At 38.4% G+C, this 144,179-nt stretch overlaps 1 protein-coding gene across 2 annotated transcripts; it reads left to right on the plus strand.

Annotated features, from left to right (window-relative positions):
- Window positions 1-21,426: 21,426 nt before the first annotated feature.
- KITLG (KIT ligand) lies at window positions 21,427-106,419 on the plus strand. Of its 2 annotated transcripts, XM_045779429.2 has the most exons (10): window positions 21,432-21,688; window positions 54,540-54,653; window positions 66,134-66,196; window positions 79,873-80,043; window positions 82,385-82,544; window positions 83,262-83,345; window positions 92,488-92,597; window positions 93,281-93,348; window positions 94,359-94,435; window positions 101,183-106,419. In XM_045779429.2, the coding sequence occupies exons 1-9, from the start codon at window positions 21,674-21,676 to the stop codon at window positions 94,396-94,398; spliced, it is 825 nt and encodes a 274-aa protein (XP_045635385.1). In that variant the 5' UTR covers window positions 21,432-21,673; the 3' UTR covers window positions 94,399-94,435; window positions 101,183-106,419. The 2 variants fall into 2 exon arrangements, with proteins under 2 accessions (XP_045635386.1, XP_045635385.1); XM_045779430.2 differs by lacking the exon at window positions 83,262-83,345 and having other exon boundaries at window positions 21,427-21,688.
- Window positions 106,420-144,179: the final 37,760 nt, after the last annotated feature.

Raw genomic sequence — 144,179 nt, forward strand, 5'->3', positions numbered from 1 at the left:
GGGACGGCTTCTTACAAAATTCAAGGGAAATGGGATACCAAACCTACCTCCCTAGCTCTTCTCTAGAAAAAGAAGAGGGGCAGGGGAATAAACAGTATATAATGCTGTGGTAAACAAAGAAGCTTACAACTCACAAAGAGGCCTATAGCATGCGACCACAGTCTGTGGATTCATAAGGAGCAGGACAGAAATGTTGTTGAGCTGGGCTTACAGCTGTAAGTTCATACTTCTCTTGGGAGAGCCTCTTGGGACTTTACAAGAAAGAGAAAGCTTGAAGCCCTAGTGCCTTGGGAAGGACTTTGGAGAGAGGCTCAGGGACATTATCAGAGACAGGCGTGGACTTGAACTCTTCAGCCAGGTGGAGACAGGCTTGGTAGCATGGAAAAGCAGTAGTGCAGTTAGGATATGAGCTATGGAATGAAAAATGAAATGGGCAGTAGGCTTGTGCAGGATGCCTTTTAAATTAATATTTTAAATTTTTGTTTATTTATCTCTTTTTTTCCTTCACAGAAGATGGAGAACCCAACCACAAACTATTTCTAATTCCACAACTTCTAATGATTTTACATAATTAATTGTATATATACCATTTTTTAATTTTGTCAACAATTTTTATGATATAAGGCGGATGTGTATCTTTAGAAAACACTACTTCCACAACTATTTGCATAATAATATTTAGTTCCACTAACAAAAAACATTTGAAAGGAAAGGGAGCACTCTAATGAAGAAATTTTTAGTTTCAATCTTTTTTTTTTTTTGATGTAAAGTTCGAGGATTCGTTAGTTGCGTATAACACCCAGTGCACCATGAAATACGTGCCCTCCTTACTACCCATCACTAGCCTATCCCATTCCCCCAACCCCTCCCCTCTGAAGCCCTCAGTTTGTTTCTCAGAGTCCATAGAGTTTCAATCTTTAACAAAATTTGGATCCTTTAAATACCCTATTTAATTGTTTTATTGACATTTTGGAAGGCTTCTCTGGGCTTCCCTAAACTTCTAACTAATTGGCAGAAATTATCAATGGGAATAATATTACTAAAACTCTACCCAAAGGCCAAACTCATAAAAAATATTGGTATGTTAAGGACAGTTATTTTTTTTTAAATTTACTAATTGATGAAAACTATAGACATCAGGTCATTTTAGAATTCTTTTCATTATTATTTAGGTCATAAATTTCTTCTGGAAATTAAATAATTTCACAGATTTAAACACTGAAACCTCCCATCGTAGAATGTGAGCTAGAGACTATTTTTATAATACCATGTTTGTGAATGGTGTCACTTGGAATGATAGCTTGCTTTAAACAAGGCAGAACATTTAGAGAGAAAGAGGCAGGCTGAAAGACTTCTGTACAAATTATGTGATTTATCTCATTTTAAAAAACTGGCTAGAAGCAGGCAACTCACTACCAGATGGAGAAATGCTTTCCTTCAGTGACTACTTTTCCTTATTCCATACTTATCAAGATGTAGGTTTGAGAATGAAGCCTCTAATCAAAAGGAGGAGCCAAAGCCCTACTAATGACCAAGAAACCCATTATGACTAAAAAAAAAAAAGAGAAGAAGAAGACCATGACTGCCATATGATGCTTCTTAGGCCCCTGCTCACAACTCAGGCAGATACTCCAATTTGCCTCTACCTACCTCTGACCTACCCCCATAGAGATCAAACAAAAGACCACAGGGAGGCCACGGCTCATATAATTTTCAGTAATATAACCAGCTTTTTCTTGCTGATGATATTAGTATATATCACCCAGATCCCTTGCCCAGATTCACACAACTTCTTGCCTAGTCTCTTTGCCTAATTCCCCGATCTCTGGTCCCTTATCCCTGCCTGGGTTATAAATCTCTGTGGCAGTACTGGTAGTGGGCTGGTGCTGGCCCGTGATGGGCCACAAGAATGGACTGTTTCAATTTCCAAAATTTTGTGAGCCTGTTGATCCTACTTCGGTAGTTTAAAATTGATTGGGGTAGGAATATTTACGCCAGGGAAATTTTGCACATGCTACAAATTCTCCTCTTTTCTCCCAACCCCACACGCCCCTCACCACCACTCATGACTGCTTTTAATCCACTGCCTAGTTTAAATTTGCGCGTTGATCCCTATTTTACCTAATTTCCACAGATGTATCATCATGCCTACCTGATCCTTTCTCTCTGCCAGGTTCATAGTCCTGTCTCTTTTAACTTACCCTGTCTTAGCATGGGAGTTATAATTAGCCAAAAGCTGCCCCAGTAGGGGAGATAAATATCCCTCTCATCCAGAGTATGACCTGGTATGACAGTATGATCAGAGTATAAGTAAGCCAGAGTCTACAGGCGGACTATATAGTCACTAGCTAGTCAGCCTATCCTATTTCTAATAACTAACTCCTCCTTCTTGGCATCCCTAATAAAGCCAATATGTTATCTGCTTAAGAAAGTATCTTTTGGCAACATAGGTGACCATTTCAAAAATGAAAAACTACTTAAAGCAGAAAACATTTTTTTCTTTCCTACAACTTCTCCTATACTCTGTTGCCATATTATTTGCCTAAAATATAGATCTTATCATAAATGAAAATGCCCAACAACTTTGATGGTTCCCTGTAGCTTACCAACTCAAGTCTAACCAAATAAACAGTGTTTTAGATATGACCTAATCTCAATTTACCTCCCCAACTATACTCCAAGTACTGGCTCTCACACAGAAATATTCAAGCCATGGTACTGGCACAAAAACAGACACATAGACCAATGGAACAGAATAGAGAACCCAGAAACGGACCCTCGGCTCTTTGGGCAACTAGTCTTTGAAAAAGCAGAAAAAAACATCCAGTGGAAAAAAGACAGTCTCTTCAATAAATGGCGCTGGGAAAATTGGACAGCTACATGGCAAAGAATGAAACCTGACCACTCTCTCACACCATACACAAAGATAAACTCTAAACGGATGAAAGACCTCGTGAGAAAGGAATCCATCAAAATCCTAGAGGAGAACATAGGCAGCAACCTCTATGACATCGGCCACAGAGACCTTTTTCATGACACATCTCCAAAGGCAAGAGAAACAAAAGATAAAATGAACTTGTGGGATTTCATCAAGATAAAAAGCTTCTGTACAGCCAAGGAAACAGTCAAAAAAACTAAGAGGCAGCCCACGGAATGGGAGAATATATTTGCAAATGACACTACAGATAAAAGACTGGTATCCAAGATCTACAAAGAACTTCTCAAACTCAATACACGAGAAACAAATAAACAAATCAAAAAATGGGCAGAAGATATGAACAGACACTTTTCCAATGAAGACATACAAATGGCTAACAGACACATGAAAAAATGTTCAAAATCATTAACCATCAGGGAAATTCAAATCAAAACCACCTTGAGATACCACCTTACACCAGTTAGAATGGCAAAACTTGACAAGGCAAGAAACAACAATTGTTGGAGAGGATGTGGAGAAAGGGGATCCCTCCTACATTGTTGGTGGGAATGCAAGTTGGTACAGCCACTCTGGAAAACAGTGTGGAGGTCCCTTAAAAAGTTAAAAATTGAGCTACCCTATGATCCAGCCATTGCACTACTGGGTATTTACCCCAAAGATACAGACATAGTGAAGGAAGGGTCATATGCACCCCAATGTTCATAGCAGCATTGTCCACAATAGCTAAATCATGGAAGGAGCCAAGATGCCCTTCAACAGATGACTGGATTAAGAAGATGTGGTCCATATCTACAATGGAATATTACTCAGCTATCAAAAAGAACGATTTCTCAACATTTGCTGCAACATGGACGACATTGGAGGAGATAATGCTAAGTGAAATAAGTCAAGCAGAGAAAGACAATTATCATATGGTTTCTCTCATCTATGGAACATAAGAACTAGGAAGATCAGTAGGAGAAAAAAGGGATAAAGAAAGGGGGGTAATCAGAAGGGGGAATGAAGCATGAGAGACTATGGACTCTGAGAAACAAACTGAGGGCTTCAGAGGGGAGGTGGGTGGGGGAATGGGATAGGCTGGTGATGAGTAGTAAGGAGGGCACATATTGCATGGTGCACTGGGTGTTATATGCAACTAATGAATCATCGAACTTTATATCAAAAAAAATTAAAATTAAAAATAAAAATAAAGGAAATATTCAAGCCAACCTGAACCGGTCAAAATTTTTTACAGGCATCCGGCATTTTTAGCCATCTGTGTTTGCACACATAGTTCCCTTCATTTGAAATATTCTTTCTCCAAACCAAATCCTCATGTTCAGATTCTATCCTGCCTTCAAATGCCTTCTCAAACAACCTTTCTTCCATTGGACATCCCTGGTCTTTTCAGACACAAGTGATCTACAGGAATGCAAAACCTACTCATTGAAAGTGATGAGTTGCCCCAGGAATTCACCTGGGGTGGGTTTTTTGTTTTTGTTTTTGTTTTTGTTTTGGTAATTCTTCCTTTTTAAAAATAATTATTTTTGTAATTATTTTTCTGTAATTCTTGAAAAGTATTTAGCACTTTCTGTTATAGTTTCATGAGTCTTCGGCCCTTTATCTGATTTCAAACTTTCTGATTCTTTACCTTATCTCACTACCCACAACCTGTATCACAATGTGGTTCAAACATTTATGCTGAGTAACTGACTGGCATTAAATCAGGTTAGAAGACCACAATTTTCAGCAAGACAGGAAACTGAGTATTTCTATAGCAATAAATTAACAATGGCTACACTTGAGTTTTTAAATTATGTATTATTACTCATTATAAGCATAGATGTATATTAATTGCTCAAATATCTAGTTTCAAATTAACATAAAGTCACTATTTAAAATACTCAAAAACTACATAATTATTAAAACTAGCAACTGAAATATTCATCATGCCATTCAGTAGAGGCGTAAAAATTCTGCCAAGAATTTAATAAAATGTCCTACAGATACTATACATAAATTTTAAGTCTTAAAATTTTCTTTACATAGATAGCTCTCACACACCTTTTGTTTATTTTAAAGATTTTTAATATTATTTTTAAAGTTAATTTGAGGTATATTTAGCACACAAAAAAGGACACATTTAATGTATACAATTTGATAGGTATTAATATATGTGTATACTCATGGATCCATCAGACTAGTCAAGATAATGAACATACTCATCACATCAAAAGTTTCCCATATACTTTTGTATCCCTCTCACCCACTCTCCTCGTGTCCCCAGGCAAAATCTGATCTGGTTTTTGTCATGATAGATTATTTTGCACTTGCTAGAATTTTGATTAATGGAATCATATAGTGGGTACTCTTATTTTTTTTTTTTTTGTCTGACTTCTTTCACTCCGTATACTTATTTTAATAATAGAGATCCACCCATGTCTTTGTGTGTATCACCAGTTGGTTTTTATTGATTATTGAGTAGTAGTTCATTGTATGTATATAAAATGGTTTATCCATTTACTTATTGGAAATTTGGGTTGTTTCATTATTTGGCTACTACAAATAAAGAAGGTGTGAACATCTATATCTAAGCCATTGTATGGACATATGCCTCATATCTCTGAGGAGTGGAATGACTAAATCATATGAGAAGTGTATCCTTTTAAAAAAATTTTTGATGGAACTGCAAATGCCTGATAAGGATCTTTTAATTAATACTACATTTTATATCTCAATGAGAAAGAATAATTAGGACTATATAGCAATAGACAAAATAATGCAAAACTCATTTGAAATCCAAAAGTACAAAATCTGGAGATTATTCATCCCTTTGAATTATTATTATTTTGCTCCCATTATTGATGATGATTGAGAATTAAATGTAATTCTACTGAGTTTGAAATCTTCCTACATTAAGGAATTGAACAACTAGAAATTACTCCAAAAACTTTCTTAATCATAGAGTCATTTCAGGATCTTGCTAAAAAAAATTTTTAACAAGGTAATTTCATGGTCATATATTGACTTGGTATGACCTCCCATTTTTTAATAAATGAAGAAACTGATGTAGAAAAGTATAATTATATAAGAGCCAACATATTAATGAACTTTTCAGTATGCTAGGCTGGCTTATGTCATACTTTATAACAGTAAACAGAATGATTCAAGATTCATAAAATATTACCTCCCCAATAAAAACAGATGGCTATTCTCTAGAGAATAGCAAACAAATGTATTACATGAGAACATCAATATTTATTATATAGATCATTAAAAAGAAATTAAGTAAAATTCTGAACTACAGACAGCATTAAAAATTCAAACATATTTAAAGAACTTACCTAAAAATAGTCAAATAAGCAAATAAAAATAACTGTTATATTGCCTTTTAGGGTCTGTTCTCAAAAGTCCCATAGTATCCCTTCTGCTGCTTCTATTTATTGAGGCAGTCATAAAGGCCCACCAAGCTTTAAAGACACAGGTGGGGGACAGGCAGAGACACACACGTCACGTCTTGACTGGGAACTTTCAAGAGCCTGTGGAATTGGAAACGTTGTTGCAGCCACTTTTGGAAAATTCAATCCACAATAGCAAGGCTCTTGCTGAATGTACTTGAGATAATTTTTAACTCAGTACAACTGTAGATAATTTATTTTAGTCTATATAAATACATTAAAAAACCAAGCTTAATGTAACATGAAATTGTAAATTAATCTAAAAGAGAAGCTTAGTCAAATGCATTTTTAAAAAAAGTGCTTCTAGCATGGTGAAAATGTGTGATCTTGGTTATTCATTTGGTTACATCTAATTGATTAATAAATGGATGTGTACTTTTGGTTGTAAATGTGTAAGCGAAAAAAGGTAGCAGCTATAACCACGGCTGTCTCTCTGCCTGCCTGTGTGTGTGTATTTATATATAAACGCACAGATATAACATATATTATTAAAGCTAATTCAGGAATATCTTTTTTTTTTAAATAAACTGTTTCTTTTTCATCAACCTCATTTCCATTTTCTGTTGAAGAGTGTGTGGAAGAGGGGCGCCTGGATGGTGCAGTCTGTTAAGGGACCGACTCTGTTTCAGCTTAGGTCATGATCTCAGGGTGGTGATATTAAGCCTCACGACCAGTTTCCACGCTCAGCAAGGAGCCTGCTTGAGATTCCTCCTCTCCCTCTGCCCCTCCCCCCTCCAATAAATAAATATGTCTTTAAAAATAAAAACAATTTTAAATTAGCATTAGAAAATAAAGAGTGTGGGGAAGAATAGCTTAAGACCACTCAGTGGTTGTTCCTACCCGTTCAGCAGCTGGAGCAGTGGTGCTGCCGTCCAGTGTTCGGGGGCAGGCGGGCCACTCCACTCCAGCAGACACAGAGGACCCCCGCATGCCTTCACACCCGTCTGGGCCCTCAGGTTGAGCAGGAGTAAATTCGGAGCCCGAGCAGTCCATTCACCCTGAAATTCTTCCTTAGTCACAGGCATTTCAGCAGCGGCCTGCTCCTCCTTTCTGATCCCTTCAGGATCTTTGTAGAAGCAGAGACCGAGCGGGACCTCCCACGGGGGTTCACGGACACGGCGCCGCGCATGCGCAGAACTTCCGGGCCAGCATCCACCCCAACAGCCCCTCTGAGGGAGATGACAATGTCCATATCGCGCGCAGGACAGTCTGTGTTCCCCAGCGCCAGGGCGGGCGGGTTAACCTAGGAGGCCTCCCTGAGCAGCCAGCGCTCAGCCCTGGGATCAGGAACCACCGGAAGTCCCGGCTTAGGGAAGGTTCCAGGAGCTAAGACGCATGTGGCAGGAGTGGCCTCAGTGGCAGCAGCAAACTTCAGCTCGCGGGTCAGTATTCACGGGGGATACAGCACTGATATCAGCTGGGTTTTCAATGGCAAGAAGGGCATGAGCTGCCAGCAGAAGCTTCTCCCAGGTTCTCCTCAGATTTATGAGGTAATGCCATCCTTTTTTTTTTTTTCTCTTTCATATTGTACTATGCTGTTTAGAAGTCAAGGCTGGTGCTGCCTCAGTGGGTTCCTGCGGCCAGGAAATTGAGCACATCCTCCTCCTTCATTTGCAGGACATCTAGGGCTCCAGACATTGTGGAAATTTCCCTTTAATTTATAAGGGAAATCCAGACAACATAATAGGGACCCCACTCTGCATAGCACAGAAAAGAAGGAATATCATTTTTGATAAATGATAAAGGTAATGATAAACAAAAATATGTAAAACATTATATTAGTAAATTAGATTGTACTCAGTGTATCTACAGTGAACGCTTTGTAGAGGAGACATGAATTTCTAGATCTGTAAGAACTCAGCTCTTTGAAGCTAAAGGTCACTGTTACGGGGTGAATTGTGTCTCCCCTCAAAATTCATATGTGAAGCCCTGATCCCCAGTAGCTTGAATGTGATTTTATTTGAAGAGAGAACTTTAAAGAGATAATTAAGCCAAAATGAGGCCAATAGAATGGACCTTAACCCAATATGAGTTCTGTCTTTATAATAAGAGATTTGGACATGCAAAGAGATACCGGGGCATGTATGCGCAGAGGGACGACCATGGGAAGACACAGCAAGAGGGCAGCCATCTGCAGGCCAAGGGGAGGCCCCAGAAGAAGCCAACTCTTCCAGCCTCCAGAACTGTGAGCAAATAAATTTCTGTTGTTTAAGCCACCTAATCAGTGGTAGTTCGTTACAGCAGCCTAATAAATGAATATAGTCACTCAATCCACTATTTGGAATTAGATATCTCTATTTTTCTAAATATACTATCAAGAGTTTTCTACCTGAAAACCAAATAAATGGGGGCAGGGGGTGGGGAGAGTCTATTCTTTTTAAAACTTCATGTTTCTCTGAGTTTCCCTCCTACTCTTTTGCCCCTCACGCACTCATGTCTGAAGCTTTCTAGCCTTGTGTGTTTGGGATTCTTTTATAAAAGACAGTTCTGAGTATATTCAAAGCATGCTATTACCACAATTCCCTAGGAAAACTACAACTATGGTTTAAGAGAAGTTTTATTATGAAGTTAACCTAAAATTTAAATATCATTTTGGTTATAATTTATCATAAAAAGTGAACAATGCGCAGTGGTAGGACCAGAGCATTTAAGACTCTAGTTAATAGCCATGAAAGGCATTTGCACTCCTCTGTGATCACAAATGCATTGCCCTTTCTGTACAACGATGATGCTACTATCACACAGTCATTATTTAAGCATAAGCTGGCAGGAGAAACAATAGTAACTAACAGCAAGCACCTTTGCTTCAATTAAAGAAGGAAAAATATATTCATAGTTTTTTTTATAAAAAGTTGCAAATGTTTGTGTCCACTTGCATAAGTAAATTGATTTGTGTCTACATATTTGTGTTAATATATGAATTAGGTGAATAAATTAAGCCATTTATGAGCTGTGTATCCCTGGATATATTCCTTAATCTAAGCCACAGTTCCCTTACCTATAAAATGGGGTTAATATATCTCCAAACGATGTTGTGGGGGGTATTAAATAAGAAAACATATGCAAAACTCTTGGTGGAGTGGCTGATTCATGCAAGAGATCAATAAAAGTTACTAACTATATGCTTTTATTATCATAAAGCTCAGACATTGAATTCCTCAAAGACCTTAGTTATCTTAGGGCCAGCATTATGCGCTAGAGAGAAGACTCTTAATGAGTATTATAGGTTGAATTAAATTACTGTAGTTTGGACTGAGCTAAAATACTTGGTATATTACATTTACTATTGCTTTTTATTTCTAATACTTTCTAGAAGTATTCTAGTAATGCAAAGAAAAAAATTATCAAGTAGTAAAGTATATAGCTGGGCAAAATAAACTACATTAAGGAATCTAATTCAGTTTAGGTTTGATTCTTATAAACCCAGTGCTTTTAAACAATATGTACTCAGTAACCACGTACTATAAGCAGACATGTTTCAAAGAAAATTAAATAACTTTGTTGATATTCCAATTTTCTTTGTTGATCAAAATATTTTTCCTTAGCTATCTAAAGTTGATGAATTTGATTTGTGAACTCAAAAGATTCAATCTTTGTTTCTGAAAAATGGCAAAACATTTTGCTAATTTTCAACTTTCAAGGGTCTGAAATCAGGTCAAGGCTCAAAATTGATAGTGGCACGAGTCCACTCAATTTAGCAAAAGTGTGTTCTCTCTGTTCCTCTCTAAATGTTACAGAGAATTCATTATCTCTTTTTTTACATTTAAAAAACTGAAACAATAAGCCAAGGATATCAACACATCATGAATTCATAATAGGAAAGCCTATTTTAATTATTTTTTTCTTGCTCTTACAGTTTACCGTAACAGAGGATTTCTAGAAAGGTGTATCAGACCCACAGAACAGAAAGGATGCAGTGTAGTGAGCAGATCACTAGGATGGAATTTAGGAATCCAGAATCCAAGCCTGACTCCCTACTTAAAGTCATATCATCTCTGGTAAAGATCACTAAATTTGTCCAGATCTCAGCCTTCTTTTCTGGAAAATAGAGAGTATGATTTATGTGTGCCCTTCTCTATGAGGATAAGATTATGCTTTGGAAAAAATGGAGAACACAATTTAAATATGAGAAATTTTTGTCTCATAAGTTGTCTACTATGGCATATATTTTTTTCTATGAAAGGAAGTATTGAGTAAGCCAGTGCACCTATAGATCTTGTGTGAATTTAATAATGTAGTTCTAATATTTACTGCATGCATATTTTGTACCATCTATCACCTGGCTATCATCAACTAGGGATCTGAAATACATTACAGTCTAATTTAAAGTGCCACTACTAGGTAGTCATTATTATTCTGGTTTGATGGAACAAAAGCTACCAAGAGCATCATTCCTATATGTTTGGTCCACATGTGCAGGGGAAAAGTTCTCAACTGGAGCCAGAAAGCATTATTATTCCCATTTTAAAGATGGAGCATCTGACGCTCAGGAGGGTGAGTTGACCAAAGTCAAAAACAGAAGATCAAGTGACAGATATATAGACTCCAACATTGCTGGGAGGCAGAAACTGGAAGCTCCATTTAACCTCTGGGGAAACTGAGGCTCAGAGGGATTAAGGAATCTGCTGTAAATTTCCCAGGTGGAAAATGGTGAAGTCAGGCTTTAAACCCAGGTCTGTTTACTGGAAAGTTAATGTTCTTTCCACTAAAAAAATGAAACACATTAGATAAGTAAAATGTGCCTCCTCCTTTCATCTAATAAACAACTGTAAGTAAATCATTTTGTGTTTTACAGCTCCCTTGTTCACTTCCTCCTCCTTCCTTGGCTACAAAGCCTCTCCCTGCTCTTCCACCTGATTTAGCTGGTCTCCAAAAGTGAAACCTGTTCTATTTTCTTCCCAGAGAGGAAAGCTTATATAGCATTACACTTTCTGGGTTTTGGTTTTTTTTTTTTGTTTTTTGTTTTTTTTGTTGTTGTTGTTGTTTTGCTAGCCTTGCTTATATTGCTAAGAGTTCTTAGGATTATCTTCCTTAATGATGCCAGATCTTTGATATATTAGATTTAGGAGAACAGCTTCAGCATAAGGATGAATTGACAAAAACTCTTTATTGAACGTCAGATAGGAAAACTTTGTACCACTGCAAACCAAGATTTTAGTCAACCCTCTTTGTTTGCAATGTCCTACAGTGTCAATATTCTTTAGTGAACCTTCTCCCTAGGAAGCCTTCCTTCTTCAAATACCTTCTTTAGATTTACTGTCAGGTGCTTTATTGAGTACTTTATTTCTGCTCAATGCAAACTTTTTAGTTTCTCCTTTTCTACTTAGCACCATTGGAAACCAGATGAAAGGCAGCCTCTCACTTTGCACTGATAGTTGATCAAGATAAACTGAGAAACACAAAGGTTACAGAGATGATATTGTACAAGCTATACTAAGGTCAGGTAACCAGAAACCCAGTAACAGGGATTAGGGTAAAAATCAGCACGGATAATCTTCAGCTTCCAGTGTTTGCCCTGAAAAGACTCAATGCTAGCCTGTTTCCTTTGCTCTACATAAAAGAACCTTGTTCCGCTTTCAGAGTCCTTCATTGTCACGAAGTCAGTCATTTAAATCTGAGTCCTTAAGGACATTTTCCACGCTGAGAGTACCCCTTTGAAAGGTGTCTAATTATCCTATAGTCCTGACAGCTACCCAGCATGCCCTAGGACTTGACAAGTTATTTTCTACCTTTTGACCACACATGAAAACTCTACAATGTAAATACTATATGATCAGGAATATTTAACTCACATCTTAGCCCATAAATTCTTCTATTTAACAAGAAAGAGTCATTAATGGATGCAATAAAACATCATGATTAGAAGGATAGGTTTTTAGAGTCACTCAGGCACAAATTAAATCCAAGATTGGTCACTTTCTAGCTTTGTGACCTTCAGTGATCACTTAACTCCCTGTGGCTCAATTTCCTAATCTGTAAAACAGGGTAATTGTACCCACCTTATAGGTGGATTTGATCATCTTGCTTCTCTTTTTCCAAATAATGGCAATGATTAACAGCACCCTATACATAGTTTACTAAAACCAAAAAGTAACAGTTGTGTTAGGATTATTGCAAGGATTATTGTGTAGATCACTATAAAGATTAAATAATATATGCAAAGTACTCAGCATTTGGTGTGTGTTCCATAAACAATTATGAACTGGCCTCAAGCCAATTTAATAAACACAACTTTTAGGTTATTTGTGGTATGTTACGTGGCCACCAGACCATACTGAAAGCAAATCACAGACCAAATTCTGTATCACATATAGACTAGTATATTGACAAATAGACACAACTTAGGTCACACAACATATTCTTTAAAGCTTGATGAAGTCCCAGCTTTTTGTACAGCTAAGTGCTCTCATTAACAGCTTGCATGAAATATTTACTCAAGACAGACACATCATTAGAAATCCTCCCACACCAGTGACTGGAATCAGTCTCATTATGGCTGAAGTTGTGAGTATCATTTCTACCGCCAAAGGCAGACTTCCTTGAAATCTTATACCCTATTCCTGTCTATGCCTCTGAAACAATTTTATCCAATCCATATATCCTGAAGAGCTTTAATATTACCAATGAGCCTTTCTTACATGAATGGTGTTAGTCAATAAGCAACAATTGTCCTGCCTAAAAAAAATTATTTTGCCACATAGTGTGCTATTTATGAACAATATCTAACATTCTTATTTCTAACATATTTCCAAAATCTATAAATAAGGTAGATTTGTATGGTATAGATACAGATAACAGAAGTAGTAGCATCAGTATTCTCTAGAGCATGGAACTTCTAGTTAGAAAGCTAGCTGGCTAGCCCTGGGCCAAAATTCTTCAATAGAATGCGTACAGCCCCTGGGGGATGTACCTTCAATTAAATCACACATACACACACACACAAAACCATCCTACATATTTTAAGGTAAATGAAAGGTATCACAGCAATGATCAGTCCAATTTAAGCATGCATTCTTTATAAGTGAAAAAGAAAGTACATATTTAAAAATTAATTGTTATGACAACTATAACCTTACTTTTATTCACTGTCTCACACTGTCTCACCTGGAGTGTGATCTTCAGAATCAGAAGGGTGGTATCTCGGATTCACCATAGGAGCCTTCCTAGCATGGAATGGCAGTTTTGAATGGAAACAGAATAAAGAAGAGGAAGGTAGGTGAGGGTGGCTGGTGTACGTGGCTAGTGATGACAATGTCTAGGGCTTCGTAGCCATTTTAAAGTTGGATCTCTAGATTCTGAAAGCCCTCTCTTTCCTCAAGGTCTCTGGAAAACAGGTTGAAAACTGGTCAAGATCCCCATAACCTCTAAAGATGGGGTCATTACAAACAGTTTCTAGCTGAGGGAAAACACGGACAGTGAGGTACATTGTGAACAAATGTCTTTTATCCAAACTTGATAAGTGGTCTGATGACGCTGAGAGAGACATGAAAAATATGCTACTTGTCTAATTAAATTGCACATCCACTAAAAAAAAAAAAAGAAAGTATCTACACTGCTTATTTCAGATTTCGGAACCCACAAGAGTAAAGTTGTCTACTACCTAGCCACCTTAATGTCAAACCCATTCTTTATCACCTAAAGACACTCCCCCAAAAAAGAAAGAAGGAAAGAAAAATTCCAAATATGTGACAGCTTTTCTGACATTCCCTGTTTATAGTTTTTATAGAAAGAGATAACTGGGGGAGTTGCATTATATCTTGTCCTAGAGCTTTACAAAGTAGTATATTTACCTGTGTCTCCACACTCTTTATTAACAGTGCCATTCAAAAGTTGTACAGAACAAAGTTGTCAATTAGGAAATAAGCCATGCTCTAGAAACTTCTCATATAAATGATTCATTAGAAAACACATTTCAAAAGAGGAATATAGAAAAGAACATTGCCACAGCTGGAGCCACAAGTCTCTTTTAAAATCAGATAACTGAAATGGGTAACATCACTGCCAAAAACACCAACGTAAATTAATGAATTTATCTAATCCACATAAAAGTTATGAGACATATATGAAAGTCATAACCAGGAAAATTATGCAAAAATGTACAATTAGACAATATATTTTTTAAATGTCATGGAGCAGAGGGACCTCTGGTAAAATATATAAAACTTGTAACATTTCATGGTATTCGAGCATCTAAAATATATATATGCTCAACATTGTCCTATATTCTGGGAATACAGACTATAGAGAAGCATATTCCCAGAATATACATAACATTTAGAAAATCAATTTCAACTTTTCTTCTTCTTTAGAAATCCTTCTCTGAATAATCTTTAAATCATTTTCTTATTAATAATAAATCACTCTTCACTATAAACAAGGGTGGAATATTTACTCTTTGACCTTGATTCCTTAGAGGTAGTGCTTCTGGACTAGTGTTTCATAAGTTAGTTCTGGAGATGTGGATTCTGCCTCTCATTCAAATTAGCTCTTTGTGGCCTCAGTTTCTTGATCTGTGGATTAACTATGTAAACTACATTTATCAAAATTGACTTCTAGTTCTAAAAACTCTGTATTGGGACGCCTGGGTGGCTCAGTCAGTTAAGTGTCTGCTTTCAGCTCAGGTCATGATCCCAGAGTCCTGGGTTTGAGCCCTACATCGGGCTCCTTGCTCAGCAGGGAGCCTGCTTCTGCCCTGTCTGCTGCTTGCCCTGCTTGTGCTTGCTCTCTCTCTCTCTCTCTCTCTTTCCCTCTGTGTCAAATACATAAATAAAATCTTTTAAAAAAGTAATAAATAAAAACTACGTATTCATGAAATAAGTTTCTGAAATCTCTAAGGAATAGAAAAAGACAAGCAAACTTTATATAAGTTAATTGAAATAATTATACCTCTTTTATTAGAAAATAAATTTTGAGTCAAAAAATGTTAAACGTTTAGTAGCAAACATAATGACATGAAAACATAGCTGTTTTATGAAACCCTATTTCATATTCTCTCTCTAGAATGTTCCCATCAAATTCCCACAGCTCACTTTACTCTTTTACTCATCACATTTTGAATAATATCTTTTTCTCCTTCACTGAGTGAAGATTCGTGTATTACAAATTAATTTTCCATTAATTATAAACCTAATTAAGGCTATAAAGAATGAACAGACACTCTGCTTCAAAGAGGAAGTATTATTTGAACCAGGATTTGAATGATGAAAAGGAGATTTCAGACAGAAAATATAAAAAAGCTACTGCAGGAACAATGTGAACACAGAAACAAAGGTGTCAAAGAGAAAATGTTAAGAAGTCCAATATGGCTAGTTAGATGGAAGTGCTGATATAGCAGACCCACCTGGGGAGCTATAAATATTGTGGCCAAATTGTGAGGAACTTTGGATTTCATTCTCTAGGTACTGAGAATCAAAATACATTTATAGACAGTGAGGTGGTATGATTAGATTTTTACAGATGCTACTGAAATGTTGCCTGTGAAGTTGAAATGAACTGAAATAAAAAAAGACCATGGACAGGAGGACCATTGGTGGATCTGTTGAAATAATTTAAGTGAGATTCATGAGACTCTGAAGTAGGGCAGTGGATAATGGAAATGGATATTATGTTTTAAAGGAAATTATTAGTCATCTGGAGATATTAAAAAATACTTGTCAAATTGATTAATGAATAAATGATATGAATTATTTCTATAAAATTAAACTAATAATTTAAAATATGCCAGGAAATTCCTTCTTGAAGATCCATTGGATTTCTTTTCTCTCATATTCCTACTAGAATGTTTAAATTTTAGAATTTCTTGATATCATTTTTTTTTTGGGCCATAATGGCTAATATCTTCTTGATTATTTGATAGATGTAGAGGATAATGATCTATCTATATTATAATTATCTCCATGGAACACTATTTTATTTTGTCAATCAAACTCCATTTGCTAGATAATCAATATTTATTGATAATTCTAAATAGAACATTCTGAATTAATATTATGGACATGTCTAGAATTTCACAAAAGAGTGTAAACAATGTTTTTTTTAAATCCCTCTGATTTGATATTATCCAGGTTCAACTTTTTTCAGAAATGTAACTATTTACTGTTGATTTTTAAATTGGGCCTAAGGTTAATTTTTAGCCACAATATAAAGGAAAAAGAAGGCCAACTACCAGTAATTGAAGTGTTTAGTATCCTTGGCAATATTTGCTAATCTTTTTTCCACAACCAAGAAAAAAATGAACAAATGGGTTTGATGATATTCCCTGAATACTAGAAAATATGGGTTTTTCAAAGAATACTCCATAAACTGATGTTTTTTTCATCATTTTTAAGGCTGGTAAAATCACACACCTATAAGGATAAAGGAAGATTCACATGTTTGTAGTTTGGCAACTCTACAGGAAAGAGATAATCTTTCCAATTAACTTTAACAGATAAGTCCCACAGTGGATTCTGATTGGTCCATCTTAGGTGACATAGTCCTACCTTACCAATCCCCACGTGGGGCTGTAGGGTGGGGGAAGGGGGGAGAACAGAGCCTTGCCAATTCCAATCCCTCATGAAAGACATGGAATCCACTGTGAATTCTACTGGAAAGAAGTGGGGGTGCTGATAACAGAGAAGAAGAATAGGAAAGTGTGCTGGGCCGATAATAAATGCTCACCATAGTCCATATGCTTGGATTAGAGCAATGTTTTTTCTACTTACTGTATGAAGGACCTTTAAGAAACTACTTTATCTTGTTGGTTCTCAGTATCCTTATATATCAAATAGAAAAATTATCTCCCTTACATGATTGTTGTGAGAAGTTAGTGATATAGTATAAACTAAGGGCCTAGCATAATCCCTGCCTCATGTCTGGCATCAGTAACTTAATTAGAACAGTATTAAGAGATTCACTATGTTCTGCTCACTGGACTTGACACTGAAGATAAAATAATGAGTGAGGACAGTCATAGTCAGTGACTTTAATCAAATAATCACCCAGACAAATGTTAAACTGCAGCTGCTTTATAAGTGCTACACAAGAGAAGGAATTCATACTTGAGTTTATATTAAGAAGGGAGTTCACTGAATCAGAGCTAAAGAAAGCCTGCCTAAGGAAGAGAATATAGAGAATATTGAATTGAGATCTAATGAGGATGAGAAGATATTTACTAGGCAAAGAGAAAAGTGTTAAGCAAAGTGGTGTAAGGAAAGGAAGGAGATATGCAGAGGCTCTGAAAAGGGAAGGAATTATGAGGAACAGAAAGAAGGCCCTTGTCTGAGCAGGAGAGCACAAAAGTAATTGACTTTGGAGAGGCAGCAAAGGCCAGACCCTGGAATCTGTGAAGCCTTTGCTAAGGTATTTATTTCTTTATCTCAAGAGCAAATGACAAGCCACCAGAGAGTTTTCAGTAGAGGAAGTTACATAATCAAAACGTGATTCTTATCCTCCATTTTCATCTCCCCAAGAGATGGGAATGGATAGCAACCCTCTAGTCTGGCCTGGTGAGACAATAACAGTTTCAGTTTGGGATGCCTGTTTTTTTAAAGAAAGGTATTGAAAACAACACGTGTGTCTAACACAGGGCAGTCACAAAATGGTGCATGAACAAAGCTGTTTCACATGCATGAGACAAGACTTACAAGACTTATTTACTAAATTAGACCTGTCTCTTAACAACAACAAATATTACACTGAAAAACATAAACTGTTTCCAACAATTAATCAAAAACAGCATGATGGACAAAGTAGCATTGAAAGAATGCAAGTAAAGACGAGATTATCATGGAGAGACTTTCTTCCAAATGTACCAAATGTTGAACTCCCTGAACCCTATATTTCTGGAAGAAAACATTCCCCATGTCTCCTATCCACTTGGGGCATAGCCGTGACACTTGTTCACTTTTAAGTAGCTCCTGGTTTCCTTCTGCTAAGGGACTGGATACTGGCCTGTGTCTCCTCCAAAGGCCTGCCTTAAAGGGAGATCTCAGTCTTTCTGACCCACTTTTGACCTCCCCATAAGCTTGCTGGAGAACCTCTGAATTGCATACTAGCTCTTTCTAATCTCTTTGATATCTGCTTTTTATTCTCTTGATTTCAAATAACATGATTATACAGCAAAACTGCGCTGCAGAATATGAAGGAAACAAAAGAGATAGTTATAGATAAGAAAGTCAGTGATGATTTAAATGTAGCTAGAGCCATGGAGCTGTGCAGGTGGGAGGAGGAGACAGAACTGACAAGGGAAACGAAGGGAAGGAGGGAGATAGGGAGTGACAGAGTGAGAGTACACTATAGAAGATGAATATATTGAGTACTGAGATGAATGACTTAGTTGAATAAAAAGAAATTCACCTGAATTTCTGAGAGGTTCACCTCCTGGTTTCTTTAAACCTGGCCTGATTTATTAGCCCCTCCTTCCTATTAGTTTCATAAAATTAGTATGGTTAGATTGATGTTTGCCAATTTTTGTAATTTTACCAACTTCATGATTTTTGTCATATACATCTTCCCTTAGTACTAGTTTTTACTTCTTCAGTATTATACATTAAACTGTCTTTAAATTGACCGTTTACATTTTTTTTCCAAGAAACAACTTGGAATCATCTGTTTGATGTGATATATATGCATATTATAGATGTATACATTTAAATATATATACATTTTAATTCATACTCATTTGATAAAATAAACAAAAATATTAATCTGTACACCACCTAAAATCATCCTGGGAACCTTTGCAGCTATGCATGTCACACTGCTATACCCATGTTTTGAGGCAAGGTCATAGAGCCTGCAGCAGAATCTGAAAGGATTTGAGGCAAGGTCATAGAGCCAGCAGCAGAATCTGAAAAAAACATTTCTCATACCCATTTCCTTTTCTATTAGAGTATAGTAATACATTTCAGGAGTGTAGATCCTTTATGCATTATATACATTATATATATGTATATGTGTGTGTGTATGTGTGTGTGTATATATATATATATACACATGTATGTGTATATATATGCATGCAAGTGTTTGGGAGATTTTGGCATAGCAAAATTACCCCTAAGGGATGGTGAAAATTGGGATTACCCGGGAGGAGTCATTAATTAAATGATTTTCTAATACCGTCATACTTGCTTCTGTTTTCAGGCTTCTTTCCACTTCTGCTAAACGTGGTTTTGCAGCACCATTCTAATTGAAAGTAAAAACGATTGTTTAATACTGTGAACTTTCTTGTGGTCCTTTTTTTCAAACATCTATTTTCATAACTATGGATCGGGAAGTAGTCTTCTAGTTGGGAGCTCCAGCCACATAGACCAAAGCACTGTGGAAGGAGGCACAGTGACATACCAAATCCCCAAGTTTGTTTGCTATTAAGTGATGTGGTACACAGGATAATGACCCCCCCCCCCCCAAAGATGTCAACATCCTAATCCCTAGAACCTGTGAATATGCTCTTACCTGGCAGAGGGGAATTAAGATTGCAGATAGTGTTAATATTGTTAATCAGCTAACTAAAATAGGCGGATTTTCCTGGGTTATCCACAAGGCCCTTAGAAGCAGAAGAGGGAGACAGAAGGGAATGTCAGAGTGGTTTGATGCTAGAAGAATTCAACTCACCTTTACCGACTTTGAAGATGAAGGAGGCCACGAGCCAAAGAACGTGGACAGCTTCTAGAAGCTGAAAAAGGCAAGACAAGGAATTCTCCCCTAGAGCTTCTATGAGGAATGCAGCACTGCCAACACTTAGCCCGGTGAAATCCATCTTGGACCTCTGATCTCCAAATTGTAAGATAATACACTTGCGTTGTTTTAAGCCATTAAATATCTGGTTATTTGTTACAGCAGCCACAGAAAACCCAGGGAGCTTCAAATTTTACCTAGTTTCTTGTGCTCTCATGGTTGTAAGTTTGGCATATTTATTTCTTAACAAAAGCACGCTGAACTAATTAATGCAAATTTGGAATCCTACTTTCATTAATACACCTAATTCCTAAATTTATACATTATTCTTGTTCCAAAAAATTATTGATGTTATGTCTGGTTAACATTTTCTTTTAAAAAGTTAACACAATTCTTTTTAATGGTCTCCAGGTATAAGAACAAAAATAGAAGCGTTTTGGAGAGGTAATAAAATACTTGTTCTAAGCATTTTTTTAAGGTTATACAGCCAGAGGGCTCTGGATTCAAATTAAGCTGTACCATTTACTAGCTGTGGTTTGGGAAAATTGACCTAAGCCTCTGTTTCATCATCCATAAAATGGGAATAAAAATGGTAGGACCTTTACAACACGTTTGAGGAAAAGATTTAACAAAATAATCTACCAAAAGTCCTTTGCATGACACCTGGTATGTAATTAAGTGCATCACATGCTGGTGTTAGCTATTATCACTGTTTTTAGGGCATTATCTTTCTGATTTCGAAAATCTCTCTAACAAAAAAGTACGACTTTCATACACTTGCTGTTATTGACTTGCACATTTAATAATCTATGGCTTCTCTTTTAATGTTAATTTCTAAAGAAGCAGCAGCAAACCATTCTGAAAATAGCATCTCCCTTAGCAATACTTAACCCTGAGTCAAGTTTTTTAAAATTATAAATATTCATTCACTAAAGTAATTCTTAAAAATAAAATAGAGGGAATAAGACAATGGGCGAACAACAGATCCCAATTAAGCTCCCCCCGCCCCCAAGGCGGGGTGGGGTGAATTCTTTGCTAAGCACCCAGTGTACTCTAGCGAACCGCCTCAGTGTAAAAAGGGGGAGCTCCCAGCTCTCCTTAGCTCGCGTCTGTCCCCGGGCGGTGCCAGGTAAACCCTGGCGGAGCTGAGAGGCCGGGCTGGGACTCGCTGCGCCCTGCACGCGGCGCGAGCTGCCGCTGCAGGTTAAGCTTCACCCTCGGCGCCCTCGTGGCTTCCCTCTGGTGTGCGTTCGCGGCGGCCAGGCAAGGGTAAGCGCTTGGCCTGATTTGTTCAACTTCGGGGGCATTGGCCGCGCTCTGGCCGGCCTCCCGGGTCTCCCCCCGTGCCCCTGCCCCGTCTTGCTTCCCCGGGGCTCCGGAAGGGAAGGAGGCGTGTCCGGAGCAGGCGGGAGGGACCGGTATAAAAGTGCTGGCTGCGCGCCGGCCCAGGCTTCACTTGCCGCCTTGCGCCGGGACGAGGAGCGCTGCGGGAAGCACGGGCGGTGGAGAGGGCGCTGCGCTCGGGCTACCCAATGCGTGGACTACCTGCAGCCGCTGCTCGTGCAATATGCTGGAGCTCCAGAACATCTAAACGGAGTCGCCACACCGCTGCCTGGGCTGGATCACAGCGCTGCCTTTCCTTATGAAGAAGACACAAGTGAGTAGGGCGCGCCGGGAGCTTGCCGGCTGTCCTAGAAAATCGCGCCCGGAGCCTGGGGGAGGCCGGCTTGTCTCGGCACCCGCTGCCGGGGCTTGTGGGGCTGTGCCCGCCGGACGAGCCAAGAGGGTGCGAGGGAGGCGGGCGTGGCGTGCGAGTCGGAGCCGCCCTGGCCGGGTGAGCCAGACAGAAGGAGTGGGAGCGATGAGAGGGAGCTGGTGTCAAGTTTGGAGCCGCAGCCGTTAAGTTTGGAGCTGTCAGTCGGAACCGCAGTTCCTGTAAAATGGAAGGATCTGCTCTTTGGCCGGAGAGTTAAGTTATCAGGAGAAGGCATTTCTCTGCACGGGAGATATTTTCCCGTGGATTCCGGGAGCTTACAAAACCGCTCCCAGCGCACTACGCTCGCTCACTGTCGAACGCAGGTTTTTGTGCAGCCCCTAGGTGGGCGCGGGGCTCGTGCGGACTCGGGTGCAGCCGCGGGAGTGAAGCCAACAGGAGAGAACCTGCCCGGCCAGCCCGGAAAACTTGGCTCTGCGCGGTCTTTGCCAGGTTTGCGGCTCTGGGTGAGTTTCCAGAGAGCCATAGATGGGGTAATACGACCACATTGCATCCACCTTCTTCCATTACAGAAGAGGAAAAAAAGTTTGTTGTTGTTTTGTTTTGCTTTTTAAATAGGCACCTCTAATGATACTTATTGAGGTAATTCCCAGTGTAGCTGAATTGTGCATTATACATAAACACTGTGAGTAAAGCACCGCCCAGGGGTACAATTAGACGTTCTTTTTCCCCTTGAAGCAAATATCTGGCTTATAGTTTGGAAGGGGCTGCCACGGTACTCCCACCCACAGTTCCTTTCTCCATTGGAGTTCTTACCTCTCCCTACTTCTCCCCTTAGGAATTTATCTGTGTATCTGCTGCGAGTTGGGTAAAGCTGCCCTTTCACCCCCCAAGAGGATCTATCAGAGACTGCAGTTCCGAGGGGTGGCAGTGGTGGGGATAAAAGGAAATTGAGCATTTGTCCAAATCGTCTGTTTAGAATGAAGGTATCCATGTGTTGAAAATGCTTTACTGAATGAACTGCTTTGTATCCTATTTTAAATTGACGTGTGGGCCTGGGAAATGTACACATTCAGGAGGAAGTAGGAAGAAGGGAGCGCAGCGCACAGGTGTGGAAAGGGCAGGGGGAAGGGACGTCGCCTGGCAGAAAGGAGGTTTGTGCAGTCTGGAGGGCAGCTGCCCAAGACTGAGGAGCGGAGCACAGGTTCCTCTGGCAAGCAGGTTCGTTTGTAGGCAAAGCATTGAACACCACACCCAGGATCACCCCACTGTGCTGTTGAAATGCAAATGTGAATGACTGGCACCGAAAGAAAAGTTTTAATGTAATTATTTGACTTGTACAAGCTTTCTGCTTTGTGGAATAGTAAGGGCGGGGGACCAATTCCTTGCTATAGTAGCATCTCCTCACATGAATGATAGTGCTGAGAGCCCGTGGAGAAACCGCTACCTTCTAGCTGGGCGGGCGGGGTGGGGTGGGGGAGCCTAAACCTTCTTATTTAAACAAGAACACAGGAGACAGATCAGGTTAATGTCCAACACTCCAAAGGGAGACGATGTACTATCATGTCACTTTGAGAGTCAGTAGGATTGATGATCCTTGCACCCTTGCTTTGCAAAACAAATGTGAGCTCTGTAATCTCCTTTCTCACTTTGATTAAATGGCTGTGTAAATCGGATTACATGGAATAATTGAAAACTAGAAAGAGGTTGATCTAGCCTGAAACGCTGTGGCGTTAGTGACTCAGTGCTGCCGACCAGGGACATTTGAGACCGCTAAGTATTTTAGAAATGTGACCTGCTCCAACCAAGTTAAAGTGCAAGCCCTTGGGGGATCTTGCTGATGTTAAAGGGTTTGCAGGCAAAGGAGGGTAGTGCCCTTGTTGAATGAAGGCATTCATTGCTTGGGATCTAATGACCTTCAAGGTTTCCTTTAAGGATACTTCTAGCAATTCCACATTCTTGCCACTGCAAAGGAAGACGCTTGGAAATAGTAGGAAATCAATAAAATCATGGAAATAGGGGAGGGGGGTAAGATCCTCCTTCATATTGTTAAATTTCCTAATCCAAAAGTTAGGATGAAATTTTCCATGCAATTTCTATGTGGATGGAGAATAGCACAAGGAAATTAGACATTAATAAGTAAGGTCATTTGTTCTACTACATCAAATGTTATCCTTGCCAGGGCGGAATGTCTATTAATGTTCAACAGTTTAAGTAATCGTTTATAAATATGGCATCAATACCAAAGTTCTATCATAAGGCAAATGGTTCAGTATGTTTCCAGTACCCAAGATACAAAATAAGAATTTAATAACTAATAATAATAATAAACCTGAACTTGAATTATAAGCTCTCCAAGAATCCCAGGGACACCAGGCATTCTGGCTTTTTACTCAAGCCAAGTAAGTGTGGAAATTCCATCAACAACCACTTGGGGTTTGATAAATGATTCTGTCATTTATTTAGCTTCAGTATTTGGAAAATAATTACATGGGCAATAGTCCTCAGGAGCAATTGTAACAATAAATTGAATCAGAAGCCTACAGAAATGAATGTGCTTTGTATTTTTCAGATTTTATATGTTTCTGATTGTGTTTTATTCATATTGTGTGATTTTTACAGTTTCACAAGAGAATTGTGGCTCTGGCTTAAAAAGAACATCTATTTCAATGTGTAATCATTTTTTTTAATGTAATGCTCTGATATACTGGTATATTAAATAACAATTGTGCAGCATATTTGGCAAGACCAATTAGAAAAGAGCTGTCAGTTTAATGGGCCTGGCGCCATGTTTATCGATGTTGTACTTATATTTTAGTTTTGAGATGGTTTGTGAGCGTTTTCATGACTGCTGTCAGTTTGAAAAATACTAAGACAGGAAAAATTCATCTTGCAAACAGTGTAGTAAGGCCATTTTAGGCACACATTAGTTCTCAAAAAGAAACAAATAGAATGCTTGTTAGTTATTCCAAAGAAAATATCCTCTTTTCTCTTTATGAAATTTGTCATCTGTGTGATGATGCACATTTATAGAAAAAATTAACATTTATGAAAAGAATATTTTAAAATTTTGTCCTTAAAGTCACTCAGTTTGGAATGTGTGCTTTGAATAATTCTAATTTATATACTTTTAATTGATACATTCTGCCAAGACTTTAAAAGTCAAATGCTAAGTCAATTACACTTAATAGAAAACAAGGAAAGTAACCATATGGAAATCTGAGGGCCTGAGCCAAACCAATTAAAATTGCTAAATTTTATTTATGTCTAACTACCGATTTGAAGATAGCAATTGTGAGTCACATTTTTTCCTCTAATGATAAGTGACTGAAATTCTTCCATCACCAGAAATAACGTTAAAAAAAAAAAAAAAAATCCCTACCCAAATAGCTAGTCAGAATATTGGAGGAAAGTTTCTTGCATGGTCCATTGAACCCCACTGCATGTGCCTTCCCCATCCCTGTCTAGGGAGTACCCAAGCTATAATGGAAAGATCCTAGGCTCTTGCTTTTGAAGACTTAAATTCTGATTTCTGTTTTACCACTGGTAAGACAAATGACCCTCAGACAAATGGTTAGACTTCTTAGGATTTCCAGTTTATATTCTGTATGATGATTATCAACTAGTTATAAAGATTCTTCTCATATGATTATAAAGGATTAAACAAAATTTTATATAGGTCTTTATTCCAGCACAGTGGCTTACTGTAGTTACAATCAGAATTTATTGTCCCTGAGAAGAGAATTGCCTTGCCGGCAACTTATAAGCCAGAGAAAAACTGGCTATTGGGTCTGAATGATGCTTACCAGCAAAGCAGAGAGACCAGGTTTTTATAAATCTGATCTGTGGATTCAGTGCCTCCCATTATAGGTTGTCATCTGTTTACAGACTGTAATTAACACGTAGCAAACTAGGATTATCTGAAAACAAAGGCACTATGTGGCATGAGAGATGTTAAACCCTTTTTGTGGTATGAGAGATGTTAAATCCTTTAAAGTTTTTCTTTAAAGGTAAAACCGAATAAGAGCATTAGAATTGAAAATAAAAATAGAAACTGGAAATATTACTGTATCTGATTCACTTCCATATTTCCACACTCTTGCTTTCTAAGTTGCCCTGGTATGATTTTGAGGGTTTATTATAGACTAAAGATACTTGCTCTTCTGGGGGAGGACACGCATTCATTTCTGCAGGGTGTCTTTACCAGGCAACATGCAGTAACTTTTTTTTTTTTTTCATTATGCAAGTTTGTGAGATTTTTTTTTTTCTTTTCTCGATTACCTTAATGTTCCCTTTTGTAAATGAGGGTGTAAAGCATTTGGATATAAATCTGAGGAATGATCTTTTATCTTTGTTTTCCAGTACATGAATCATGAGCAGCTGCAAGAGACTCTTTTTTTGCTGTTAGTCACCTGTGTAGTCAGAACAGTTTATAAAACAAATTGAGGGAATGCCAGGATGCTTTTATAATCTGTGCTGTTTTCAGAGTTATTTTGTATTGACTTCGTCTCATAGAAACCATTGACTGTAGTCTTACTAATCTATAGATGCAGCAAGATGTTTTTGCTTTTTCACTTAAGTATGTGTATACTAAAAACTGTTTACAAGGGTTAGAAGTTTGAGAAAATTGTCATTATGTTATCTCTACCTATTTCCTTCTGTCAGAAAAGAGGAGATGGGTGGGGGTGGGTGATTTTCTTATAATTAGGCCTCATGGGTCTTTTTTTAAAATCACAATGTATGTCATCTAAAGAAAGACTGTTCTTTATGTAGCTCTCTTTCTCTTTTGGCTACATTTTACTATTTTTCTAGGTTGCCACATTGACTTGGATATTAGGGGATGGAGTTCTTTTAGTAGCCCAGATACTATGTTGTATGACGTTGGGAGGTCATTTTAATCTCTTCCAACCTTGGTTTCCTCAACTGTAAAGTGAGAAGGTAGGAGTAGGTGATTTCTAAGTTCCTTCCAGTTCTAAATTTTTTTATTTCTAAGATACTAGTAAAATAAAGGTTTGAACCACATGGCATTTAAGCTTCCTTTGATTTGGAGACTTATGTAGCCATTGCTTTGGTTTGGTGTGAATACAAATTATAACCATTTTTTATGATTGTGAACCAGCCAATGGGGAGAAATGAAAGAGATTTAAGTATAGGATGTGTACTTTTAGCCATTTGACCTACTACCTGATAATTCTCTATAATAAGAATGGTATTTATACTTCCTATTTTAGCAATATCCGTAGTTGAAGAGGATCTTTTTCTCTTCTAATCTTTAAATTCTTTAGGGGAGGAAGAATCCTAAGGCAAGGTCAGCCAGAGTAGGTAAGCTTACAAAAGGTAACGAATGCCTCCCAGTATTTGCTTCTCTTTGCTGCCCCTGCAGTCTTCAGCATCTGTGTGCCGGGAGTGGAAAATGGAGAGAATTTGGTCATGCACTAGAAATATTAGTAGGCAGAATCAGAAGAATGGGTCCTATGTGCAGCTCTGGCTCCAGTGCCCATCACTAAGTCTTAGTAGTCTTGGGCAAGTCTTAGGCAAGTCATGGGCAAGTCACAGGCAAGTCTCTGAGTGGTAGTAGTATCTGTGAATTGCGCCCTCGAGTTAATCCTGAAAAGATAGTGAAGAGGAGGGGTCTGTAGCTGGATGCACAGAAGCTGAAAAAAGAAGGAGCAGCCCTTTTGCTTCAGGGGAAAGACAGTTCCCATGGATGATACTTGGCTGAGTCTTTCCGTGCCCTGGCTTTCTGCAGATCTAATACAGTCTCTGGAACACCTCTCTCCTGCCTTCTTTCCTTAGCTTTTCTCTGAAACTGACATTAGCTGAGGGTTGGGGCAGACCTAGTAGCCAGCAATAGGTTTTCCTTAGCAGTCTGGAGCCATGACAGCCCTTTTCTTGTTGACTTGAGAATATTTGAAGATCAGTTGGACCTCTCCACCAGACAAGTGACCATGGAATCCTCAGAAAATAGAGTCATGACAATGACAGTAACGCTCTTCTCTAAATGCCCGCAGAGTCAAGTCAGCTACGTACTAAGACAAACAAAACAAAAGGCACTGATCCAGACAGTTAAACAAGTAGCAGTAGCTATATACCAGCCACCTGGATGCAGGAATTCAGCACTTGACTTTGCAGGTGTAACTGTTGCCCTGGGGCTTTCATTGCTGCGGGTTAGAATGCTGTCTTAATGGGAGCAGTTCGGGTTCCTTTTCTTTGTTCCTGGTGCACAGACAACAGCTCAAACATCCAGCAGTCCCCTTGCAAAGAATGCCTTGCTCCCATGGAAAAGGGAGTAAAAGGAAAGAGCTAGAACAAACCCACCGCCCCTGCTCACTTGAAAAAGCAAGCCTCAGTCTGTTTCACCTTTGCAAAAAGGGCATACCCTCTGCATAATGTGCCTCCCCCTGCAGACCTGGGAGGAAAGAGCACAGCCCAGAGGGGGCCGTTGTATTTGTCTTGTATACACACACTCTGTCGACGCTTCCAAGAGCAAAAGTTCATCTTCTGAACAAAAGCCCTGTGGGTGCTGAGAACTTTTGGCTCTTTTTTACCTTGACGTAAAATCTCTGAAGCCAATGATGACCTTTCCATTTAAGTGCCTTGACTAAACTCCAGGAAGGAAACTCCTCATAATTGCCTTGTTTCTCCTAATGCAAACGTTTGGATGGTATAGTGACCAGCTCACCTATAGCAATGACAATTTAATAGTGGCTCTCTATTGTGAGGGTCCCCCTTGTGCTGAGTTTTCCACTGCTTCCTTGGGGTCCCTTTCTCAATGCCCTCCTAAGCAACTGCCTTGTGAAAACACAGATTCCTTGCTTTCCAAGAAGAGTGTTGCAGAGAAAGTGGGTTTTGTTATGAAGGCCTTGCCCCCCCCCCCCCCCGGGATGTGTTGTCCATATGGATGGCTATCAAAATTTATATTTACTGCAGACCTTCAGATGAGGGCAGAGGGAGGAAGGATGGCAAGGTTTCATATGAAATGGTTTCTAATGTGATCTCGAATACCCAAGGATTGCAAAACAAGCCTTGGCAGTCACACATCATTATTTAGGGTTCTGTGTCAACCTACAATTTAATGCTTCTGAAATAGTCAACACATGAGGGATTTACATTTTTGATGATCAACTAAAACTTCCTGTGATTGTTGAGTTTGGATCTTCTGGTGATTTGAGAAAATGGCTCTATTTGGCCCTGTCCAGACATCTCTGATGTGTTCCGTTAAGTAGTGAACGGACGAACACCTGTTATTTGACTGCTTGTTAGATAAATTATCACAGTAGAGGGGAGTGGCTGGTGCTTTCTGCCTCCAGGTGGTCCAAAGTGGGCACTGAAATGCAGGAATAAAAAGGGAGCTTTTCATGAAAAATGAAAAGTAGGTTATTAGCATGTTTTTAATATTAGATGAAATAAATTCTATGTAGAAAAGCACAGGGCTACAAAATAGGGTTTCTGTAATTCTTGTTTTTGCAATAATTTAACAGGTTTGTTGTGTTGTATTTTTTTTAATTTTTAAAATTTTTCATTTTTTAACCTCTGCCCAGGAAAATCTTTTTAAGATTTTAGTGCATATTTGTTTATAATGTTCCATGACTATAGTACTATGTCTTCACAATATTCAGAAAATAGTAGACTTCCGGGGCGCCTGGGTGGCACAGCGGTTAAGCGTCTGCCTTCGGCTCAGGGCGTGATCCCAGCGTGATGGGATCGAGCCCCACATCAGGCTCTTCTGCTGTGAGCCTGCTTTTTCCTCTCCCACTCCCCCTGCTTGTGTTCCCTCTCTCGCTGGCTGTCTCTATCTCTGTCGAATAAATAAATAAAATCTTTAAAAAAAAAAAAAAAAAGAAAATAGTAGACTTCCCCCCACTATTTGAAACTTGGATCTTTTTTACTCCTAAACAATTCAATACACTTTTAAATCCCAAACTGATTTGACCATTATTTGTACTTCTGTACAAATGTCACACACAAAGGATTCAGCTTGAAGAAGGGAAATTTACTGTGGTTCTGTGTCAAGTGTTTGGCATTTAAATGTGTGGCTGTTTTAAATAGCTTCCATCACTGTTTTATAAAATCAAATCACCCTGATACTACGATCATGCCAGAATGGCACTTAGTAGAAAACTCTTCCAAGATTAATTAATTCGTAGAACTTTTCGTCTGGGAGGTAGGTACTATTTTTTCAAATCCCATTTCACAGATGAGGAAACTAAGATAAGTTCTTTCCTCTGCCAACTCCAAGTGGTTATTGCCAAGACTAACACCCAAAGAAGTTTAGCTGCTGCAACCACCGTGTATCTATGAGGCTTACTCTGTACCTCAAAGATACATTCTATTTATAGGAACATTGAATCAAAAAAGAAAAGCAATTCAGATATTAAAACAGCTGCTAGTGATATTAATTTGGACAACAAAAATTTCATGATTCTAGCTGCCTTGCAGAGTGGCTTATACTAGATGCTTAGTAAATACATATCAACTGTTGTGGAATGAATCGATACCTGATTAAGGTTGTTAGGTGCTGATATATTTTTAAGAAGCTCCCCCCCCCCCAACAGAAGGCAAATTTTAACTACCGTAATGTGTCTCTTATACAAACATGTTTGGTTGATTAGAAGGGCTAAGTGGGGGGCGCCTGGGTGGCACAGCAGTTAAGCGTCTGCCTTCGGCTCGGGGCATGATCCCGGCGTTGTGGGATCGAGCTCCACATCAGGCTCCTCCTCTATGAGCCTGCTTCTTCCTCTCCCACTCCCCCTGCTTGTGTTCCCTCTCTCGCTGGCTGTCTCTATCTCTGTCAAATAAATAAATAAAATCTTTAAAAAAAAAAAAAAGGGCTAATTGGTTCACCACTTACAGCATTAAATTTCAGTGAATATGCAATATCATTTACTAACCCCCCAAATGGGAGACCATGCAAGAAAATAGAAAACATTGCATTGAGTTCTAGATCACATACATTATTTGTTCTGCCACTTACTATCTGTATGACTTGTAGTGTTTCTCTCTGAACTTTACTTTCCTGATCTTTAAAATGTGTACAGAAATAACTACCTATTATAGTATTGATGTGATGATTAAGTAGGATAGTGTCTAACGGCACAGTGACTTGCACTTAGTAAACAATCATTCCATTCTCTGCTAGAATAGTAAATCATGGAGCATTATAGCAAATCCACATGCTGTAAGAAATAAATTCATTATTAGCAATACCTGCCTTTGGCTCTAAGACTTGCATGCTGAATAAGTGAATTAAAATAATCCTTAGAGATTAATGCCTTAACTGCCTTATTTATATATTATCTACTTTTTTAAAACACTCATAAGCACTCTTAGTAAATTAAACAAAATTTTCACCCAATTTGATCTCCTTTACCTTTCTTCCCTTTCTGAGAAAGGAAACAGTTACACAAAATAGGCCAAAAGACAAGCTGTTTAACAAGAAAAAAAACAGCTTATTGAATAAAGAAATGATATGACTAGTTAATAAGTTAATATTTGGCTTCTCACCATGGATGAGGCACCGTGCCACAAACTGTACAGGTATATCTCCTTTGATTCTAGGGAAAAGAAAAGAAAGAAAGAAAATGTTAAGAAGGAGATATTGATTTTTTTTAAAACAAATAAGGAAACTGAAGTTCAAAGAGATTAAGAAAATTTGCCCAAGATTAAAAGAAAAAAAAAAATGCAAGTAAGTGGAAGAGCTTGGTTTTCAAACCAAGCCTGTCTAATTCTAAAGACTAGATTCCTCCTAACACTATAATAGAATGCACCCATATTTAAGTATAAATGTACATATCTATGTGATCTGAAAGGCTTGAGCTTGTGAGTGTGTGTAGATGATGTCTTTATACGGGCAAGACTGAGAGCAGGCAAAGCTGAGTCTCTGCCGGAGGGACTGGTGATTCTGACCACCACCACCTCCTCCGCACCACCCAGGAGTGTAAATGGTTGTGATGGGCAACCAGACTCCCACAAGTCAGGGAGCCTGGGCTTGGTCACCAGCCTCTTCCACCCCTGTCTCCTTAGCCATCAAATGCATGCCTCATCTGTTGTGAGGGAGGCCCCTTAGAGACTCCAAAAGTGCCTTTTACTTTATGGAATGAAGAATTACTGCCAAATCCTTGGTGTCTTTCAAAGAAAATGATACTGTTTTTGGCAGAGGGCAGATTTTAAAATATTTCTAAATTGTGTTTCAAAAAAACTTCTTGGGGAAAAAAATGATGCATCAGGGATTACTTTAATCAATTTGCTCTGACTCCCTTTCATGCTATTTTTGAAGACAATTTTAAGTGGCTGTGATCATATTAGAAAACTATTTAATAATAATGTCCTGATGCTTATGTCTGGCTTTTAAAACTACCAGCCATTTAAGTTGTGACCTTTGCTTTGTAATTCCTTGTCAGCTCAGTCCAAGTGCATGAGCAGTAAAAATCATTTTCTACGTTGATGTATTGATTGTATAAACAAATGACTGTCAGAGTACCCTTATGAGCAGTATCACTATGTAACTTATAGCTAGAAGGAATCATTTGAGAGTAGGTGAAGGAGACAACAGAACAGAGGTGTGATGAACCAAACGGACACAAGTTAGATGGCCTGCTTTGGTTGACTAAGCATGTAATCCCAAGCCTCAGTTTCCCCCATCTGCTGAACAGGGAGACCAATAGTGCCTTTCTCAAAGGCGGTTATGAAGATTAAGTGAAATAATCCACAAAAAGCCCTTAGTCCAGTGGCTGGCACATTGGAAATACTAAATAAAACGTTTGCTATTATCACGAGCATTAAACAAATGGTAAGTTTATCAATATCAGTGACTTCTCTTAATTGCAAAGTCTCCACCCTCGGCATGAGAGGGAAAGTTGAAGCCATTCATCCGGATAAGTCAGGCTTCAGATTCACTTTAGTCCTGAATAATTTGATTGTTTCCATTCCCTACTTTAACAAAAGTGGAAAAAGAGCTAAATGTGCATAATTATAATCGCAAGATAGTTTACCTAGGAGCAAAGTTACTACTTTCTATCCTGTGCCCAAGGTCACAGAGTTAATACGAGGTAGAGCTGCTTTATGAATCAGGTGGTCTGGAACCAGATCTGCATTCCTAATCTCTGTGCTACACCTGGAACTGGAGGGACAGAACATAAGTCCTCTCCATGAATTGGTGAGTGATCTCCTACTTTTCCCTATCTGGAAGGAGAAGTCCTGTCTAGCATCAGCAGAAATATAGCCACTTGTCAAGGGAAAATAGAAAGGGCTTTTGTGTCAGGACTCTTAGGCTTTCCCTCTGGCTTTTGATTCTAGCTTGCTGAGGAATCTGCGGCAAATTATTTAACTTTGCTTCACCTTTTCTTACCTGGAATTTCCTCTTCCGTAAAATAATAATTCTTAGCAGATTTCCTTCCTTCCTGCCTCTCGCCACCCTTTTCCTCCCTCCAATCCCCATCCTTTCCTTGTTTATCCCGTTCCTTTTTTAACTTAGAAATAGTATGTTGTGTACCTGCTTTGTGATTGTCACTCGCAGAATTATACTATTATAAATAATTTTCAGGCTTAACACATTTTCCTACTATACTCTTAAGCAGAAAATTATATGTTTGTGCAAAAGTGCTTGACTCGTCGGCCTCAAAGACACTTGAAGGAATACAGACTTTGGGGTTAGAAGGAGGCCCAAGTCCTAGCTCTGTTATTCACCAAGACTGTGTGCATGTTATTAACATTCTTTCTCTAGGCCTTGGTGTTCTCATATGTATAATGGGGTAATAAGGGTAATAGTATGCAGTTGGAAGAATACAAAGATTAAATGGGATAATACATGAAGTTGGTTGACCTAGAACTGATGTTTGATAGGTGGTATTCGTAATCTCTTGGGCTGTATTTTAACAGCAAAAGACCAGTATACATCAGACTATGTACTGTTTTGGTTTGTTCCATTTGTGTGGTGGCTGTAATCATTTAAAAACCTGTTGTCATTGAAAAGCAGAGAGTATGGGTGATTATAGGAAATAGGATTGTGTAATGGTAAACTGAGATTAGTAAGGGGTCTGGGTCAGGGTCAGCATCCTCCTTCGTAACTAAGGATGCTGACATAGGTCTTGACTACCTCGCAAGCTCATGTGTATGAGAGAGAGGTAATCATTAGAACAACGCTCTGTAGACTGTGCTGTTCTGCTCAGGGGCCTAGGGTCATATTATTATTCTAAGCCTTGAGTGATTAAAAATTCAAGCTTTCCAAATCCTTAAAAGCTTTGTGTTTATTAATGTCTTCCAGAATAAGCCAGAAACAACTTTATGGATAGTGTGTATTGATAGCTTTGGAGACTCCTGGATCTAGAGTCCCTTTTTCAGACTGGATGACTTTGAGTCACTTAATTCTTGTAACATTCTGATTTTCTCATGTGTAAAATGAAGTTTATAATAGTGTCTAATTCCTTAGGTGGTTGTGAGGATTAAATGAGCCAGTACATGCAAAGGGCCAGTACCATGCCAAATACCCAGGTAAATGCTAGTTGCTTTCAAGCAAAATGCATTTTTACATTCAAAACCTTTTTTTTTTTTTTTTTTTGTGGCGTGTGTTCAATTTAGTAAGTGTGTCACAATCAACAGTTTGGGAGTGTTTTTAGTATGAATTCAGGTTTTATTTCATTATAGGTAATTGTGTTTCAAGAATAAGGGCTTGATTGTCCAGGTTAATCTTCCAGTAAGTTTTGTGTCACTCAAGACAGATGCAAGTTACTTTTATCAGTCCATTACTTCAGGTAAACAAGCCTTACATTCTTTGACAGAACATGAAACTGTTATGTTCCTTTTGATGGAATGCTGACTTGTTCAAAGCACTTGCGAAAGACTGAAAACAGCTCCTGCTTTCTGATATTGTATAATCTTAAGGCCGTTTCTAGAGGTTTCTTGACTGAATCTTACATCATCGCTACCTCTGTGATTAAATTACCAATCGAGAAATGTGTGAAGTAATTTTAGGTTCAGTTCAGAGTAGATCTAACATGAAAACTTGAACCAAGACTGTGAAACCAAGGAGCAAAATTTATTTTCAATGCTGATATATATAAAGTCCATTATTTTCAAACTCAAAGGAGAATGGGATGGAACCACTGACCTATATTATTTTTGTAAGTGATTTAGAAGGAGAGCTGGAGTCCAAGGGAGCTTAGTTTTGCATCTTTCCCTGAAAATGTGTGTCCTGGCATTTGAGGGATTCTGCAGGAACATCAGAATAAGAATGTTCTAACACTGAAGATCGTGGCCTGAACTCAACTATGTGGCACTGGCATTTTAGTCCCTCCAAGGGTGTCCATTTCATTATCCAACCAAACGGTGATTTTTGTCATTTCAAAGGTTCTAATGCACACAATCTAGAGTGATTAGAGGAAGTCTCACTATGTACCTTGATTAAAATCCTCCCCTGACTTTTCATTATAAACCCTCAACACACTCTACAGGGTTCTCTGATTTGGTTGTTGCTTGTTTCCACTGCTCTGAGTGGTACATTTTATTGCAGTGTCATCTAATAACGTACAGTGGTACAGTGATGTACCCACCACACTGCACTTGGTCTTGAAGGCCCTGTGGCCCCTTTTTCCTCCATCTTCCGGTTGTCTAGCTGAGATGTTCTCTCTTCTCAGAAGCCCTCTGTGATGTTTGTGTGCCCTTATTCTTCACTCCCACTTCCCCTGTGTTTAGTGATCTTACCCTGTACTTCCATAGCATTAAAAAAAAAAAATTTCAGGGCGCCTGTGTGGCTCAGTTGGTTGAGTGTCCAACTCTTGTTTTTGGCTCAGGTCATGATCTCAGAGTCATGAGATTGAACCCCACGTCCTGCTCTATGCATAGCAGGGAGTCTGCTTAAAATTTTCTCTCTCTCTCTCCCTTTGCCCATCCCCCCAACTCACATGCTTGCTCTTCTCTCTCTAAAATAAATAAATCTTTAAAAAAAATCAAACTGGGCATCTGGGTGGCTCTGTTGGTTAAGCATCTGCCTTTGGCTCAGATCATGATCTCAGGGTCCTGCATTGAGCCCCACATCAGGCTCCCTGCTTGGCGGGGTGTCCATTTGTCCCTCTGCCCACACCCCAACTCGTACTCTCCTTCTCTCTGTCTCAAATAAATAATCTTTAAAAAAAAGTAAATAAAATCATATAGTATGAAAACACTGACTGAAATTATCTTCTTACCTGTCTACCTGGCTGAATTGCCTCATATTGGTATCTCCAGGTAGTGGCTCAGCACCAAAATCTTGGTAAGATTTTCTGAACCAAAGTGTGATCAGATGTAGCATTCTGAACACCTCTCAATATTCTAAGAGTGAATCTGGGTATTTATCAACTTTATGCCTGCTGACCTGCATTGATGTGTGACTTTGGTTGATATAAGGAGAGTGATTCAGAAGGTAGGAAGAACTTTAGAACATTACTGTTATGCATTGATGTCCATAAGAAATACACAAAATGTACTTGCAGCGCTGGCCTGTTCAAACATACATTGTTCAAACATAATTCTGTTTGGAGAGAGAAATGGGCCACTTAGGTTTGTTAGAAGAGCATGGAGACCATGGATTAAAAAAAAAACCAACAACACAAACACAAAAAACAAAAAACAGAGGGTGGGCAAGTTGCTGGCCATCTTTAAGAAAATAATACCGTAGGTTGAATGCCAGGTGCCAGTGAGTGTCTGCTAATTCAAGATGTATAGAAGGTTTAAGAGCCAGAAAAGATGTTAGACCTAATACTGTTGCTGATGAAGAAAATACACACTTTATCTCCCCCAAGTTTCTCCATCTATGAGAGTGGTAGTGTGGCTATTCCTCTTTGCAGAAGAAGAATTTGAGCTTGGGGAGGTTGAAGAAGTTACTCCACATCGTAATATCTAGTCAGTCTTCAGACCTGGTCTGTTTGCTCCTAAGCCCTTGCTTCGTACCAGTGTTTGTCATCTTCTTATATTGCCTAGATAGGGCGTTTTTCTTGTTATATAATAATAATGAATAAGACTGTTGTAAATGGAGTAAACTGATTCTTCTTCCTCCACAACTTACCCGCATTCAAGATGCTTCCTTTTAGATCTTCTTTTCATGGTCTGTGCTAGTGAACAGCCAGTGCAGTAGACAAGGGCGGGGTGTCCTATAGATTCAGACACTGATGTGTATAATCTTTATCTAAGAAAGTGAGCAAAGATAAATATGACAATAGAAGTTTTAGATGGTTCAGTTTGAGTATTTAAGAATTTAAGACAGGTGTGGTTAAGGGATTTAGCAAAAAATGATGTTTCAGTACTTCAGATCAAAGATCTATTTACATGTGGAGGAAGGTTGGAGAAGGATTAGTAAGAAGTGATGTCTTCACATTTCTTCTGTGATGAGAATCCACCATGTTCATGACCCAGAGCAGTAATACAGCTTTTGAGCAGTGCTGGGGTAGCAATATTTAGTGTACTTTAAAAGCTTCCTAAAACTCTTTTGATGCCACATTTTCCAAGTTCTGAAGTTTTTAAAGTTAGGCAACCTTGTAGCACGGTCTGTTTTCTTTCCTTTTTCTTTCTCTTTCTTTTTAATCAGGTAAGCTCAGTTTGGGGTATAGAACAAAGAAGTTTACGTTTCTGGAACATATAAAAACTTCTCAGATTTTAAGTAATTACTGTATCACAAAGAGCAAAGTCCACCTCCTGCCCTAATTTGCAAAGCAAAGCTCCCAAAAGTACACTAAATGAGAGATAACATACAAAAAATTAAACAGTGAAGTAGATGTGCAAAATTATCTCTGCGGATTTGGCACTTAAATCGCACAGCAGCTGAAGCATATCTTTTAAATTTCACTTAGCCGGATGCACTGCTCACACAGGCCTCTCTTCACTTTCTGAGGATGTACATCCCCATTTCCCCACTACGGTGAGAGAGGCTCTGTGCTGCCCAAGCAGTCCCCCTGTTTACATTTATTCCCCCATCCTCTTTTGATTCCCCAGGAAAGCAGCTGCTTTGAAAAGAACCCCAAGAGATTATCTTGTAATGGCTACCCACTCACCCTCTTTCCTGACCCAAGAAGAAAGTTCCTTTTTTTTCCTCCCAGCATTATTTAGAGTAAGAACTTGAGGGTTTAAAGTACATTTTTCATATTCTTTTTTTTTTTTTTTTAAACCAGGGAATATTACCAAGTAAGCTTCCAAGTCCAACCTGAGGGAGAATTTTAGAACACAAAATAGTTTACACTTACTTTGAAGATTAACTCAGAACCCTTTTAAATTTTTAAAAATCTGTGATGCTAATACTTACATCTCGATACATTGGAAAAGGTCTTCTTTTTAATTTCTTTTGAACATCTTTCTGTACTGAATTTGGAGTCTCCTACATAGTGGTTATTATGGAAAATACTAAGTATAATTTCATGAACATCATGGTAAAAAACTGGAATAAAAGAGCTTACCACTTATTCCATTTTCACACTAATAGGCATAACTAAAGCCTATTTTGGGGGGCAGAGAGTATCATTTTGAGTCAGCTGTTGAGTAGTCTGGCATGCAACTTCCTGTTTCTTGCATCCAAGTCATGTGAGAGGGGAGCAGTAACAGTATGCCTCAGTTACTCTGAAGAAAGGTAACATTTTTATTCTTTAGTCAAACTAGGAATGGATCTGGATGACAAAAAAAAAAAAAAAAAATCAGTTCTATGAACTTCTTTTGCCTGCTCTAGTAGGGATGACAGCTAGATAAGTCAACCAATGCTTTGGGAAGAGATAAGATTAGCATTTAAAAGCTTAACCTAATGTCATCACTTCTGAACATGTCTTCTCCCAAGTGAAATCCTATTCTCTGCCTGTGTTCCCAGCACAGAATCCCCATGAATAATTTTTTTTTTAATTGGCTGCTTTAGAAATTTTGATGGATTGCAACTCATTGGGGAGACAGGAAGAAATTTATAGTTGCTGTATTCTGAATTCTAAATTAAGTGCAGAGTTGTAGAATTCTCAGAGATTTCCATTGAACTTGATATGGGAAAATGCCTACATTCCAGATCTGTGGGGTTTTTTTTGTTGTGGTGGTGGTTTTTGTTTTAATACCTGTTGGGTCAATAAGGGAAAGTAATTCCAAAATTGAGTTTATCTAGTTCCTTTAGAGGGGGGATTCTGGGGATTTTACAGGCAGGTCAGCACTTTGGCTTATTATCATACATTGGCCACATCTGCTGGGAAAGGCATTTTTTCTACTAGTTGTTCATTAAAAATTGTTTATTTAGCCTGCATCATTGGGCTTTGCACTCAGCAAGGAGTCTGCTGGTGATTCTCTCCCTCTCCCCTCCCCCGCTTCGCGTGGGCGCTCTCCCTCTCTCTCAAATTTTTTTAAAAGATTTATTTAGTATTTACTACAAGGCACTGTGCTAGAGGCTAGAAATATAATAGCAAAAATTACCTTGTTTCTGTGCTTCATAGAGCTTACAGTCTACCCTTGGTTTTATGTCCTAAGTTACCGTTTTCACGGAGCTAGAGAAGTCAAGGCATAGAGAAAATGGCTCAAAGTTCAAACCAAAAAGCCTTTAGCTAATGTCCCATTTTGAATAATCAAGAAAAAGTTGCAACATTACTCACACTTGTCATTAGGATTTAGCAGTTATTGGACCCTAGAGGGAGAAGTGCGACGGTGTTTATGGCCAACTGATGAGTAAAACTCTGCTGTTTATCCTGTATTCGTTCATTTAAAAAATATTTATGAGAGGCTTCTCTGTACTCAGCACCGTTTTACCCACTCTGAACAAAACAACAAGGCACTGAGAAGTACCGGCCTATGGTGCTCCAAATCAAGTGTGGGAGACGAATTATAAGCAAAACTGGTGGGTGACGTTGTGATTCTGTTGTGTGAATGTGGACACCATCTGCTGAGAATTGAAGCCTACATTATCCAGACCTCATCTGTGCCCCAGTTCCTAAGCCCGAGTTTGGCCTGTAACCATCATGGTCTGTCCCAGAGAGGATTCGAACGTCGTGGGTACTTCAGTGGCAATTTGCACCGCATGCAATGCACAGATGTGAAGGAGCGTACCCTGTGAGTGAGGTGCGGCTCAAGGTACTGGAACAAACGTGAAGAACAAGAATAATACAATTCTCATCCTCACACCATTGACATTCTTGTCAGTAGGGACAGATGATCAAAGAGTCCACTAACTGGGTGATGAAGATAATTTCTGATGAAAAGTGCTTCAGTGGAAACAAAACTGTGATATGAGAATGTTTGGGGCTACTTAAGACAGGTCACCTGGGAAGGTTTCTCTGAGCAGGTGGTGTTCACAGTGAATCCTAAATGATGAGAAGGGCTTGCGTTTGCAGAGCCCAAGAGGAGAAAGCTCACAGCAGCGAGTGCAAAGGGCTTATGGCAGGAATACATTTCAGGTGTCTCAGGGACAAAAAAGGAGGCTGGTGTGGCTGTTGTGAGTCTGGTGGGGAGAGAGGGCCGCGTGCTCAGATATGAGCACGGAGGTAGGCAAGTTTACGTTAAATAGGGCCTGGTAGGCCTTGTTCAGCAGCTTGCGTGTTGTTGTAAATGGAATAGAAAGGTATCCGGAGATTTTAAGTGGGCAGCGAGAGCTGTTCTTTATTCCCAGAGGACCACACTATTGTTGAGTAGCAAGCGTGAAAGCAAAGGAGGCTATTTAGGGGCCCTTGAAAGCCTTCTGGGCAGGAGTGGAACTTGTACTGTAGCAGTACAGGAGGACATGGGAGAAAGGTGAAAGTGGCAAGATTTATTTTGCTGGTGGGGGCGCCTGGGTGGCACAGCAGTTAAGCGTCTGCCTTCGGCTCAGGGCGTGATCCCAGCGTTATGGGATCGAGCCCCACATCAGGCTCCTCCCCTATGAGGCTGCTTCTTCCTCTCCCACTCCCCCTGCTTGTGTTCCCTCTCTCGCTGGCTGTCTCTATCTCTGTCGAATGAATAAATAAGATCTATAAAAAAAAAAAAAAAGAATTAAAAAAAAAAGATTTATTTTGCTGGTGGAACTAACAGGACGTAACAGCCTGGATGTGGAAATAGGGGAACAGGAAGAATCAAGGATGGGGCCCTGGGTTTTGGCTTGAACCACCCTGCTTCGAGTTTGGGGATGCTTGTGCTAAGTGTGGTTGGAATGACAGCAATGATAATAACCATGGAAGCATTGATGGGGTGTGCTGTTTGTCCCATACTACGCCAAGTGCTTTCCATCTAGAAGTCCTTTTGGTCGTCAACAAGCCTGGGAAGTAGGTTCTGTGATTAGGCCCATCTTGGAGGTGAGGAAGGTAAAGCAGAGAAAGATGAAGTGACTTTTCAGAGACCGCAGGGCTGGTCAGTGGCAGAGTAGAGATTCAGAGTTGGGCTTCTCTGTGCATGAGTAAACGTGGATGTTTTCTAAAACTGTCTCGAATTTATTACTGAAGCTCTAGTTGACTTTTGAAACTCTGCTGTTTAGGTTAACATTCACCCATTACCCAAACAATTCAGCCTTACTTTTACACTAGGTCAAGATGGGCCTGCGTGCTTTGGGAGAGCTGCTCCAACTCCAAGCCCAGGGGCAATTTCACAACCTCTTTATCCTCTTCCTGTGCTGATCTTTAATCCACTGGGAAGCAGAACATACATGGAATGTGAACCTCACTATTAGTACAACTTTTAGTTTTGACTCCAACATCTAAAGGATTAGTAATAATGATTAAATAACTGTGGTAGTCATGTCATGATCTGTCATGTACCAGGCATCTTGTGGGTGCTTTACATAACACTGTCTTATTTAATCGTTTCAAAAACCCAAAGAAATGCTATCCACAAGAGAAGACTGAGGCTCACAGAGGTTACATAATTGGTTCAAGGTTATATCATGTCAGTGATGGAATTAGGATTTGAATCCATGTCTTTGCTGATGTTCTTCTGCTCTAAACATCATCTCCATCAACAATGAACTTGCAGGTGGAAGTGTCTTGTTACCAAAGGAACATGTCCTAGACATGTCAAAGATAAATGTTTTGCTGGCTTTAGGTAGTAGAATTACATTAACATTCTAAGGATTGCCAATCAAAAAATTGCTTTTTTATAATTTTAAAATGATGCTTATCTTACAATATTTTGAATTTTGAAACACTAATGGAAAATTCCTAAGGAAAGTTTAGACTAACCTTTATGAGAAACAAATGCTTAATAACTTGGGTTCTTTTCTCCTAGTATTGCTTAGGGTTTAGGTGCATATGGTCTAAACCATTCTGGCTAAACAGAAGGGGGGATATAATGAAATGTATTTTATGGCTTATAAAACCACTGGAGGGGCCAGAAGAGGCCGAGCTTCCAGAATACTCTGGTCACCTAGAACCCACTTAAGCCCACTACTGTCTTTAAAACTGTTATAGCTAGTGCAGGAAGCTGTTACTACTCTTGACTGAAGGGACTTTTTGCTCTCACTACCATCCAGGTGAGCAAAAATGCATGCCCAGCATCCAGCTCTTTTCTCAAGAATATCCTTCCCATATAAGTCTTGCAGGGTCGTACCTGATTGGCAGAGTCCCTTCTGCAACTGTAGCTAATTGCAAAGGAGCAGAAGTTTTGCAGCCACCACAGTGCAGGAGAATATGCTAGGACAGGGCTGGAGTGGGAACTAAAAGAGCCAATCTACAGTATCCTCTACACTCACTACTCCTACACTGTTCATTACATTTCACTTTTCTTTTTTCAAGTTGCTCTAAATCAGGAGGATCTAATATGTAGCCCTGGAACCAAATGTAACTTTGTATACCTTTTTAGACCTTTCCGTTTTTCCTAATGATATAGTACCCCTGAGCTAGTACGGCCTAAAATAGCATGTCTCAGACTTTAGAGAATACCTAAAAATCACATGGAGGGCTTGGTAGAAGTGTACATTTCTGAGATGCACCCTCAGAAATTGAGATTCTGTGTAATGCTCAGGAATCTGCAGTCTTAGTAAACAGCCGCAGATGATTACACACTTTCATCTAAAGGTAAGACGGCTGCCTCCCTGTTTAAGTTAGAGCACTTTCAGTGAAAGGGGGGGAGCATTTCAGCAGTTTATTCAACTTAACCAAAGGCAGTTGGTGTGTCCAGCACACATTGAGTAATCAGGAATGCTTAGGCCGTGACCTTTGCAGACCGGCTTGCTATCTGATGTGATGGAGAAAATGATCAAGATTGTGAGCGTGCTTTAGCTCACACCTCTAACCCCCACTGGTTCTGATGCTGTTTGGAAGCAGTTAAAGCAGAGTACGAAGATTTTGTTTATTTTAATGTAGTAAAAAAAAGCCTAGGTGGGGCAAAAAAGGGAGATTTCCTGAGCTTGCTTCCTCAGATTAAGTTTTCTTAAAACTTAAAAAGTCCCTGAGAGACCAAGCTTGTCAGACTCCTGGTAGCTGATCTGACGAGACATCTGAGCACATTTAATTGCAACCATAGGAGAACAAAAAACACAAGAAATTCTAGGAAGTTCAGTCCTTCAGTCCAGATTCAGCACATGGGATCAGAGAGCAACTGGAACCAACATTCATTTTTCCATCTCTCCATTGTTCAGAGTGGGCAAGATTTTATGGATTTTGAAAAATTGCAGAGCTTTTTGATTGACATGAGCTCACACTTTCAGAAGTGAGTCACATAGCTGAAAAAGTATTAAGGAGAATTTGTTTTTATACCTCTTTTTTTTTGGAAAGCTACAACGCTCAGAGTACATATTGTGGTTTAATTTAAAGAGCCACTAATTGACATAATAGTGAACAACGCCATGCAAAAAGAACCAGGCCCATGGAGTACTGAAGGTGGAGATGTGCATTTCAGAACTGTCATGATTTTTTTTTTTTTTTTTTTTTGCTATGTTCCTATACTTTGGCCAATTTGGGGGGCCTCTTTCCTATTTCTTTGAAAATATATGTACCCACAAAAAGAATTGGCAACAAATATGTAAATCTAGGCTCAACATTAAACTAGCACCCACCAATTTTCTAGAGTAGTTTGGTTTGTTACATATCCTCCCTCTAAAAGTGATTAGAATTAGTCATCAGTATCTCTGTAAAATACAGTGGATTATATTGTTAGGGAAGTCTCCCCCTGTGTTTTTATAGAACTGCTGTATTTATGAATAGCTAATGACCTATATTACCTGTATTACCCTTGGTTCTAATGAAATAATGTCTACTGCTGGCATAAATGCTTCTACTGCCGTCTTACAAAAGAGTAATAGCAAAACTTGAACACCTAGGCCCTGGATTCTATCCTGAGGTAGTTCGTTGCATAGATTTTCACACAGTGGCAAAGCCTCTGAGCTTACCTGGCTTGCATTAGCCACTGGTGAGTTGTTCCCAGGCACAGACCCTTTAAGAAAGAGGAAGGCTGAGTTTGTCGTGATAGCTCCACTGCTTTTGAGTTGCCTTCTTTTCTACCAAGACCAAAGTTAACACTCTAGCCTTTCTGAATTACCTGCTCTCCTTCCTTTTCAAGTGGTTCAGTATACCCTTGAGATTCCCCACACTCATTTATCCCTGTGAACCCTCCTGGATGGATTCCTAGTTCGATCAGTCCCACAGAAACTCTCCTTGTCAGTGTCAACTCCGTGAGGTGTTTTTCGGCATCTGTCAGGTTGACATCTTTATTTCTTTAAAGATTTTATTTATTTGTCAGAGAACACAAGCAGGGGGAGTGGCAAGCAGAGGGAGAAGCAGGCTCCCCACGGAGCAAGGACTCAAGCCCAGGACCCTGGGATCATGACCTGAGCTAAAGGCAGGCGTTTAACTGACTGAGCCACCCAGACATCCCAAGGTTGACATCTTTTAGTGCCTGTTTTGTTGCTCACACTTGCCCTTTTGTGCTTTCTTTTTGCAGTGGCTGCAGATCCCACAGTAAACTGATCGGCCTCTCCTGTGCTTGGCTTCTCACTGTCTCATCTATGCAGATGGTTCTTTCTCCTCCTTAGATGTGGTATCTATCCTGCAGGGTTTTTGGTGATAACTTCCAATCTCTAGCTGCCACTTCTCTTACCTATCCTGGCTCCTTGAAAAGCACTGCTTTTTACCCAGTCTCCTAACCTGGAACCTGAGGTCATTTGTGACTCCTCCCCTTTTTACCCCATACACTTTGTCAGTCACCCAAGTCTCAGTCTACTTCCATATCCTCTTGAACTTATCCATTTCCCTCCACTCCCTCTGCCTCTGCCCCAGTTGATGACTTCAGTGACCTCCATGCCCCCCAATCTATCCTTCATGCTGATGTCTGATAAGCCTTTCAAAAATAAATCTGATCTTGATACTCCTCTGCTTAAAGTCCTTCGAAAGCTCCCTATATCTCTAAGATAAAATCAAATCAATTGGCAAAATTGGGAGGACCTCTGCCTATCTCTCTAGCTTTGTCTATTTTGTTTATTCCTTGAAACTCATTTTCCAGTCATATCATCAATGTGAAGTCCTATGAAAATGCCTTGTTTTCTCACTTTTGTGGGCACCTGCTATTTTCTCTGTCAGGGGTCTTCACCCCTGCTCTCTTTGATCTGGCTAACTGCTATTCACCTTTTAAAGAACAGGTCCTCTCCCAGGAGCTCTCTCCAAGCCCCTCCTTCAGTTGCCTCTCACCAAAGTCCAGTGTAAGTGTCCCTCCTGGGCCCCTCCCCTCTCTACCTGTCTCCCTGCTGTGTTCCCTTGTAGTTTGAGCTTCCGGAGGCCAAAATCAGTATCTTCTGTCCTTATCTTATATACTTATCAGGTGTTCCATGAATGTTTTTTAAATGACTAGGTAACTCTTAGAAGTCTGAAAGCACTCATTTTTTTTTTATCAGAAGGAACAACTTACACTTTGTTTATTTTTCCCCCCTCCCTCTAGCTATGAAAATTTTTAAAAAGCTGTGGTGAGGTGTAGCTCATTTACCCGTACCACTTATTTACCCAGCCTAGTAATAATTTGACACTGTGACTTCAATTAAAAACTGATTCGGCTAAATGGACCTATATGCCATCCACTGCATAGGTATTTTAAGTAAAATTGAATAGTTCATTAAATATAAATGAAATCAGTTTTATTATCTGACTGGCCCAGTATTTTTCTTTCTAATATATGGTATAGGTCGTGGTTTAAACCCAGCCCGGGGACTGACTAGCAGAGCTGCCATAACCAAGTTACTTTATCTCACTGAAGCCTGTCTTACCTGCCCAATCAGGTTGGTGGGAAGGTTACATGTAATTATATATGCAAACTGCTCCTCCTATGTGTGGCCCTTAGTTAGAAGTCAATATATGTGAATCATTTCCCGTTAAATAGCGTTTACATTTGGAGTAAGGACTGACCATCAAGGGTGGTTTTTCTCATTTTTTCCCCATTGAAATCCTTAAATTTACTGTTTACATTAAAGCCATTGCCTGTCTTTTTTATATTAAACAATTCGTCTCTAGGTTGTTCAGTTTTTGTTAGTAGAGTGTATTCACCGCATATTTTAGTGATCATCCATATTTTGGGATATTTTCATTTCACTTCTTCACAAAAGGATCTTCATGGGGAGATGTGGACTTGAATCTTCACCAGATTTTAGTGCACCAATCTGGACTTGAAGAAGCTGGTTTGCACTTCACTAAGCTATCCTGTTAACATCCGCTTTCCTGGTAGCAGATTTATTTTTTCTAAACTTTAGTGCTACGTGTTTCCTTTGCCCCTTCGAGCTTATCGGACAATCACTAGAGAAGAATTTGAGTCTGTGTAGGGATGATTAGGTATTTTCTCTATAATGTGTAATGACATATTTTTAAAAAATTAAAAATCCGAAGGAAGAAGTCACATAGAATTAAATCGTTCTTCACTGAACCAGAATCTGTTGTTGGTTTACATTAAGATGATTTTTGAAGGATATTGTTCATATGACCTCAAAAGACCTGAACTCAGGACTAATTACTATACCTGTGTCTTGGTAACTTGCTTTCCTGGTTCTGGATAGCCAAGCCTGTTGGCCTGCTTCCAAAGCACATTTGGGCTACAAGGGAACTAACTGCCTGCTTCGCTAGCTGGCATTCAAGATTAAAGAGAAGATGAATGTTGTTTTTGGCAGCAGCTGCTGTTTTGTTCAGGGCAGACCTAATACCACTCTGTAGGTCTGCGCATAACGAAAACAAGCTACACAGACACTCCACTACCTTTCCAACTTTGGCAAGTGTGTGATGTGGGCCCTGGCAATGCATATTTTAAAATCTCTTCTCAAGTTCAGAGAGAAAAGTTTGGTTTTTGTTATTGTTATTGTTTAGAAGCTTGGAATTTTCTGATTTCTCAAACGGCGTCTGTTCCTCTGATGTATGTGGGCTACCTGCATGTCCATTTAAGAAGTCTGCAAAGCAACTTCTGTGTTATAACACACACATGTTCAGATCAAGTAAATAGTTGCTTTAGGGGGACGTTCCAGCTCCTTTTCCTGGCATGTGGCTTTTTACTATAAGGAAGGTTCTTATGTTCAGAAAGAATTGTTGATGGGTGACTATCCCACCGGGGTCTGCTGAGGCTGGTTCTCAACAAACATGAGACATCGGTAAGACCTTTGTCTTTCAGGGTCTCCAGCCTCATGTTCCTGTAACTTTCCGCCTCTTCTTCAAAGCATCTTTTCAGTACTATCTGCCACTGTTAAAACCTCCCAGAAGAAGATCTGCTGTATCTGTCATTCACAATGGAGTATGAATGTTCGTCACTTTTCTTCTCTTTACCAAAACTGTTTCTGTCATATGGCTTAGTTCTAACAGCACAACCAGATTTCTTATTCTTTTTTTTTTTTTTCATCATGTAAATAATGTAAAGACAATTTTTAGCAATGAAAGGGTTATTGGAATTGTGTGTGATGTGGGGAGTATGTGGGGGACACTTTTGACGCATGCCTCTCAATAAAAAAATCTAGAACTGCCGACAATAAGATTAGTTCAGTGTGTCTGTGCAATGAAAGGTTATCATGAAATGTGAGGTTATCACACAATGAGCGTGACCTAGAGAGAAAAGTTGTACGATGCTAAAACAAAGTAGCCAAAGAAAAATGTCATAGGCAGAAGCAGAGAATGTTAGAGGAGGAAAAAAAAAAAAAACACAGTGAGATGATTGCCCAAACTGAAAAGATACATTTTAGAGCAGAAGTCACAAACACAGGGACATTTTGCTTCAGCATTCTATCTCTGATACGGTGTGTGCGCACCCCCCCCCCCCCACATTTAGGCACCCGTATACACTTGTTGGAGTTTCCAGAAATTAGAGAAAGAGGAAGAGAGAAAACAAAGATAAATATTTTGGCGATATATGGAAATACCTCACTTAATTGGAAGTCATTTGTTAACTGAAGCTACTCTAAACACAGTTGAGAGCTAAGAAAGAAATTGAAAAAGGCCTCTGAATCCAAAATCAGTGTCAAAATAGCCATGTACTAAAGGTCATACTCTTTGTTTATGGAAGATTGACTCTGTAAAGTCCTTTTCCCTGACTATTTTATTCAGTTTGAAAAGTCCTTGTTTCCCTGGTTTCCTAGACGATCCAAAACCCATAAACCACACAACAAATATCAAACCTGTAGTTTGAAAAGTTTCCATTTGATCCTCACCATTGCTCCATGAAGTGGGTAAGGCAAAATCTGTTCTTATTCTCATAGACTGATAAACAGATGCTTTGAAGGATTAATTGGCTTCTTTGAGGTCACACGGTAAGGGGCTCAGAGGTTTTCTGGATCCACGTTCTGCTCTCTGCCATCACACCACCAGTTTTCAAAAGCATGTTTTTTTTTTTTTTTTTCCTTTCTTGCCCTTGGAAACCTTTGTTCAAATAAAATCTTACCCAGAAGCATGAACAAATAAAACAGAAAAAAACCAAGCTGCTTTGCATAAAGCAGGGGTTGGGGGCCCAGAATACTTATGGGGCAGTTTATTTTCCTTACCAGGAAAGCTTGGACATTGCAATACTATGCCATTCATCCATTAATTCATTCAAAAGTTTCTTGAGCTCTGATTTTTCTACGGCTGCTGTAACAAATTACCACAAACTTAGTGACTTATAAAACAATACAAACTTATTACGTTACGCTTTTGGGGATTCAGAAATCCGAAGTTGGCGGATTACTGAGCTAAAATCAAGGTGTCCATGGGACTATGTTCCTTCCTGAAGGCTCTAAGGTAGACTTTGGTCCTTGCCTTTTTCAGCTTCTAGAAGCCACTGGCATTCCTGGACTCCTGGCTCCTTCCCAGGAATAGCAAGTAAGGTCCTTATCATGTCATATCTTACACTTCTTCCCTTATTGCATTTCTGTAGCCAGATCTGGACAAGGTTCTATTTGTAAGGAGCCATAGGACTCTTTCGAACCCAGGGAATCCAGGATAGTCTGTCCACCTCAAGGTCCTTAGCTAAATCACATCTGTAAAGTCCATTCTGCTATACAAGGAAGAAATTCATAAGTTCAAAGAATTAAGGCGTGGCCATCTTTTTGCCATTACTCTGCCTAGCATATGCACCCCCCATGGGCCATGTGTTGTGTGTTGCCATTGAGACTACAGGAGACTAGAAATAGGCATACTACAACAAAACATGTTGCAGGTAATGACTTGACAGCCTGGGAGAAACAGGTAAAGTGAGAAACCAACAAAACAATAAAATTTTAAAAACAGTCTTTCAAACAAATACAGTACTTTGGAGCTACTTAGAGGAAGGCGGTCACAACTGCATACCTGAAATGCTTTCTCCCCCTACCCACCTTTATTGAGGTATGACTGACAAAAATCATACATATTTAAGGTATACAGTGTGATGTTTGATATAAATATACATCACGAACTGACTGCAATCAAACTATCACCTCACAGTTACTGTTTTTTTTCTGAGTGTGGTGAGAACACTTAAGAGATCTACTCTCAGTAAATTCCAAGTATATAATCCAGTCTTATTAACTGTAGTCCCTGTGTTGTACACTAAGTCTGCAGAACTTAATTCATCTTCTAACTGAGAGTTTGTACCCTTTGATCTAGATTTTGCCTAGCTTCTGGTAACCACCACTCTATTCTGTTATCATGAGTGTGACTTTTTCTTTTCTTTTCCTTTTTTTTCTTTTTTCTTTTTTTAGATTCCACATATAAGTGAGATCACACAATATTTGTCTATGTCTGGCTTATTTCACACAGTCTTTTATTTCATGAACCTGAATCATCAAAAGAAGTAAGGTTTAATACTTCCACCCACTGTTTAAGAAATAAAGGAAATGTGTGTACTATATATTAGAAAAATGTCTATAATTTATCTAGAGTAATACTGAAAGATTACTCTTCCATATAAATAAGTAAGCTCTGCATTTCAGCCCTCTCCTCTCATGAGAATACTGATGAGTGACATTACTCCCATGACTGCTCCTCTATTCTAATGTTTAGTTATGCCAGAGTGAATTGTTGAATTTTACGAAAGGCGAATATCCCATACTACTAGCTAAGTGTATACAAAAATACAAGTTTATTTAACAGCTTTAAAATAAAGTGCTTCAAGAAATATAAGTTTGTCAGAGATGTGTGAATGTATTAACAGATTTAACTTTAGCCCTGGCCAAATAGATTCCTATATAATGAGCAAAATCCTATCTTTACAGGTATTTGTATATAACTGATGCAAAAAAAAAAAATATATATATATATATATATATATATATGGAGGCTACCCTGGTGAGATTCTTTTGCAATTGTTATAAAAGTCTGTATTAGAATATTTTTTAAAACTGTGATAGAACATGTATTAAAAATTATGGTAACCTGAAAAATGTGGAGTATTCTGCTGTGGCATGGATTTTAGAACACACTTGTCTCCATATGCTTGATATCTGAAAAATTATTGAAGTTTTAGAGCTATGCTATTTGGAGCCCTGACCAATGATCTGACAGTTTTGCGGGAATGCTGTGACAGTATGGGGTGGTAAAGAGGACAGGATTTAGAATTGGGCAGACCTGTTTTTTGCCACTTAGAAGTCCCCAAATCTCTCTGGGTTCAATTTCTTCATCTTTAAAATTAGGATATATGAATAAAATCTTTAAAAAAAAATTTAAAAAGGGCACCTGGATGGCTTAGTCGGTTAAGCATCTGCCTTCAGCTCAGGTTATGATCCTGGGGTCCTGGGATCGAGTCCTGCATTGGGTTCCCAGCTCAGTGGGGAGTCTGTTTCTCCCTCTACCTTTTCCCCTGCTCATGATCTCTCTCTCTCTCTCTCTCTCTCAAATAAATCTTTTTAAAAAGTTTTTTTTAATAAAATAAAAAAATTAGGATATATGAAACTTAAAGTTTAAGATATGCAAAATGTTTGATATGTAATAAATGTTCAGTAAATCGTAGCTGTTAATTTACTGTATTGTTGAAACAACACCAGCAACTGCATTCACATTTTGACAGCTAGATCTCACCCCTTCTTGCCTTTTCAAGAACTTTACTCAAGCAGTTGCCTCTTTTCTGACCCACATCGCCAGTTGCACCCCCCCTGCTGTGTCATCCACACAGGCATATAGACAGCCTGGTGTTTCTACCAGCTTACAGAGAAAACTCTCCCCTCCCCCAAGTCCTTGCCAATTGCTACCCCACTTTGTTTTTATTTATTTATTCATTTGTTTATTTGCTCTCCTTTGAAGGACTCTTTAAAAGAGCTGTCTACATTCACTGTTGCTAATTACTCTCTTTCGTTCTCTTCAACCCACTCCAGACTGGCTTTTTCCCATAACTCTTTCAGTAAAAAAGTTCTTGTTAATGTCACCAGTGAGCTGTATGCTGCCAAATCCAGGCGTCAGTTCTCTGTTCTCCTCTTACTTGACCTATTATGAGTATTTGACATAGTTTGACCTCCTCCTCCAGGTAATTTTCCTTTTTTAAAACTTGGCTTCCTCCTATTCCTTTGGCTTCTCTCTCAAGCTCTTCTGTGAGTTCTAAATCTGCCAGACCTCTTCCAGTTAGAGCACCATAGGACTCAATTCTTTGTTCTTTTTTCTGTCTGTCCTCACTCCCTGGATGGGCTCATCCACTCTTTCGAATGATGAATAAATTCCATTTATACATCAAAGACTATCATTTATATATCTAGCCCAAACTTCCCTTCTAAATCCAGATTCAAATATCATGACCTAGTATCCTCCCTAAGGTATCTCGAAGACATTTCAAATTTAGCACACTCAAAATTTAGCTCTGATCTCCCCTGCAGCCTTCTTTACCCTCAGCCATCCCCATATCAGTTGATGGCAACACCATCCTTCCATTTGCTCAAGCCAGAATCCTTGGAGTCATCTTGGACTCTTTCAAGCCACACTCCAACTATCAGGAAATCTTACTGGTTGAGCTTCAGGAGATTCCCAGAATCTAACCACTTCTGGTCAGTGCATTGCTACAACTCTTTTTTGCTTGGATTATCACAAGAGCCCCTAACTGTTCTGTTTCTACCTATTGCTACCCTAAAGTTCTCACCACAGCGATCAAAGTGATTTTTTAAAAAAATATTTATTTATTTGAAAGAAAAAGAGAGATAGCAACAGCACAAGTGGGAGGAGAGGGAAAAGCAGGCACCCACTAATCAAGGATCCCCATGTGGGGCTCGATCCCAGGACCCTGGGATCATGACATTAGCCAAAGGCAGACGTTTAACGAACTGAGCCACTCAGGAGCCCTTGAAGTGATGTGGGTTTTTTTTAAAAACTTTTTTTTTTTTTTTTTAAATAACAGTTTTAGGTTCACAGCAAAACTGAAAGTACAGAGATTTCCCCCATGCTCCCTGCCCCTCCACATGTACAGAGTGGTATATTTGTCCAACTGATAAATCTACACGGATACACATCTTAATCATCCAAAGTCCGTAGCTTACGCTAGGGTTTATTCTCGGTGTTGTACATTCTGTGAGTTTGGATGAATGTATAATGACATTTCTACCATTATACGGAGTATTTTCACTGCCCTAAAAATCCTGTACTCCACCTAGTCATCCCTCCACCTACAACCTCTGGCAACCACTGATCTTCTTGCTGTTTCCAGGGTTGTGCCTTTTCCAGTGTGTCATAATAGTTGGAACCATTGAGTATGTAGCCTTTTTGAATTGGCTTCTTTTGTTTAATAGTATGCACTGAAGTTTCCTCCATGTCTTCATGGCTTGATAGCTCGTTTCTTTTTAGTGCTGAATAACAGTCCATTGTCTAGTATACTACAGTCTATTTATCCACCTACTGAAGAATATCCTGGTTGCTTCCAAGAAATCATTTGCACAATTTAGTCTTCATTTCAGTCCAAGGGAGACAGTGCTATGAAGAGTATGATCCCACAGTGCTGAAAGGAGCTTTAACCAAACTTAAACGGGGGGATTACTGCTAAAATAGAAGATCACATTGGTAACACAATAAAAATGTTTGAATTTTGTTTACAAGCCACTGTTATCTGTGTAGGTAGCATTGATTGTAGTCTCAGAAATTTCAGTAAATGATAATCATCATTTGGTCTGGTGTAATGTCTAGTTAGCATGCAGGTATTAGGGGAAAATAATCCAGTTTTGTTTTGTTTTTTAAACATGGCAGCTTCATTAATAGGAAAGATTTCTAGCCATGCGCAGATGGACTGTGTAATTTTAAGATGCTGTGGATGAATGTGAGCTCATAAAGGAACTTGAACATTTTAAAGTGTCTTCACATCTCCATGCCTCTGCTCATGCTGTTTATCTTTCTTGGAATGCTTATCCCTTCCTGGTCAACTCTTGCAAACTCCTCCTTGTCCTCCAGAAGCCAACCACAGTCACATTTTCTCTCTGGCTTCTATTGGCACAGTCTTTCTGCCAAGGGATCTCCTCCTGGAGGTTAATTGATCAATTGCTTCCTCCTTTGTGTTCCCAAAGCACTTGTCACAGATGTGCATGTTATTTCTGTACCTGCCTCTGAGTTGAAAGGGCACCTTCATCACCTTTGTTTCTCTAGGGACTGTCACAGTCCCTATCTTATAATATCTGCTCAATAAAATGGTTTTAAATTTGAAGCATTAGACCATTTTTACCTTTGTCACTGATTCATCCAGCAAATATTTATTAAGAACTTTTAATATGCAAGGTGCTGCGTTATGGGCTATCAAGATACTAAAAAAAGAGAACTGGATGCCCAATTTCTTAAAAACCTCAAATATAGTATTATAAGAAAAAACAAGTCCTGCATAAAAGTAATTATTTTCAAGCAGAGGTGTGTGTAAGCACACGTGTGTGTGTGTGATTACCTCACACTGGGGTTCAAGAATTTCTTCCTATTCGCTAAGAAAATGTTTTTCCATAGTTAATGGTTAAAAAGCTATGATTAAAAATAATGATTCGTTTGATGTCTCATAAATGAGGTTAAGTTCTGTCCTCAATCTAAAAATACATCTCTCTCCCTCATGTGGTGTACTGTCCTACACTATTGGATTTAAAGACTGCTCAGGTTTGCAGCTACTTGCCAAACAGTCTACGCTTAAAGTATAGAAAGTTTCTTTTGGTGCCTTAAGGTATGAATTTTATACATTCCTAGTTTTTAGAAAACACCTCAAGTGGCAGATCCTTTACTGTTGCCGCACGTTCATTCCTAATTGCCATTAGGAAATTGGCTCTAGAAAGCTTTTGACTAAAGTTAACACTAATATTGTAGAAACGAAAAATCCAAACCACATTTAATTTTTTTTTTAAATGTGGTAAGCATACTTCAGTTACTCAACATTGAATTGTATTTAAGCCAGTAGCAGTTTTTTTTTTAAAGGTAGATTGTCTTTTCCACATTAAGATATAAGATGTAATAGCTTGAGTGATTACAGATGTTAACTGGTCATCACCAGCAATTTTTCTGTTTTCATTTAGACTTGGATTATCACTTGCATTTATCTTCAACTACTCCTATTTAATCCTCTGGTCAAAACTAAAGGGATCTGCAGGAACCGTGTGACTGATGATGTGAAAGACGTTACAAAATTGGTAAGTAAGGAATGCTTTCAATAGTTTTGGGGGTTTTTTTTGTGTGTTTTTTGAAAAAAGATTTCATTTTTTTCTTGTCCCAAGTTAGTATTTTTCCAAGACAAAGAAAGAAATCAATAAGTTATTCCAAAGGGTATAGAGAGAGCAGGTAGGGAGATATTTAAGATCGAGGAGATTCTGTTGGTAAAATTGGTACATCACTGCAGTGACTTTGTTTCTTTGCTCATTTTTTTCAGCTCAGTCACAGGCAGTGAAGGACACTGGAGAGTTCTCTGTGTGCTGCTGTGGCAGCGTTGGCTTGTTCCCCATTATCTCTTTAGTGGGTTTCTCAGTGTGTCTTATTTCCCCTCCTTACGCCTTCTTACTCTTCTCTAACAAGCCTAACAAAAAAGATCTGAACTGACCATTCTCCCCTTTCCAACAGCGTGGAGACCCTATCACATGTGGGTGGGTATGTGCTCCCTCTGGGAACGTAGCTGGAGGAGTGATTTGTACCCAAATGTTGAGCAGACTCGTCTCCCACATTTGTCACATTGGAACTCATCCCAAGCAAAAGCCATTTTACACCAGTGCCCCTCGGTCATGGCTAGCTTCATGCCGTGATTCTCTTAAAACGCATACCACAGACAGAGAGATAATACAGCATCAGGAATGCACTCTTCCCAGCTCTCCATCGAGGGGAGATTTTACATGCCCATTTGAGCTACAATGTGTGATTTCAGGATGAGCAAACTTTGAGAAACATTTTTGTAAGTGCCTGGTTCAAAATACCCAAGTGGCCTTCTGTTATTGGAAAATTGTCTAGAGAACAGAGTTGATACGAGCATAGGGAAGAAATAAGGGTCGTGACATGGAGAAAAGAAAGAAAATTATATTTGTTGAGATACTTGTCTTCCTACTCTTGATATATATTTCCTGGTTCATGTTTTATTTGGAGTTTATAGCCAAACTTTGAAAGAGATTTAATTCTATGGTCAGAGTCTTTCTGACTTAGTCTCAATGCAGTTAGTAACACACACACACACACACACACACACACACACAGAATTTATGTGGATTCCTTAGAAGGATGCCCAGAGGGCCCAGGTTTAAAAAGAGTTCTCTGAAGCAGTGCCTGAAGATACACCAGCACGTCCTGTTTGAGGGGCTGGTAATCAAAGCAATGCAGCATTTGCCTGCTATGGGCTCAGCTAGGTATTCGGGATTAGGTGAGGAAAGTTTTTGTTTGGTGTTTTAAAGATTTTATTTATTTAAGAGAGAAGCAAGCACAAGCATGGGGAGGGACAGAGGGAGAGGCAGAGAATCTCAAGCAGACTCCGCACTAAGCATGGAGCCCAATGAGGAGCTCGATCTCAAAACCCTGGGATCATGACCTGAGCTGAAACCAAGAATTCGAGACTCAGTCAGCTGAGCTACCCAGTCAGCCCTGTTTTGTTTTTTGTTTTGTTTTGTTTTCAAAGACCGTAAAACATGGACCTCTTCCTCAAGTTCCTTATTAATCTGTGACCCAAGAAACTATACTAAAAGAAAATATATGCTTATATTATAAATTTTGTATCCATAAAAGACACTCATTAAATGTTTGTTCAGTGAATGAAGACCTGATGTGCTTCACTGTGGTAACCACCATGATCACCTGTGGTGCTTATTAAAATTACAGGTGTCTGGACTGCACTCCAAGAAACTGATACAATGATAGGTCTGAGGAAGGGCTCCAGGCATCTACATGTTAAAGAGATTTCTGAAAGGAGATTTAAGAACTGCTCTAGATGGTCTGTTCAGTCAAAATTTGGAGACCAGACTGTGTTGATCCTAATTTAGTCCCAATTCTTATTATGACTCACTTTATCTATGTTACATAAATCTATATGGATGTCAGATTAACATGAGTCTCAAAAATATGCTTAAAGTAGTTCACAACTGGGAAATTAAAGCTCTCATGGGGCTGCTGGTATAACTGTGGAGCTGACGATGATCAGTGGAGATCTGCAGTGGTCCTAAGGAGCAAACGTCAAGTATATGGACAATGAATTATAGTTGGAAGGTGATGGTATATTTGACCACAGGCCAAGTATATCCAAAATTAACATGGTATTAAAGAGAAATTACTTATACGCATTATGACTTGCTAAGTGTTTAAGGAAAACTACTTAATGATCATTACTTCCTGTGAAACGTCGAACCCGTATTTTCAAGTGGCATAAGTAGGGATTGCAAGCACCTTCCAAGATCTTCCATCCTTGTCTTTGACCAGCTGTTTATGTTCAGTCTGTTACCTATCTGCTTATAAAATGAAAAATGGCAAGAAGCATCACTGAGAAAGAAGAGCCTGGAAAAGAGACACTTACTAATATTGACACTAAAAGATAAATCCTCACCTCAAGGGCAAATGTGAAATCATTAGACTGAAAAAAGAGGGTTTTTTCCTCCCGGCAACTGACTCGAGGAAATTTTTTAATTTCAACAGTTGATCTAGTGAAATTAGTGTGTTTACTTTGGATTATTGAAATAAAATCAGATTAATAAAAAATAGGACTCAGGGGTGCCTGGGTGGCTCAGCTGGTTAGGCATCTGACTCTTGGTTTTGGCTCAGGTCTTGATCTCAGAGTTGTGAGATCGAGTCCTGTGTTGGGCTCTGGAACCTGCTTAAGAGTCTCTCTCTCCCTCTCTCTCTCTGCTCCCCCCCACCTCCTCTTTCCCCCTCCCCCAAAAAATAAGACTCAGATTACTTCTAATTGAATAAAGACCTACATAATTCACAACCCGTATTTCATAGAGTAGATAACAGAAAAATAATCCCTGACCTCAAAAATTTCATAATCTAGTTTGGGAGATAAATCATCTCCATAAAAATATGAATATCATTAATACCACAATAACAACACATATGTGGATGCCATTTAAAAGATTTCATGTAGGACCAACCTGTGCTGATATATTGGTTAAGGAATGGATTTTGGAATTTGATAGACCTGAATTTAAAGCCCAGGTTTTTGACCTTAAATAACTACCTTTCTAAATCACAGTTTCTATATCCCAATTTTGTCTTATAGATTAAATAAGAGAGTTTATTTATAAATTTTTTTATCACAGTTTTTGTCCTATAACTTCTTTGGGCCTTAGTTTGCTTATCGGTGTTAAGATTAATAGTACGTCGTAGAGTGATTATAAGGATTGAATCAGTAGAACAGTGTTAGGAACAGAGCAAGTGCCTACTAAATATTAGCTGTTAGTATGGTAGTAGTGGTGTTGGGGGATCAGAGGATACTGGAGCTGAAAGGGAATTTAGAGACAACCTGGACAAACTATTTTATAAATAAGGAAACTGAGGGATGGATGCCTGGGTGGCTCAGTGGGTTAAGCCTCTGCCTTCGGCTCGGGTCATGATCACGGGGTCCTGGGATCAAGTCCCACATTGGGCTCCTTGCTCAGCCGGGGAGCCTGCTGCTCCCCCTGCTTCTACTCACTCGTGCGCGCGCTCTCTCTCTCTCTGACAAATAAATAAATAAAATCTTTAAAAAGTAAATAAATAAGGAAACAGACCCAGGAATGGTGACGCCCAGCTCCGGGTCCCGTTACCAGTAGTTTTCACACTGGCTCCTAGAGCCCACACGGCCACTCTGCCTTCATTTGTGTATCTGGATTTCCAAATAAGACTTGATGTGGAAGAAAGAATCGAGCTGAAAAAATGTTGGGAGTCCCTGCTGTAAACCAGCACCTGTAGGATATCATTTGAGAATCATTGTATTACAGGGTTTTAAGAATCTTATTAAAAGCACAGCTGTCAGGGCTCCCACTGCAGAAATACTGAGTCTCAGCTTGTGAAATGGCGTGTAGGAACCTACATGTGTCCAGCGAGCATCCTAGCTGTGAGGGTTTGCATGGACGTGCCAGAACTACATAGACAATCATACTTCTAACATTGGGGTTTTTTCCTTTTGGGGAGGGGAACCAGAACAAAAACAAAACTGTGTTCTCATCCTTAGCCTAAAACTCATTAATTTGACTAATTCAGACAGTAACGTGAGTGACTTGAGAGTTACACAGATCCAGATAATTACCGCCTCTCTCTATAAAGTACAGTGGGGCAATTCCATAATGATACATCGTCAGGTTGCGCCTTTTAGAATAATTCCGTAATGCCCTGACTCAAGGAGGTTACATAGAACAGGAGAGATTTGCTTTACAGGCATAACCTTGGTACATTCTGAGAGAAACAAAGTAGCTTGACAGTACCTTTTTTTACCTTGTGCTCCCAGTAACCTCTTTGACTGAAATCATTTCTCTGCAGTCCCTACCAGTTCCTCCTCTGCATTAGGCGGCACCTGGTACTGTGCCCACAGACCTGAAGTCTATTTGCTTGGGGTGATTCTCATGTCACAGAAGCACATGATTTATGACCTTACTGTCATTTTTTTTTTTTTTTTTAATTTCTTCTTGGACACTTTGTGCTGCCCCTACAGTCTCCATGGTTTTCATTTGAAATCCTTCTGGCATGTTTGCTCAGCATAATAGTTCATCTATTTACAGAACGTTTTGCTTTGTTTCTAAAAAATGTTGCAAGACTTGTTTTAAATGGCAAAGTCAGACCTACCTAAGGAAAGGGTCAAGTATCTGGGAAGAGGATGAAACAAACTTTAAAAATTTGTATCTGTGGGGCAATTAGGCTGCAGCTTTTCACGGCTGTGTTACAGAAGACGGCACCCGAATACTGAGATAGTTCAAACTGCTTTCCCCTTTTGTTCTTCGTACCGTTCCCTTCATTTGTGGTCATAGCTTTCTTTCATTTGGGGGAATTTAATTAAATGTGACTATGTTGCTTTTTAAAACCTTTTTTGTTTTAAAATATATATTAATTATTCGTCTTCCTCAAAATGTTTAAGGCAGGTTGCTGTCCCAGCCCCATCTTAAAAGGTGAAATTACTCTGTCTTTTCCAGGTCAGTCTACAAATCAGAATAGAATAAAAACTCAGGAATTCATGGTTTTCCTGGTCTTATGATATGTACTTATTTTAACACATGGTTCTTAGAGTTTACCATAATAGGATATTATAAAAATATCTCAGATAAATTTCACTTTGAACAGTTCTGAATAATTCTGATTTTTCTTCTTCAAGTACAATGTTTTTCAAATAGAATTACCACTGCATTAAAATAAAGTTTTGGAGTCTCGGAGTCTTTCCATTTCTAGGTGAATTCTGAGCTTTTCTAAGCATATCTTCTCTTTAAAAGCAGAGATCTCAGGGGTGCCTGGGTGGCTCAGTTGGTTAAGTGGCTGCCTTGGGTTCAGGTCCTGATCCCAGGTTCCTGGGATCGAGCCCCGTGCCAGCTCCCTGCTCAGTGGGTAGTCTGCTTCTCCCTCTGCCTCTCCTCCTTGCTCATGCTCTCTCTCTCTCTCAAATAAATAAAATTTTTGAAAAATCTTTTAATAAAAAAATGTAATAAAAAAATAAAAGCAGAGATCTCAGAGGCACCTGGGTGACTCAGTCGGTTAAACCTCCGACTCTTGATTTCATCTCAGGTCATGATCTCAGGGTCCTGAGATCCAATCCCTTGTGTCTGGCTCTGCCCTCCACAGATCCTTTCTCTCCCCCTCTCCCCCTGACCCCACCTGTGTTCTCTCTCTCTCTCAATAAATCTTTAAAAGTAAAAAAGAAAATAAAAGCAGAGATCTCATGGGGTGCCTGGATGGCTCAGTTGGTTAAGCATCCAACTCAATTTCGGCTCAGGTCATGTTCTCAGGGTCTTGATATTGAGCCCCAAGTCAGGCTCCAGGCCGAGCATAAAGCCTGCTTAAGATTCTCTTCCTCTGTCCCTCCCCCCACTTGTGCCTGCATGCTTTTTCTCTCTTTCTGAAAAAAAATAAAAATAAAAGCAGAGATCTCCCACAGTTTTTTGGGGTGGGATTTTCCTTTTTCTATTTTGGACCTTTGAAGAACAATGGTTTGACATCTGGATAGTTTTTAAAGTTTATTAGTTTGCTATACTTAGCATTTTAATTTCTTCTCCTGTAGTCCATAGAAATTTCTTTTCCTATTTAAAACTAAATTTTGGACTTGTAGTATTCAAAGAAAGGACTGAAGTGTATTGGAAATAATTTTTGCAAAAACTGACAACAAAATGTCCTGCTATATCACTAAGCATGGCAGTCTTATTGTGAAGAAAAAAATCATTCTTCCTTTACAGGACAGATAACCACTTAGGTAGTATGTCTCCTGCTCCTTGACTTTTTAAAGCAGTAGTTACTGTGTGAGTATCCAGGTACCATGGAGAGCATTTTATATGGATTCTGTCCTTTAATCAGTACAAACCTAGGAGGTAATTATTTTTAAACCCCAGTTCATTGATAAGGAAGCTGAGACCTAGTGATAAGTAACCTGACCATCCTTATCTGGAAATAGGAAGCCGAGTGGAGAAGTTCAAACCTATAACTACCTGTCTTTGGAATTCAAGAACCTAGTTCATAATTTACAATGCTTTAATCTAAGATTTAAATGTCAACTGCCGTTTAAGATTTATCATTGTAACCTCCTGACTTTTATTTCCTAGGTAGTAGTTCACCTTATAATTAGGAAGTGATATTATAGATGTTCTTTAATCTTTTTTTAATTTTTTAAAATTTTTTATTTTTTTGGAGGGAGAGGAGTCCTCTATTTAGGTATCTTTCACTGAGAAAAGAGGTCTCAGAAAAGTCTTGTAAAGTTGTCTTAATTTTTTTTTAATCGCTGAGTTCTTATCAAAAAGCAAATACCTTTGAAAACTAGACAATTGTCCTGGTGAGTTAGAGTGTTACTGTTAACAGGGGATGACTTATAAGGAAAAATAAAAAAGCAAAAAGCTTTCCCCTGTGTTATTTCTGAAAACCAGCATTACACTAAGCTGCTACACATGAGTGAGTTGGGATATTTACATACAAACAAGTCCCCCACCCTGCCCCCCAAAGCAGTGATTCTTAAACTTCTCTGGGTCTGATGAGGCTCTGGAAGCTGTGGACTCTCCCCCAGAGATGTTCACTTATGCACAACGTTTTATGGATGGTATCAAGGGAATCAGGAGTTACTACCACTGCGTTTTGATTCTTACCTTGCACCGGGGAGAAACAACTGAGACAAGTTAAGTGTTTCAGCAGAGATGTCCAAGAAGCCACTGATTTCATGAGATTTGGAGACCTCAGTGATATATGAATCATGAGATCCAAAGATTTTAGATTAGTGATCTGGAGAGGGCATTAAGTGTTCTAACTTAGAGTTCTTTTTTCTTCTGAGTCCAAATACCTTTAGGACATGGTATGCAGCCAGTGCCTGTTGGCGTAAAAAGACTTTTTCTTGGCCAAGTTTTCAGCATTTCCGTGTGCTGTTCCCTTACACATTTTGTTTTATTTTTGTGTTTCCCAGTGTCACCGAGTATTGTCAATCCTAAAGACACCCAATGGGGCCTATCTAGTAGAGTGAGCCCTCGTGAAGTGTCTTGTTTTTGCAGTTTTATGCATTTTACAGTCTGGCGTAGCATTGACCTCTTCATACGCCAAACCACAAAAGCTCATTGGAATAATTTGGCTTTTGGCAAAATTTCCCATCAATTAAGTTCCATTTTTTTTTTTTTGTTTTTTTTGCCCTGAACTTATTTTACTAGAATTAGTTTTTTTCAAAATCTATAGTTTTGATTACTTATCCATTTAACCCTATCAACGGGCTACTTCCCTGGAATCTAAACCTCATTTCTGTTTTTTTCAGCTTCCGGTCTCTATATAAATATTAAATGCATGTTCAGCACTTTTCTAGTGGTCTTATTTTTTTTTTTTTGAAGATTTTATTTATTTGACAGAGAGAGAGACAGCCAGCCAGAGAGGGAACACAAGCAGGGGGAGTGGGAGAGGAAGAAGCAGGCTCCCAGCAGAAAAGCCTGATGTGGGGCTTGATCCCGGAATGCTGGGATCACGCCCTGAGCCGAAGGCAGACGCTTAACGACTGAGCCACCCAGGTGCCCCTCTAGTGGTCTCCTAAACAGTTCCTGGTCTCTGTTCTATCCTTGGTTCACTCCATACCTTCCAGACCAGTCTTCCTGAATTTACTATCCTGATCCCTCCCTGTTTGGACGTTCAGTGTAGTACCACTACTTCCATGAGAAAGTTAGATCAAACTACATTTTTAGTAATTACCTAATTGACTCCCTTTATTTTACAGACGAGTGGTAGAAGTTCTATGGAGAGGAAATGAGGCAGAAGTGACTTGCTAGTGGGGTCTGGTGGCAGAGCATGTCCTACTGAACTTTACTGCCTCCCACTGGGCCTCCTTAGCCCAACATTACAGTCCTTCTCTAATGTAGCATTCTTGGCATATTTCTTATCTCTTACCTGCTGGAGCCTGAAGTATCTGTCCGTGGCCTCCCAAACACACCTGTGCTTTCCCATTTCTTTGTCTTTGCATATGACCCCTCCTCCATCTAGAATGTCCCACTCTCTTGCAATTAATATAAACCCATCTTCATGTACATACCATGCTTAAGCACTTGGTGTTTTAAATGAGTTACTTAGTCCTTATTTAGTCTTTATAAATTCACTAGCTAGATTTTGTTATGATTCCCATTTTACACATGTCAAAATTAAAGCTAAAGCAGATTAAGTAACTTGCCCAAGATCTGAGTTAACATGCAGAAGAGCCTGGATCCAACCTGAACATTGTGTCCCCAGAACCTGTGCCGTGACTCCTCCATCAAATTAACTCAAAGGAACATCTTCTAAATTCCAGGCCAAAGGCTCCCTCCCTCTACACTGTCAAACCTTCTGTAATGATCAATGTATATCGAAGAAGCTGAATATATCACAAAGTTATCTGTGTTCTCTGAGTACTCTTCAACACACTCTAAGTGCTTAGAGAGTCCTACAATAATTCAGGAAGCAACCATAAAAATCTACAACTTGACTTTCTAAGTCATCTTCCAAATGCAACTGGAAAGGAACCAGTGGCAACCAAGAGAGTAACAGAGGGAGCCTGCTCTGTAGAACACAGTGCTGACCCGAGCACGGAGGGCCAGGTTAGTATTCTCCCTCCATCAGGAACTCCTGCCACCTGCCACCTTGAGATACCAGTTAGCCCCTCTGAGCCTCCATGTCTTCATCTATAAAACAGGCTTAATAGCATATATCTCATGAGGTTGTGGCAAAGCTTATATATATAAACTTGTTATAAATTGCAAAGCATTTTTTCAAAAATAGTATTTTCATCCCATCAGAAATTAAATATCAGTAAATCAGCTTAAGGCAGAAATTATTATGTACCGCCCCCCAAGTAGTAAGGTATGTAGATTTCAGTGTGTTTCAGTAAGTTGACTTCTTTCAACTGATTTTTATATGTAGATTACTAATAAAATGGAATTGGCCATATCCCTTATGTTTTTTTCTGCTCATTAGGTTTATGTATATACTCAGGTCCTAAGCTTTCTGAATACTAATTCCGTCAATTTTATATAGATAGATTAGATAATGTAAATTATTCTGAAGGAGGGGCTAGATTGTCGAGCAGGTTGTGTTCAGAACACCTGCCATTTCTTGTCATGTTTCTCCATCCAGAATGGCTTTAATTTACAAGGTTGGTTCATAACATAATACAATGTTGCTGCTCAGTCTAATTCCAGCATTCATACCTACAAAAGCGTCAGCTGAGTCTTTGCCAGCAGGGCTTACATAAAATGACTGGGTCATTTTGCTTTTCAAAGATGGGCATGAAGATCCAAAAGACAAAAGAAATTTTGGAAGCCTGGTGGGAAATCTGACCGAGAGGAAGAAAGTGCCCAGGAAAAACATGCAGAGAGTGGAGGAAATGTGTAGTAGAACATCAGTGGTGAGGGAGGCTCTCCTGTCAAAGATCTGAGTTCTAGTCCGTACTTTACACTGTAACTGTGTGACCTTGGTCTAGTTACTTGACCTCTTTGAGCCTCAAGTTCTTCGTTTGTTCAATAGAGATAATATGTCACAGGGATTGGAAGATTGGAGGTGATCATGCAATGTAAGCCCTTATTGAGCACACTACCTGGCCCATATTGAGAAAATTGTAAGCTCAAGACTAAGATGAGTGTGAGATAGTACCATTGGAGGTAGACTGGTAGTAAGCACAAAAAGGGATCCGTTACTACCTTGGCTCCCTTCTGACTCACTTATGCCTTTGCCTATATTCCTTTCTCACCAAATTGTTCTCAGATTCTAGAAGCTATTGGCATGGCCAAGAAGAAACCTACAGATTGTGTTATGGGAGACTTGTCAGAGGTGACCTAGTCCAGCAAACAGGAGCAAGATCCTAGCTTAATATGGGGAAGAGCAAAGTTTTCAGAGAAAGGATGAGGGGGAAAATCTGCGAAAGTAAGGTAGACTTATTGAAGACGTAATAGTGCAAAAGCACTTTTTTACACCATGTCTTAAGACTCATGGTCTAAATCAGTTGTTGGCTATATTTAGCTGAAAATTCTAATCATGGTGGTATGACAGAGCTGGTGCTGTACCTAGAAAAGGAGATAAGGGAACCTAGAACTCTGTGACGTACCAGATCTATACCTGGGAAGTCAGTTGCCAGCATATCCCTTAATACAGAATATGGACTGCTTATGATGTGTTTGCCTCATTCAGTTATCTCGTTTGTAAACTATTTGACATGGGTACTTTCATCAGCATTTTATAGATGAGAGAAAGAAACCAAAGTACACAATTTAAATTTGGTTCCAAATTAGGTATGTGTTCAACACATGCCACAGTGACTGATGGAAAGGTGTTAGATATTTTTAAAAAGCCTTTAAAAGAAGCTAGGTAGACATTTGAGACATTTCCAATGTTCAGGCCTAGGTAAGCAGATTAAGTTATCTCACAGAACTGAATCTCTGCAAATTGTTTAAGTTAGAAAGCATTTGCATCACAGGAATAGTATTCTTTTGAGGTTTCACTGACATTTTTTTTTCTAAGATCAACAAGTTCTCCAACTTGCATCAAAATCACCTGGAGGACTTAAGTTTAAGATTCAGTAGGGCTGATGTGGCCTGAGAATTTGCATTTTTAGCAGTTCCCTGGCGATGTTGACACATCAGTTTGAGAACCATTGACCAAAAAAAACAAAACAAAAAATATTGTATTACTGATTCTTTGGTGAAACAGTAGGAAAATAGTCCTGGAAGGGAATTCCAAGACCACAGATAGAAATTGAAATTCAGATGTTTCCAAAACTCCCTGGATTATACTTACACTCATTACTGAATTTGGAGTCTAAAAGACTTGTATTATCACTGTATTTTTGGAGAGTGCTTTTGATTACAAAAGGAAATCAAGAATGGAAAATCACTATGTAAATATTGAAATGCAGTGGTAACTTAAAAACAATAAAACAGATTTGTATGTATTTTTCTCCCACTAAAAACAATATGATTAATTGCTATGTATGAATTTTCTCATGGATTTTTTTCCTTTTTTTTTTTTCTTCTTCTTTTTTTGGTCTCTATAGGTGGCAAATCTTCCAAAAGACTATAAGATAGCCCTCAAATATGTCCCCGGGATGGATGTTTTGGTAAGTGGACTGTACATTTCCGAGTTTCTTTTTAGTAACTGACAAAAGAGATGGGATCATTCTATTGAGACAGGAAATTATCTGCCATTTAGGAGTTAGCTAATGGTCGGTATTTGAAGAAAGTATCCTTGGAATTCAACTTGCATGGTTTTGTTTTTGTTTTATCCTCAAGTAACTGCTAAACTTTACTTATGGGTAAGCACTGCAGCACATGCGACTTAGACCTGTACTTCTAAAGTAAGATCATCTTCCTTAGAGCTAGCCACAGATTTCTCTTTCCTTCAGCTTCCTCCTAAAAAAGGCTTGAGTATAAAAGTAGGCAAATTCTTTGCATATCTGAAAAGGTCCTTTATAAGTCTCTTTCCTATTTAATTTGAGACCACCATGTATTTTATCTCAGAATTTATTCGTCAATAGATTCTTAGAAACTTACAATATAAATATGAGGTTATGATTATAAATATATTGTTATTACTGCAACCAATAAATTTTATTTTTCTGATTACAAATTATCAGAATTCCTACATGAAGAAATTTTGAAAGCATAGAGATGCCTATGTACCCACCGCATAGCTTGTTAAACCCTACCGTGGTGCCATATTTGCTTCAAATGTACTTTTTAATGAAACATTATAAATATTACTAAAGACCCCTGTACGGCCTCTTTCTTGTCTCCACTGGTCCCCACTTTGTCTCTTCCAGACAACCTATTAGGAATAAGTCTTCTGAGCTGGAATTTTTCATTCCACTGCATGTTTTCAAGGCTTGGCATGAGGATAGCATCCCCTGGGTTTGTGTTGAATGTAACAAGGCATAGCAGCCCCCACCCACTCTTTTCCATTTACTGCAAACCTGTACTCATACATAAGTTACTGTATTTTTTGCATATTTTCATACTTAGTAGCATTATACTGTATATACCACTTTGCAACTTGCTTATATTTTGTAACATATGTTGACATGTACTGATCCATGTTGATTCATTTTAACTGCTGTATTGTGTTCCTTGAGTTCATTTAAAATCATTTGGGTGACTCCCCAAGTAGACATCTTTCCATGACTAATGAAATACTTATTACAGATCCACTTTGTGCAAGCTGTCTTAGGCTTTGAGTACTTTTTGTGGGTTAGTCCATCAAAATTATTACCAGTTTAATTGTGTTAAGCACATCGCTAAGTGCTTGTGCTTAAAAAGTCTTTCAAAGACGGACTCTAAGGTTATCATTTCAAGGGACTGTCAAAGGCCTGTTTCTTTTCATTAGGAAACTAAGCATTTAAGTTAGCATGAACTATCTAAAGTTCCTTAGAACATGTCTTTTCATGTTGAACCAGATATCCTCAAGTCCAGGTCAGTGTCTGTCCCATTGAATTAGGGGTAGTTCTCTGGAAATAGGAATGTAAAATCATAGCAGACTGGAAGTTAATTAATCTAATCATTCAGTTACTCAGGGAATAAGTACAGTATTTGTTTAGGAAAAAATGTGGAGCCAGCACCTTACCAGATATTTTTAAGAAACAAATACATCACCTAGCCTTATGTGCAAAAACCTTTAATAATAACTAGGTGAGGGGATGATTGGGCCTTTTTATAATGCTTTTTTTTTTTTATTTTCAAAATGATTTCACATATTTATCTCCTTGGGTAATTAGAAAAACCCTTCCAGGAAGGCAAGGTATCTACTGTGATTTGTGTGATTTCTGTTTTACAAATGACCCAATGAGGTTTACAAGTATTTCACCCAAGGTTATGCAACTAAAAAGTGACAGTCTTAAAAGGAAACCTCAGGTCATCTGACATTGAACCTTGGGTTACAGAATGTGAGTATCTAAATAAATAATTACAATAGCAAGCAAAGGTGTTCTTTTTTAGATTTTTGTTTGAGGGAGAGCAGAGGGAGAGTGAGAAAGGGAGCAGCAGACTCCCTGATGAGCAGGGACACAGGACCCTGAGATTATGACCTGAGCTGAAGGCAGATGCTTAACCCAGGGCGCCCCCAGGAAGGTGTTCTAAGTGAACCATTTAAGTAATAAGATGTACCCTGCCCCTGACTGGAGAAGCATTTAGGTCTGTGATTGCCAAACTGACTCAAATCATGCAGCTCGTAATGTTAAACTGAAAATAACAAAATAGATTATTTTGTGCTGGTATAATCATAGATTGTGCTAAATCACAGATTTCAGTATGGGCTGGTGGTAGCAAGAGCCAAACTTGTAAAAATAAAGCTGAAAGTGTTTCTGTAATTGAGAAAAGTCCACTATTATTTGATCTTGGCATACTGTCCTGGCATAACTGGAGAAACTTTGTTCTTGGCTACCACAATTGGCAAGAAAAATAAGTCCGTGCAGAGGGTTTGGGCAGAAACGGGTCGTAGGCTTTGTTTTACCTTTATTTTAAAATGTGAGTTTCTGCCAAGACCAGAGGAGTTTCCCAGTGGAGAGGCCAGTGATGATTTGTCAGTGGTCAGAGTCCCAGCTGCCTTATCTTTTGTTTCTAAACAATAGAGGGCAGAGTAGGAATCAGAATGGGTACCAGAAAGATTCTCTGGGGCCAAAGCAATAAAATTCTGCCTGAGGCACTGGGCAGAAGAAGGCTCTAGAATAGAATACAGTTCATTGTCATGCTTTTGCTTTAAAAATCTGTTAAATACTCCTGAAAGAGGAGGGGACTACTTTTCTAAGAGACCTCCTAGAAAATTACGTAGCAGATTCTCTCTCACAAATAGCAGGGTGTGCCCAACCAGTAGGTATTTAAATCCAACGATAATTACCAATTCTATTTTTAACTCTTGAAACTGTATCTCCAGACTGTTAGGATTTTAAGTCACTTACCGTAAAAATCCTAAACATTTCTGATCCTTCCATTTACCAGTAATGTTACCACAGACAGACCAGAAATTGGGTTGCTGAATTTGTGCCATACGTCTGCAGTCATTCTGATGTTTATAAAATGATACAAACTATGACTTGCTTATAGTATTTGAGTAAAAAAAAAATTATCAGTTTTAATTATAGATTCACCAAGTTTTAACTTTTTATTCGGAAATAATTTCAAATATACAGAAAAGTGATGAGAATATTCTAAGAACACTCACTCTTTAATCCACATTCACCTATTTTTAACATTTTTGCCTCATTTGCTTTACTAGATGCTTTCTGTGCACAGGTGTGTGTTGCTACTTTTCTAAACTCACTGAGTCACTCTTTAACCCTAAATGCTTAAGTGGGTATTTCCTAAGTAAAGGATTTTCTCTTACGTAACCACAGTATAGTTGTCAGTTTTGATAAATTTAGCAGTAACAAAATATTTAAATCTATTGGCTGTATTTCAGTTTTATCAAAATTTCTTTTTTAAGTATTTCTTTTCTTCCAATACTAGATCCAATCTAGGATAATGATTTGCATTTTTGACATTCTGTGTGATAGACAGAATAATGGCTCCAAAGATATCCCAGGCTGTGAATATATCACCTTACATGGTAAAAGGGACTTTACAGATATAATTAAGGATTTGGGGATGCAGAGTTTATCTGGGATTATCCAGATGGGCATAGTCTAATCTTGTGAATCCTTGTACACATGAAAAAGGAATGTGAGAGCCAGAGAGAATGATTAAGATGTTGCAGTGTTGGCTTTGAAAATAGCGCAAGGAGCCACAGGCCAAGGGGTGCAGGTGGTCTCGAAAAGCTGGAAAAGGTGGGGCGCCTTGGTGGCTCAGTTGGTTAAGTGTCCTCCTTCAGCTCAGGTATGATCCCAGGGTCCTGGGATTGAGCCTGGGCTCTCTGCTTAGCAGGGAGTCTGCTTCTCCCTCTGCCTCTGCCCCTCCCCCAGGCCATGCTCTCTCTCGCTCTATCTCAAATAAATAAAATCTTAAATAAAATAAAAGCTGGAAAAGGCAAGGCAAGGAATTCTCCTCTAGAGCCCCTAAAAGAAAGCCAGCCCGCACGAACACCTTGATTTGAGCCTAGTAAGACCTGTTAGATTTCTGACCTCAGGAATGGTAAAATAATAAATTTGTGCTGTTTTAGGCCCACTAAGTTTGTGTAAACTAATATTTCATGTCTCTTTAGTCTGCTTTAAAAGTTCCTCAGCCTCTCTATGACATCGACATTTTTGAGTAACACAACCATCCCTTTTACGTAAAATGTGTATCTTTGAAACGTTTGATCGATGCTTCTTAATGATTATATTCAGATTATGTATTTCAAGCCATGATGCTACATAAATGATGAAACATCCTCAGGTTATCACACACCCATCTTCCCCTCAAGGTGCTCAAACAGATCCCCTGGTTAACGTGTTCCACTAGTTCTATGTATTTACCTATCAGCAACTCAAAAGCAATGTTTGAGGGAGATGTTTTAAGACCATGTCCAGTTCCTCATCAAAGTTTCTCCCCCAAATTTAGCATCTGTTGATGATTCTTACCTAAACCATTCTTTACTGTATGTCACATCAGTTTTTAATTATTTTTAAAGGCAAGGTTAAACAAGTCCTTGGGAATACGTAACATCGTTTCTAACCATAATCCTGCCGGCCGCCTTCCCTGGGCAGCACCCTTACCCGGGTGTGCAGGATTCCAATTCTCAACTCTTCCCGCCTTCTTTTGCCGGGCCCTGCTGCTTCTGGGCTCTTCCCATCTCCCTTGCCGTTCCAGGACTTCTCATTTGAGGTTTTGACTCTTCTTGAGTAGACAGCGTGATTAAACAAACACCTGGTGCGCCTGGGTGGCTCAGTTGTTAAGCATCTGCCTTCGGCTCAGGGCGTGATCCCAGCATACTGGGATCGAGCCCCACATCAGGCTCCTCCGCTGGGAGCCTGCTTCTCCCTCTCCCACTCCCCCTGCTTGTGTTCCCTCTCTTGCTGGCTGTCTCTCTCTCTGCTAAATAAATAAAAATCTTTAAAAAAACAAACACACACCTAATTATTTTACTCCTCCTTCTTCATATAGTTTGAATGTCTGTATGCCTGTAGCTCTTAGGAAACAGAAAAAAGGAGCTCCTTAAACAAGGCCTCCAAGACCCTCATGCTGTGCACCTTTGCAAATCCTCTTCCAGCCCCACGTCCTCACGTGTTCCCTGTGGCCCCTGTTCCTCTGCACATGACTTCCTGTGTACCTGGTCTGACCTTTGATTCCAGTAACTCCAGACTCTTGGTTTCGTTTTCACTTCTGTAAGGGAGGCTTCCTTTCCCTCCTTGATGAAGCCCAATCGTCCGGTTGGAAGCTGTCTTTGTGACCTTCTTCAAAGTAGCAGTTTTCCGTTTGTCGATTTATTTAATTGATAACCTTCCACTTAGACCTGTAAACTTCATGAGGGCTGGGATTGTCTGTGTTTGCTCTGTTTTATATCGTCAGTGCCTGACGACCAATAGGCACTTAATAAATATCTGCTGAGAGAAAGTGTACAAGGAAGGAGAAAAGTTCCCAGGTAATCTCTTGTTATTCTCCCGAGGCACAAATTTGACCTCAGTAGAGTCCACAAGACTGTGTCGCGGTGAGTGCCTGTAACCCCTCACACAATACCTGCACCTCAACATTACTGCTATCCTTTTTTTTGGATGTGTGTACATTTTATTAAAAATCTTATGCATAAGGTATTATGCAATTTTTAGGAATCATGGTTTCCTTGAGGCTTCTATGAAACTACTTTCACGGAGTCATTTCTGTATTCAAGGACTTTCTCATTGTTCCAGTGACTAAAGGCTGAATGCCAAATTCCTGAATCTGATGTTCATGACTCTTCATAATCTTGTCTCATCCTAACTGCCTCATCTTAATAGCCATTATTCCCCAACACACACCTGCCAGCCAGCAAGATGCATCCCTGCCTCCTAAAATTACCATGCTAATTCTCAACTCCAAGACTTTGCTCAGGGCTACCTCCCTTTGCCACAGATGCCCTTTCCTTTTCCATGCACTCATTCCAATTCTACCTGCAAAATCATGCAGTATCTTGCAGCTGAAAGCAAGCTCATGGTCCTCTCATTTAAGGTCAGGATGAGATCCCGCTTTCTCCCCGGGGCCGTTTTCTACTGTTCAAGCCCATGCCTTCTTCCCTGTATCATTTGGCCAGTAAAAACTGGCATTACCCCTGCTCTGCTTGGCTCGGGGGACACAGTGGTCAACAACACCAACATGGTGTCTGATCTGTGGACCTCACCTTTTAGTCCATCATCTCTGAATTTTTAGAGAATTTGTCCAGAAGCTATTCATTTTGAGTACCTGATCATATATTGCTTACAGAGCTGTTTAAAATTGTATGTATTATGTATTTGTCTCAAAGTGTTGTGAGAAATAAGATCGGAAAAGTCCAAGAGATAGAATATATACATTTGTCAAATGGTATCATTATTTGTTTTCTTTTTACTGTGTTTTATTTGTCTAAAGATTAGAGACCAAATCTTTCACTCCTCTGTATTTCTTCACCATTCAAGCAGGCAGGTGTTACTCAAAAACTGCTTACCAGTAAACATTTAACTGTTGGGAAAAAAATGTCCTGATTTCCAAATCTTGAAGGAGTCCATCTTATTTGTTTAGAGTTCTTTAGTTCTCCCTAACAGTAATGAATTGAAACTTAAGGAAGGAAAGGCGGGGGGGGATCCAGTTATAAGGATGCTGAAGAACAGCATTCTAATAAAAGGGCAAGGATGTGGCCAGGCTTCATGAAGGGACTCCAGCCAGGATTGGAAAACTACTGGGTTTTCCTTTTCCTCTCTCCAAGTCTCTGCATCTCTAATTTATTCTCTTCTGTGTAGAATTTGTGTTCCGTCATCTGGTGAAACGTGGCTACCCCACACTCCCAGCTTTATATATTTGCAGTTGTAGCACTGCTCAGAGACTGTTTAGTTTCTGTTATCTACCGGTTTGGGGGAGAGACTTCCGGCTGGTCCAACTGGCTTCCGGGTCTACCATCATCCAATCAGTTAGGGTCACAGGGCAAGTTCACTAGTAGGTATGGATCCTGAGGCTCAACCCCTATGATTAGTAGTTCTTCCTATAGAAATAGATTAAATCAGCCAAGTAGACACTGTACTTATCTACTTCTACCTCCCATATAATAATGTATTTATTAAAAATGAGTAAGTATAAAATGTTAAATGAACAAAATATAACATTAAATACTATTTTTAAGTGACCCTTTGTGTACTCAAACTACAGGGCCCATCTAATAATAAGTGATTATATTAAGACACTCTTCAGAATATCTAGACCATTACTGTCTGGTACAAACATAAGGGAAGCCGTATATGTAACCTTAAAAATTGTTCAGTAGCCACATTTTAAAAAAAGTAAAAAGGAACAAGGGAATAAGTAAAATAGTTTTTATTGCAGTACATCCAAAATAACATTTTACCTTATCAAATTAAATTGCATATTTAAATTTTTTTCATATTCAAAATCGACTATGTATTTCATATCTACAGCACAATTCAGTGTGCAGACATTAATATTTCATCAGAAATATTCATTCCATATTTAGATTTTCAAAAAATTTACGGTTGAAAGTGCAGATTCACATACTTAAGTTTTTCCAAATACACTTGAAAAGTTTTCCAGGCATGGGGCAGCCAGGTGGCTCAGTCGGTTGAGCATCTGACTCTTGATTTGGGCCCCAGTGGTGATCTCAGGGTTGTGAGATCGAGCCCCATGTGGCGCTCCATGCTCAGCGCAGAGTGTGCTTGAGATTCTCTCTCCCCTCCCTCCGTCCTTCCCTGTGCTTGCACGTGCTCTCCAAATAAATAAATTAAAAAAAAAAAAAAAACCTTTCTCCAGTCACTGAATAGTATTGATTTTTAACTTTAAACAAGTTAAGTAAAACTAAAATTTTAGTGCTTCCGTCAGGCTAGCCACATTTTGAGTGATAAGTAGCCACAGGGGCTAATAGCCCCAGTATTGGCTAGCACAGATTAGACAGAACCCATTATTTTATGGAGAAACATGAAGCTCTGAATAGATTAAGTGACTGGACTAAAATCACAAAGTGTGTTAACAGTTGGGACTAGACACCGAGCTTCTGGTTCATCACTTCTGCCCTTACCTCACCATGCTGTTCCTTCCTCACTGCGCTATTTTGTGTAGGGCTCAGGGACCATTTATAGGCCCGCCCTGGGAAACAACACATATTTATAGTGTTTGGGCTGATTACCATCTTAATCAGATTGAGGTTGCTACATGGCTTTAATTCAAGCAAGAAAATGAAAGATGCCTGAAGAGAATACTGAAGAGACCCAAATTAATTGTTCAGGGAGAAGACCCAAATAAATCATGACAAAACCCAGCTCCTCCAAAAGGGAGTTAAGATTTTAGAGATCCCACACCAGGATTGTGAGCACACACTGTTTTGCAAAGTGCTTTTATAGAAATGTTTGAAATTCGCCTGCCGTGGAATGTTTGAAAGTAGCAGGGGAGTGTCTGTTCTCCAGCCCTCAGAGTAAATACTAGAAGGAGAGTAAAGAAAGTCCACTAAAGGCAATTGGCATTTGCTGTTTGGTTGTGACAGTTGGCTCGGAGAAATTTATTTTCATCAGTATTACTCTGAGTTCATTGAAGTGACACAGAAGGAGCCATTTCCATCCCCCAGAGCTCCCTTAGTCGAGTCTAAGCACCAGTATGCCTGGTCCAGATGTGAGACCGCAAGACTCATGGTCAACCTGGCGGAAAAAGTACTGCAGCTGTATGTGCTTTGTACCACTGGTAAAAGAACGAGGTGAGTCTTGGTGTTCTCATGTTTGTTTTAAATTTATTGTACAACCTTGAACAAACCACTTCACGGCTCTAGGTCCTGGTTTTCCCATTTATGAAATTGGTGGGACTGGAGCAGGTGGTCTTCAGTATTCCTTCCAGATCTAAGCTATTGTGATTCTCAACTGCATGGCTCTAGGTTCTTTTGATTTCTCAGCCAGGAGGTGAATGCTGGAAGCACAAGAGGAAAGAAAGGAATGCTTTGTGCCCTGGGCGTTCATACCTCTGATTGTGGCTAGACTGAGGCTTGACACACACATATTAAAGCAAAGAAAACAAAAACAATCGAACTGGGCAGTGATGCTGGTAGTTAGAGTAGTCGGATTAGAAGACAGGGTGCACGCTTGTGACTATTCCTCAGAGGGCTCATGATTTATGAGTCCGTGCTTTTCTCCCTAAGAATCGCTAATGGATTCATGATCCCAACTCCTGTGTAGGGAACTTTCACAACATAGAGACCTACCTTAGGCCCACTAAGGAAGCACACAAGTATCTCTATACTTAACAACTACCAAATGGACAGTAGTGCCAAGTGTGTGCATGAGGAAATGTTACGTTTTGTCCAGTTTCACCCTCTAATTCCATAAAGCTCATGGTGACTGCTCTTAGGGACGCCCCCCCCCCCCCCGCATCTAAGACCGATGCAGAATAAATGTGTCAAATTCTTTCAGCTAATAAACCAGAACAACTTCTTGAATGAAGCAGGGGATGGAGAAAAGAAAAGCATGCCACACTGAGCAAGTCCCCAGGAAGTATGTGCAGCACACAGTTTCAGCCAGGGTCTCAAATGTATGGGTTCTGGGACTGCAGAGGTGTTATATCACATATCCTATATTTTCTGTTTTATATATCATATATGACCTATTTTAAATTTATGTGTGGTTTTAGAATGTGCATAGATATTTTCATTATTGCTCTTTGGAAGCAGTCCTATTCCTACTTAGTGTAGAATGCTTTCAAGTATAGTAGTTTCTGTATCTTTTATTTAATCATTTAGTTAAACATTAACTTGGTCATGGTGCTTTAAAATCCCGTAGGAGTTTACAGCTTTTAAACAAATCTTCAGTGGCGGTGGCATGGTCGCAGGTTAAGAATTAGCGAATGCACTGATGCAGTTAGCATTTTAGAATGATACATGTTACATAGGAACCGAAAGCGTGTTTTCCCAGTAGCCTTAGCCAGAGTTGCCGTAATTAACCCAGAAATGTAAGACGGAAGCTACCAAGAAAGAAGATAAGAAATTGAGAGTCTGGACTTAAGGAAACCCAGACAGATTTTCCTTTTCAAAGCAAGGAGTATATTTTGTTTTGTATGTATATTTAGGTGAATGGAACATTAAATTATATGTACAAGAATGTGAGGGGCACTTCTTTGGCCTCCTGTGTGGCTTTATCAGCTTTCCTAATTCTTCACATTCTTCTGCTAGTAAAATAGAGAATATTATTTGTATCTTACATTCTTCTGATGAGTGTTGTGAGTTAATATTTATACAGAACTATTTAAGTTTAAAATGGTCTCTCAAAGCTAAGGAATAGTGACAGTAATGCCTGTTATTAAGGCAAAGGGAAAAAATTACATTTGGGAAACTTACAGCCTTCAATCATCCATTTCCTAATCATAATCTTGGAAGAGTCGATAAGCGTATCTATTATCTCACAAATGAAATACTGAGTTTCCTGTGTTTTGTTCTCTTTGCAAATCATTGACTATATTTAATTAAAAAGAAAATATGAAACTGCTTGATGATCTAGTCAAAACTGGTTTTCTCCAATCCAGACAGGTCAAAACTGGCTGATATATTTTTTTTCAGCCTCAGATCTATCTTTAATAAATCCAAGAATCCTAAAAAGCTAACATGTAACTCTTTCAGCAAATTAATGAAAAGATAGAACTCTGAATTGATTATACAGCTTTTTCCAAGGAAATTTGGCAAGAATGAATAATGAATGAAATACAATTTACAAGAGGTTTAGAAGTGTGTTTTCAGCAGTGTAGTAGTACAGAAGCTCCTATCAGCTAGCAATGAATTCCTCATAATTTTTAAAGGGCAGATTTTGGGCTAAGAGTGGATTGTGAGATTTCCAGGATTTAACTGTAAGAAATTATAAGTTAGGCTTGAGAATTTTGCTGGAAAAAGTTGATTGCTTCAGCTGTTGATTAGGTATGTGAAAGCTGGGGACTGGTGGGGGACTGTGGGTGGCCGTGAGGGAGTCGTCATAGCTAAATAAGAACTTGAATACAGAATGCAAACACAGAGTTCAGCTGAAAATAGAGATAAACAGAAGTGGTGGCAGTAAGCACCCCAGAGTTCCCTGGTTTAAAAATAAGAAACCTATAAACAAAATCGTTTCTACTTTAACCACAAAAAAGAAAAAAAAAACCTGCTCACTTAAGGCTTCAAGACTGCAGAAACTAAAGGAGTACCTTTGTTCAAAATGGGAATATGATTTTGGTTCTTCTGTGTCAGAAGATCTGAGGGAAGGGGATAGGCAAGCAAATTTATTAAGTGGAGTGAAGACAGAGTTTAAAGAGACCAACACCTAGAATCTGCTTGCCACAGAAAAATTTGCACAATTACAACGGAATGAACTAATTGGGGAAGGCTGCCCTACCATATAAATGCTCTTCAAACAGTATTTGCAGTATGTGCTGTATCCCATATCCTAGGAAATCTGCCCCTTGCTGACAGGGCTGACTATCTAAAAGGGAATTATCATTGTTTAAATGGAGGGAGACTTGGAGAGCCATTCAGCCCCAAAGGAAAGACTGACATTTTGGAAAGAGACCTGTGAATGATGCAAATGTGAACTTACATGTGCTTAAGATAAGCACTGATTAAACAAAACAAAGAATCCATTCTGAACATACTTTGGAAACACACAGTCTTTGAGAACTTGGTTGATGAGTTGAGTGAAATGGCCTAATTGAACTAATTCCCATTTGGGGGTTTGTTTATTCTCCTTTTCTGAAGCTAGAGCCAACACTCCTGAAAGTTTTGAATGACATTTAGTGCTTCCAGGAATTGGGGCTTACCAATTCGTAGATAAACTGGTTTCCTTTTTGGCTGTGTTACATTAATTAAAACTGTTCTATTAAATGAATAGAAGATGGCCAGCCCCCTTGTATAATTTAGGATAAATTACTTGGCCTTCCCCCATAGAGATATTCTGCTGGTACAAAGAGAAATCAAGTTCAGTGGTTTGATTCATTTTACATGGCATGAGTCACTCCCTATGATTATAATATTTTTATTACAACAGAAGTTATTTTAAATTATTTAGGATCTTATAAGCCAAGGCAATTATTGCTATCCCCAATCTGATTTTCCTCACTTGTTACATTTTAGCAGAGTTTAAAAAAAAAAAAAAAATCAGAGCTTCTACTTAAAAGATCTTTATACAAGAAAACATAATGTTCAAATACACAAAGTATATGAACTTATTTTAAGTAATTATTTTAAGTTATGTTACACAAATTTAAAAAATAGAATAGATTTTAATAATACACATCAAGGAGATTTTTTTCTAGTAATCTAAACCTTTATTGGCCCAGAGCCATTTATAACAGAGGCTGGCAAACTATACCCTGTAGTCCAGATCCAATCCGCTGCCTGATTTTATACGGCCAGCCAGCTGAGATTGGTTTTTACAGATGAACATTTGCCGTCGATGTGATAATAGAGAATACTTTGAAACCCTGCTAACCAAAATGTTGACCCAAAATAACGAATTCCATTCTTCTTGGTAAACTTCTATTACAAAAGATTAAATTTGATTATTATGCAAAAGACATTATATTTATTACTACATTTTAATTTTGTAATAAAAGTTGTAGAAATTTGCTTTCTCTGTATATATGTACCTACATAATATCCTTTATTTTTGCCTCTTGGCATGCAAAGCCTAAAATATTGATTTTTTAGCCCTTTACAGAACATGTGGTCCCCTGACGCAGAGGATTTTTTCTCATTTTTTATTCACTCATGCATCTGTTCAACAAATAGTTTCTGAGCAACTTTTCACAAGCCACAGACACTGTTCTAGGCCATATTAAAAAAAAAAATACTGCCTTCATAAAACTTACATTCAAATTATGTACATTATCTCCTTACAACTACCTTGTTCTGTTATTCCTGTTCTATAGAGAGGGTCAGAGAATTTATGCAGCTTGCCTGGAGTTTCTCAGCCAGAATCGATCCCAGTTTGACCTGACTGTACATATTTGAGCTTCTCGCCAACGGCAGGGCTAGCTCCATGGGCAAGGCTCCGTGCTTGGTGTAAAGCTCCGCTGTCACCGTCTTGTCATGATTCATTACTGAACACATTTTTGAACAATAAATACATTATCATTTTGCACTTGGCTCCACAAATTATGTCGCTGGTCCTGCTGCTAAGGCAAAAGTGCTTCTCTCAGACCACGTTCCTGCCAGGACTGTTGTTTTTTAAACATCCACATGAATTTATCTATGAAGAAGCCTTGGAATCTATCAAGTACTTCGGGAAAATAAGCTATTTTTAATCCGTTGTTTCATATTCCAGTTCACCAAAGACTGCAAGTCCTTGAGGTCTAGGACTCCCCCCTACAATGATTTTTTTTTTCTAACTCCCTCAGCATAAAGCTTTTCTAAATACAGTGTGAGTAAAGGGAGTAGACCTTGTCAAGGGTGAGACTTGGCTCCATCTTTAATTTACTTCCATGGAAGAGCAACATTCTTTACCGTCAATACTTTGGTCAGGTCTTTATTCATTTGCAAATTTCGAAGCAGGTGTTAAATCTGAGTTAAAAAAAAAAAAAACACAAGAACTGACCTATTCTGATATAAGGAAGTTCTTTGTCCAGCAGCAACTGAAACATTAATGTCTTTGAAGCAGCGTGCTCCAAGTTTACTGTATTTACAATAGATTCCTTTATCTTCCTTTCTTTCATTTTCTTGCAGCCTAGTCATTGTTGGATAAGCGTGATGGTGGAACAGTTGTCAGTCAGCTTAACTGATCTTCTGGACAAATTTTCAAATATTTCTGAAGGCTTGAGTAATTACTCTATCATAGACAAACTTGTGAAAATAGTGGATGACCTTGTGGAGTGCATGGAAGAACACTCATTTGAGGTAACTTTGTATTCCTTGGGATTGCTTCTTACTGCTCTTCTCTAAGACCTATGCTGATTGCTGGTGGCAAGGGTGGTGGCGTCTTTGTGAAATTTTTAAATTTTTTTTAAGGTGAGCACAGAAAATAGGTGGTCATAGTCACACGGCAATGATACATTAAGGCTTAGATGTCACTTAATATAAAAAAAATTTATTCACACAACAATGTAAGAAAATAGCCTTTTATTTCACGAGTGAAGTCCTCATCACCCACCTTTTAGATTACAAATGTTCATTTACCTTTAAATGGAAAATTACCTATAATGAACAGTCAGACTTGCCCTCCTAGCCACAGTAAGCATGTTGCAATGATGAAGTGCACCTTAACATCTCCAGGTCATTGGCTGGTTAGCTGTCACCAGCTTCAGAATGTGGGCCTGGCAATGCTTTGAGATCGAAGTGTACGGACGAGGCAGTGTGCAGAGATTAACAAGAGGTGTGAGAGTTCAAATCCTGACTCGGTCACCAGTTACTTTTGTGAACTTAACGTCTCTGTGTTCACTTTCTTTATGCCTAGAATGAGGACAGTGACAGGATCCACCTCGTGGAGCTGACGTCAGGTGACTTGTGATCAGTGCCTTAGTACCATGTCTGGCAAAATAAATCTTAATACACATGTTTATGATTATTTTAGAATACCACATCTATAATAAACTAGGTCTTAGGAGACCTGCTTAGGCACAGAGTTCACAATTCAGCGTCTACCCCACAGGCCTTCTAGATGTTTAAACCCAAGGTTTTAAGCATGATTCTGTACTCTGCAACTTAAATACTTCTTCTCATCCAAATTCCAGTTTCTCTTCAAGACCCAATAGCTGTCCCGTTTGTGTTCAAACTCAGAATTCTTACCATACTAAGAGCCTCCTCACTGCATTTCATCACTTTTATTGCTTTACTTTCTCATTTCTAAATTAGTGTGTCTTACAGTCTGTGACAGAGTTAACATGTCTTTTTATATCGTATTGGTACAAATAGTGTTCTGATGGCAATAAGAGGTAGAGGTCACAAAAAGTAGGGCATATGAGGAACAGTGTCATGAAGGAAATAATCCACCCACTGGGGCTTGAAAGATGAGTTAGTGTTAGGTAAATAGTGATGTCAGGAAGAGCATCCCAAATACCAGAGAATATACACTTACTAATCCTGGCACTAGAACCCAGGTGGTGTTTCTCCGTTGTTTTGGAGATGGAGCTACTATGTATAAAGCACTTAGTGCGGTACATACCAAGTGCTACATAGGTGTTATTACCTACTTTTATTTACAGATAACCATGCATGCATGAATTCCTAAAATATAGTTTTCTGGTTTGCTTTCTTGGGGAATTTCTAGAAATTAATCATGTTCTTTATTCTTTTGAACTCAGTTCTTTTGCTCAGCATTATGTTTATAAGATATAACCACCACTTTGAAGCATATAGCTGAAATTAAGCTTTTCCTGCTTATAGAGTTGACTTAATATACCAATATTTATTAAACCACTCTTCTTTTTCATTTTTTTAAATTTAAATTCAACTGACCAACATATAGTACATCATTAGTTTCAGATGTAGAGTTCAGTAAATCATCAGTTGGTTATAACACCCAGTGCTCATCACATCACATGCCCTCCTTAATGCCCATCACCCAGTCACCTCACCTCCAGCAACCCTCAGTTGGTTTCCTGTAGTTAAGAGTCTCTCATGATTAAACCACTCTTCTGTTGTTTGATGTAAGTGTTATATAACACTATTGCTAAGAACTTTCTGGTATGTCTCCTGGTGCATCTGTGCAAGAGCGTCTCTAGAGTATTCACCTAAAAGTGGAATTTCTGGGTTACAAAATGGGCACATGTCCAACCTTATTAGATGGTACCAAATGCACCAATTTATCTCATTCCACCAGTGTATGAGAGTCCCCCTGGTGCCATATTCTTGCCAATATTTAGTATCATCAGACTTTTTCATTTTGGGCTATTTGGAGCATGTGTTACAGAGGGTTTTTTTTTTTTTTTAATGAGGAATAATTATTTTAATAAGCATCTCTAAAGAACAGTGTCTCTAATTTGTTGCTACCATTAGTTTGTTTTGGTTTTCTATTCACCTTACCCCCACCACCACTCCATTCCTTTATCTGGAGTTGAGCTCCAGACCAAACTGGATGGGATCACTATCTTACAGTACCAATTTGTATTATGTGTGTTAAAACAGTCGTCTGAAAGCGTTAGTTTTACTTGAATCTTTGGGGGGCATATTGATAGTTTTTTACCTTGACATCAGTTAAATCTGTAAACTATCTGAAAAATATAATCCTGTTTTCTTCTAGAATGTAAAAAAATCACCTAAAAGCCCAGAACTCAGGCATTTTACCCCTGAAGAATTCTTCAGAATTTTTAATAGATCCATTGATGCCCTCAAGGACTTGGAGACGGTGGCATCTAAAAGTAGTGAATGTGTGGTCTCTTCAACATTAAGTCCTGAAAAAGGTAAGACATAAGCATTTCCAATTTAAATGTCAAAAGTAAGCTTGAATCTTGTATGTATAGGTAAGAATCTACCTCTGACTCAAATATATGTGTAGCTAGAGAAAGATATATGTGTATATGTCTAATATAAAGACATATATCAATGGCATGAAGGAAGTGATCAGTTGATTTGTTGGTTTTCAAACCAAAGCAACAGTCATCATTTTCAAATATAAGAATTTTGTGTGGGTAAACAATATGGGAGATAGTGACTCATTTTTTATCTGATATTTGCTAGTATTGTGTAGTGTATGTTATTCTTCATTTCCAGTTTTCTTAATGTCCCCTTTTCAAATCTTTTCCTTAAGGTCTACCTCTGAGTCATGAATTCTGATCTTCACCAGTTACTCTGTATTGAGACCTTTTTTTCCCCACTGGGTCCCTGTAGTACAAAATCTACTTCCATTGTTTTTTTTTTTTTTTTTTTAAGACTAATTACCAACAATTTGTGTTATATTTATTAACATATGTAGGCAATGAATCTTTGTTCTATAAAGTGACCGTGATGAACTTAATAAAAATAGAACAGGACCCAGTAAGAAATAAATAGGATCTGAATAATCAAAATTTGGGGAGCAGACCTTGAAAGAACTCTGGTATTGCACTTCAACCTTTTGCACACTCTGTAATTTATGTAAATCACCATGCAACACTGACACATTATTGCTTTCTATTTAGATTCCAGAGTCAGTGTCACAAAACCATTTATGTTACCCCCTGTTGCAGCCAGCTCCCTTAGGAATGACAGCAGTAGCAGTAATAGTAAGTACATACATCTGATTTAATGCATGCATGGCTCCAATTAGCACCTATGGGAGTATTGCATGGGCTTTAAAGGAAATTTCTGCAATTATTACTATTAATACTGTTCTGTTACTGTTCTTCCTGTTATGGCCTTCCTGAGAATTAAATATTAGGTTTGTATGTAAGTGATGAATCACTAAAGTCTATTCCTAAAATCAATATTACACTATGTTAACTAACTAGAATTCAAATAAAATTTGGGGGTGCCTGGGTGGCTCAGTTGCTTAAGCGTCTGACTCTTGGTTTTGCTGAGGTCCTGATTGCAGGGCTGTGAGATTGAGCCCCACTTGGGCTCCTCACTCAGTGTGGGGTCTGCTTGAGATTCTCTCTCCCTCTCCCTCTGCCCCTCCTGCTTGTGTGCTCTCTCTCTCTCAAATAAATAAATCTTTAAAAAAAATTTTTTTTAAATAAAAGGTTTGTAGAAATGGGTTTCCCTACAACTCAAGATGATCTTTAGAGAATTGGGTCAAAATCTGCTAAGATTATTTTAAGTAAGTCATATAATTACTTTTAGAAATATGTTTTAAGCTTTATTCATTGTCAATATATTTTTGTGGAATTGCCTGACAAAAATGGAATTTTAAAATTGAAAGTACAGATGTTGGTTGTATAGAGTTCCAAGGATATTTTCAGTTTTGTATATATCAGTATTTACTATTCTGTATTTGTACATATGATGATTTTATTTACTATAAAATTATGTTAGAGGAGAATATTTTTCTTTGCCTGAAATTTCTGTCCTCTTTGACTAAGAACCCAATTTCCTGGAAGTCTAATGTCCTCTTTTCAAATACAGGCAAGGTTATTATAAAGGTCATTGGATTTTACTAAATATTCTGATCCTCTAGTTTCATGGAAGCTGTAGAAGGAAAAAAAAATCGTCCTATGATCTTCGCTAAGAAAGTCATCCCTTAAGACTTAGTAATGGGGCACTGTCATATGTTCAGGGACATAGAGGACCTACGAATAAAAAGGAGTAATCGATTTAGTACAAATCCACAAGAGCAATTCTGCAATTCAGAAATTTTTTAAAAACCTCTAAAATCCATTTGTTTTGGAATTTTTGCCACCAAAACCTGACCTGACCTAAGCTAAGCTAAGGCTGTTTGTAGTCTTTTTCCTTCTAAAAGTGAATATTTAAAGGTTTCACTACTGAAATACGGTGTTTGATTACAGTGTGCTACCGAGACTTCACTGAGGATATTATATACAATATCTGTAGACAGAACCTTCTAAAATCTGAAATTCTGAAACAGAGAACACATCAGATCTGAAAAGTTTTAAAAAAGGACTGTGTGTTAGCCAGTTAAGGTCTTTCTTACTAACTCCTGATTTTATTTTACTAATCTTTTCAAAGATGCAACCTCTGGCTTAATTTATATTTCATTGATTTCTAATATTTATTATTTCCTTCTTTTTACTTTGGGTTTAGTTCAGCTAAGTTGTAGCTGAAGTTCTTAAGGTAGAAAAATTTAATTTGTGATTTAAACCATTCTAATTTTCTGATATAAGCACTTAAAGTTATAAATTTTCATGTAAACAACTTTAGTTGCATCCCACACACTTTGATATGTTGTGTTTCCATTATTATTTCTTTAAAAATATTTTTTAATTCTCCATGTGATTTCTTCTTTGATTCATGGGCAATATAAAAGTGGGTTATTTAATGTCTAAACGTGGTTTTTCTGGATATCTTGTTGGTTTCTAAATCCTATTGTCAGAAAACATACATTGTAATCTTTCAAAATTTATTGAAACTTATGTGTATCATTCAAATATCAAGTGTAGCATTCTCAAATTTGGTCAAAATGGCTGATAGTGTTTAGATCTTCTATATGCTTAATTTTTTTGTCTAATTTTTTATCAATTACTAAGAGGAGAATTAAAAATCTTTTGCTTGTGGATTTGGCCATTTCTCCTTCGTTTATGAGTTTTTCACTTCCTATATTTTGGAGCTATCTTATTAGGTGGTTATAGATTGCTTATTGTTATAGGTTCCCTGATTAACAGACCTTTATATTGTTAGTGAAATATTCATCATTACCTCTGCTAGAATTCTTTGTCTTGAAGTGTATTTTGTCTACATTAGTGGAGCCAGTTTTTCTTATGCTTACTATTTTCATGGTATACCTTTCTTCAACCTTCTGTCTTTATTTTTAAAGAACATCTCTGGTAGACAGTATATAGTTGGGCCTTGCTATTTTAGCTAGGCTGTCTTTGACTTTTCATTAGAGTGTTTTATCCATTTATATTTAATACAGTTATTGGTATGGTTGGATTTGGGCCTACCATTTTGTTTCCTATTTGCCTCATTTGTTTATTTCTCCTTCGCAGGTTGATTTGGGGTTATTTTTTTTATTATTATTTTCAACAGATCTCTGCATTATTTTATGGTTGTTTTAGGAATTACAATATACATCTTGCATTGTTCTACTTAATATTGTAGCACTTAAGCAAAAATATGAGAATCATCTTTTGTGCTATGTTGACATGTAGATCTACATAGGTTATAAGCCTCATAGGTTATAAGTCTTATAATCATTGCTTTAAACTATCCTATGTCTTTTTTAAAAAGCAAAAGAAAATAGTTGTCTTTTATATTTACCCACATATTATTTCTTAAACTCTGCATACCCTCTTGTAAGCCCAACTTTCCATCTAGTAATTAATTCCTTTCAGGCTAAACAACTTCCTTTAGTATTTCTCATAGTGTAAATCTACTGGCAACAACATCTTTTTTCTTTTTTCTGTGCTGGACATGGAGCCTACTTAAGAAAAAAATGTCTTCAGTATTGTAGGTGCTTCTTACTAGATATGGAATTTGGGGTTCACAGAATTTTTTTTCCCATCCTTTAAAGATGTCACTCAATTGTCTTCCTGCTTTTGTTTCTGACAAAAAGGCATCCAGAGTTTGTATTTGTTCTCATATGTACTGGGTCATTTCCCCTCTTCTGTGTAATAGCTTGACTAAGATATGCCTAGGACTGGGGGTTTTGCTTTTTGTCAAGTTTCTTTGGCATATAAGTGTATTTACCCCAAAATTTGGGGAAAATTTGTCCATAACTTTTTCAAATATTTTTCATTTTTTTCTAAGAAGAATCGCACATAGTATAATCACACACATACCAGTCACATGTGTATTAGGTAGTTTGATAATTGTCTCACAGATCACGGAGGTTTTGTTCAGATTTTTTTCCCTCTCCTCAGTCTCTCTGTTCACCAAAATGCATAATTTCTATTTACTTGTTTTCAAGTTTCCTGGCTCTTCTGCCATCTGTAAGCTGTTGAACTTTTCATCCAGTACTTTTTTTTTTCTAATTTTTTTTTAGACCAGTTTATGGTTCATAGGAAAATTGAGGGAAAGGTACAGAGATTTCCCACACACCCCCTGTCCACACCCATGTGCAGCTTCTCCTGTTATCAGCATTCCCCACAGAGAGGTACCTTTGTTAAAATTGATAAACCTTCATGGACACATCATAACCATTCAAAATGCCTGTTTTATGTAGGGTTCACTCTTGGTGCTGTACATTCTATGGGTTTGGATCTAGTACATTTTTTCATTGCTAAGTTTGTATTTTGTATTCTAGAATTTGCATCTAATTCTTTTTACATTTTCCTGCTGAGATTTTCCATCTGCATATTCATTATGATAATTTTTTTTCTTTTTGGCCCCTGGATATACAGTTGACCTTTGAACAACAAGAGTTTGAACCATGTGGGTTGCCTTATACACAGATTTTTACAGTACTATAAATGTATTTTCTCATGATTTTCTTAACATTTTCTTTAGATTAAGAACACAGTATATTATATATAACATACAAAATATGTGCTAATTGTTATTGGTAAGGCTTCCAGTCAACAGTAGGCTATTAGTAGTTAAGTTTTAGGGGAGTCGAAGTTATATGTAGATTTCAACTGTGCAGGAAGTTGGTGTTCTAACCCCGGCATTGTTCAAGGGTCAACTGTAGTTCTAAATTTCTGAAGTATTTGTCTCCTAATCTCAACATCTCGGGTCACCTCAGGGTTGGTGTGTATTGACTGCTTTTTTCCCCCTGATTATGGATCACATTTCCTTTTAAATGGCTAGTAATTTTTGAATACATGCTGGATATTGTGGATAGTATGTTTACAAGAATGCAGATTTTGTAGCATTTCTTTAGAGACTTGAGTTTTGTACAGATAGGCAGTTCAGTTAGTGGCAGATTATATTTATTTTCCTTCCCAGTCTTGTTTTTAAGCTTTCTTAGAGGGAAGGGAGAGAGTAGGCTTATTTCTAAGGCATGGAATTTCTGAGATAGCTCTTGAGTGCCTAGAAAATCTTCCCATTCTTGTCAGAACTCCTTTGTCTCTGTCAAGGTCATACCTTCCCAGGTATTGTTCATTGCCAGGTTTTGTGAAGTCTCTTCCTTTGCATGTACAGTTTATTTTTTTAACCAATGACTTAAGGAGATTCCTCCAGAGATTCCTGGTGCTCCTTTTCTGCACAGCACCAATAACCCCACCCCACAAACTCCAGCCACATCTGCATCCCTAAACTTTAGTGTCTAATTCCCTCTCTGAGACTACTGAACCCTACTTGGTTTCCATCTTCCATACCTCCCAGCCAGAAAGTGAAGACAATCATGCGCTTTACCATGTGTGTTTTTACTCTTAGAGATTACATTCTTGAGCTACCTGTTGTCTAATGTATGAAAATAACTGCCTCCAATAATTTGTCTAATAATTATTTAGGTTGGGAATGCTAATCTGCTATAATCATGGTTGGAAGCAAAAGTCTTTTCTACTTATCTCAAAAGACAACTGAATATAAAACACCTATTCATTTTTTTTATTACAAAATGAATGGCCAGCCTTTTTTCTTTGTTTTGCTTTCCTATTTTTTTCCTTTTTGTAAAAAAAAATATGGATGTTGCATAATTTGCAGCTTTTTGTCAGGAGACATCACTCATCAATATGGCACTTAGATACCCATGAACAAAAACTAGCTTTTGAAGAGCTTACGTTCTTGTAAAAGAAACTGTCCTAGTACTTTATCATATATATCATATGTAGAGAGAGAGATATGTCATATATATCTCTCTATATATATCATATATATATGTATTATAATAGAAGTATGTAAATGTTTTTAGTCGTAGCATAAAGGAGATAAGACTTTTGGGGGGACATATGGCCTGGGAAATTTGAAGTGACCAGGCTAGTTTGCAGGATAAAATCCCAAATAGTGGCCATGCTAGCCGGAAGACCAATATATATGAAGGAGTCCTGAGATGTGAATGTCCTCTCTTATCTTATCCCATGATTCTCCCTTATAAAAGTGTTAAAGTTATCCAAAAGGAGTTGTGTTTTCAAAATAATAGGAATCTCCTTTGTACCAAGCTAAAAGAATGTTTAAGATCCTTGTAGACAGTATTTAAACGATACGCAAGAAGTCCTTACTTTGACATTACATTATACATCTTCTAATAAGAGAGTCTTTGAGTCAGACTGCCTGGGCTTATATACCAGTGTTAGCCCTTGGATAACCATGTGACCTTGAGCGACTTACTTAATCTCTCTGGACTTGCCAGTCAAATGAAGGATCATAGTACCTCCTTCATAGAGTTTCTGTGAGTTCTAAATGTGTTAACATGCATGAACTTGGAGCCATGCCTTATGTATAATATGTGTTCATCATTATTAGAACAATTAGGTGCACCAAGGCTGTGGGTCAGTAATTGTGGCAAGCCTACAATGAGCTTTGAATCTGAATTAAGGAGGAGTACTGAGTTGCAGGTTTTCTAAGAACCAAGAGGGTCCATGCTCACAAGTATGGTGATGCCTATAAGCAAAATCATTCGAAAAAGTAGTTCAGCAAAATTGTAGCACGGTTTTTCATGTTCTGTATTTGAACAGATGTTGGGTATTATTAGTCAAGCCAGTTCCCACGAATTTTGGACAGTGGGCCATTTCATAATAATGATATACCGTTAAAGCAACAACCCAGGGATTTGGGATTACTGAAATCCTGTCCAGATGAGCTCCCTCACCCTACAAGTTTTCCATGGCAATCTTTACATAAAAGCAAAGCCTTGTTACTAGCTTGGGCATCGGTACCAAATACCCACCACTTGGGCCTTGAGGCACACAGTTCAAATCTCATTGATCCCTGGTAGATAGCAGCCGTAGAAACTCTTGGGAGTCATGCCCTGGAGATATGAATAAGCCTTTTCTGATATAATCCTTTTTCTCTCTCTGCAAGAGGGATGGCAGTATCACTGGAGAGAACCAAAGGCTGGCTATTAAGCTCTTTGCATTAATAAGAAATAACAAAAGCAAAGTAACCTTGATCCCTCAAGGAGGTGAAGCTCAGTTCCTCTGGTCCCTTCCCCCTCCCAGTCTTTACCAGGCCCCTCCCTCCCTCCCTCTCTCCTGCAGGTGGACTGCGGCAGTGTCTCAGTCAGAGTCTAGGACTTTGGGGCCATAGTCCTGGGGGTGGAACTTTTAAAGTGGTTAAAAAGTCACTACTCTGGAAGAGTGAGTCCGTGTCTCTTTAGTTAGGTCTCTTGTCCAGCATGGATTTGTTGGGAACATCTTCTTTAGGGGCTGTTCTCCTGAGAAAGATTGAGCGGGGAATCCCCGAATATCGCACTCTAGTAAGCCACTTCTGCTCGTTGCTGGTCTTTCCTGTGGTGTGAATGGCTCAAATGAAGATCTGGCTTTTGGAAAGAACAGGAAGAATATAGGGTGTTGGCTGCCTTGATTCCAGGGCATCTGGCTACCCACACAGATGTAATAGAATTCTCCATAGCACCATCTTAGCTCGTTAGTTTTCCATTGGAGTCTGGGGACAAAAATATCAATAGCTTCCTTTGTTCTCTCTGTATACCTTCATGAGGGGACCCCTCTAGGAGGTCACCTGGTCAAATCCATCATAACCAGACTCAGTCCCAATAGACGCTGTGGGCCATAGTGTTGCAGGATTTTTTTTCTCCGATGGTGCCCATGGTTCTTGGTCATGCCACTTTGAAGAATGAAGAGGTAGACCAGACACTGGTGGGCAGCAAAGCAAGCTTTACTGAGCGATAGCAAAATGATAGTACAAAGCTCCCAAGATGGGAGGGGACCCGAAGGGGTTGCCACTGGAGTTTCTAAGTCTAGGGGTTCTTATGGGCTTATTGACAGGCTGTTTCAATTTGATGAACCCTTCCTGGGCCTGTCATCCAATCAGGTTTTTGTCACATGGGAAAGGGTGGAGAGTTCCTTCCAGGGCAGTGTAAAAAATCCTTTTAAGGGTGGTTTCCTCTTGGGCCTGGAGGCCTTGTCCCTGCCTGCCTTCCAATTATCCTTCATCAATAGCACAATGGCCATCAAGAATTCATACTTGTTACTGGAATACAACCGCAAATAGCCAAGTTATGTACAGAGAGTGATATTAAAATTCCTAAAATGGCAAGAATTGCTTATAATTCTGAATCCATTTTCTGAGAAAAAACACTTCTATAAATGGTAGTTAAATCCCAGACTAGTACACACAACCTTTGATATAACCCTTAAAATAGCTGTATTATTACAATAATAGTAGTACCACTTCAATTATACCAAATCCCATGTTGTAACTCTGGTTTATTTTGATGAACGAGTTCATGTTGAATTCTACTTTAAAATGCCAAGACGTATTTCCCACGAGGCTGTAGGATGGCGGGTGGGTCAGAAGCTAGGCTAGTCTAGTCTCAAGGAAGTGATTCATAGTTATATGAATGGAAGACCCCACCTCCCTCCCCATCGCCCTTCCTTAAGTTTAAGGGGCACCCATGACTCACCCTCTACCCAACACACACACACACACACACACACACACACACTTCCTATTAGAGCCCTTTGGAAATAGGAGTCCTGGAATTAGTGAATTTCCTGCTCCCAGTTTACAAATGGTGGGGAAATGGGCAATTCCTGTTCTCTCTGCAGTAGGTAAGATTCGTTTCTTGCCTCTCAGGTTAAATCTGTAAGTTCATGTTCTCCCTGCAAATGTTTTATACACATACAGTGGTTTGGTTCTTTTGTATTATCTACTTTAGGTGCTTAATATGTTAACTAGGTGACTATAGGCTGACACAGTATCCCAAATATTGCAAAATATTATAGCCCAAAACAGTCACTTTACCTTGGATTAGTTTACATTTTGATCCTATAATTGCTGAAAATGTATAATTTCTAAATGTATTCCTTCATCAAAAGAGTACTGAAGATTTTCAGTCCTTTTTGTACAGGTTGGCACATGTGTCCGTGTCTCTAACAAACAACCAGGTTGTTCCTTGTAAGGAGACAGAAGAGACCCTTGTGGTAGAGGTGTTTTAATTCATGAATTAACATGGAAGAGCTGAGCTAAGATCAAAAGGGGTGCCAAGTTAATCTCACCTGTTTTTTCCCTCTCTCTCTGTCTCTCACTGTTACTTAGACTAAGCACTGGTGCTTTCAGCCATTCTTTAGTGTTTAATGGTCTCAAGCTTTTCAACATAAAAGGTCCAAAAAATCAAACCTTTAGTCCTCATCACAGAGTTGGGCACTCTCTGGCATCCAGTAGGTATACTGCAGGTGTGATGAGGAAACGCCATGACTCGAAGCATGAGGTACCTAAAAATACTCTAACCACTAAGTTCATTTAATGACTTATTATTTGCGGCAGGCTAAACAGCTTAATGCATACCGTCCTTGATCCGGGTTGCAAAATGTCTTCTTTAAAATTTCTTGGCAAGGTGTGAAGAGTGAGAAAACAAAAAGGTTTTAGATGATAAAGTCACAGAAAATGGATTTGCTTGATAGTATAAATCACTTTTAGGAATATGTCGTCTGCGTTCCCTGTGTGTCAACATCAGCCACGTCGGATATCCTTCAGTGGGTTTTCTTTTATTTTTCAACTTACATATTTTGGAGATGACAAGGACTTGTATTGCTGTCCCAAAACAATACTCAGCAGAAAAATCAGTGTTTCAAATATTTTAAACAGCGCTAGATCAAGAGTGCGTTACAGAAACAGCTGAGAACAACCACAGCATAAGAGCAAAACCGCCAGCAGGAATACACTGTGTTCACCACCGTGCTGTTTTAATTACAGGGAAGGCCTCAAACCCCATTGGAGACTCCAACTTACAATGGGCAGCCATGGCATTGCCAGCATTCTTCTCTCTTGTAATTGGGTTTGCTTTTGGAGCCTTATACTGGAAGGTAAGGGTTGCTATTCCTTTTTTTTTTTCCTTGATTAAAACTTCGTGAACTTTAGATATTTGTGCATACTATATTTACATAAATGATTACCACACTGCCCTTTTCTGAGAAAAGGTCCTACCTTAACTTAGTCTCAACAGACTGTAAATCTTAAGGTTTTCCCTGTATTCCTTTTCATGCTTAGGAGGCAACCCCTCCCACTGAAAATGCACACTTAAGAAATGGGAACTGGTTTTAATAGCCTGCACTAAATATAAAAAGGAAGAAATATGCTGCAAATCATATGTGCTTAAGGCCAAATAGAAATGCCATTTGTATTATCTACCATTTTGGATTTCTGTTCTTGTGTTCTCCTCTCACAGAGACCTATCTAAAATTTTAAAATGTGCTAAATCATTGTGATTCAACTTTTTGAAAAGTCTTTTGAATTTGATTACTATTTAAATCTTTCAGTTTCTCTATTACGTTTTCACTTCCAACCCCCTAAAAATGTTGAGTCGATAATACGATGCATTTTTCATGTTTTTATTGCAAAAGTATTTTACATGCTGCATGCTGAAAAAAAAAAAAAAACCTGATATTGGAGTTATTGACATAAAATATAAAAGTAGAGACCATTAACCTCTTGAATATTATACCATTCATTGATACTTTTATTATATATACTCTTGTTCTTTTCCCAGAAGAAACAACCAAATCTCACAAGGACAGTTGAAAATATACAGATTAATGAAGAGGATAATGAAATAAGGTACTTTATTTTGCTAAATATGTGCATAAATAAGCTCGATGTTGCCATTTCACCTACCATGCACGTGCTCATATATCTTTAAGAAGTTGTTCGCTCTCCATGGCAGCTCCCAATGCATGTCGATGGCCTTTATCCACATTTCCTACCTCTCACACTTCCTTCATTCCCACCTCTCCACTTACCCGTAGAAGACCTTCACAATGGTGTCTTCATGACCCATTTAAGGTATCAGTAGTGGTCGTCTCAGCTCCATTTCTGTAAGCAGCAGCATCTTGCTTAGACGCCCAGTCATGGGGCTCTGGGGCAAGTCTGCATATTCTCCTTCATTTCCATGCTACCAACAGGACATACGGATTCCTCCTGTGTCTCTTAGCTCTTTGGCAGTTGTCATCATCTTCATATCTTTATGGTGTCTTGGCTGAGCTGCCTCAGAATCTTGCTTTTCCTTTCCCCTTCTAAACTGTACCTTTGTCTCATTCTTCCTTAAACCCCCAGTGCATAAGGTTACTTCCTAGTCAGGATACTTGCAGTGACTTTCTCTTGCGTACTTGATATATTTGACTTCACTCTAGCTTTTGGAGCCCTTAACTTTTCTCAGTCTGTTTAGTATTTTCTCCAAAGCCAAACACAAAAATTGTTTTTAAGGTAACTTTCCATTGAGTGTAGCTGATGCTAATCCCTTTTTACCTTACCCCATATTGCCTGAATACTAATATTTTGATGAACCTCTAGTTATAGTTTCATTTGGCATGTTACTGCTTTCTCTTCTATCATGCTTTGTATATGCATTTGCAGAGAGAATTTTTACACTACTTAGGAAGACTATATGGAGGCAGATAAAGTCTTCCTTCTTCTCTTTAGTATTTCTTATGAAGGTAAGCTTTCCACTCAATTTTGCCATCTTTTGTTACTGTATTTACAGAAAAACTGCCTTTTACAATGCCCAGATCACGGTGTACTCCAGAATTTCTCTCCTAAAGCAAATAAGCGTTTTTCTTATTGTTTTTCAGTATGTTGCAAGAAAAAGAGAGAGAGTTTCAAGAGGTGTAATTGTGGCTTATATCAACACTGTTACTTTCGTACCTCGGTAAGTTTTTAGAACTCAAGATGAAAGCTTTAACAAGAATTATACAGCATCTTTGATGCCAAAATTTAGAAAGAAAATTTATTAAGTCGACTATTAAACTGATGTATGTTAACTGAAGCTGTTACGCACCATTCAGTTATGTGTGTTCTGACATTTTGAAAGGCAAGCAGTGATTCGTGGTCCTGATGAGTGGTTTCATCTTGTATGGGAGGAATACAAAAAATGAACAGTGGAGTGTTTACTATTTTGAGGCCAGAAAAAAATTAGACAAGGGGAAAGAACAAATTAGGACTCAAATAAGATAACAGAGGAAGAATAACTCAAACCTATTTCAGTTTGGTGTAACTACTATAACATAATAGAAGAAGTATCTCAATTGTTAGATGCTGAAACAAGCGAATGCCAGAAATGTTTCCTTGCTATTTTAAGGAAAAAGAGAAAGGACCAAAATATCTTATAGATCAGGAGAAGAAAGTTGTCAAGGGAAAGCGCCACCTAACACCTGAGTGGTAATAATTATGCCTCGTCACAGTCCGGAGCCCGGCATGCAGTAAACATAAACCAGAAACAGATACCTGTTATGATAGTGCGGGTCTGTGGAGGGCTAGGGGGAGGAGAGAGAGCACGAAACCATGGCCAGGAGGCACTGATGCTCCCGTTTCCTCTCCTGTCTACTTTCTCCGGGGTCAGTCTGCAGATGCCAGATTAGCGGGCTGGGGGAGGGGCCCTGACTTGAGCCCGCATCAGTTCCTGCTCTTCTCATTGCTATTTCTGTTCATTTTGTTACGGCCATGGGATCTGGAGCGCCTTTATTACAATGGAACATGAGTGCCCTCTCATCTTTCTAAGTCTTCAGTTCTCCCCTGCACTTCCTCACGGTCAGAAGATTACTCTCCGGGGTTAAGAGATAGTTGGTCTGTGGTGAGCTTTGCCTTTTCTTTATAGGTCACTATCCTTCCAGTTTCATTTTTGTCCCAGATTCAGAGATTTCTCTCCAGATTGAACGTCCCCAGGGAAGCTGGGTCAGATAGCTTTTTAACTCCTCCAGGGGCTCACTTTGGTAGTTGGAAAACATTTTTCAACAGCCCCAGATACCATGATATAATAATTATGTCACATATTTCTCTAACACTTTAATCCCGCTGTTACATGGACTTCATTTAGGCCTTTAATCGTGCCCTTGATCACCATATCCGAAGCATAAATAGCACCTTTTTCCCCCTGCCCACCATCTTACCTTCTCTCTAAGCTCGTGTTTTCTGTCAAATAATGGATAGACCTTTCACTCGATACTTTTTATTTTCTGGAGTAATACTCTGCAAGCTGAAATCATAGGTTTCTGGGAAAAATAATTTCTCTGCCCTTCAGCCCCCACATGAGCCTCACTGTTGCTTCTCTGCTGTTTCAGCTCCCTTAAGCTAGACGTCCACAAACCACACATTACATGGTTAACTGAGTCTTAAAGTCTCAAGTAGTGTCCTGTTTGGTTTTGGACTGCACTGATCGCTGGGATCCTGTTTTGGCACACAGGTCTTTAATCATGTGGCGTTTAATAGTGGTATTTGTCCTGTGACATTTGGAAAATGGATTATGATGAGAAGCCCAGGGCACCTGTTTAGAAGGGAAAACAATTGCATTGTAAAGCAACCATAGTCAGGCAGCTCATGCGTGGTTACATGTAGTCCAGAAAAGGTCAAGGACAGGAACTGAGCCTGGCTGGTTCTTGCTGTGTGTCCTTCACAAGCAACTCACGTGTGTGCTGTAGACTCTCACTAAATGCTTGCTGAATGAGTGTGACAGAGTGGATAAACCCTGAACGAAAGGTTAACCCCTGGTAAGGAAGATAGTCCTTCTGAAGTAGGGTTTTTTCATTTGTTCGCAAGACGAGCAAGTGCTAGAGAGCCGCTGTGGAACACTGTGCCCAGAGGGAGCCGTGCTCTGCAGTGTACCTAAACGTGTGGAAAGAGGGTAGATCTCACAGGAAGTGTTTTTACCTCAATAAGTTTTTAAAAATCTTTATTTTTAGAGTGTGTGTGTGCGCACGCGCACGTAATTTGCTGAATTGGGTCAAGAGGAAAGTAAAATGTCCAAAGCAAGGGGAAAAAGAGAGTCCTGGGAAATGCCTATTTTTTCTCAAAATGTGAAATATTGTTCATATTTATGATGAATCAAACTAAGTTTAAAAAGGAACCCTGGATTGGTTAGAAATAAATTCCTCACCCATTATTGCGTAGTCAGTGTGAAATGGATGAGTAATCTGAAGTGGCATTCTCCTTCATAAAGGACCTTACTCATCATGTCTGCAAAGCTCTCTCAAGACTCAGCTCAGATACCACCTCCAAAAAGCTGACTTCCCAAATTTATGGCCCTCTAATTATATTTCATGTTACATTTCATATATCATGTAATACACATTGATAGGACTTCACAGTTACTTTTATAGATGTTTTGTGTCCTCTTCTAAACCATAAGCTCTTACAGAGCAGGGTTTGTTTCTGAATTTCATTTTGGAATCCCACCAAACTATATAGCTTATACTTTGTGCATGCAAATGATGAATAAATATTTGTTAGAAATGAAGATGAGAATCTCAGAATTGCATTAATGTGAAAATAAAATTTATGAAAATAAAAAAGACATGGGAAGGATAGGAGAAAGACAAAAGATGTAGCTCCTCGTCATGAATCTACAGACCCCAAAGTCAAAACGTACCGCTATCATTTACTGAGTACCCTTTGTGTAAAGCCTTTTGCTTGTCCCTCTACCCACAGAGGTTTAAAACGTGCTGAGAAACTTGAAGTATGGGTGCGATAAAGGAAAAGGCTTGGGAGAGCAGAATATGACATAAGAGAGGAAATTTGCCAAGAAACAAAACAGTAATAAAAAGTACTGAGATGGAAATGTAATGTGCAGTTGTTATTATATATTTTAAAAAGTAAATATAATTTGGATTATAGCCATTATTTTGGTTTACAAGGAAGGGGAAATTACAGGGAATGACTCAGATTTATGGCAGGGATTTCTCCCTGAAGTGTAAGTTTCACCAGCTAAAATAAATTAAGACAAATATTGGAATACTAGAATAGAAAATGGAATAGTTAGTTCTTCAATGAAATAACCCGTAATTAGAAAATGAAGAGAAGAAGGGTTTGATATTTCAAAAACAAGGAAAGAAGATGGAGGGATTATAAGGTAATGAGCTAGAAACAAAAGAAATTGGCTCTGACGATATACTAGAGTGGTGTTTGACACCAAACACGAAACTCTATACAAAAAGTTAGAAACTGATTGAATCAACGAGCTGATGCCAAGTATTCATAGGTGGCATCCCCCAAGAATTTTTCATTTATTAGCTTGTGTGTAGCAGTTTGAGAAAGAAAGAAAATAGAGTATTTATAGGGAAATTTTGTTCTTCATTCTTCCCACAAATACGATTCCAGCACTCCAGCAGGTACACTGTTAGATGCAGAGCTCAATATAACCTAGTTGTGTCCTCAAATTGCTTATAGCCTACAAAAGGAAATAAGGCATATGCGTAATAACCTATTTTTAAAAGGAAACTAGAAGTTTATGAAGTTAAAAAAGCAATGAAAGGAGCTTACAAGGCAAATGCAATAAGAGATCAAAGGCAAGACCACTGCTTATAGTTGTACAGGGTGTGTCCTCGACTTAGGTGTGGTATGGACCTCCTGGGTCTATACCATGTACACCCGTATCCAGTTGCCTTATCTGAAGGGAGAGAAATCACTAGCAACAGGAGAAAGGCTTCATCACAATGTAGGTGATGGAGGTGGCATATATACTGAGTCAGATTTTGGATGATTGGTAAAATTTTAATAGCAATAATGAAGGAGTAATCTGGATACTGCAGAGGGCATAAACTGAGTCAGGGAGGCCAAAATGCAGAGAGTGTGTTCAAGAGTCCATTTGTACAGTTGCACTCCCAGTGGAAGATCACACATGAGGGGTTAAAAGGCTGAGAAACAAGGGTGTGGCATCGGTTTGAAAAATTCCAAGTACAGGACATACACTGTTTTGAGTAACGTGAGGAGATGTTGGAGGGCTTAGAGAAGACGTGAGTGATATAATCAAAGCCAAGGTTTAGGAAAGTAATGAGATGTTGGTGTGGCCAGACCGGATGGATAGGAGGAGTGAACTGGAGTCAGGGAGTTCCACGTAGGAGGCCAATCTTCCAAACAGATGAGAGAGAACGATGACCTGTACTAGGGTCAGGGCCATGGAAATAGGAAAGCATGAACCACTTTGGAGATATGCAGCAAAAGAATCCACACCTTCTGGTTACATGTGGAATGTGAGGCTTGACATCACAGGTAGTACTCAAGGATGATTTGGAGTCTATGGGACTAACCAGGTGGCAGTGCCATTAAAAGAAAATGAGGGAAGGAGCTGTTAAGGAAATACTGACCAGTGGCCAAATATGTTAGACTGGAAATTCAAAGAACAGGCAGGGCTGGAAATAATAGATTTGGGATTTGGGAGTCAGCTACAAAGAATTTTAATTGAGACCTTGAGAGAAGAACCGCATCGTCACAGAGAAGGCCCAGTTTGGTTGACCGTAAATAGCATGAGTTTGTAGACACTAGGACAGCAGTGACTACTGATACACCCCAGCATGGTAAGTGTTGAAAATAATTCTTATTACAATTAGGCTGGTGGAGAGATTCACAAAAGAAACACAACCTGGACATTTCCTGTAGATCTGAGCTAAGACAGGGGAAAATAGATTCTAGAGATGGAATATGGATGACCTTGAGTCAAGTTTGGTCATTTAGCACACACACAGGACTTGGTAAGATCAGTGACTCTTTACCAGATGCTTTCTAAGAATTTCCAGAGCTTCGGAGGATTTGCTTTTGATCTCTGTCTGTAGACACATTATAATAGAGAGGATAAGAAGGGATTAGACTTGGGTTCAGGCCTTGGCTCTGCAACTAGTTAAGCTGTATGTTCCTGGATGAGTCCATTGTCTTTGAACCCCTGGTTTTTCAAAGATAATAAGGGGATAACTGACTCACCCTGCTCATTTCATGAGGTTGTTGCTAGGATCCAGGGTATCATTATAAAAATTGTAGTTTTTGTTCTATGGGAAAACAATTGTCAAACCTTCAAGTTTATTTTCTTTGCTAAGAGACCTGGGGACAAAACTAGAAATAGATTTCCAATCTTGCTTCTCTACTTAAGTTTAGAATTTTAAGCTATTCCTAGCTTTTAAAAAATATATCCTTTTCCTTTATTTTTTTTTGTGATTCCTTTTTGCTTTTTTAATCAAGATTTATTTTAAAATATCTGCTATATATTTTTAATTTCTGAAAAAACTATATATAAATGTTTCTTAATTTTTCTTTCAGGATTTAATTCTCCTTTCCCAGGTGCGGGTTCTCTAGTTTCTAGAGTTCTCTGTCTGGTAAATTGTCATGTAATAATGGTTTTGAGTATATTCACTGAGAGAGACTGGAAAAAATACTGCACTTCTTATGCCTTATACTATGGAATTTTACACAATTTATATATAACCTCTGCATTGATCTCAAATATTTAAAAACAGATTCTGGGATTGATAAGGACAAAGAGAAAGAGTATTGAGTAGGGAAGAAAAAGCAACATACACATTTATTTAGGGGTTGTGACTGAAAAAAAAGTTAAGGAAGTACAGATATTTGACTTGAAAGTTGTAAACCCTAAAGCCGAGTCCAAAACTCAGTGGATTAACACCAGCTCTGAAGAAATGAAACAATGTCTGGCTTTCCTGTTTCAACAAGTACAATAAGCTATGTTAGGCCAAATGATCCTCCCCAGAGGCTTTGTCAGGGTAAGGTGCCAGGAATTCTGTCTTTCTTTTCTTGCTGACAGTGGAAGCCATCTTGCTGCTGCTATTCGTCTGGTGGGAGAAGTGATGGCTCGAACCTGGCTAGGGGTCAAGACAGGGCATTGCGCAGTGGCCAGAAGGCTGCTATTTGTTGGTGGTGATCAGCTTCTCCACTGGTTATCTCCTTCATGCTACCCTGTTTCTCTCTAGACACTGCCTTTGTCTTTCAAAGCCTCTCCCCTTACCACTTACCTACCACCTTTTCATAGCCTGGTTAGAGAAATTCAAGACTACAAGATAACCCTCTTACCACAAACGGAAACAATCTGTGGTATGCAAACGGGTGTGAAAGCCACAGGGATACCTTCATCCATTCTTGTGTTCAAGGAATATTTACTGAGTATCTCCTTTGTGCCAGGCACTGTTCTAGGTGTTGGAGTACACAGGTAAAAAAGAGAGACAAACGGAGCACCTGGGTAGCTCAGTTAAGTGTCTGTCTTCCGCTTAGGTCATGATCCTGGGGTCGAGCCCTGAGTAGGGCTCCCTGCTCTGCCTGGAGTCTGCATCTCCCTCTCCCTTTGCCCCTCCCCCTGCTGTCTTTCTCTAAATAAATAAAGTCTTAAAAAAAAAAAAAAAAAGGTGGACAAATCTCTGTATCCTCATGGAGCGTACATTCTAATGGGAGGAGAGACTCAAACAGTAAGATCATTTCAGATAATGTTAAATGTTACCAGGAAGATCAGAGAGAGTGACTAGTCACTGCATCTAGGAAAAGATTTGTGAAGTTCTTTTAGGCTGTGTAAGTGAAGCATTTATTTTAAGTCTATTACTCAATCTGTAGTCCTATGAATTCAGCTATTGAGAATGAAAAGGCGGCAGAAAGCAGATACACCATAACCTCTCTTTTCTTTCCTCTCTAGGCGGGTGACAGTTCATGTTTGCTTCATAAATGAAGCAGCTTTAAACAAATTCATATTCTGTCTGGAGTGACAGACTGCATTTTTATCTGTTCTTGCTGCCCATGACTCTATATGGATGATTCACAAATTGGAACAAAGTGTTTTACTGTGAAACTGGCACTGAATTAATCATCTATAAAGAAGAACTTGCATGGAGCAGGACTCTATTTTAAGGACCTCGGGGACTTGTGGTCTCATTTAGAACTTGCAACTGATGTTGGGAGAGAAAGCACGTGTCCCAGACTGCATGCACCATTCTGCATGCCTCCGGAAGTGTCTAATTGCCGAAAAGCCACACAGCTTTATTTTCAGTTACAACCTGCAGTTCATAGTTATCTTCGTCTCTGCAAGTAGATTTCATCCTGAATAGTGGGGGGTAATAATTTTTCTCAGAGGGATCTAGAAAAAGTTTTAAAAACAAAAACTCAATAGCATCAGCAACTCTACGTATAGAAAGCAGTGAGAACAAAATAATTGGAGTAAGCAACATGTCAGCCTTGTAGATGCTAATTAATGGTCTGGGTCTGATCTCCGTCTCTTCTCGACATAAACCTATATCCCACTAGACAAACGGACATGGTTAGCTGGATCTAACCATGCCTGGGAGCCAGTATTGAATTCGAACAGTGATGTCAACAACAAAATGAAAAACCACCTACCGAATGGGAGAAAATGATTACAAATTATATATCTGATAAGGGGCTAATATCTAAAATCTACGAAGAACTCATACAACTCAATAGAAAAAAATCTAATTTAAAAATGGGCAGAAGATCTGAATAGACATTTTCCAAAGACGACCTACAGCTGGCCAACAGACACATGAAAAGGTGCTCAACATCACTCACCAGAGCAATGCAGATCAGAACCACGATGAGCTATCCCCTCATTAGCTGTTAGAATGGCCATTACCAACAAGATGAAAGTTAGTAAGTGTTGGTGAGGATGTGGAGAAAAGGGAACCCTTGTGCACTGTTGGTGGGAATGTACATTGGTGCAGGCACTATGGAAAATTTTGAGTTTCCTCAAAAAATTAAAATAGAACTGCCATATTATCCAGGAATTCTACTTCTGGGTATTTATCCAAGGAAAATGAAAACACTAATTCTAAAAGATGTATAAACCCCTATGTTCTTTGCATTATTTACAGTAGCCAAGATATGGAAACAATGTGTCCCTCAATGGGTCAGTGGATGAAGGGGTGTGTGTGTATATACACGTGTGCGCGCGCGTGCGCACACACACACACACACACACAATGGATTATCATTCAGCTCTAAAAATGAAATCTTGCCATTTGTGAAATGGATGGACCTTGAAGGCATTATGCTAAGTGAAATAAGTCAGAACAACAAATGCCGTGTGATCTTTCTTAGAAGTGGAGTCTAAAAAAAATAAAAGTAAAAAAATTAAAAATACCAAGCTCATAGATACAAAGATCGGTGGTTGCAAGGGATAGGGTAGGGGAACAAATGGATGAACTAGGTTTTTTGTTTTTTAGTTTAAGTTGAATAGAAGTGTAAAAATAAACCCCCCTAAAAAAAATTGATGCCTTTGCAGAGAGGAAACTTTCCAAAATACTTATGTCCCAAAGCTATGAACACTGAACAGCACAGTCACTGAGGAGCACATTCGACACCCTTTTCCCCTGCCACCATAAGAGTGTAAAAACTGTGCTTGCAAAATATATAATGAAATGTTTATATTCTGAAACCACTACAGAGTTATGGAAAGGGACTTAAGAGAAATTGCTGAATATATGAAGGTCCCATTTTCAATTTACATCATGAGAGAAAGTAAAAATAAATTCTATTGAGTATCTAAGATTAGAAAACCACACCCTCATGGTAATATGGGTATTGAAAACTAGGTTACTTGGCTTTTATAAGGCGGCAAGGAATCAGTAAATTTTAGTTATTTCTCGTATAATCAGCATTATCAGTTTAAAGGATCCATTTATTTAAAATCCAGCACTGTATATTAATGTTTATGAACTAAAAATAGCGAGCTTTATGTAGTTATGCATGTCAGTTTGCTATTTAAAATGTGTAACAGCGTTTGTTCTATTAAGAGTGCATTTGGTAAGAATTCCCAAGATGCTTTTAAACTAAAACTTAAGACATTATGTGAATTTCCATTACCAGTTTTTTATAGGCAAAGAAACATCTGACTAAAATGATATCTTGTGGTTTATTTTGATGAAGGTTCTTTTACTATATCATGAACATACACATAAAGGCATCCAAAGCTTTCTATTATAACTTAATTCTTGTCCTAACATTGTCATGTTCTACCCTCAGATGACCATTTTCAGTGTAGTGATTTAAAAGGCACAAAAAATTGCGAGCTTTCCTTTGATTTCAAAAGTCCAAGAATTTCTAGCATAGTTGGATTTTAGATTATGTTCAAAGCAGATCCAAATACAACTCCAGTGAAGTGGCCTTTGCTCTTTTTTTGTACCAAAGAGCCCAGATGATTTCTACGATCCCTTCCTTCTCTAAAGTGCTGGGGTTCCTTAAAAGGTAGTCATTTCTCTAAAATACAACCCGGGTGCTTTGGGAAGCTTCATTGACTTATTCAGGCCCTTAAATATCCCCCAATACAATCAATTAGTAATAAAACCAGAGATCAGTTTAATTGCTGAAAGGACCTGTCTCAGTGTGTGACACTGTTTTGAGGAAAATAGATAGAAATTAGTATGAGTTATGTGTGTGGGTCAGGTGTAGATTGAGAAGATTAATATTCTCAATAGTTTGATTCATTTCATCAATGGTTTTGATTTTCTTAGCATGAGAAAAATGCTGTTTAATGAGCTTGAGAGTACAATAAATGCACTTTTGTTCTCAAAGCTAGGAGCTGGGTTTTAACACTCAAGGACATGGTTCTAATCAATAGAGTTAAAGAAACAAATTCAGCAAGTTATGAACTATGGCATGCTAGGTGAGGGGCAATATACTCTGCCTAATGTATTGGTTCATTGAGAGTTATGTGAATTACCAATTTTTAAAACACTAAAGTTCGATAAAATGCATGAACAGTAGAAAAAGGCTGAACATTATTTTGGATGCTAGCTGCTTGGGAATTGTCATATCTGCTTTGAGATAAATATATATAGATATATAGATATATATCTTTGCTTTATCTTATTCCATATGTGTGCTGAATATCCTTCAGAAATCATGAAAACTCACAACTGATACTATAAACCATGAAATCACCTTTTAAATTGGTGCCATGTATCTGATAGCTATCTTGTGTAACAGTTCAAAATTGCCTTTTAAAATGATCTCAGAAGTCTGCAGATTCTAAATTATACGAAAAGCTTTGCACCTCTTTGGTAGAAGACAAGCCTGTAAAGAAACTGGCTCTGTGATAAATGGTGCCTGCTCAGTGATATCGAAGTGTTGCTGGAGTTTGTATTATAATCTTACATGCTTACCACACTGCCACTTTTTAATGAGTCAGAGACAAATTGATTTTTTTCAATATGATAATAGAATAAGTACCCTGTTCTCTTTAAAAAGGATTAAGTATGTGAAGAATGAAAATGTATGAGAAAGTATGTGTTTATAATGCAGTGTTTGCTTTTAGTAAGGATTAAACACATTTAATTGAGTATTAAAGTACTTTGGGGAAACTCTGGCATATTTTGGTATTCTCATTCAACTGAGGTTTGAAGTTAACAGAAAACTCCATTCAGAATTCATGGATATCTCTTCATGTTTTTGTGCAGCTAGGTTTTGGTTTCAAAATGTAATTCCAATATGAGTCATTTAGCCTTTCCCACCTAGTCTTTAAGAAATATTTTTCAAAAAGACAGTTTGGCATAGCGAGGTGGATGTGGGGGGAAATTGTTGGAAGCCTCTACCCTTCTGTTAAGTGATATTGGTAAGTCACCTCTTCTCTTTGGATCTCAATTTTTTATTTATCTATATGGTGAAGCTGGAGGTCACACCTCCTTAGGCGTGAAACCTTTAGATACATGACTGACAAAGATAATACAATAGATCTGAAATTATTCCATATAAAATATTCAACTCTGATCTCTGTGCATAAGCAACTTGAACATAAAAAGTCATTGCTGTTCTTGTTTGTAATGTAAATAGGATCCATTAGTAAGAGTAAAATTCAATCTCATGTAGGATGAATTGGATAACCATTTACGCAAGAGATGGCTTTTTCCTTTGCTTAAGTAGACATTTTTGGATCACCTCTGAAGAATGAAAACCACAAGTACCTTTCAGAAAGATACTATATGTGCAACATTGGAAATGCACCAAATTAAGCATTTAAATGCTCTCGTTTTATTAAAAGTTTAGAGTGCAAAATGTAAGATGCTCAAAGTTTTTTAGTACCAAAAGATAATTTATAATCCATTTGGAAAGGGTCATCCATAATTACATTTTAAAATTAGAAAGTGGGATAAGAATTTTAATTCAAAGCCAGCTTGTCTTTGAAACAGTATTATTTTGTGAAATTGGCATTAAAATGTAAACATTCAGATTGAAATTCTAGTAATTTATGGTGTTTGATCACACAATTTATAGTGTTGCTTCTTTCCAGCAACCAGTCTGGAAATGCCTTTGTTACAGATAAAATTATGGTACTTTCATTTCCTAACAAGATATTTTAGAAAGAAATAGTTTATATTAAAGTGGATATTCATAATCCTAAAATGTTTCCTAAGCACTGTAAATTTATAACTGCCATCTCCAACTACATCCTTATGATGTTATTTTTAAAAATAAAATTAAGATAATTGTTTAAAAACCATAGTATTTTCAATTACTTGATTTCTCAGCTATAAGACTCAAAAATTTTCAATAAGAATATCCTATTCTATATTCTAAGGTTTAATGTGTGATTATAGTGTCCACTTGTCACTATTTTTTAAATCGATGGACTTGAAAAGTATTCCCACATTTAGGTGGCTGCATAGATACATTGCTAGTTCAGTCATAGATTGGAGTTCGCCTCTTGTAATGTAAATGTATGTCAACACTATTCTAGTTTATTATGACTGACGTGTAATTAAATAAAAAGTTGTAAAGTGTGATGTGTATGTGTATATACTATATGTGTACTTTTTAAACTAGGTATATGTCCTGACCCCTTTTTATACAGGTTTGAATTTGAAATTACATTATATATACATATACTTTATTGTTCTAAATAAAGAATTTTATGCACTCTCATAAGTTTGCCCTGTCATTTGATATGTCAAGGTTATCACACGTATTTAAAACATGGTTGAGGGGGGCCTTAGCTGGCACAGTTGGCTGGACATCTGACTCTTGGTTTTGGCTCAGGTCGTGAAATTGAGCCCTCGCTCAGCAAGGAGTCTGAGATTTTTCTCCCCCACCCCTCCCCCTCCTGCTCGTGCTCTCTAAAATAAATCTTAAAAAAACAACAAAAAAACATGGTTGAGCATTTACTAAGCTAAAATCAAATTTTTCTACAGAAACTCATTAATCTAGATTTTGTTGTTATATGGACATGAGATAAATCATTTTAATTCAATAAATATTTACAGGTTACTAAAACCATCTTCGATTACCTGACCTGTAAAGTTAACACTGTTTGATCTCAAGAGGTTTCTAATGGGAAAAGAGATGAAAACCACTGTACTATGCGTAAAACCACACTGAAGTACTACCTAAGTGCAAAGCGTACAGCGTGTCCTTAAAGCACGCAAGAAGGAGAAATGGATGCAGACTAGGTGGGATTATGGGGGAGCTGGAGGCTAAGACTTACAAGGTGAGACAAATTTTGATGGGAGAACTATACCCAGTTGGAGCAACACTTTCCAAAGCAAGAAGCAATAAAATTCCTTAGCTTATTCTATCGGAACAAACCAGTGCCCCCTGAGCATATAATACAAAAAGAGAGAGAGAGAGATGAGAGCACACAGCCTTGAGTGCCGCAAGGAGGGCAGATATTCTTAGTGGCCATGGGAAACTTCCCATTGTGTTTCTGAGAGGAGGAATGGCAAGATCAAACACCATTGTGGCTCCTGTGATTTACGCAATAAATCGTTATCTTGTTTAACCTCTGGTTGGTTTTTGACTCGAGACCACATCCCCTAGCTCTATGACACAATACTTATTCACCCATTTCTTTTCAACTTTGCTGATTCTGCCTCCTCCGCTCAATGTTCATATTGCAGACTTTCACCAGTATAAGCCTAGACAACTATAACAGCCTTCTAACTGATCACACGTCACTAGCCCCTTTTCAATCAGTTCCTCAAGTTAGAGCGAATAATATGGAGACATCTGATGTTATTTTTCTCCGGTTAAAACACTTACATGGTTCCTCATTCTTTTCAGAAGAAAACCCAAATGCCTTAACATGACTTATAAGGCCCTCCTTGGTCCATCTCATAATTTTTTTTGGGGGGGGGGGATTGGTAATTAATTTCTTTCTTCTTTAAGCCATGAACAATGTGAGGGGTAGGACCATGAATATTTATACCCCTGTGTTCCCCAAATTTAATACAAATAATAAGGTGTGTAATTGAAATAAAATTTGAACTGAACAGATATTACCTAATGTCTGATAAATTATTTCTGTTTTATTATGAAAAATTTGAAATATATGCAACAATAGGCAGAGTAGTACAATGAAACCCTGTGTAAGCATGACTTAGCTTCAACTTGACTCAACTACTGAATGATCTTGTTTTATCTAAGTCTCCTGTCTATACCCCTTTTCCACTCCCCCTTTCATATTATTTGTAGGCTAATACCTAAAAATATTTGATCTGTAAATATTTATGTGTGTATTTCTAAATTATAACTTTTTAAAACATAACTACAGTATACTTGTCACACCTAAGAAAAATGAACAATTCCTTAATATTAAAGAGTAAGCGTTCACATTTCAGTTGTCGCACATCACTGTACATTTCAATAGCGCACTATAAAATAAAGGCAAAAGTCTCCCTTTAACATTGAATTTAGGTTCCCCCAGAGATCAACACCACTAACTACTTTGTGTTAGCTTCCAGAACTTTTTGGCATGAGCAAACCATATATGTATATATGTCTATGTATGTATATGTGTATATGTATATATGTATAATAATATTCTCTAACCTGACCTTTTCCATTTATTAGAAGAAGATGTAACACTCTGGATCAGCCCAGACAAACCTTTATCCACTGTGCCATAATGGCCAGGAAATTATAGATGGACATTGAGATTGTAATAAAATATGTGCCCCTTGGAATTCCAGCCCATACTTAGCAAAATCCAATGTACTTTCAGAACTTTTCCTTCATCACCTTACTCAAAATTAAAATGAGGCTGTCTTCTGAAGATGTATCTACCTCTTCATCCCTCTGAGTTAGTGGCTGTGTTTCCTCCATAACTGTCACTGGGTCCAGAGTGGGTTCTCTGCTCTTCATTGCTGCTTCTGTTTTTTCTCCTGCCTAAGCCCTCCCAGATTTGAATCTCGTATTATTGGACTATATATCCACTGCCACTCACTGTTGCTTCCATGTATAACCCGCAGGTTCCTCCCCATCATTTCTTGATGGTGTAGCACCTGGTTCACTGTCACTCAATTCATCTGTATTCTGGTCTTAATTCTTGGGATTTTATATGCACATAAGTGATCCTTTCAACATCCTGTCTTTTTCAGGTCCTTGAACTTCTCTCCTAATGAACCAGTTCTCAACACCACCCTAGCCACTTGTCTGTTCCTCTTCCTATAGACTTTATCATTGCCATTAACTGTAACCCATTCATATCTCAATTCCATATATTCCATCTCTGCCCACACTCTGTATCTTCCTAATTTACTCCCTTTGATCCACTGGGCCTGTCAATCTATGATTCTACCATTTTCCACTAACTGTCAACCTTTGATGTCCTCTCTCCTCTCCTTAAACAGGTTAAAATACACAGTTCAGCATTAAGATCACTCTCTTGCATATGCTTTCTTCTTGATTCCTCTCAGTTCCTAATATTTGCCTGGTAAATGACACCCCTCTTCAAATCCAGTTCTCTATCCACTATCTGCGCTTGTGTGGCTAAACATGACTGGTATACAATAGACCATCATGCCTACTAGTTTCTCTATAGATTCCTTCCTGTCAAGTGGGTCTTAATTCTGCTCCAACAATTATATTTCTAGTCTATTGCTCTTCCCTAGTCTTTTTTCCATTCTCATAGCTATTTTATACATTATTTTCTCTCCCAAACCCCCCACTGCATTCCTCATTCTCATTCTTAGCTCATAATCTTGATGGCTGTTTTACCTTGAAAATTGAAAAAAAAATTAAATAAATAAAAAAGAACTTCCAAAGACTCCTAACACCTGGAGGGTGATTTTCTGTGAAGCTAACGAAACTTAAATTTCTGGTCCTCACACATTGTACATCTTTTATGCTAGCTAGGAAGGAGCTAGCAATGTATTCATGTAGTAATATATTATAAAATTTGCAGCCACTTCCATTTATCTTTAAGGTATGGTTAAGGTATGGTTAAGGTTCTGGTATGGGAATGACTTCTAGAAACACTCCCACTGACCACTGTGCCAATTCACTAGGACATCATGACCCAAATGTGTGAGACCAGAGGCTGTATCAGAACGCCCTAGTGAATGTGTCTTATGGACCTGTACCAGAAGTATGTGGGTGATGGATGAAAAACAAGGTTTAAAAAGAATGGAGGCAGAAGCCAGTTTGTGCAAAATTCTCACAATCATCACAGTCATCTGATACGTAAAATTGTAAGTGGAAGCAGGTTTCATTAATGCCTGGTCAAGTCCTTGGTAGCTTTCCCCAACCAGAAAATGCTCAGTAATACAGAGTATACAATTATAAACAAAGCATACATTTTTTTTCCTCTTAATTGTGAGGAAACACAATAGAATTTAATAAAATTGCTATGTTTCTAGAACTGGAAAGTCTATATATGAGGACACATGTTATAGGCTTCTCAATTTACTGGTCTTGACAAATGTGTAGTGTTGTACCCCCACCATCACAGAACATACAGAATTGTTTAATTGCCCTAAAAAAATCCTTTGTGCTTTATGTATTCAACTTTCCTTCCCTCCTCCGTACCTTTAGAAACCACTGATTTTTTAATTTTCTTTACAGTTTTTACTTTTTCCAGAGTGTCATATGATTGAAATTCAACAATACGTAGTCTTTTCAGACTAGCTTCTTTCAATTAGCAATATGCATTTAATGTTCATCTATGTCTTTCATGGCTTGATAGCTCATATCTTTATATCACAAAATAATATTCCATTGTCTGGATGTGTCACAGTTTGGTTATCCATTTACCTATTAAGGGCATCTTTAGTTGTTTCCAGTTTTTTGGTGATTATGAATTAAGCTTCTATAAACATTCATTTTTTGGGAGACACACGTTTTCAAATCAGTTGGGTAAATGCCTAGGAGCATTATTGCTGGACTATAAGGTAAAACTATGTTTAGGTTTGTAAAAAACACAGAACTGTCTTCTAAGGTGGCTGTACCACTTTGTATTCCCAGCAGCATGAATGAGAAGTCCTGCTGCTCCACTTCCTCGCCAGCAACTTTTATTGTCAGTTTGTTGGATTTTAGCCATTCTAATAGATGGGTAATAGTGTATCGTTATTGTTTAAATTTGTAGTTCCTTAATGACAAATGATGGCGAGCATCTTTTCACAAGCTCATTGCCATCTGTTTATCTTCTTTGGTGAGGCGTCTTTTCAGATCTTTTGTCCATTTTTAAATTGGGTTGTTTCCTTCCTATTGGATGTTAAAAGGTTGTTGTATATTTCAGATGCAAATGCTATGTCAGGTATGTGTTCTACACGTATTTGCTACAGTTTGTGGCTTATATTTTCATTCTCCTAATAGTATCTTTCACAGAACAGCTTCAAGCATTTCTTTAAACATACTTTAAAATGTTCTAAAGAGGTTTTGTGTGACAAGAGGGTCTCTCCAGCATAAGGCTATTGGAACATAATGCCATCATAAGGATTTCTGACTTTTAAGGGCATCTAACATATACTTTTAAAAGTCTGAAAACAAAAAATCAAAACACATTAGAAGAAAAAGATAAAAATCAGACATATTATTTAACTACAATCTGGAAAGATGTTTTGGAATAGCTCATAAAAACAACTGAGAAATTGTAAACTTCTAATTCAAATATATTAATGGACATAAAGATTCTGTAATCTTTATTTATTAAAGACCTAGGAATTTTAAGATGGTGGAGTAGGAGAATCCTGAGTTCACCTTGTCCCAAGGACACACGTACATTACGGCTACATCCATGCAACTAATTCTGAAAACCACCTGAAGAATGGCAGAACAGACTTTTCTCAGCTAATCGCAGAGCGGAAGCCACATCAAAAAGGGTAGGAGGGACAGAGACATAGCTGGGAAACAAATGCCTGGCAGGACGAACCACAAACAAGAAGGACATCACAAGTATGGAAAAACAGGAGGATCAGACCCCACACTGAGCACCCCTCCCTGGCACTGGGGACCCGCACTGGGAATGTTCCCATAACATCTAGTTTTGAAAAACAGTGGTACTTAATTCTGAGAACTTTAAAAATCAGCGGGGCTTAACACCAGCAGCTTTAAAAACCAGCAGGTTTAACTGCTGAGAGTGAAAGGGTGGTAGAAAACTGAGTTGCTGCCCTTAAAAAGTCAGCATACTAAACAACTTGGCCCAAGACACACAGTTCAGAAGCAGCAGTCTGAAAAGCACCTGGGGTATATGTGAAGGAGATTCACTGAATAATCTTAGAACATGTGCTGGAAGGGCAAGGATCTGCAGATTTCTCCAGGAACAAAGGTGCTGGTGGATGCCCTTTGTTTTCCCATCCCCCAACCTAGATAGCCAGACACTTTCTGGAACCCGTGCTAATACCCTCCATCTATCCTGTTAGAACCGCATGACCTGCCCCAGTATTCCCCTATGAATCCACTGCATCCAGCTGGCCGCCTCAGTAGGCATCCCTCCAAAGCAGCTCCTGACCCACTGCACCTGGCAGGCAGCCTCAGCCATGACTGGCACCACACCAGAGTGACTCATGCCCTGGGGAAGGTGCCGGAAGATAATCCCACACATCAGTGCACCTGTAGTTCCTGCAGCTGGTCCTCTTGTTGTCCTAGCAGGGAATGAGCCTTGCCTTGGTTGCACCTGCTGCTGTGACAGGCTAATTGCAGAGAACTAGGGTGAGCACCTGCCCCACCCACCAATGGTGAGCCCAAGTGGGCCACAGACAGGCCTCTCAATAATGTGGGGAGAAACCCTGCCCAGTGTGCCCACAGCAAGCAAAGGAGGTCATTACAGCTAACTGGGTGAAGGCAACCACAGCTCAGCCACAACAGGAGGGTGCATGCAGCCCACAAAGGGGAAACCCTTGGAGTGCCTGGTTCCATGACCAGAAGGCATTGTGCTACAGGGCATCACAGGACCTCTTCTACATAAGGCCACTACTTTCAAGACCAGGAGACATAACTGACCTACCTAATGCATAGAAACAGAAAAAATGAGGAGACAGAAGAATATGTCCCAAACGAACAAAATAAAAATTATAGGTAAATGAAATAGAGATAAACAGTATGCTGGATAAAGAATTCAAAACAATGGTCATAAAGATACTCACTGAAGAGTGGATGAACTCATTGAGAACTTCAATGAAGAGAAAATACTAAAAAAGAGCCAGTCAGAGCTGAAGAATTCAATAACTGAAACAAAAAATACACCAGAGGGAATCAACAGCAGATTAGAGAAAGCAGAAGAACAAATTAGTGATCCGGACAACGGGATAATGGAACACAACCAAGCTGAACAGCAAAAAGAAAAAAAAATAATAAAAAATGAAAGTAGGTTAAGGAAACTCTGGCATCCTCAAGTGTGATAACATCTACATTATAGCAATCTCATAAAGAGAAGAGAGAGAGGAGAAGGCAGAAAACTTACATTAAGAATAATAGCTGAAAACATCCCAAATCTGGGGAAAGAAACAGACATCCAGGACCAGCAAGCACAGAGAGCCCCTAACAAGGTGAACCCAAGGAGGTCCACACCAAAGCACATAATTAAAATGGCAAAGAGTAATAATAAAGAGGGAGAACTTAAAGATTTTATTTATTTATTTTAGAGAGAGCTGGGGGAGGATAAGAGGGAAAGGGACAAGCAGACTCTGCACTGAGCATGGAGCCTGACACAGGGCTCAATCCCACAACCCCAAGATCATGACCTGAGCTGAAATTGAGAGTCCGATACCCAATCAACTGAGCCACCTAGGTGCCCCAATAAAGAGAGAATTTCAAAAGCACCAGAGAAAATAGTTACATACAAGGAAAACCTTATTAAGGTAATCAGCTGTTTTTTTTTTAGCAGAAACTTTATGGGCCAGAAGAAAGTGTCATAATATATTCAAAATGCTGAAAAGAAAAACTTGTAACAAGAATACTCTGTTATCATTCAGAATAGAAGAAGAGATAGTTTCCCAAACACACAAAAGTTAAAGGAATTTATCACTACTAAACCAGCCTTACAAGAAATGTTAAAGAGAATTCTTTAAGTGAGAAGAAAAGGTCATAACTAGAAGAAAATTATGAAAGGAAAAAATTTCATAGGTAAAAGCAAACATATACAGTAAAGGTACTGGATGAATCACTTATAAAGCCAGTAATAGAGGTTAAAACACAAAAGTAGTAAAATCAATTATATCTACAAAAAATTAGTCAAGGATAAAAAGCTTCTGCACAGCCAAGGAAACAGTCAAAAAAACTAAGAAGCAGCCCACGGAATGGGAGAAGATATTTGCAAATGACACTACAGATAAAAGACTAGTATCCAAGATCTACAAAGAACTTCTCAAACTCAATACACATGAAACAAATAATCAAATCAAAAAATGGGCAGAAGATATGAACAGACACTTTTCCAATGAAGACATACAAATGGCTAACAGACAGATGAAAAAATGTTCAAAATCATTAGCCATCTGGGAAATTCAAATCAAAACCACACTGAGATACCACCTTACGCCAGTTAGAATGGCAAAACTTGACAAGGCAGGAAACAACAAATGTTGGAGAGGATGTGGAGAAAGGGGATCCCTCTTACACTGTTGGTGGGAATGCAAGTTGGTATAGCCACTCTGGAAAACAGTGTGGAGGTCCCTTAAAAAGTTAAAAATTGAGCTACCCTATGATCCAGACATTGCACTACTGGGTATTTACCCCAAAGATACAGACGTAGTGAAGAGAAGGGCCATATGCACCCCAATGTTTATAGCAGCATTGTCCACAATAGCTAAATTGTGGAAGGAGCCAAGATGCCCTTCAACAAATGACTGGATTAAGAAGATGTGGTCCATATATACAATGGAATATTACTCAGCCATCAGAAAGAATGATTACACAACATTTGGAGCAGCATGGATGGGACTGGAGGAGACTATGCTAAGTGAAATAAGTCAAGCAGAGAAAGACAATTACCATATGGTTTCACTTATTTATGGAAAATAAGAAATAGGAAGATCGGTAGGAGAAGACAGGGAAGAATGAAGGGGGGCAAACAGAAAGGGGAATGAACCATGAGAGACTATGGACTCTGGGAAACAAACTGAGGGTTTCAGAGGGGAGGGGCGTAGGGGATTGGGATAGGCCGGTGATGGGTATTAAGGAGGGCACATATTGCATAGTGCACTGGGTGTTATATGCAAATAATGAATCATGGAACATTGCATCAAAAACTGAGGATGTACTGTATGGTGACTAATATAACAAAATAAAAATTATTTTAAAAGAACGCTAAAAAAATCAGTCAAGGATATACAAAATAAAAGATGTAAAATATGACATCATATACATAAAATGTGAAGTGGAAAGTAAAAAATTAGTGCTTTTAGAATGTGTTCTAACTTAAGAGACCGTCAACTCAATATAGACTCCTATACATGTAAGATGTTATATTTGAACCCAGTGGTAACCACAAACCAAAAATCTATAATGAATACATATACAAAAAAAGAGAAAGGAATCCAAGTATAATACTAAAGAAGGCCATCAAACCACAAAGGAAGAGGACAAGAGAAGAAGAAAAGAACAAATAAGAACTACAAAAGGGAATTAAGAGGTACAAACTTCCAATTATAAAATAAGTCACAGGGATGAAAAGTACAGCCTAGAGAATATAGTCTATAATATTGTAATAACATTGTTTGGTGACAGATGGTGACTATACTTATCGTGATGAGCACTGTGTAATGTACAAAATTGTTGAATCATGTACACATGAAACTAATATAACACTGTGTGTTAATTATAATTCAATAAAAAGTAACTACTTCTAAAAAAAACCCCAAAACAATGAACAAAATGGCACTAAGTAATACCCAGCAATAATTACATTAAATGTAAATGGACTAAATGCTCCACTCAAAAGACATGGGGTAACTGCATGGATAAAAAAAAAAAAAACAACAAAAAACAGAGCCATCTATATGCTGCTTACAAGAGACTCACTTCAGACCTAAAGACATATAGACTGAAAGTGAAGGGATGGAAAAACATATACCATGCCAAGAGAGCAAAAAAAAGAAAACTGGGTTAGCGATACTTATATCAGACAAAATAGTTGTTAAAACAAAGACTGTAGCAAGAGACAAAGAAAAACATTATATAATGATAAAGGGATTAATCCGACAAAAGATTATAATAATTATGAATATCTATGTATCTAACACAGGAACACCTAAATACATAAAGCAAGTAGTAACAGACATAAAGGGAGAAATTGACAGTGATACAATAATAGAGATTTTAACGCCCCACTAGCATCAATGAATTGATCATCCAGACAGAAAATCAACAAGGAAACACCAGCTTTGAATAACATAGATCAGATGGACCTAACAAATTAATATAAAGAAAATTCCACCCAAAAACAGCAGGACATACATTGTTTTCTAGGGCACATGGAACATTTTCCAGGATAAATCCCATGTTAGGCCAAGAAACAAGTCGTGATAAATTTAAGAGGATTGAAATCATATCAAGTATATTTTTGTGACCACAATGGTATGAAATTAGAAATCAATTACAAAAAAAAGAAAAAAAAAACAGACACCCACAGAGGCTAAATAACATGCTATTATCAGCCAACGAGTCAACAAAGAAGAAGAAATTTAAAAATACACGAATATTAATGAAAATGAAAACACAACAGTCCAAATTCTTTGAGATACAGCAAATGCAGTTCTAGGAAAGAAATGTATAATGAATGATACAGGCCAACATCAAGAAATTAGAAAAACCTCAAATAAACAGCCTAACTTAACACATAAAGGAGCTAGAAAAAGAAGAACAAAGCCCCAAGTTAGAAGGAAGGAAATATTAAAGATCAGAGCAGAAATAAATGAAATAGAAACTAAAAAGAGAACAGAAGGATCGATGAAACCAAGAGCTAGTTCTTTACAAAGATAAACAAAATTGATAAATCTTTAGCCAGACTCATTAAGAAAAAAAGAGACAGCGCAAATAAAATCAGAAATGGAGAAGAAATAACAACCAACACCACTAAAATACAAAGAATTATAAGAGATTATAAAAAAATTATATTAAAAATTGGACAACCTAGGAGAAATGGATAAATTCCTAGAAACATACAATCTTCTAAAACTGAATCAGGAAGAAATAAAAAATTTGAACAGACCACCTATTAGTAATGAAATTGAGTTGGTAATCAAAAAATTCCCAACAAACAAAAAAGTCCAGGACCAGATGGCTTCACAGACAAATTCTACCAAACATTTATAGAAGAGCTAATACCTATTCTTCTCAAACTATTCCAAAAAATAGAAAAGGAGGGAAAACTTCCAAATTCATTCAAAAAGGCCAGATTACCCTGATACCAAAACCAAATGCAGACACTATAAACAAGAAAACTACAGGCCAATACCTCTAATGAAGATAGATGCAAAAATCCTCAACAAAATATTAGCAAACCAAATCCACAACGATACACTGAAAAAAAAAAAATTACCACAATCAAGTGGGATTTGTTGCAGCGATAGAAGTGTGGTTCGATATTCATAAATCAGTCATATTAACAAGAAGGAGGATAAAAACAATATGGTCACCTAAATAGATGCAGAAAAAGCATTTGACAAAGTACAACATCCAGTCTTGATAAAAACTCTCAACAAAGTGGGTTTAGAGGGAACATACCTAAACTTAAAAAAGCAATGTATATAAAAAACCATGGCTAACATTATTCTCAGTGGTGAAAAACTGAAAGCTTTTCCTCAAACATCAGAAACACAACAAAGATATACACTCACCACTTTTATTCAACACAGAAAGTCCTGGCTATGGCAATCAGAGAAGAAAAAGAAATAAAAAGCATCCAAATGGGTAAGGAAGAAGTAAGCCTGTGACTATTTGCCATTGACATGATACCTTAAAGACTCTATCATAAAACTATTAGAACTGATAAATCAATTCAGTAAAGTTGCAAGATATAAAATATATAGAAATTTGTTACCTTTCTACACATTAATAATAAAGTAGCAGGAAGAGAAATTAAGAAAACAAGCCCATTTACAATTCCAACAAAAAGAATCAAATATCTAGGAATAAATATAACCACAGTGGTGAAAGACTTACACTCTGAAAACTGTAAAACACTGATGAAAGAAACTGAAGATGACACAAACATATGCAAAGATAGTCCATGCACATTCCATGCACATGCTTGTTGGAAAAACCAATACTGTTAAAAAGTCTATAATTCCCAAAGTCATCTACAGAGTCAAAGCAATCCCTTTCAAAATACCAATAGTATTTTTCACAGAAGTAGGATAAATAATCCTAAAATTTGTATGGAACCACAAAAGATCCAGAAAAGCCAAAGCAATCTTGAGAAATAAGAACAAAGCTCGAAGTATCAAAATCCTTGATTTCAAGATATAGTACAAAGCTACAGTAATCAAAACATTATGGTACTGGAACAAAAAAATAGAGACAGATCAGTGCAACAGGATAGAGGGCCTAGAAATAAATTCACATCTATATGCTCAATTAATCTATGACAAAAGAAGCAAGAATATACAATGGGGAAAGACAGTGCAATAAATGGTGCTGGGAAATCTGGACAGCTACATGTAAAAGAATGAAACCTGACTACTTTCTTACACAATGAACAAAAATAAACTCAAATGGATTAAAGACCTAAATCTGAGACCTGAGACCATAAAACTCCTAAAAGAGAACATAGTGATCTTTTAGACATTGGCCTTAGTAACATATTTATGGATATGTCTCCTCAGGCTCAGGAAGCAAAAGCAAAAATAAACTATGGGGACTACAAAAAAACATAAAGCTTTTTCACAGTGAAGGAAACCACTGACAGAACAAAAAGACAACCAGTTGAATGGGAGAATGTATTTGCAAATGCTATATCCAATAAAAAGTTAATATCCAAAATATATAAAGAACTTATACAACTCAGCACAAAAAATAATCCAATTTAAAAATCGGCAGAGTACCCACATAGACCTTTTTCCCAAAGAAAACATACAGATGGACAACAGACAAATGAAAAGATGCTCAACATCACGCATCATCAGGGAAATGCAGATCAAAACCACAATGAGATATCACTTTACACATGTCAAAATGGCTAGAGTCAAAAAGATAAGAAATAACAAGTGTTGATGAGGATGTGAAGAAAAGAGAACCCTTGTGCACTACTGGTGGGAATAACAAATTGGTGCAGCCACTGTGGAAAACAGTATGGAGGTTCCTCAAAAAATTAAAATACAGAGATACCATACGATCCAGTAATTCCACCACTGAATATTTACCCAAAAGAAAATGAAATCACTAATTCAAAAAGATATATGCACCCCTATGTTTATGGCAATGTTACTTACAATAATCAAGATATGGAAGCAAGTGCCCATCAATAGATGAATGGATAAGAAGCTATGATATTATATATGTGTGTGTGTGTGTGTATGTCCTTTCAAGATATATATCTTGAAAGATATATATATATATATATATATATATATATATCTTGAAAGGAAAAAGCAAGACACCTTCCAAAGAAGCTTCTTTGAATATGTTTGTTTTATAGATTTGCTCTGGGAATAATGTTTGGGTCCTAATGCTCACAATCCAACTAGAAAAAGTTTATGAAGCAATTCAGAAAGTTAAAGCTCAGGCTGGAAAATGGGTTATAAGGTTGTTGTTGTTGTTTTTCCTTATAAAGTGATAATGGTATTATCGTTATATACTATATTCCTCATCTAATGTTGCCATAACAAAAACATAGACTGGGTAGCTTGAACAACACAAATTTACTTTTTTACATTTCTGGAGACTGGAAGTTTGAGATTGGGTTGCCACTGAGGTGAGATTCTGCAGAAGGCTCTCTTTCTGGCTTGTAGACAGCTGCCATCTTGCTATATGCTCATGTATCCTCTTCTCTGTGTTTGCATGGGAGGAGAGAGAACAAGCTCCCTGGTGTCTCTTGTTAGAAGGGCACTAATCCCATCATGAATGCAGTACCCTCGTGTCCTCACATCTACCACTAACTACTTCCCAGGGTCCTCATCTCAAATACCATCACATTGGAATTTAGGGACTTCAACATTTGAATTTTGGGGAGACACAAACATTCAGTGCATGACATATTTTAAATAAGATTCTTTACCTTTAATGACATATGCTGACATACGTACAGGTGAAAAATTATGACAATTCCTTAGAATAATTCAGTGGTGGTAGAGCTGGATAGATAAAACAAAAGAGAATTTATGAGTTAATGTTGATTGTTATCCCTGCGATATAGATAGAAAGGTGTTCCTTTTTCTTTCTATTATGTCTATTTTTTTTTTTTTTAAGAGAGAGAGGGAGTGCACACAGATGGAGGGGAGGGACCAGGGAATAGAGAGGCTCCATGCTGGGCTCAATCTCACGAACTTGAGATCATGACCTGAGCTAAAATCAAGAGTCAGACGTGTAACTGACTGAGCCCTTATTTTTTCTATTTTTGTGTGTTTGAAATTTTCCATAATGAGAAACTTAAAAATATAAAATTCATGATATAATTTCATTGTGTCATCATGTTTCATTTAATTTTGATCTCGTTGTCTTACCTCCTCACGTACCTGATTATTTTTTACCTCTTGTCAGATGTTGTATAAAAACAATTACATATGGAGGAAGAGCTAAGGAGTAGTAGGAGGACCCTGGGTTTGACTTTTATCTTGAACACAACCAGATAAATATCAAATTATTCTGAATACCCAAGAAATTAATCTGAGGACTGACAGAACAAACTGCATAACTAGAAGGAGAGAAGAGGTCACATTGTGGTAGATCGGAAGTACGGAAACATGGTTTGGGGGAGATATGGATGACAGGTGCGGCAGTGGGGAGGGAGCCCTGGTCACAGAGACAGGTGAAAGAAAGAGGAGTGCACAGGGGATTGCATAAGGAAAACACTTCCCCAAAGCCATTGGACAGGAAACTGTGAGGGGCTGTTATTCATGTGTTTGTACAACCAGTGGGGCTCAAAGACTGGAGTTTTAGAGGTCTGAAGCATGGCCAGTGTGGAGCCCTGAGGGGACTGCGGTACTCAGGTAGAGAAGGAAGTATATGACCTGTTCTTTATAAAGCCATCACTCTCAGGAACAGAAAACATACCAGGCTTTCCTAACATACAGAAGAAGACAGAGAACTAAACAAAATACCAAGACAGAGGAATTCATCCCAAAAGAAAGACAAGAAAAGGTCACAGCCAGGGATCTAATCAAAAGAGATATTAGAAATATGCCTGATCCAAATTTACAGCAACAATCATAGGGATACTAGATGGGCTTGTGAGAAGCAGAGAAGACACCATGGAGTCCTTTACCACTGACCTAAAAGACTTAAAAACTAGTCTGGCTGAAATAAAAAATGCTAAAACTGAGATGAAAAACCAAATGGACGTAATGACCACAAGGACAGAAGAAACACAGGAATGAATAAATGATATAGAAGATTAAATTATGGAAAATAATGAAGCCGAAAAGAAGGAGAAAAATATTGGCTCATGAAGGTAGACTTAGGGACCTCAGCAACTCCATAAAGCATAATAACACTCATCTCATAGTAGTCCCAGAAGTAGAAGAGAGGGGGGAAACAGGCAGAAGTTTTATTTGAGTAAATTATAGCTGAAAACTTCCCTAATCTGGGAAAAGAAACAGACATCCAAATCCAGGAAGCACAAATAAACAAAAACAGGCCAACACCAAAACATATGGTAAATTTGCAAAATACAGAGATAAGGAAAAAATCCTAAAGCAACAGGGAAAAGAAATGTCTAACTTACAAGGGAAGACAAATAAAGTTAGCAGCAGATCTATCCACAGAAAACTGATAGGCCAGAAGAGAATGGGATGATATATTCAACATGCTGAAACGGAAAAATATGCAGCCAAGAATACTTTATCTAGCAAAGCTGATATTCAGAATAGGAGAGATAAAGAGCTTCCCAGACAGGGGCGCCTGGATGACTCAGTCAGTCAAGTGTCTGACCTTGATTTTAACTCAGGTCATGATCTCAGGGTCATGAGATTGAGGCCCCTACGGGGCTCTGCACTAGGCATGGAGCACACTTAAATTCTCACTTCCTCTGCTACCCCTCCTCCCAATTTCACATACTCTCTCTTTCAAAAAAAAAAAAAAAAAAGTTTGCTGAGCAAAAGCTAAAGGAGATCATGACCACTAAACCAGCCCCACAAGAAATATTAAAGGGGACTCTTTGAGTGGGAAAGAACAAAAGCAGCAAGGACTAGAACAGAAAAAATCTCCAGAAATGACGACTTTACAGGAAATAAAATGATGCAAAATTCATGTCTATCAATAATCACTCCGAATGCAAATGGACTACATGCTTCAATCAAAACACACAGGGGGTCAGAATGGATATAAAAAAAAAAAATACAAGACCCATCTATATGCTGCTTACAACTCATTTTAGACCTAAAGACTCCGGCAGATTGAAAATGAGGGGATGGAGAACCATTTATCATGCTAATGGACAGCAAAAGAAAGCCAGAGGAGCCATACTCATACCAGACAAACTAGATTTTAAACCAAAGATTGTAACAAGAGATGAAGAAGGACACTATATCATAATAAAGGAAGTCTATCCAACAAGAAGATCTAACAATTGCAAATATTTAGGCCCTCCAACTTTGGGAACACTCAAGTATATAACCCAATTAGTAACAAACAAAGAAACTCATCGATAACAATACAATAGGGGACTTTAACACCCCATTTACAGCAATGGGCAGATCATCTAAGCAGAAAATCAACAAAGAAACAATGGCTTTGAATGACACACTGGACCAGGTGGACTTAACAGATATATTCAGAACATTTCATCCTCAGGCAGCAGAATACACATTCTTTTCAAGGGCACATGGGACATTCTCTAGATAAGGTCTCATAGGAAGTCACAAATCAGGCCTCAACAAGTACAAATAGATTGAGATCATACCATGCCTATTTTCTGACCACAATGCTATGAAACTTGAAGTCAATCACAAGAAATCCATAAACAAATGAAAATGAAAACGTGACAGTCCATGCAAGACCTCTGGGCTGCAGCAAAAGCTGTCACAAGAGGGAAGCATATAGCATTGCAGGCTTACCTCAACAAGCCAGAAAAATCTCAAATACACAACCTAACCTTCCACCTAAAGGAGCTATAAAAGGAACAACAGATGAAGCCTAAAGCCAGCAGAAGAAAGGAAATCATAAACATTAGAGCAGAAAGAAATGATAGAGAAACAAACAAACCAACCAAAAACCCAGTAGAACAGATCAACAAAACTAAGAGCTGGTTCTTGGAAAGAATTAATGTAGTCAATAAACCCCCTAGCCAGACTTATCAAAAAGAAAAGAGAAAGGACCCAAATAAATGATTTCACAAATGAAACGGGAGAGATCAAAACCAACACCAAAGAAATATAAACAATTAAAAGAGAATATTATGGAAAACTATACACCAACAAATTGGGCAATCTGGAAGAAATGGGTAAATTCCTAGAAACCTATAAACTACCAAAACTGAAACAGGGAGAAATAGAAAACTTGACCGCATGGACAACCATCAAAGAAATGATTTGGTAATCAAAAATCTATCAACAAACAAAAGTTCCAAGCCAGATGGCTTCCCAGGGGAATTCTACTAAACATCTGAAGAAGAGTTAATACCTATTCTTCTCAAACTGTTTCAGAAAATAGAAATGGAAGGAAAACTTCCAAACTCATTTTCTGAGGCCAGCCTCACCTTGATTCCAAAACCAGACAAAGACCCCACTAAAAAGGAAAACTACAAGCTCATATCCCTGATCAATACGGATGCAAAAATTCTCAACAATATACTATCAAATTGAATCCAACAAAAGATTAAAGGATCATTCCCCACAATCAAGTGGAATTTATTCCTGGGTTGCAAGGGTTGTTTGATATTGGCAAATCAATGTGAGACACCACATTAATAAAAGAAAGGGTAAGAACCATATGATCCTCTCAATAGATGCAGAAAAAGCATTTGACTAAGTACAGTATCCATTCTTGATTAAAATCCTCAAGAAAGTTGGGATAGAAGGAACATACCTCAACTTCATAAAGGCCATATATGAAAGACCCACAACTAATATCATCCCCAAAGGGGAAAAACTGAGAGCTTTTCTTTAAGGTCAGGAACAAGACAGGATGTCCACTCTCATCATTACTACTTAACATAGCACTGGGAGACTTAGCCTCAGCAATTGGACAGAAAAGGAAATAAAAGACATCCAAATTGGCAAGGAAGAAGTCAAACTCTCACTATTTGCAGACAACATGGTACTCTATGTAAAAAAACCAGAAGACTCCACCAAAAAATTACTAAATACACCAATGCAGTGAAGGATACAAAACCAATGTACAGAAATCTGTTGCATTTCTATAATGAAGCAGCAGAAAAAGAAATCAAGGAATGGATCTCATTTACAACTGCACCAAAAACCATAAGATACCTAGGAATAAACCTAACCAAAGAGGTAAAAGACCTATACTCTGAAAACTATAGAACACTGATGAAAGAAATTGAAGAGGGCACAAAGAAATGGAAAAGCATTCTATGTTCATGGATTGGAAGAACGTTGTTAAAATGTCTATAATAGCCCATGCAAACTACACATTTAATTCAATCCCTATCAAAATACCACCAGCATTTTTCACAGAGCTAGAACAAATAATCCTAAGATCTTTATGGACCCACAAAAGACCATGAATAGCCAAAGCAACCTTGAAAAAGAAAAGCAAAGCAGAGGCATCACCGTTCCGGACTTTAAGCTATATTACAAAGTGGTAGGATCAAGACAGTATGGTACTGGAACAAAAACAGACACATAAATCAGTGGAACAGAACAGAAAACCCAGAAACAGAGCCACAACTATAAGGCTGACTAATCTTCAACAAAGCAGGAAAGAATATCCAATGGAGAAAAAGAGTTTCTTCAACAAATGGTGCTGGGAAAACTGGACACCAACAGGCAGAAGAATGAAACTGGACCACTTTCTGACACCATACAAAAAAATAAATTCAAAACGGATTAAAGACCCAAATGTGAGAAGGAAACCAGTAAAATCCTAGAGGAGAGATCAGGCAGTAACCTCTTTGACATGGGCCGTAGCAAATTCTTACTAGTCACATTTCTGGAGGCAAGGGAACCCAATGCAAAAATGAATTATTGGGACTTCATTAAGATAGAAAGCTTCTACACAGCGAAGGAAACAATCATTAAGACTAAAAGGCAACCTTCAAAATGGGAAAAGATATTTGCAAATGACATATCCGATAAAGAGTTAGTATCTAAAATCTATAAAGAACTTATCAAACTCAACTCCCAAAGCACAAACAATCCAGTTTAAAAATGGGCAGAAGGCATGAATAGACCCTTTTCCAAAGAAGACATCCAGATGGCTAATAGACACGTGAAAAGATGCTCAACATCACTCATCAGCAGGGAAATGCAAATCACAACTACAATGAGATATCACCTCACACTGTCAGAATGGCTAAATTAACAACACAGGAAACAATAAATGTTGGCAAGGATATGTAGAAAGGGGAACTCTCTTGCACTGTTGCTGGGAATGCAAACCGTACAGCATTTACGGAGATTCCTCAAAAATTTAAAAATAGAACTACCCTACAACCCAGCAATTGCCCTACTAGGTATTTACCCAAAGGCTACAAAAATACTGATTTGAAGGAATACATGCACCCCAATGTTTATAGCAGCATTATCAACATTAGCCAAATCATGGAAAGAGCCCAAATGTTCACAGAGTGATGAATGGATAAAGAAGATGTGGTACACACACACACACACACACACACACACACACACACACAGGAATATTACTCAGCCATCAAAAAGAATGAAATCTTGTCGTTTGCAAAGATGCGAATGGAGCTAGAGAGTATTACGCTAGGCGAGATAAGTCAGAGAAAGACAATTACCATATGATTTCACTCATAATGTGGATTTTAATAAACAACACAAATGAACACATGAGGAAAAAGAAAAGAGAGAGTCAAACCATAAAACAGACTTTTAACTACAGAGAACAAACTGAGGGTTGCTGGAGAGGAGTGGGTGGGGGGATGGGCTATATAGGTGATGGGATTAAGAAGGGCACTTGTGATGAGCACTGGGTATTGTATGTAAGTGATAAATCACTAAATTTTATACCTGAAACTAACATTACACTGTATGTTAACTAATTGGAATTTAAATAAAAATGTGAAAAAAAAAAGGAAAACAAATAAACTATAAATAAATAAAATAAACTACAGTCTTAAAAAAACAAACTCATGGGCAATATCAATGAAAGCTGAGTGTCTGCATCCCTTATGACCCAGCAGTTCTACTACCTACACGTTCTCAGAAGCATACTTAACATTGGACATGGATAAGAATGTTGGTAGCAGTACTGCGTATAATTTCCCAGACTGAAAACTACTCAAATGCCCACTGACAATGGAACAAATGTATTATGGTATATGCACAAAATGGAATACTGTAAAGCACTAAGAATGGAAGAACCATATCTACAATATAACATGTATAAACAAAAATTTAAAAACCAATTATAGATATAGCTTGAGTCCACGAATAGCGTCATTTTTATCCTCACAAATAGCAATATTTTTATCCTAAGAAGATTTTATTAGTTTCGTAAGGCAGCGAGGGGCGCTAGCGATTCCAGATCACCTTAATCCAGGGTTTCTGGACCTCAGCACTCCTGACATTGTTAACTATATAATCTTTTGTTATGGGGCAGCCCTGTGCATTTTAGGGTCTTTAGCAACATCCCTGGGCTCTACCCACTAGACGCCAGCAGCATCCCCCAGCACGACAGTAAAAAGTGTCTAGGGTATGGTCAAACATCCTCTGGGGGACAAAATCAGCTTCCTCCCCATGACTGCCTTAACCTAATCAGAAATTGAGATATTTTGACATTAAATTTGGGTCTCTGGACTGTCCATCTATTGTCTCTCACACCTTCAGGGTCCCAACCTAAGGCTTGGGTTGGTTGGTTGGTTGGTTTGTTTCGGCCAGGGCTCATATTCCTTGGCAAGCCCTGAGTCCAATGCACCAGCCCTGAGAGTTGTTTTAAAATTCTACTCAGCTTCTGAACGCTTTAGCTGGCAGTTCTATTATCAGTGGGTATCCCTAAGAAAAAGGTGTCCCCGAACGCCTTGCATCTCTCTCTGAGGCTTTTGTTGTTGTTTTTACCTCTCTAGTACCTTGGACATTTTTCTTTCCCATTTTATCAAGTTTGTTTTCCTCATCTGAAGTGTCGATCAAGTTTACCTATGGGATTACTAAAGTGGAAATCCTCTTCATCCTGCATTCTTAAACTCGATCAGATTTTCATTTCCACTGAAACTACTCTTACCAAGATTTCTTATGGACTGAATTCCAATGCTCATTTCGGAATCCTCATTTACTGAACATGCCCTCGTACGCTTTTTGAGTCTTTTTTTGGCTTCTTTCATAGTTGCTCTTTCTTATTCTCTTCCTTCCTCATCTTCCTGTCCTGTTAATGAAGAAGTGCTCTATGGCTCAGTCCCTGGCACTCTTCTGTTAGAATATGCTCATTCCTTGGTGATCTGATTCAGTCTGCGTTCTTTAAATAACACAGATGTAGCAAGTACACCTAATTAATTTATCCAGCCCAGATCCCTTGCCTCTTGGGTATCTGAGTGAAATCTCACACATCCCAAACTGAACTTCTGATCTTACTGCAAAAATACAAAACCCAAAAAACCTTTAACTTGACATTTTTAAAAGGAGTTCTTTGTAGCTATTATCTACATGAAGTCTTAGAAATATTAAAAATTATACCCTACGTTTTTACTTCTATTAACTGAAAATTGTTTTATGACTAGTATTGATTACTTGCTACAGTAAGAAATTATTTATTCAATAGGATAATGTGTTCACAATTAATATTTTGGCTGCCACTTAAGTACAATGAGGTATATTGCTTTTTTCTGAATATATACAGTGATTTTAGTCCTATTTGTTTGTAAATACCCTAACTCTCATTCTAAAATAAATTCACTCAAATACAGTATTTATGTTCGGTCATAAAAACTCTCTAGGATTTTCATCTCAGGCAAAAGAAAACCATGTATGTAATTAAACATATTCACATAATATTCATATAATGTAAAATCATCATTTGAAATATTTTAAAATGTGTTACCATAACCCTCCAAGAGCTTTCAGGAAATAATGTAACCTTAAAGAATACTGTTCAAAAATAACTCTATTTATAACTCTTTAGATGTTCGATGGTGAAAACTACTATAAAATAAATTATCTCCCTCTACTCTTCATGAATAAGTGTTTTAAATTTAAGATTGGATACTTCTAGGCTTAACTACTGGAAGTGTTTCTTTTGTAAGAGAAAATGGGGTGGGGAATGAAATGTTGATAGCCTCTAACAATCTGAGGGACAACTTTTACATTCTAAGAAATAATGTCATTATGTGATTCACTTCAAAGATAGAAAGCTAAGTTCCCGAAGACAAAAAGATATATTTTAAAAAATACATGAATTTTGCAATATGTACAATAGTTCACACTTTCTGGTGAAGAGTTTATTGAACTATCAGAAGAGTCAAATATAAGTATTTTTTTTAAATAAACTATTTTGGAAGGTAAATATATTGAAAGGCTTATTTTAAAAGGCAATAATTCTGTATTTCTCTCAGAGCAAAGGCCAAAGTTCTGGAATGGCCTCTGTGACATGCGTCCTTGACCCCTACTTGACCTTTCCTTGGACCACTTTCCCTGGCTCCCTCTGCTCTAGCTACACTGAACTCCTTGGATGTTCTAAACACACTGCCATGTTGGGGTTTTTGCACTGGCTGTGCTCTCAGCTTGCACTTCTCCTTTCAGGTATCCTTCCACATGGCTCACTCCCTCACCTCTTCAAGGCTTTGCTCAAATGTCACCTTTTCACTTAAGCTCATTCTATACACCCTATTTCAAAGAGCAACCTGCCCCCGTCTACCCTCAGCACTCAGACCGGTTCAGTGTGTTCTGAATTTTTTTTTCATAGTATTTTTCACCAACTAACACAGAGGTTCCCAAACTTCATCAGTCCGCGGTACCCTTAGTTTCTCAAAAAATGTTCACAGCACCTCCTGCCAAAAGAAATATCTAACGATTCCATTCATTAAGTAGATAGGTCTGAACAACCAAATAGCACTGATGTTTAAACAACTTACTAGCCATTTTAAAAAGTAATAATATTTATATTCATTCTTCATTAATCAATTAGTTCCTTAATAGGATGTGTGCTCCTCTTGGACCCTGAATGGCTTGTCAACACTTGTTATCATCATGGACAGCACCGTCTTCATTTCCTGATGCACACTGATTTTTGTACAGGATTTGCTGATTATAGCAACCACTGAAGAGCTAAGTTTGAAAAGATATGATGTCACCAAAAGAAATTTAGTACAATTTAATGTTGAAACTCTGAGCTACCTCAGCTAGTAATTTGTACATTTTCTGATAGATGCTGCCATGTTTCCCTTAAAAATGTAGGTAACGTGCATCATCTTGTAATTTTGCTGTAGTACCTCAAGATGCCTCGGCACATAGTTTGGGAACCACAGATCTAATTTTTATATAATTATTTTTTTAGCTGTACTATTTATCTTTTTTTTTTTAAGATTTTATTTATTTATTTGACACAGAGAGAGCATGAAAAGGGCGGAGGGGCAGAGGCAGAGGGAGAAGCAGGCTCCCAGCTAAGCAGGGAGCCCCACATGGGCTCTATCCCCGGACCCTGGGATCATGACCTGAGCCAAAGGCAGACGCTTAACTGACTGAGCCACCCAGGCGGCTGCTTATTGTCTTCTTTACCGCCATCCCTTGTGATAGAACGAACTCAAGCACAAGAATTTGTGTCTGTTTTATTAATATATTATAAGCACCTTGAATAATACTGGCACATGGAGGTTTTCACACATTTGTGACATGAATGATTATCGGTCATTTATGTTTTTCTGTAAGCAATGTTTATATTTTTGCCAATTTTCTTTCAGGTGTTATCTTTATGTTGGTTTCTGAGGGTTTTTTTTGTTTTTTGCATATCTAGAAAATTAGCCTTTGCTTATTATATGTTCAGCATATATTTTTCCCAGTTTGTGTTTTTCTTCTTATATTTTTATGATACATTTTGCTGCACAGATAGTTTAAAATTTTACACAGTCAATTCTGCCATTTCCTTTTCTTTAGAGATTTTAGGTGATACTTTTATGTTTAAACACACTTTGCCCATCTCATGATCCTAAATAAATTTAAAAAGTTGTATTCAATTTTTCCCTAATTTATTAGGGTTCCTATTATTATTTTAAAAAGTATTTTACCAAAAATTTATTAGGGCTCTTGTATAGAGATTCAGCTTGCTCTTCACCCAAATGACTAGCCGGCTGTCTCAACGCTGTGTATTAAATAATTGATCTTTCCCCACTGCTTTGAAATAATAGCATTGCCACACACTAAATCCCTATGTGTATTTTGGCTCTATTTCTAGAATTGTCAATTCTGTTTTATTTATCATCTCGTTCCTTGTCAAGCATCAGCCTCTTTGACTTACATGATCTTGAAAATTGTTTTTAGTTTTGTTTCACAAACTAATGGATCTTTAATTTGGGGAGGCATAAAATATTATCCTTTGAAACTATCCTTTAAAAGTTAATTCCAACAAAACAACTTGGCAAGAATTAAATATCATAATTCAAAGAGGACCTAAACAAAAGTTCTCCAGGAGACTTCTTTTTTTATCCATTCAAATATTTATCACAGTTCCAGACATTTTGTGGGCACACAGAATTTCAATGAATCAAATACTTCTAGCACTGGAAACAAGGCAGCATGAATGAACTTCTTATACATGAAGTAAAAACTGGAAATGACTGGATTTTTCTGTGCATGACTAGTAACCTGGTCAGTCACCCCGTCATGATCTTTTAAACACAAAAGATGGTGATGTCATGAATTGCTATCTCATTCTTACTGAACACTCCAAAACCTCACAACATGCAATTAGAAACACAAGCAAAACATTAATAATCTATTTAACAATATTTTTGAATGGATTTTGCTCGTATCAATATATTTGATGTGAAATATCACAACTAAAGAGCATCATTAGCCTCAAAAAACTCTACAAAACCTTTATGCATCCCTTGAATTCAAAGAAGACACACATGCATATACGTATGCAAAGAATTTAAGGTAGCTTTTGGCAATTTGTCATAAACAAACTTACAAAATGTTAAGACTGGCTTAAAAATGTTCAAGTAATTTCAATACCCAGCCCAGGCACTCTCACAAGTAATTACATCTCCTTTCTGCCTATCACTCTACACAAGTCCATTACAAGCAGGAAAGACCTAAAAATACAGATTAGAGAGTTTTTTCCCCCCATTTATAAATATGCAAGACATAGGCTCTTAGCCAATGAAAAATACAAGAACAATTTTCTTCACTCTTGGCAATGTAACATGCTTTCTTGAACTGATGGAAAAATTCCTTGGAAACAGACCACAACAGCCTCTTATTTATAACTAGTGGCAAACAGATTAAATGTATAATTGTGCAAATGGGCCAATTAAGGTAAAGAACACAGCAACACAAAGTCACTAGGTACAGCTTTTATCAAAGTTAAATAACTATATCCCAAGCACACATTTCTTTAGCTCCCAATTTTGGAGGACTCTTGCTTGTAACCACTTATTCTATGGCATGAGGCTGTGTAAGACTAACTAACTGCATTACGTGTTTTATTTTATTCCCCAAGTTATCATTGAAATGTCTGGAGCATTCAAACCATTGAAAATATAATTCCGTCAGCACAGTGAGGTAGAAGCATTTCCAACTTGTATAGAAAATGGACAAAGCTGGGATGTTTCCTGTGCCAATTAGCAGTGTCGCTGAGCAAGAAGGAAGTGTGTCTAAAGATCCCTGAATGAAAACCCAGCAAGCTCAGTATTTGAATGAGAACAACCCAGCAAGCTTTCTTGGGCTTTTGGCACCCACGGAGGCCACAGTAAAGGGTTCCCAGGAAGGTCATCCAATTTCAATGAGCCAGAGGGATTATGTGGGAGGGAAGCAGTTGTATTGGCTTGTTCCCTTCAGCACATGTCCAGAGAGGACATTTGCCAATGCCTGGCACCATAGGGCTTATATTTTCTAGCTGAACTTGTGAATACAGCTTTTCAAACACCAGACAAATGATGGTGCAAAAGAATACATTTAGTGAAACCTAGGAATTGTCTGAAAATTGAATGAAGTTGCAAATTTGTATTTGGAAGTAATACACATGCCTCAAACATGTAATTTGATTTAGATTCAAGGGACAAGTTATTTAACTATGGGATACTTATCTGATGATTTGTCTATGCTACTGTTATACAGCCATTTGAGAAATGACTAACTTTCCAACATTTTACCAGGACTTCGATTTTAATAGAGACATACATCATTATAGTCTAGCTAGTGTCATTCTAGATGTTTGCTTAATGTATTTGATAAAGCTAGGATTCGGCACTACCTTAGCTCTTAATCATTTAAAAATCTAAAGACAAATTATCCCTTATTTTAAAACCGCACCCTATGTTTATTTACCTACGCGTACGTTTAACTTTCTTTTTTCCCTTTCTTGTGTTTTTTTTTTAAAAGATTTTATTTATTTATTTGACAGAGATAGACAGCCAGCGAGAGAGGGAACACAAGCAGGGGGAGTGGGAGAGGAAGAAGCAAGCTCCTAGCGGAGGAGCCTGATGTGGGGCTCGATCCCATAACGCCGGGATCACGCCCTGAGCCGAAGGCAGACGCTTAACCGCTGTGCCACCCAGGCGCCCCTCTTTTTCCCTTTCTACACTCTATTGTCTTTATCAGCTTAGTGTTGCTTTCCTATGAAATTAAGCTTAATGTAATCTTTTCAGATTGAATTTAATACAAACATTTCTCTTATGCCTGATGAAGGAAATGGAATTCAGCAAATATTACAATTACCCATTAAGTCTCTCAAGCACGTAGAAGTCACAAGCATCATAAGATAAACAAGATACAGCTTTTGCGCTCAAAGGGGGAAGAGATCTGAGAGATAAATAAATAACTAATAATTATATCGTGTGATATATGTTTACCCAAACTCTAATCTCAGTCCAACAGCCAGAATGATCCTTTAAAAAGAGAAGTATGAACAAGTCATGGAGATGAAAGGCAAAGCATGGGGAAGACAGTCAGTGGTATTGTAATAGCATTGTCTGGTGACATCCGGCAGCTGCACCTGTGGAGAGCATAGGGTAACGTCTAGACTTACTGAATTACTATGCTGTACACCTGAAACTAATGTAACATTGTGTGCCAACTATACTCTGATTAAAAAAAAAAAAAAGAAAGAAACCACACACATAGTAACTGGAAAGAGAGGAGGGAGAGAGAGAAGTGTGAGAGAGGAGAGGAAACAGATCCTAGTAATTCTCTGCCCAAATTCTCTATTTGGAGTCAACTGCTTAAAAGGTCTCGTATGGTCTGGCCCTCATTTAAATTTGCAACTCTTCTTCTCCTCTTGGCTCCTGTCCCACCACGCTTACTGGTGTACTTATTCTTTCATGACACACGGACACAACATGATGTATACACTGCTGCCTTAACTTCCCCCCAGATATCCACCTACTTTCTTATGTCTTTTAAATATTTGCTCAAATTTCACCTTTTTAGTGAGGCTTTCCCTGACTGCCCTATTTTACATTACAGTCTTTCCCTAGCATTCCCTATCACTTTTCCGGAGATTTATTTATCTCCATAATACTTTATACCACTGTACACCTTACCATTTTGTTAGTGGTTAGTTTCTGTTTCTCCCCCTTAGAAAATAAGTTCTACGAGGGCTGAGACTTCTGTCAGCTTGTTTATTTCTGTGCTTTTGGTGCCTATAAAAGAACCCAGTAGAACGAGTTAAGATGGCAGAGTAGTAGATGGATCCTATGCTTGTCTCATCCCTGAAAAAAGCTAGGTAAATATCAAATCATTCGGAATACCCAAGAAATTGATCTGAGGACTGAGAAGAAACTGCACGACTAGAGGGAAAAAAGGTGGAGGTGGAAGGTAGGAGGTATGGAGAAGTGATTTGGGGGAGAAAAGAATTGTGGGTGCTGTGGATGGGAGGGAGCCCTGATTATGGGAGGAGAGAGGGAAAGAGAAGGCGGGGAAAGAAGGCAGGACACAGGGGATTGCACAAGACAAACATGTCCCCAAAATCACTGGGAAAACAAGAGGGGCTGATAATTGCAAGTTTTTATGAGCAGTGGAGCTCAAAGACTGAAGTTCTAGAAGTCATCTTCATTGCCCAGGGGGAGCCTCATGGGCATAGCAGTGCTCTTGTGATGAAGGAGGGCAGAGGCCCATGGGCCAGCAGCGTGATCTGAGGATCCCCTGGACGTCAGTGGGAGAGATAGTTCCCCTTTTGGGAGTGCATGTGGGAGAGGCAGCACTGTCTCTCTGGGGACAAAAGAGCTGGTGGACACCGTTGCGCTGCTCCATTCAGTAGCATCGCAGAAGAGAGACCGCTGAGGGCAGCTAACGTGGACACCGGCTTTTTGCTGCACTTTACCATGAACGCCAAGCTCCTACACAGTCGTGCGACTGCCAGCACCAGCCACAGCATGGCAAAACCTCCCCCAGCGGATCAGGGTGAGTCCATGCCATGCCAGGTCCCTAAAACGTGGAGACTGGAAACCCAACCAGTGCGCCTCAGATAAAACACAGGCTCACTGTGCCACCAGGGGGGAAGATTGTCCAGACACAGGGTGAAGGCAGGGAGCTGAGGGCTGCTTGGGGCACATGAGGAGAGATTGTTCACTTCTGTGAGAGCTTCCTCAACAGCAGCAGGCCAAACTCCCCCCTCATGGACTAGAGAGCAGACCGACACCATTTTTCCCCCACCCAGCAACACAAATGGACTTCAGCGAGCAGCAGAGCCCCTATGAGCCCCTTACACCAAGCCCCACCCACCTGTGCTTTGCTGGTGCTTATTGACTAGGGCAACTGTGCCCCAGAACCAGAGCAACGGCGGGACCCTCCCCCAGAAGACCAGCACAAGCTTCCCGCACGCCCCAAGTCTACTGACCACAGCATGCTACAAAGCTATAGCTCCAGTGGAAATAGGATCTAGCCTCTTTAAACACACCTAGTTCAACTCACCACAAACTGGCCAAGGGCCAAACACTCCCCACTAAAGGCAAACTTTGCAGAGAACCTGAAGGAAAGAGCAGCCAAAAGAGCGCTGCAGAGTGCATACTGCACACACCAGAAACGCTTCCTGAAGCACCAGGCCCTGGACAGTATATGACCTCCTCTTTATAAAGCCATTACTCTCAGGAACAGGAAACATACCAGGCTTTCCTAACACACAGAAGAAGACAGAGACCGAGACAACATACCAAGACAGAGGAATTCATCCCAAAATAAAGAACAAGAAAAGGTCACGGCCAGGGATCTAATCAAAACATATATAAGTAATATGACTGATCCAGAATTTAAAGCAACAATCATAAGGATACTACCTGGGCTTGTGAATAGGAGACACCAGGAAGTCCCTTACCACAGAGATGAAAGACGTAAAAACTAGTCAGGCTGAAATAAAAAATGCTATAACTGAGATACGAAACTGACTGGTTGGAATGACTACAGGAAGGAACGTAGGAATGAATAAATGATATAGAAGATTAAATTATGGAAAATAATGAAGCCGAAAAGAAGAGGGAAAGAAGAATATTGGATTGTGAAGGTAGACTTAAGGACCTCAGCAACTCCATGAAGCATAATAACATTCATATCATATGAGTTCCAGAAGAAGAAGAGGCGAAAAAGGGACAGAAGGTTTATTTAAGCAAATTATACTTGAAAAATTCCCTAATCTGGGAAAAGAAACAGACATCCAAATCCAGGAGGCACAGAGAACTCCCCCACAATCAACAGCAGACCAACACCAAGACATATCATAGTAAATTTGCCAAACACAGACACAGGAAAAAGTCCAGAAAGCAGCAAGGGAAAAGAAATCCCTGACATACAGGGGAGACAAATAAGGTTAGAAGCAGATCTATCCACAGAAAATTGATAGGCCGGAAGAGAATGTCATGATATATTCAACGTGCAAAATGGGAAAAACATGCAGCCAAGAATACTTTACCAAGCAAAGCCAGTATTCAGAATAGAAGTAGAGATAAAGTGTTTCCCAGAAGGGCACCTGGGTAACTCAGTTGGTTAAGTGTTTGACTCTTGATTTCCACTCAGGTCATGATCCCAGGGTCATGAGATTGAGGCCTGTACTGGGCTCTGCACTGGGCACAGAGCCCGTTTAAATTCCTCCTCCCTCTGCCACTCCTTGCCCCCTCTTGTGTGTTCTGTCTCTCTCTTAAAAAAAAAAAAAAAGGAAAGAAAGAAAAGTTTCCCAGACAAACAAAAACAAAAGGAGCTCATGACCACAAATACAGGCCTTCAAGAAATATTAAAGGGGACTCTTGGAGTGGGAAAGAAAGACCAAAGCACAAGAACTAGAAAGGCACAGAGAAAATCTCCAGAAACGACTTTACAGGTAATACAGTGATGCGAAATTCATATCTATCGATAATCACTCTGAATGCAATGGACTAAATGCTCCAATCAAAACACACAGGGGGTCAGAAGGATTTAAAAAAAATACAAGACCCATCTATATGCTGCTACAACTCATTTTAGACCTAAAGACTCCGGCAGATTGAAAGTGAGGGGATGGAGAACCATTTATCATGCTAATGGACAGCAAAAGAAAGCCAGAGGAGCCATACTCATATCAGACAAACTAGATTTTAAACCAAAGACTGTAACAAGAGATGAAGAAGGACACTATATCATAATAAAGGAAGTCTATCCAACAAGAAGATCTAACAATTGCAAATATTTAGGCCCTCCAACTTTGGGAACACTCAAGTATATAACCCAATTAGTAACAAACAAAGAAACTCATCGATAACAATACAATAGTAGGGGACTTTAACACCCCATTTACAGCAATGGACAGATCACCTAAGCAGAAAATCAACAAAGAAATAATAGCTTTGAATGATACATTGGACCAGGTGGTCTTAACAGATACATTCAGAACATTTCATCCTCAGGCAGCAGAATACACATTCTTTTCAAGGGCACATGGGACATTCTCCAGATAAGATCACAAAGGAAGTCACAAATCAGGCCAACAAGTACAAGTACAAATAGATTGAGATCATACCATGCATATTTTCTGACCACAATGCTATGAAACTTGAAGTCAATTACAAGAAAAAATTTGGAAAGACCACTAATCCATAGAGGTTAAAGCACATTCTACTAAAGAATGAATGAATCAGCCAGGAAATTAAAGAAGTAATAAAAAAATGCAAGGAAACAAATGAAAATGAAAACATGACAGTCCATGCAAGACCTCTGGGCTGCAGCAAAAGCTGTCACAAGAGGGAAGCATATAGCATTGCAGGCTTACCTCAACAAGCCAGAAAAATCTCAAATACACAACCTAACCTTCCACCTAAAGGAGCTATAAAAGGAACAACAGATGAAGCCTAAAGCCAGCAGAAGAAGGGAAATCATAAACATTAGAGCAGAAAGAAATGATAGAGAAACAAACAAACCAACCAAAAACCCAGTAGAACAGATCAACAAAACTAAGAGCTGGTTCTTGGAAAGAATTAATGTAGTCAATAAACCCCCTAGCCAGACTTATCAAAAAGAAAAGAGAAAGGACCCAAATAAATGATTTCACAAATGAAACGGGAGAGATCAAAACCAACACCAAAGAAATATAAACAATTAAAAGAGAATATTATGGAAAACTATACACCAACAAATTGGGCAATCTGGAAGAAATGGGTAAATTCCTAGAAACCTATAAACTACCAAAACTGAAACAGGGAGAAATAGAAAACTTGACCGCATGGACAACCATCAAAGAAATGATTTGGTAATCAAAAATCTGTCAACAAACAGAAGTTCCAGGCCAGATGGCTTCCCAGGCGAATTCTACTAAACATTTGAAGAAGAGTTAATACCTATTCTTCTCAAACTATTCCAGAAAGTAGAAATGGAAGGAAAACTTCTAAACTCATTTTCTGAGGCCAGCATTACCTTGATTCCAAAACCAGATGAAGACCCCACTAAAAAAAGAGTATTACAGCCAATATTCCTGATGAACGTGGGTGCAAATCAAATCCAACAGTACAGGAAAGAATCATTCCCCACAATCAAGCGGGATTTATCCCTGGGGTGCAAGGCTTGTTTGATATTGGCAAATCAATCAACGTGAGACACCGTATTAATAAAAGAGTGAGAACCATATGATCCTCTCCATAGATGCAGAAAAAGCATTTGACAAAGTACAGTATCCGTTCTTGATAAAATCCCTCAACAAAGTAGGGATAGAGGGAACACACCTCAACATCATAAAGGCCATATACAATAGACCCACCGCTAATATCATCCTCAGCGAGGAAAAATTGAGAGCCTTTCCCCTATGTTCAAGAACAAGACAAGGATGTCCACTCTCACCATTACTACTTAACATAGTACTGGAAGTCCTAGCCTCAGCAATTGGACAACAAAAGGAAATAAAAGGTATCCAAACCGGCAAGGAAGAAGTCAAACTTTCACTATTTGTTTTTTAAAGGTTTTATTTATTTATTTGACAGAGAGAGACAGCCAGCGAGAGAGGGAACACAAGCAGGGGGAGTGGGAGAGGAAGAAGCAGGGTCCCAGCAGAGGAGCCTGATGTGGGGCTTGATCCCAGAACGCTGGGACCACGCCCTGAGCCGAAGGCAGACGCTTAAAGACTACGCCACCCAGGCACCCCTCAAACTTTCACTATTTGCAGATGACATGATACTTTATGTAGAAAACCTGAAAGACTCCACCAAAAAATTGCTAGAATACATGATTTCAATAAAAACACAAGATATAAAATCAATATACAGAAATCTGTTGCATTTCTATATACACAAATAAGGAAGCAGAAAAAGAAATCAAGGAATTGATTCCATTCACAACTGCACCAAAAACCATAAGATACTTAGGCATAAATCTAACCAAAGAGGTACAAGTTCTGTACTCTGAAAACTACAGAACACTTATGAAAAAAAAAAAAACTGAAAGGACACAAAGAAATGGAAAAACATTCCATTCTCATGGATTAGCAGAATATTGTAAAAATGTTTTACTTCCCAAAGAAATCTACACATTTAATGCAATTCCTATCAAAATACCACCAGCAGTTTTCACAGAGCTGGAAGAAATAATCCTAAAATTTGTATGGAACCACAAAAGACCCTGAATAGCCAAAGGAACGTTGAAAAAGAATACCAAAACTGAAGGCATGCCCATTCTGAATTTCACGCTATATTACAAAGTGGTAGTGATCAAGACAGTATGGTACTGGCACAAAAACAGACACATAGATCAGTGAAACAGAATAGAAAACCCAGGAATGGAGCCACAACCATAATGGTTGACTAATCTTCAACAAAGCAGGAAAGAACAGCCAATGGAATTAAGTCCCTTCAATGAATGGTGATGAGAAACCTTGACAGCAACATGCAGAAGAATGAAACTGGACCACTTTCTTACACCATACACAAAAATAAATTCAATATGGATGAAAGACCTAAATGTGAAACAGAAAATCATCAAAATCCTAGAGGAGAACACAAGAGCAACGTCTTTGACCTTGGCCATAGCAACTTCTTACCAGACACATCTCTGGAGGCAAGGGAACCAAAAGTAAAAATGAACTATTGGGACTTCATCAAGCTCTGCACAGTGAAGGAAACAATTAAGAAAACCAAAAGGCAACCTACATAATGGGAGAAGATATTTGCAAATGAAATACCTGACAATGGGTTAGTATTCAAAATCTATAAAGAACTTATTGAATTCAACACCCAAAACACAAGTAATCTGGTTTAGAAATGGGCAGAAGACATGAAGAGACCCTTTTCCAAAGAAGATATCCAGATGGCTAATAGACACATGAAACAATGCTCAACACCACTCATCATCAGGGAAATACAGAACAAAATCACAATGACATACCACCTCACACCTGTCAGAATGGCTAAAATTAACAACACAGGAAATAACAGATGTTGGCAAGAATGCAGAGGAAGGGGAACCCTCTTGCCCTGTTGGTGGGAATGCAAACTGGTACAGCCATTTTGGAAAACAGTATGAAGATTCCTCAAAAAGTTAACCACAGGGCTACCCTACACTCCAGGAATTACACTACTAGGTATTTACTCAAAGGCTACAAAAATACAGATTTGAAAGGATACATGCACCTGATGTTCATAACAACATTATCAAAAGTAGCCAAACTATGGGCAGAGACCAAATGTCCACTGACTGATGAATGGATAAAGAAGATGTGGTATATATACACAATGGAATACTACTCAGCCATCAAAAATGAAATCTTGCCTTCGACATGATATGGATAGAGCTGGACTGTATTGTGCTAGGTGAAATAAGTCAGTCAGAGAAAGGCGAATGCCATATAATTTTACTCATAAGTGGAATTTAAGAAACCAAACAGGTGAACATATTGGGGGGGGGGAGAGAAAAAAAAGAGGGATAAACAAACCATAAGAGACTCTTAAAGATAGAGAACAAACTGAGGGGTGATGGAGGGAGGTGGGTGGGGGATGGGCTGGATGGGTGATGGGGATTAAGGACGGCACTTGATGTGATGAACACTGGGTGTTGTATGTAAGTGATAAAGCACTGAATTCTACTCCTGAAACCAACATTGTACTGTATGTTAACTAACTAGAGTTTAAGTAAAAATTTGAAAAAAAAGAAAAAAAAACAAAAAATTAAAGAGAAAAAATAACCCTAAAATATTAAAGAAAATACGATGTTATTATAATAGTCTATGATGGGTTCCGTTGAGGTAAAAAGAAAGGAACGTAATTGGAGAGCTATCGTTCACATAGTATCAATGAACCTTTAACATCAATTAACTGGATGATGGTTGGTAAATAAGAGGAAAAAGACAAAGATGACTCTGAAGCCTATAATTTGTAGGACTGGAACATATAATGGTTTTCAACAGATATGAAGAGGAGCAGGATTTGAAGGAGTATGTCGGAGAGGAAGGATATGACTAAATCCTACAAGGGATTGAATCAGAACCTAGTGGGAGAATTGCAACAGAGTAGAACCAATTCTTTCTCAGAGACAGGAAGGATAGTGGATTTTTGCTACATTTCGATTGTTTAGCGTTCGCTTTTCCCTTCTTCATAGCATCCCAATTCCCTTTGGGGGAAGTATGACTTCCCCAGTAGTCAGAGTCTGGTGGATGTGTAATTGAGAGTCCTGCTTCCACTTAGCCAAGAAGTAACTTCTGTAATCCAAACTAAGCCACTTGAATGTTCTTTTCCCAGAAGCTTAATACTGGGCAGAGTAACAGGAGACTAGAAACAGCTGGATTCATCCCAGAGGTCGGGACTGGAACACCAAACTATCTTTGTCATTCAAGAGACTGTTTTATAATTTCCCCTGGGGCTTCCTTGGTTCTCGAAAATTTCCAAATCCACATTTCTAAGCTTCCTTTTGATAGTATTATCTGGCACTTGATATGATAATATCTTTCTGGTAAATTCCATTTTTCCTTAGGAGAACCCATTTGTGTCACCCTGGCTGACACAGAAGGGAGAGAGAAAGATGATGAAAGAATAGCATGTTAGAAAGAGTAAATAGTGAAATTGGGGTTGTTCTTATAAGATATACAGATTCTAGGGTTACATAAAAAGTAGGTTATTTTTATTAATCAGGGGCTTGAAAAGAACCATAAAGGTTTTTTGTTTTGTTTTGAACAGTTACTAAAAGGAATGTGTAAAGGATTGACTAAGAATGATTAAAAGAATTGCTTATCTCATTGAAGCTGAAAACTGTAAACATCAATGCATCCCAACCAACATGATTATGCAATTTTCTTTAAGAGTATTTAAAAATCTTGGAATGGAATTAGAGATTGTGAATCAGTAGGGTGATCCAGATTTGGAAATTAATGGAGTATAAACTCCACTAAACAGTCAAGAAAGTAAAAGAATGAAAAGTGTCCAATGGGTATATATACTTGACACGAGGAACCCTGGGATTCTGGCTGTGTAGGGAGTATCGAGATCATATACATGGGGAAGGGTGGAATCACTAACAGCTCCACCTATAAGGTTTGTAGCAAGGCTAGGATTCAGGATTGAAAAATTCTAGGAAAAAGATATTTATCCAGATGCCTACAGGCAACACAGACAAGGGAAAGCCCAGTCTACTATCCAAGAGGAAAAACATGGTTCTAACACTAAATGCAGGGCTGAGCCACAAGCCCACAGAGTAGTAAAATGCTATAAATGTGAAAATTAGTGATAAATTCAGAAATCTGGGGGAGCTGGAGTAGAATGAGGCATGTTATCCAACAAGCTTGGAGGACGTTTATAGCATCAAGGAGCAGGGGCATACTTTCTTGTTGAAAGGTGATTAGCAGAAAATGAAGCTTAGATTCTAATAAACTGGAAGCTAATAATAAATAAATTGGGAATAGGGAAGATCACAACAAAAGCAAAAATCAATCTTACTGAAATTGAGGAAGTAGAAGAGGTGGAATGTTTATTCAGAGAGAAAAATCTCAGGGTTTAAGATATTAGAGGTGTAGACAGACATGTGAGTGGTTAGAGGTAAAGATTACTAATGTAAAGATCAAGGAAATGAAACTAGGGTATTAAATGAGTCATAACTTTAAAAATTAATTATGGTTGTTAGAAAATTATTAAAAGGGAAGGTGAAAAAAAAAGTGTCAACATCTTCATTTAAAAAAGTTGCTGCTAGATGAGTCAGTGCTGAAGGGACAGACTGAGAGATAACAGCCAAGAGGGAAATGAAACTGAATAGTATACAGATGATTAGTGCAAAAGGATTGTACTAAGAAGAATCCTGCTTTTGTAGTGTCTCTCCTCTGTCTTTCCTTCCCTTTACTGGCTCTTCAGATCAATTTCAAAGCAAACTAGCCTCCTGGAATTAATAAGCTATTGTAGCAAAGTTATAGGATACAATGTATCTTAGTCTGTTGTGGCTGCTACAGACTGGGTGCATGATTTCTTTTTTGTTCTTTTTTAAAAAAGATTTTATTTATTCACTAGAGAGAGAGAGAGAGAGAGAGAGAGCGCGTGAGCAAGCACCAATGGGAGCAGAGGCAGAGCAAAGTGGAGAAGCAGACTCCCCGCTGATCAGGAAGCCTGACGCAGGGCTTGATCCCAGGACCCAGAGGTCATGACCTGAGCCAAAGGCAGATGCTTAACCATCTGAGCCACCCAGGTGTCCCAAGGTAGCTAATTTCTTCAGAGATTTATTTCTCATAGTTCTAGAGCCTGGGAAGTCCAAGATCAAAGCATCAACAAATTCAGTGTCTGGAGAGCGTCCACTTCCTGGCTGGTAGATGTCCGTCTTCCCTCCTGCCCTTAAAAGGGGCGAGGGAGTACTCTGGGGCCTCTTTTATAAGAATTCTAATCCCTTTCATTATGGCTCTGCCCTCACGACTTAATCACCTCCCAAGGCCCCACCTCCTAATTTCATTCATTTTGGGAGTTAGACTTTGACATATGAACTTTGAGGAGACACAAACATTCTACCCATAGCACAAGGCTGATATGCAAAAGTCAAGCACTTTTCTATACACTAGCAATGAACAAGCAGAATTTGACAATAAAAACACAATAACATTAACATTAGCAACCCCCAAATTACATACTTATATATGTATAAATTAACATGTGTATAAGATTTATATGAGTAAAAACTATAAAACTTTGATGAAAGAAATAAAAGAACTAAATAAGGAGAGATACTCTATGTTCATATATAGGAAGACTCGATATTGTCAAGGGGTTCCTGACTTACAGATTCAGTGCAATCACAACCAAAATCTCCCCAGGTTATTTCGTGGATATGGACAAACTGATTCTAAAGTTTATGTGGAGAGGTGGGGCGCCCGGGTGGCTCGGTCGGTTGAGCATCTGTCTTCTGCTCACGTCATGATCCCAGGGTCCTAGGATGGAGCCCCACATCGGGCTCCCCTGATTTTCCATCTCCCTCAGCTGCTCCCCCTGCTTGTGTTCTGTCAAATAAATAAATAAAATCTTTATACGGAGAGGCAAACGATCCAGAATAACCAATTCAGCACTGAGGGAGAAAAGCAAAGTGGGAAGACTGGAATACCTGACTTTCAGAATTTGCTACAGG

The sequence above is a fragment of the Ursus americanus genome, chromosome 17 (assembly GCF_024610735.1).
Source record: "Ursus americanus isolate L20-20 chromosome 17, mUrsAme1.1.p, whole genome shotgun sequence".
Lineage (NCBI taxonomy): Eukaryota > Metazoa > Chordata > Mammalia > Carnivora > Ursidae > Ursus > Ursus americanus.

Excerpts from the sequence above, each read along its gene's own strand:
- KITLG (XM_045779429.2), top strand. Across the intron at positions 66,197-79,872 it reads TCCCCGGGATGGATGTTTTG|CCTAGTCATTGTTGGATAAG; the intron begins GTAAGTGGACTG and ends ATTTTCTTGCAG. Across the intron at positions 83,346-92,487 it reads TGACAGCAGTAGCAGTAATA|GGAAGGCCTCAAACCCCATT; the intron begins GTAAGTACATAC and ends TTTTAATTACAG.